Source organism: Papaver somniferum, chromosome 8 (genome assembly GCF_003573695.1).
Source record: "Papaver somniferum cultivar HN1 chromosome 8, ASM357369v1, whole genome shotgun sequence".
Lineage (NCBI taxonomy): Eukaryota > Viridiplantae > Streptophyta > Magnoliopsida > Ranunculales > Papaveraceae > Papaver > Papaver somniferum.
Window position 1 is genome coordinate 42,526,817 of NC_039365.1, and position 144,179 is coordinate 42,670,995.

General features: G+C 35.8%; 7 protein-coding genes and 2 pseudogenes across 9 annotated transcripts; 5 read left to right on the forward strand and 4 right to left on the reverse strand.

Annotated features, from left to right (window-relative positions):
• Positions 1-16,322: 16,322 nt before the first annotated feature.
• LOC113305481 lies at positions 16,323-21,451 on the reverse strand (annotated as a pseudogene).
• Positions 21,452-27,739: 6,288 nt separating this feature from the next.
• On the reverse strand, positions 27,740-38,455 carry LOC113302414 (protein-tyrosine-phosphatase PTP1-like). The gene is made up of 8 exons (XM_026551315.1): positions 38,140-38,455; positions 37,850-37,928; positions 37,628-37,710; positions 29,890-30,030; positions 28,983-29,117; positions 28,651-28,799; positions 28,400-28,541; positions 27,740-28,179 (listed from the first exon to the last, which is right to left on the reverse strand). The coding sequence occupies exons 1-8, from the start codon at positions 38,353-38,355 to the stop codon at positions 28,108-28,110; spliced, it is 1,017 nt and encodes a 338-aa protein (XP_026407100.1). The 5' UTR covers positions 38,356-38,455; the 3' UTR covers positions 27,740-28,107.
• A 1,708-nt stretch (positions 38,456-40,163) lies between these two features.
• On the reverse strand, positions 40,164-45,420 carry LOC113306780 (protein-tyrosine-phosphatase PTP1-like). 2 transcript variants are annotated; one of them, XR_003338828.1, is made up of 9 exons: positions 45,113-45,420; positions 44,107-44,203; positions 43,881-43,963; positions 43,564-43,704; positions 41,999-42,133; positions 41,209-41,357; positions 40,958-41,099; positions 40,499-40,629; positions 40,164-40,408 (listed from the first exon to the last, which is right to left on the reverse strand). XR_003338828.1 is itself a non-coding variant. In XM_026555701.1 (8 exons), the coding sequence occupies exons 1-8, from the start codon at positions 45,308-45,310 to the stop codon at positions 40,558-40,560; spliced, it is 1,017 nt and encodes a 338-aa protein (XP_026411486.1). In that variant the 5' UTR covers positions 45,311-45,420; the 3' UTR covers positions 40,185-40,557. The 2 variants fall into 2 exon arrangements, 1 of the variants encoding a protein (XP_026411486.1); XM_026555701.1 differs by having other exon boundaries at positions 40,185-40,629.
• A 14,064-nt stretch (positions 45,421-59,484) lies between these two features.
• Positions 59,485-61,761, forward strand: LOC113306029 (sucrose transport protein SUC2-like). The gene is made up of 4 exons (XM_026555017.1): positions 59,485-60,803; positions 60,989-61,052; positions 61,250-61,293; positions 61,402-61,761. Exons 1-4 carry the CDS (start codon positions 59,487-59,489, stop codon positions 61,588-61,590), a joined length of 1,614 nt encoding a protein of 537 aa, XP_026410802.1. The 5' UTR covers positions 59,485-59,486; the 3' UTR covers positions 61,591-61,761.
• Positions 61,762-62,086: 325 nt separating this feature from the next.
• On the forward strand, positions 62,087-63,384 carry LOC113305482 (annotated as a pseudogene).
• A 392-nt stretch (positions 63,385-63,776) lies between these two features.
• LOC113306783 (O-fucosyltransferase 9-like) lies at positions 63,777-68,026 on the reverse strand. The gene is made up of 10 exons (XM_026555704.1): positions 67,251-68,026; positions 66,905-66,977; positions 66,591-66,667; positions 66,185-66,273; positions 65,776-65,973; positions 65,268-65,472; positions 64,998-65,165; positions 64,682-64,849; positions 64,356-64,546; positions 63,777-64,205 (listed from the first exon to the last, which is right to left on the reverse strand). The coding sequence occupies exons 1-10, from the start codon at positions 67,725-67,727 to the stop codon at positions 64,025-64,027; spliced, it is 1,827 nt and encodes a 608-aa protein (XP_026411489.1). The 5' UTR covers positions 67,728-68,026; the 3' UTR covers positions 63,777-64,024.
• Positions 68,027-124,288: 56,262 nt separating this feature from the next.
• Positions 124,289-130,974, forward strand: LOC113306785 (ABC transporter B family member 2-like). 2 transcript variants are annotated; one of them, XM_026555707.1, is made up of 12 exons: positions 124,289-124,653; positions 124,759-124,813; positions 124,976-125,151; positions 126,332-126,532; positions 126,658-126,917; positions 127,025-127,565; positions 127,665-128,044; positions 128,355-128,770; positions 128,895-129,136; positions 129,221-129,468; positions 129,716-130,128; positions 130,252-130,974. In XM_026555707.1, the coding sequence occupies exons 1-12, from the start codon at positions 124,375-124,377 to the stop codon at positions 130,803-130,805; spliced, it is 3,765 nt and encodes a 1,254-aa protein (XP_026411492.1). In that variant the 5' UTR covers positions 124,289-124,374; the 3' UTR covers positions 130,806-130,974. The 2 variants fall into 2 exon arrangements, with proteins under 2 accessions (XP_026411492.1, XP_026411493.1); XM_026555708.1 differs by lacking the exons at positions 124,289-124,653; positions 124,759-124,813; positions 124,976-125,151 and adding an exon at positions 125,724-125,852.
• Positions 130,975-131,640: 666 nt separating this feature from the next.
• On the forward strand, positions 131,641-132,842 carry LOC113305483 (glycine-rich cell wall structural protein 1-like). The gene is made up of 2 exons (XM_026554513.1): positions 131,641-131,654; positions 132,383-132,842. The coding sequence occupies exons 1-2, from the start codon at positions 131,641-131,643 to the stop codon at positions 132,840-132,842; spliced, it is 474 nt and encodes a 157-aa protein (XP_026410298.1).
• A 6,345-nt stretch (positions 132,843-139,187) lies between these two features.
• LOC113301335 lies at positions 139,188-140,369 on the forward strand. Its single transcript, XM_026550101.1, has one exon. The coding sequence runs from the start codon at positions 139,382-139,384 to the stop codon at positions 140,009-140,011; it is 630 nt and encodes a 209-aa protein (XP_026405886.1). The 5' UTR covers positions 139,188-139,381; the 3' UTR covers positions 140,012-140,369.
• Positions 140,370-144,179: the final 3,810 nt, after the last annotated feature.

Genomic DNA, 144,179 nt, shown 5'->3' on the forward strand with positions numbered 1-144,179 from the left:
TCGTGATGTAGTGTGTGCAAGTGCGAGTCGATCCACAGAGACTTGTGTGTGTAAGTTGAAGTTTCCTAAGCTAATTCTCTAAGCAGTGAACTAATGAAGCAAAGAGTAACAGTGGAAGTGAGTGACAAAGAGTGACAAAGAATGACAGTGTCAAAGAGCCAAAGGCAGTGACATAAGATGATGGCAGTGAATAAACTAAATGGTGAGATGAGTGAACTAGGGTCTCTAATTCCACCTCTAACCTACATCATGCATTTGCTGAGTAGACAACTCTTGTCCTTGTGATGACATGGGTTAAGATGTTGGTCTTACCTATGTCTAAGGTGTTTCCCCATTAGAATGTTCAAACCCACTAAGATATCTTCCCATAGCACTAATTGTCTAACTAAAGTACAACTAGTCTAAGGATCAGCATTGGCCTGGTTTCGCATGAGTGGTAGCTCTATCAACACGGAATAATCCTAACTACAATGCATACATGGCATACATTGTGAAAGTAACATGATGACATGCTAAGTTTGAATCTTTCACAGACAATGTTATCATTCAAGAGTGGCATCATCAACAACACACAACAGCATCCTATGGCTTCATTGAAACCCTAGAATTGAACTAAAACATGAACTGAAACAAAAAAAAACATTTGAACTAAAAACTAAAAACTAACCCTTGAGGCACTGGCTATTCCAGTCCTTTTGGGTGAAACACTGGCTAGTCCAGGCTTTATTTAGTACCTAAAAATGCAAAATTAATTAAGAAAAGTATTTATTCTTGAAAACAATGAAAATACAGAATATGGGATAAAATGTAGAATTAATGCACAAAAGATGAGTTAAATGCCAAGAAAAATATATAGAAATATGCACTTTTTAGCACTCATCATCCAACTATAATCGGTTTATCTTTGATAGATTTGATTGATTAGTTGTGTAGTCCAGCATCAGTATTTAACATCCTGATAGATCCTATTATTGATTGCATAATCTAAACCCTGCTACTTTGGTAGTTGATCTAAACCCGACAAAAGAGTTTATTGGATTAAACAGAAGAGCCTTTGTCTAACTCATATCACTGAGATTGAATAGAGTTGTTACCGAACAGATTTGTTATTTCTTTACTATTTGGAATACGAACCATAGGAATTGTTCCAGTGCGTGCACTTTTGAATGTCGGAAGCGCAGGTATACTGAAGAAACTAGGTGAACTATAGGTTTAGTTGCTTGGTCTCAACTATATGAAGTTGGTGTGATTTTTTATAGCGGCTTAATTATGAGAGTATTCAATTCTGGACTAGGTCTCGGGGTTTTTCTGCATTTGTGGTTTCCTCGTTAACAAAATCTTGCTGTGTCATTTACTTTTGTTTTCCGCAATTATAATTGTTATTATTATAATTTAAAGTAAATTACACAAACGTTAACTCTGTATCACTTGATAGTGATCTTATAGAGTTTGGTTATGTCTGAACCTATTATCAAGTAATCTCACTTTGATTGTTGTATTGTGTCGATCTCGTATCCATAGACGATCACACAAAGTGTGAATACCGATTCGTTGTATTGTCTCAACTCAGTCCATAGACAATCACTTTCGGTAAGAGAACTTATAGCTGGAAAAGTTTAAGATTGTGGTATATCTGGGTACCCTCGTCTTTTTAAGGTTGTAGTAACGGACTATAAGCCACAATGAAAATTTTATCCACGGGGAATAATTTGAGTGACGTGTCATGAGTCAGATTTAGGCTAAAATTATAAATCACATGGTATGATATGGATCACGGTAGTAGTTTAGGACATAATAACATATTTCGGATTATATCGGCACTAATCGAGTTGTCAAGAAAATTTTGGGTTGAAACGAGGTTTTTGGTCGATACATAAATTTTGGATCACAATGAAAATATTTGGACCAAGATGCAAATTTTCGCTCACGTATTTGATTCTAGGTCATGAGATACATTTTATGTCAAAATGTAATATCTTGTCCCAACGAAGTGGATTTTGGGTCACAAAAAAAAGGTATTCCGTAGGCCTGTCAATATTTGTCCGATATCCGGTATCCGTTTCCGAGTATTCGAGATCCTATAGGATTTTATTCGTTTTATCGGATATCAGATATGGAATCGTATATTTTTATCGAATATTTCTTCCTTAACATATCGGAAACGGATTAGACCCCATCGGAAATGTTAATATCCGATATCCGATAGTATAGGAACTTATTTGTAATTTATCCTAATTTCGAGTATAGTATCGGATATTATCGGATATTGTCGGATAAATATCCAATAAGTGTCAATCATGAAAATGTTTTACAAGGGTATTTAAGATTTTTTGTTATAACCGGATATTATCGGATATCCGATAGCTTAGCCTATCGAAATTGATATCTGATTTTGATACACTATAGGATATTATCGGATATCGAATATCCGGTAGTGCTTAACCTGTTGGATATCGGATTTATAAATATCCGACGGATATTCTTCCATTGACAGGCCTAGTATTCCGTCAGATAAATTTTAGGAACTTGTAAAATTCGAGTTACACGACAATTTTTGGGTCTGAAAGAAAAATTATAGGTTATGATGAATATTTTTGGTGACGGGGATTTTTTTAGGTCATGAACCAGAATCTGGGTTGCTAAGCATATTAATCATCACACACCAAATTTGCACGATGCAGATTATGAATCACGTGGAGAAATTCATATTAGAGTCAAATCTTGGATCAGAACGTATATCACAAATTACTCAGAGGTATTTTGTGTTTCCTCCCCTCTCTAATTGGCTAATTTGCATTACCTCCCATGAGATCGTTAGTTAGCAAAACCCCACACTATTCTGTCTAGGTGTTTGTTAGAAGAGTCACCATTAGGTACACTAACAACTATTATATATTTTTTCAGAGGGGAGGCACTGCAAATTGATGATGACTCATATGAGAAGTCTTGTTTATTAGCGATCTATAAATGAGGTAACGCGAATTAAACATCTTCCGAGTTTGGGAACACAAAATACCCTAGATACTTAATTTTGGACCAAAGATATATCACAAATAACTTAGTACATTTGTGGCCCCAAAGCATATAATTGCTACTTGAAAAATCCAGACCGTAAGATGTATGTTTTGATTTACACTGGCAATTTATGGATTATGATGCAAATTTTGAGGCATCAGATAAATTTTGTCCTTAATAACAACAATTACACATATTTTGGTTTCGGATCAAGTTTGATGCCAGAAGACATACTTTAAATGACTGGGCAATTTTGGGACATGTGGCAAATTTATGGTTACAATTATCACAAGCAATGTAATGGATTCCGAATCTCGATCACATAGAGGTTGGGACTGGAATTCCTTGTCTGCTTTATCTTGGTAAAATATTGGAGTCCTTGTTTCTAAATTTTGTTATCAAGAAGTTTATAAAAACATCGACGGGTTTGGACTGATTTGAACTTTTGTCTCGTAATATGATTCACGATTTCACACAGCAAGAAGAAAATCAAGTCTTTTAAGATTGATTCTGACTTTTTAATGAAATTCCTATGTTTTACCTCAACTTGCTAATTCATTTCGGTAAGATCGTGACTGTCTCGACAAGTTCCTTGGCTGAGGATCGAGACTGTAAATCTCGGGAGAGATTGACCATATTAGTCATGAGGTCCATTTTGCATTCCAAGGTGACTATATGTTAAGTTACGGTTTGGATCACAAGATAATTATTAGGTCATACAATAAATTTGGATCACGAGAGAGATTTTGAGTCACTTAGAAAACTTTGGTTTCACATGTAGATTTTATCCTAGCACGAATATTTGATCATTAATTTGCATAAATTAGATGACGAAATAAGTTTACGCCATGATAAAAATTTAATCTCTAAGATTTTTCTTTGTCTAGTTTCACCGTGTAGTATGCATTTAATCACCTTGAATGAGAATAAACTCGTTTAACTATTTGTCCTCAAAACATAAATTATTACCTAAACATGGGATAAAAAATAAAATGCCATGTGTAACAACTTTTAACAAGAGTAAGGTTTAAGCGCAATGGAAAACCGTTCAAAATAAATAAATACACGGTATTGATTCTTAGACGATGGTAATTTGTCTAGCGATGTAAAATCTACATCATGATCCAAAATTTGTCATGTACAAAACACAAAACCTACCACATGACCTACGATCGTACTTTATCCCAAATCTATTTTTTGTCGCAAAATATTTTGGGAGACTTAGGAATAAATTTTTGCTCCAACTTTTGAAAATCATTTTTATTTCTGGAGAACCAGAAGCCAAATCTAAACATGCTTAACAACACAGTTTCATAATGGTTCTCTACCAAGTGTAATGATGCGTGAATCGTGAGTGAGGCTTAACACAGAGCTGATTTTATTTTTAGAAGCAACTTTATTATGAAGTAACTTTTTTTATGTTTTTAAATTCCAGGATTGATCTCTACTTTTCACCAAAGTAAAATTAAAAGCAAAAGGTTATTCCGGGATTGATCTTTACTTTCTCACTTTTTTACTTACAAAGGATAAATAATTTTTTCTTAATCGGTTGCCAAGCACCTATGAATGTTTTCTCAAAAAGAGAGGAGTTCAGTAAAACCGGAAATCAGCCACCTACATTTTATTTTATTTTTGAAGCATGGTCGGGTACCTGCATGTTGGAAAATTCTTTATATAAAAACAGAGTTTTTTCGAACGTTGTGGTTAATCGGAGCTTCTGGTTGATTCTGGTCCCACCATATTTTAAATTTAGTAATAATATTAACACGACATATTTTTAGAACTTATAGAATTTTATGATGTTGCCAAAAATACATTAAAAAATCTTTGTGGAGATATTTAATTCTAATTATTAGAACTTCATTGATATAATCACATCAAAATTTTCTTTTTTCATCATGATTCCATCAAAAACTTAAATCGATCATAAGAAAAAAAATTTAAAAATCAATCAAAAGAAAAACAATAAAAAAAAGTCCAGTGTACACTGTCCAATTACACTTTTTGTAGCTAAAATAAACCTAAATATTACACTTTTTATAGCTAAAATAAACCAAAATATTACACTTCCAAACTTCTGAAAATTAAATTAATGTTGATTATGATTATGATTACGATGAAATTAATTAAAACTTCGATAAAATGTATAAAATCAAAATTCATGGAGTTGTGAATGCTTACAGCAGATCGAACCAAACTTCCTCTTCCGCAAACAAATTGATTATTAATCTTGTACATTAATTGAAATACAAAATTGTTAATAGAAAATCGTAATAAACAATCAACCATATCAAGTAAAATTTCGAAAACAAATGAACAAAAAGCATTAGTAGAAAAGTATAATACATTCATTTCACCATAAAAATAGAATATTACTATTCCTTTAAAAAATAATAATAATATCGAAATAATATCTGTTTTTAGCTCGGCAGGAGATGCTCAATATTTTTTGTACAAAAATACAAACCATTCATTGCTTTCCAATGTTATTATTTTTTTGTTATTATACCATAAGAAAAAAAATGATTTCTATTCTTAGCTATGGAGGAATTGCTCAATATTTCTTACAAAAATATTTCTATTGTAAAAGGTAAACATCTAGGAATAAATGTATCCATAAATAAATTTTAGGTGCAGCTTAGAAGTAATGGTAATATTCGAAGAAATATTGTATTATGGAAAATCTTAAAATATGGAAAACAAATCTTTAAAGGAGGGATTTTTTTTCCATTTTACCTATACTAATCTTCTTATAAATTCTAAATTTGACATATACCAATATATTTGCAATTAATACCCTAGACAAAATTTTATAAAATTCTAGATATATTATATTTCACTAGCATTATTCTCCAAAATAGCATCGTTTTGGAGTGCTCAGTGTATCTCTATAAAAGTTTTCTTTTGTCCGTCTGATTTATATAGAATTCAATTAAGCCTAGAAATTCCATTAATATAAATTGATATTCTTATTCTTATATTCAATTTAGTTATGATAGCAAGAGTTATCCTTTGGAATATTTTTAGTAATCAAAATCATTTTATTATTCTTTTAAAATAATAATAATAATATCGAAATAATATCTATTTTTTAGCTCGACAGGAGATGCTCAATATTTTTTGTACAAAAATACAAACCAATTATTCATTTCCAATGTTATTATTTTTTGGTTATTATACCATAAGAAAATAATAAAAACAATGATTTCTATTCTTAGTTATGCAGGAAATGCTCAATATTTTTTTACAAAAATATTTCTATTGTAAAAGGTAAACATCTAGGAATAAATGTATCCATAAATAAATTTTAGGTGCATCTTAGAAGTAATGGTCATATTTGAAGAAATATTGTATTATGGAAAATATGGAAAACAAATCTTTAAAGGAGAGATTTTTTTTCCATTTTACCTATAATAATCTTCTTATAAATTCTAAATTTGACATATAGCAATACATTTGCAATTAATACCGTAGACAAAATTTATAAAATTCTAGATATATTTAGATTTCACTAGTATTATTCTCCAAAATAGCATCGTTTTGGAGTGCTCAGTGTATCTCTATAAAGGTGTCGGAGAAAAAGCAAACCTCCCACTTCTCGCTTTATTTTTTATTTTTTGTTTTTCTTATTGTTTTTTTCCAGTTTTAAGGTTTCGTTGACTGATTTGTGTATTGTGTCTGTTTTGTAGTTGAATGATCATACGTGTGTACGCCAAGAAATGGTAATCGACAGCTTTTTCTCCCTATTGATGTTGTTTCATTTAATCCGGTTATTATACATATGCAATCTTTTAGAAATAGCTTTATTTTCTTCTAATCTTTTAATATTTTTCATTTTATTAATTGTTTGCAGCAGAATAATCTTTTTTGCCGGCTTTGCTTTTAGGACTCATATCTGTTGCATCTCTAATCATAATCATAAGGTAGTACCTAATTGTTTATTGTTTTGCTTTTTCTCATGCCACTGTTGGTTTTTCATGAATCCCCTCCAAGAATGGGGAACAACTATTTCTAGGGTGTTTTTTTGTAGGTGCAAATGGAGAAAAACATTTGCTTCAAGACAGGGAGAAGAACAACAAAACGAAAACACAAAAAATGGTAATGCAAAAACAATTTTTGCTTGATGTTACATTCCAAAAATAAAATGATAAAAAGATAAATATATTCGATGCAAATATCCCGGCATTTAATATGGCTATCCCATTTACGTAAAGAATATTTTTGAAATCATAATATTCTTTCCAAAATTTCGGTTTTTTCGTTGAAATTTCTAGCCTTGGGCACCCTCTATATAAAAGTGTTTGAGCTAACGCCAGATCCCATTTTTTAAGTGTTGCTTTTTGTTTTGCTAGGGTTGGTATTTTCCCAACAATTTCGTTGCCAAATTTTTTTCTTCGTTTTTCGTTTTGCATGGCTACGCAGTGGGAACTCATGAGTATTGAAATACATATTCAGAGCTTTGTGTCCATAGCAACAAACACAAAAAAGGTATATAATCGTGAAATACTATTTCTTTTTTGTTTTATTGGTATTTGTTTCCTTGATTTAGTTTTAGTTTTGGATGCTGATGATACTTCATGAGCTCTAGAAAGTTGGGGTTAAAGACTTTGTATTTATAGAATTTATGATGATTATAAGTTGGTTAAATATTATGATGATTTTGGAATTTATGATGATTTTGGTTACATATAAATAAGTTTGATTGTCTCTATGTTTCAGTTTGACATATCTTATGATACCATTTGAAATGTGATTGATGTAACGCCCACAATTTTCCAATTAGTTTTTAAGCTAGCAATCCATATATGTCAGGGACATCTCATATAGATATTAACTATTTTCAATGTTCTCTTGGTAGCCTTTTGTATATACATTTTCTCTACGGAGTTGTACTTTACATGCATGGTGCATCTTTAGGTGCTGATAACGATTTAATTTGAACTTATTTATTTGGTTATGGTGTTTTTGTAGTTTATGTGTTTTTGGTGACTGTAGTTGGGTGACTTGGTGTTCTTTTATTGCTTTTGTTCCGCTGTCGATCCCATGGATGCGCAGTGGGAGCTCATGAGTATTGAAATAGATATTCAGAGCTTTGTGTCCGTAGTAACAAACACAAACAAGGTATATAATCGTGAAATACTTTTTTTTCATTGGTATTTATTTCCTTGATTTAGTTTTAGTTTTGGATGATGATGATACTTCATGAGCTCTAGAAAGTTGGGGTTGAAGACTTTGTATTTATAGAATTTATTATGATTTTAAATTGGTTAAATATTATGTATTTATGGAATTTATGATGATTTTGGTTAGATATAAATAAGTTTGATTGTCTCTATGTTTCAATTTGACATATCTTACGATACCATTTGAAATTTGATCAATGTAACGCCCACAATTTTCCAATCAGTTTTTAATCTAGCATGAAATGTGATCGATGTAACGTCCACAATTTTCCAATCAGTTTGTAAGCTAGCAAGTCATATATGTCATGGAAATCTCATACAAATATTAAATATTTTTCTTGGTATCCTTTTGTATATACACTTTCTCTACGGAGTTGTACTTTACATGCATGGTGCATCTTTAGGTGCTGGTAACGATTTAATTTGAACTTATTTATTTGGTTATGGTGTTTTGTAGTTTATGTGTTTTTGGTGACTGTAGTTGGGTGACTTGGTGTTTTTTTATTGCTTTTGTTCCGGTGTCGATCCATAAATCGTTGATATCTACTCCAACCGACATGAAGTACGATTTTTTAAATAAATTATTATGTGATGACGGTTTCTTTGTTGTTTGTTATATATTTTTTGAAGATGTGCATATTTTTTGGGGTTTTATGGATGCCTAATTGAGGCTGTTTTGCATCTAGATAAAGCTATTGTTAAATATTTAGTAAAATGTAAATGCACAATTTTTCGTTGTCGTGAGATTGCTTCACATAGAACATCATAAGATTGTACTGAGTATCTGATCAAAGAAAAAAAAAGAAGATCGTACAGAGTAAGTCTAACTGAGTTATGGGTATATCAAATGAAGAATTTGACAAAAGTATCCCTTCACTTAAGACTAGAAGGTATTTGATTTTTTTGAATTTATAATTTTGTCACAATGGGAAATAACCAGTAATTGCTATATATACAAGGAAAAAATATTGGACGACAGTGCCATTGAAGTTCTTTTGTTCAGGTGTTTTGCTGAGGTTGTACGAGATCTCAATTGTATGAGTGTTGGCATTTTTCCTGTTCAAATCAATTTTGTTTTCGTGTTACAAGTAATGGTGCAAGAGTCTGTTAAACCATGAGTTTTTCTCGGGAATGTTTGGCAACTATGTTTATAGAGAAAATGAGGGATATTAAGGAACAAGTCACACATATGTCAAGTCACGCATATGTTTTCTCTGGATTTGTTGGTAAAATCTTTCATCTTCACTGGTGAAATTTTTTTTGAACTCGCAGAGTTCAAAACTGAATTCGCAGACCCATAACCATCGGATTAATAAGATCTGGTATTATCTAACTATGGACTTAACCATGGTTATCTTCCCGGATATTTAGTGTTACGTGTGTATCTTTACCCGATTTTTCATATATTTACTTTCTAACAACTTCTTAAATCAATTTATGGACTTAACCATACTATAATTTCATATTATATTCTTTTAAGTTTCTGCATAACTCTTGATCCGTCAATGATGGCAATGCCGAAAGCATTACTCAAGTCATTATCATCATCTTTGCATGGTGTATAGAGAACTCAAAAGGTAAGATCTAAAAATGAACCGTGTCCTGATGATTCATCAGTGAAGTATTGACATATGTGTCAACGTATTTATATTAGTAGTTAAGTGTATAGAGAACTCAAAAGGTCAGAGCAAAAAATGATAAATCTAAAACCATTTAAAAATCATAACACGAGCAATAAGTTTCAGTACTTTCAAGTTATATTTGAATGAGGGATCATTTACTTAGCTTGATGGAACAGAATTCTAGGTTTTGAATTAAATAAGTTGGATTTTGAACCAAATAAGATACGTACACATAGGAAGTATTCTTGGCGCCAGATAAATTGAAGTAGTCGATAAAAAAAGTGGTTGGAATATGAAAATATGTGAAAAAAATCGGTAAATATGTTGTAGTTCACTAAAAATCTGGTCATCTAACCATGGTTAAGTCCATAGTTAGATGATGTCAAATCTTATTAATGCGATGGTTATGGGTCTGCCAATTCAGTTTTGAACTCGCACGTTCAAAATCTTTCCCACTCACCGGGCATCTGCTTTATATTTTTTTAGAGAGAATGTCCGTCCCATATTTCCATTTCGCCGGAATGTTTGAGGTCCCTAAGCTTTAACCCCTACTACAACAATGATATCAAACACATGCAACTCCGTTGTGATTGCCAACTAATAGTCTCCCTGGCTTATCCTGTTTGAGGAAAAAAATAAGAATACGAAAATCTCGGAATGAATGAAATCATTCTTCCAAGATGGCATAAATGTATTTGTGCATCTATTAGATGAGGAATACTATAGATTTTTCAAATCTTCAGCTGTTTCCATATAAAACTCATAACCCAGTCACTTAATACATAATTGAAGATTATAAATATTTCTAGAATTTTAAGAAATGGGAACTGCAGAAGCGCCGCCGAGAGTTGTTGAGACAAGAAACCTTGATGCGTACGCCTTCAAGGTTGAGGCACCTCAGAACTAAATTTTTGCACAAGTTGAACTTAGCTTTCTTAAATATTTGTTAGGTAACATTTTGATCACGTGAGGCGTTTCCAACGCCTGAAACTCAATGCACTTAGAAAAGTCCGGAATCTGTGAGTTAACTGGTTCGCGATAAAATACGCAGTGTTGTCATCATTGTACAAGAGATGCCTCCTAATTTCACAAAGACCCAGTGTTTCTTGAAAATATTCGAGGAGACATGTTTTGATCGCAGGCCAACCACTTTACCACCACAAGAAGAATCATTCACAAAGTGTCTAAGCTTTTAGTTTAACCTAAATTTTGAGAATTACATGATTTTTACAATTTTTATTAGATTCTACAAATAACAGAAGCCAAACTCAAGATTTTCCCAGGGTGCTAAAACTCAAGAGTTGGTTCCCTCATGTTTGAGGTAGTTTTTTTTTCTGAAGTACTTTTACACAAAGTTAGTCTATGCCGACATAATTCAAGTGGAAGTGTTTATGTTTATAATATGGTGAAACTAAAGTAATCATTAATGTTTCGAAGGATCAAATGATATCTAATTTTATAGGAAAATAATACTTACCATATATGTAGTGGTCACCTCTTGAATTTTTCATGATCCTCATCATAAAATAAAACCTGTCATTTTTAGGGCTATCCCAAAAGAATTAGGGGCGATTAATAAGACAAAAACGGGTCACCTAAACCTAAAATGAAGCCACCCTTATCTCTGATTTTTCGAAACGGCTAATATACCTTTTATAATCGGTAGATAATTAGTATAATCGGGAGTTAATCTTTAGTATATATTGATAGGAAAATTTATTTGAGTTATTTAGTTTTAAGTTTTAGAGTGAAAGAAGAAGATGTGGGATCAAAACCATTTTTTCTCAAATCCATAACAACAACGAATGGGGTATGAAGAAGCAGGTGAGAAACATCGTGAAGAACATAATTTCGAAGGTTCAATAACGATTATAGAGCATTTAGCGCCACTAACGTACCAGAATCAGTAGATAATAAGATATTTTTATCTACCGATTATACTTTTCTGTTCCGATAGAGAAGCACAATCGCAAGTCTCGTGATTTTACTTATCTACCGATTGTGGCCCAAATTCATTTTTTTCAAAAACTAATGGATTTTTGAATTTCTCTATCTTCACAATCAGTAGTTTCGTGGTATTTATTATTTTCCGATTGTACAATCGGTAGTTTCGGGATGTTCATTATTTACCGATTATTGTAGTAGCCCCAAATAAAAAATTTCAAAAACCGATGGAATTTTGAATTTCCCTATTTTCACAATCGGTAGTGTCGTGATGTTTATTGTCTACCAATTGTACAATCGTTAGTTTCGTGATGCTCATTATCTACCGATTGTGGTAGAATCCCCAAATTCAAAATTTTCAAAAAGCAATGGAATTTTAAATTTCTCTATTTTCAGGATGGGTAGTTTCGTGGTGTTTAGTATCTACCGATTGTACAATCGGTAATTTCGTGATGTTCGCTATCTCTGATTGTGATAGTAGCCCAAATTTATTTTTTCCCAAAAACTAAAGAAATTTCAAAATTTCATACTTCTACAATTGCTAATTTCGTGATGGTGATAGTACGCCCAAATTTATTTTTTTCCAAAAACCAATGAAATTTCAAAATTTTCTACTTTTACAATCGGTAGTCTCGTGATGTTCCTTATCTACAGATTGCGATATTATCCCCAAATTCAATTTTTTCAAAACAAATGAAACTTCAAAATTTTGTACTTTTATAATCGGTAATTTTGTGATGTTCATTATCTACCAATTGTGATAGCATCCCCAAATTTAGTTTATTTATTATTTTTTTTTTCAAAAAAAAGCATAGAAGAGAAGAACATAGTCACAATCTGTTGATAAAACTAATAGTGAATTACCGATTATAAAAGAGCATATAAGTACTTTCTAACCACTAGGACACCCCATAGCCACGTCAATGGGATGGAATAAAAAAGTCACCCCTAAATATTTCTATGTCGCTCCAAAAAATGCTAAGAAATAAAGCCAAACATATAATTAAAGAAAAAAAAAGTCCAAATACCAGTTACGTTACTTATAAATAGATTGAATTACAATTTGGTCGATAATTAAACTATTTTGCATGAAATGGTTGCAAAAGTGCTAATCGGAGCTGCAGTCGGGGAGGAAGTAGTGATAGGGAGGCATATGATGAAATCAAGGGACACACAATACCAATTATTTCGGTGAAAATTTCTTTTATAATGCACATGGACAGAAGCAGGGCACAGAGCTTACACAATGCGGGATTCTACTTGAAATCAAGATTTTTCGATGAGAATGACTATCCGACATACATTGGCATTTTAGATACAACTAAGGGACAATCAAAATAAAATATTACTATCATCAAAAGAATGATTTACCAAATGGATGTATAAAATTATTGTCCGCCAACATATTCCTGACAATTCCAGATCTATAAACCATATTTTTCTCCAAGCACTGAATGAGAATCGTGAACGGAAGGTTAAAGTGATTTGGGTTCATATTTGGTGCCTTGGGGGTATTTATTTAGAGTTTTCCTTTTATTTTTTCTTTGGAGTACAATTGCTTGATTTCTTAGGAACTACATTTAGGTAGATTTTTTTGGAGTCACCGATTCATCGATTCCAACTTCCGGTTTTATTATTATTTTAGTAAATGTTTGGGTTATGGTTTTACAGTTATACTAAAATTTTCGTGCTTGCAAGTTTTGCAATTAACTTTTGATCAATAATTAACATTCCATCATGGTCTAAGCATCACCTAGAATACATTGTTGTAGAAGTACTGATTGCAGATGAAATCAGAGAGGAAATACTAATAGGGTACCATGTGATGAAATCAAGGGATGCAATACCACTTACTAAATATCAATTTCCAGTTAAAATTGGCTTCACGATGCACGTGGACGTGTGCTCGGCACATGGCGTATACAACGTAGGATTCTATTTGAGATCAGGAGATTTCGATGAGAATGAAAATCCAATGTATATTGGGATTTCAAATACAGCTAATGGACCATCAGTATCAAAAATTACTATCATCCAAAAGAATGATTTACCATATATATATACCAGAATCATTATGCGCCAGTACATTCGTGCCAATTCCAGACCGTATTATTCTCGAAGCATTGACATGGAGGAATGAGAATAGCGAATAGAAGATTAAGGTGATTTGGCTTAAATATGACGCTTTTGGGGTACTCATTTAGATTTTTCCTTTATTCCTTAATTATCACGTACCTTAGGTCGTTTTTCTTAGGAAGTACAGTTTATTAATTGTTTTGGTGAATTTTTAGGAACTACAGCTTAATTGAAGTTTTCTTTTATGTTTGTTTTCTTTTAGTGGATGGTTTAGGTTCCAAGATGTTTCAATTTTTTCAACCTGCTATGTTATTGTGGAGTGGTATTTTGGATAATTTGTGTTTTTTATGTACTGAGTTACCAATGACACCATCTCAAAGGTCGTACAATAACCCTTCACATCAATTGTTACGTAAGAAAGAAACAGACCCGTGCATCACACGGGTGAGCAACTAGTTGGGTTAAAAATAGAGGATGAAAACAATATAGAAGAATGGTGTACCCTGACTTCAAGGCTCTTTCGATTCTTTTAGACAATAATTCGACCTTTCCCAAATAACTTGGCGAGTACAACAGGTCTCTCGAATTATGCCTTTAGGATTCAATGAAGCCTTAACACAATAACTGAATTCAAGGATTGTACTTCCTTGACCCGACCCAGAACACAACGTATAAGCTACTGATGATGCTATTAGAGAAGATGAAAACAAATTGATTTGATGTGTTGGAATGGGAGAAAACCTTCGTTATTTAAAGATGGTTTCATGCCTTTTGAATATGTCTGTTCATCTCCAACAGACGCTTTCAACAGGCATCCATTAATGGTATCTCTCCAGAGAAACCTTATGGAAAAAAAAGCGATTGTAGAAATTTCTGGAAAACCGAAATAGGTTTCCAAATTCAAAACCTATTTCGAAACCTGTTCAATTAATGTAGTAGTACGTTGTTGGAGCTTAGCTTGTTAGGCTTCCAACTAGTTAGTGTAATATTTTTTATCTAATAATATATTTTTTTTTAAAAAAAAAATCAAAAAAAGAGAAAAATTCTTCGAGACATCGTCTCGCACTCTGCTAGGCGGCGCTACCCCTACACCCCCGCAACCTGACATGTCAGGTTGTAAAGAAAAACAATGCTCTAAAAATGAACTTTTATAGATAAATGAATGGATGAACCTCTGTATAGAAATCGTAAGCGAGATCCTACATCATGACTATAGAAATCGAAATATTTCGATTGTAGAGTTTATAATCGGATCTTCTAAACCGACGGACCCAAAACCCGATTTTAATTAAAAATAGAGTAAGATTAAGCAGACAAAACTCCATCCCTAGTGTGTGATTTTTCTACGAAGTTCGACATCAACATCGTAATCGTACGCGAGAAAGCTTGTTGAGTTACTTAATCAAGTTAAACAACACAAATTCATACTTATGTTCACACGTTATCTACCCCAAACCAGCAGTCTCCATCTTCCTAGCGGTGCCTCTTCCTACTTCCTAGACTCCACACTAATTATGGAGATTAATAAATATATTAGATTATGTTAATACAAAGCATCCACATTGTCTTGAAATATGCTTCAAAAATATAAAAAATGATTGTCTTGAAACATAGCACTTACATAGATGTCAGTTAAAATGTAAACAGATCACTAGTATCATCGTCCAATTAACTTTACCACTATACTAGAATGACGTGGAACAAAATACTACATTAGCCATCTATTCAAATTAAATAAACGGTGATGCTGAAAAATGGATACAATAATTTTTTTTGTATGGTAGAAGATATCCATCATTTGCGAAACTCTATTTTAAGGAAGACAAAGTCCAAGGAGTGGAGCCTTTTGGAAGACAGGGAAGACCGAGGACTCTTTCAAGAGTGTCTTAATCTTGAAAACTAGTCAAAGAAGATACATCTTTCTTTTGATTCTTGAATGCACTAATTGGCTGTTTGATTAGCGTAATTTGGAATATTCTATCGTAATCACGTGCCTAAATTACTGAGATATATTTGGATCCATATGATAGTGGACATTGGACACTGGACACCATTTTTACCCAAGAAACCATTGAGAACTTGTCAGATTGGATTTCCTAGAGCTGGATTCAAGTGATTACTAGTACAGTTCTTCTAGTTCTTGTTGTGCCACTACACAAGCAATCTACAGAAATTGGGATGTGACAAGTTTCTGGGTCGTGATTATCAACAACTATCTTTCCGCCTAAAGATATCTTCCTAAATCTTCCTGAACATATGATACATCCACTAATTGTTACATGTTTTGTCTTCCATAAAGTAAACACATGATTCGCATAAAGTCATAGACTGCTGCACACTTTTAATAATACTCGAGTCAAATGAATTTGATCTCCGAAAATAAAAAAAATTCATCTGATTTGATAAATAGCAGAATTTAGAAGACTAATACTGTTTGAATGTCCAAGTCAAAGAAAAACACCAATCATAAATTCTTTCAGCATTTTATTACATTTAATGATTTCAAGCTGGGACAGTGAGAACAACCAAATCTTGATGCCATATGGAGACAATTCTTTGTAAATAGTATAGGTCAATATAAGTAAGACGGCTGCTGTGGATGTCGGCCTTGGAAGCCTGGTAGGATACGCGGAGCTTAAGAGGTCAAGTACTATCTATGACTCGGTGCTACCTGCAATTGATTTCGAGTGCGAAATGAGATCTTCCAATTCGTCAGCTACGACATTATAGCAAAACAAGAATTGTTCCTGACAAACAAAAAGGAAGTCAGTGAGCAATTTGGCCAAGGTGCATGTGGATTGATGAATAAGTCTACTTTGTCCATAAGAAACTCTGAATGTTTCAAAACCTGCCTTCTTCCTAACTTCTAACGATTAACCACTGACCTGGTCATATCGCACCGGCAAAACTAAGTAAACGGCGGATTATACCAATGTGTGATTGTGTAATTCTCTTCTCAAACATTAATCTTCTAATAGAGAGTGTAAAAGGGTACCGTAGTTGTTGGGATTTTCACCACAACGCTTTGATGTTGGGGATTAAACGAAGAAGACAACAAAGAACCAAGAAAATAACGATAAACGATAAACAATCACAAGACAAGGATTTACGTGGAAAACCCCAAACTGGATAAAAACCACACACAAGAACACGATTTATTCAATTAACCGTAAAGGTGATTACAAAGAGAACTCTTACCTTCTCACACAGCTCTTACCCTTCCACGAAAACAAGAAGCTCACAAAGAGACCGAAAACCCTAACTTTCCCACTCTTTAGAAGAACTCTACGAGATATCTTTCAAACACTACCAAGAACTCCTATTTATCCTAGTTAGCTAGCTAGGTCTTATTCAAGTTTACTTGGCCGACTCCAAAATAATTCCTACAAGTTAGGAATTATTCCCGACCTTGCTTTGAGATAAACACAAAGACCACCGACTAATACACGGTTTTGGAGTTCCACACAATTTAGACTCTCACACAAAATCGTGTCCTATAATCTAGCTAGCATCCAACAATTCTCCATCTCGGATCATGCGTTCATGCATGATACGATCAATACAAGAAATCTCCTTCGTCTTCCAACGTCGATTGCGCCATAGGCTGCCTACGTATCCTCTGCAAGGAATCATACCGACCAAAGTTCACTCAAATTCTTCTTTCTTCAAACAACTAACGTCCACCGTGTTTTTGTCTACTTGCCCTTACGGACCGTTATTCATCAACGTTGATGACCAACAAAGTCCAAGTTATCCTTGGACTTGCCAATCTTTGGAACCCACTTCTTGACCATACGACCTTTGGAACTCCACTTAATGCCAAATTTCCATGAGACTTTACATTCTCAAAAGTTGACTCAGGTACATCCTTAGCTCCACCTACCCCTGACTGCTTCAGAGTATACAAGCCGCTGCTACGACTTACTTTCATGATCATAGTAGACCCTTGATAAATCTTAATTACTCCACCATAACAGGAATAACCAAAACCTGCAGAATCTAATTGGGAAAAGATTAGATTCCACCTTAACTCCGGCACGTGTTTAACTCCCCGGATTGTTCGAAATTTACCATCAAACTTCCTAATGCGAATATCACCGACTCCCTTAACTTATAGTTCCGAGCCATCGCCAGTAAACACTTTTCCACTACACCCCACATGCCTATCGAAATATGACCGGTGTGCACACATATGTGTCGTGGTACCGCTATCCAAAATCCAACCCTTTTCTTGATTAAAATCAGCATCAACCAAAAGAAAGAAATCGCTTTCATAACTAGCATCGTCGACATGGTTAGCTTGACCTTCGGGACCTTTTTCCGGACCAGTCACATTGCCTTTCCACTTGCAATCACGCTTAATATGGCATGGTTTGCGACACTTCCAACAAACACTCTTACCATGTTTCCTCTTCTCGCCAGCATATAAAACATCATCTTCCAACAAATTACCCTTAATACTCTTCATCTCCTTTCCAGACAAGAGAGCACTTGTAACTTCGGAAAGACTCAAAGCATCTTTTCCATGCTTTAAGTATATTACCATGTGTTTATAAGATGGTGGAAGTGACAAGACGAGACGAAGTGCCTTATCCTCATCATTAACAGTTACTCCTAACGCTTTCAGTTCAGAAACAATTGAATTCAAAACACTGAGATGATTAGCAATAGACGTACCTTCAGCCATCTTCAACGTATGAAATTGCTCTTTCAAGTACAATCTATTCGAACGAATGTTTGTCATATACAACTCTTCAAGTTTACTCCACAAATCCTTTGCTGTTGTAATCTTTGAGACATTAGCTAGAACATTCTTTGCTAATAATAATCGTATTTGACTTGCAGCTCTTAAATTAACATCTTCCCAGTCTTCAGGTTTGACACCGCTTTCAGCTTGTCCTTTCAGCGCCTTGACTTATCCCGATTGTATCAAAACATTTTAAACTTGAATTTGCCATAAACCGAAGTTAATAGAACCATCGAACTTCTCTACCTCGAACCGCGTAGAACCCGCATAAACCTTTGTTGTCATCTTGTTTTTCCCTAAACCTAACCCTAAATACCATTTGTTGGGATTTTCACCACAACGCTTTGATCTTGGGGATTAAACGAAGAAGAAAACAAAGAACCAAGAGAATAACGATAAACGATAAACAATCACAAGACAAGGATTTACGTGGAAAACCCCAAACTGGGTAAAAACCACGGACAAGAACACGATTTATTCAATTAACTGTAAAGGTGATTACAAAGAGAACTCTCACCCTTCTCACACAGCTCTCACCCTTCCACGAAAACAAGAAACTCACAAAGAGACCGAAAACCCTAGCTTTCCCACTCTTTAGAAGAACTCTACGAGATATCTTTCAAACACTACCAAGGACCCCTATTTATACTAGTTAGCTAGCTAGGTCTTATTCAAGTTTACTTGGCCGACTCCAAAATATTCCTACAAGTTAGGAATTATTCACCGACCTTGCTTGGAGATAAACACACAGACCACTTACTAATACACGGTTTTGGAGTTCCACACAATTTGGACTCTCACACAAAACCGTGTCCTATAATCTAGCTAGCATCCAACAGTAGTTTCCACCATTCCCATAGGCTGAGATCTTAAAATGCTGATAGTGTGACCAAGATCCAACGCAGTTATATTTCCAACAAGGATTCTCTGTACGGTATTAAGAATTGTACAAAATGTACCCGTTCGCCCAATACGTGCACTGGGACAAAAGACAAAAACTATCAGGCATACATATGGATTTGTGGTCTAACGGTCTTAACTGTACATGTCCAAAAATGTAAAAGTTGATGTATATGAAGAGAAATACCTGCAATGCACAATTATAGAGCCTAGATCACGGGGTATATGATATATCATTTTTAAAATCTCACGAACTGGAAGTGTGTTGTAGGGTACTTCAAAATCAGGCCAGTCGAGATACTGAACATGGATAACAGAGTGCAGTGGCTCCTCTGAGCAACAGACATAATTGCAGAACAAGACACGATTTATACATTAAATGCTTGATCTTATAAGACGACTCGATGAGGCAGCTAAACGATAAATGGAAGGGACAGAATGGGTATCCCCCATCCACCACCTACCATGTGTACAGGGGGAATTTCCTAGCCTCAACTGCAGTACTTACTGACTTTTGGTTAAGTAAAGCCAGAATTGCTTCTGATTCTCATTTTCGGGAATTCAAAAAAGTCAATTCTCGCATGTGTAATAATACATTGTTGTCGGCAACGGGAATCATATTTCAACACTGCCAATTAGTTCCTAAGAAATCTGGACAACATTTGAGCCATGCACTTAAAATCTCATCTGTTTAGAAACCCCAACTTGCACCAAACACTGCTCAGTGGACAGGGTTTATTTTAACTTTTAATTAATATTCAACACTGCCTACAGTGAAAAGACTTCAGTCTTTAAGTTAAGGCTTTCATACTAATGTTGCCAAGGCCTCTTAGGGAGGTCAGAGTTTTGGGCCGGGCTAAGGCTCTTGCCAAGAACAAAACCCTGTACCATGAGTACAGGCAGCTCAGAGTGCCAATTAGTAACATGCAAGCACGCAAAGCCATTCATGACATTTCTTACCAATCAGTGAGCCACTGGCTCACTGCGCCTATTTCTGTTATTTGCTCGTCTAGTGTGTTTAAGGTATCTCCATATTCCAGATTCAAATTATTCTTGAGAGGGGAGAAAGGGAAAATTGAAGTATTAACAAGGAGCTGATGTTACCTCTCTGTGTGTCACCTCCAATCTGCGCAAGATTAACAATGTATTAGTTGTTCTTTTCCATCTAGTAGTGACACGAATCTTTCCGAATACTATAGCGCTGTCTTCTGATTGAAAGTAATCTTCACATTTGATCACCTGCTTAAAGTATTTCACCACCGTACTAAGATTATAGATTGATGCGAATGAATGAAACAAAGACATATTAAAAACATGAAATAGCTAACAGAAACGCAAATGAAAACCATATAACTAAGAAATCAAATGTAACTTAGACGGATGACATATAAGACCTTAGCGTGAACATCAAATACAAAAACGGAGATGAAGAATTAATCCATTTTTGTAAATAATAGTATTTTACTATTTATTGGTTGAGATCGAGATCTTTTAGTATGGGGATATTAACATATATCACAGTACCTGATGACCATCAACTAACTGAGTCAGCATAACAACCAAGGGGCAATGATGCTGGATTACCATCTCCCAGAAGTGCTCACATGTATGTTGTACTGGACCTAGTGCAGCTATGATGCGTGGATTGCTTTCACAAGATCTAACCTACATTATTGAGAGGCACTCCTTAATTTCAAGCAAATTAGCAAACGTTCTGGAACTTCACTAATACTATATAATCACTCCCTGGCGTTTTAGAATCCTGGGATGACTTCAAAACGACCCTGTTTTGGCCAACTGAAAATCAATGAGACGTAAAGAAATAACCGACCCCCTTGTATCCAAAGGAACTACTCTTAAGAATGTCATAATTATGAAATCGGAACTAATTTTACTATTTCAATAGAAAAATCAATTACTAAGCCTTTAATACTCTTAAGAAGAGCTTCTTTGCAGCTTTCCATCATTTCAGCATTCTTTATATTGTTGAACTGGAGATATGTAGTTAAAAGCTTAGTAACTGTCGATGCGTCAATGTATGGTAATAGCGAGAGATAAATCAACCAAATACAAACTTTTCCTGAATCTCTTAAGTCTATCATACAACAATGTCTTAAGTTTCTAGTATATCTTTAGAACCACAACAACAAACCAACAAACTAGCTATAAATTAAGAGTTTAACAATAATAATCCTGATAATTACGCTACATCTGGTGGTAATCGAACAAGATACAATATGAAATTAAACCCAGAATTGGGAAATAAAATCTCCAAATGATTCAATTTATAACCTGGCAAACAAGATATATGCAAGAAAGAAATTTAAATTTACTCAACAAAACCTAGATAACTACAAATGATCAGTTAGATATTGTGATTTAGTACTAATTGATCAGGTAAAGGCTTATATTCATGTAGGATGCAAAATTCATAATATCATTATAAACTTAATCGAAGTTTTTCAGGTGCAAAATTAAAGAGAGGAAAACCTGCAAGTGTAAATTCCTGTAATATATTGTTGGGGTTCTGGAGTATCTCCTTTAGTGACTTGAGCGCGTCAGAGCAGTAGACTGACTGATCTGGGGAGAGAACTAGTTACATTGGAGGATCAGAAGAGAAGTCCATGGGTTTTGATGCCATGAAAGAAGCTCAACAGGTGCAAAATGGAGGGAGTCACTCGGCTGTGTTTTATTTCTCAGTTCACTTAGCATTAGAATTTCCAGTTTTTGACCCTCTTTGACTTGATATTCGGAAGAAAAAGCAAGCAAAAGACATTGGGAGACTTGGGGACAGACCAAAAAGGCAAGACTTGAGAGAGACCGAAAAGGCAAGTCCCGTTCGCCAAAAATACTAGGACAGAAGTCTTTTTGAAAAGTACTTGGACAGAAGTTAGCATTAGGGTCTGGTAGTGTTTTTTTCTTTTCTTTTGAAGGTGGGTTTGGGATTGTCAAGTTTGCAAGATTGCTAATAAGGATACCAAATTGCTTGAGGATATACCAACCCAAAGGCAATGGATGTTTTGTCTTTAGTATATTTTGGTACACCACCAAATAATTGGGTATCCCTGTTAGCAGCCTTGTTAAGTTTGTGCCTCCAAGCTTAGACCATTTTCAAAGAGGGAAGAGGGGATTCCCTCAAAAGCTGAGGTAGCGCCGAATCTATTCGACGTGTAAAGCATTAGTGGGAAGACCATCTTATGGTTATAGAAAATGATAAGTCCACCGATTGATTAAAAATGTCGTGATCGGTTAACAAATTTGCGGTCGGTAAATTCTTCCCGAGAACCTTGTTCTCTATTATTTTAGATAACTACTTATAATTATCTTTTTTGTATTTTATGCAATTATTATACTTGTTTTTTTATTTTGGGTTTTTAACGGTTTTAAAGGAGATTTTAATTAAGAACGCGCGATTGTGGGATATAAAAACTAATTGAGGGATATAGATTACTTCCCCCAACCAGTAGTGTCTGTTAAGGGGTGATTTTTTGGATATGAAAAATACTAAAATACCCTTTGGTTAATCAAAAAATATTATTAAAAGATCATAATACCCTTTCTACTAAAACTTAAAATCAAAAACCAAATTCATATATCCCCAATTCTCTAAAAACAGTACCAGCACTCTTAGGGTTAGGTTTTGATTTTTTTTTTCTTCCATCTTCTTCTTCATCCGTTCTTCATCGACGATTAATCGTCAATTCAAAAATTTCTTCGTTGATTAACCTACGAGAATCATAACAATGCCTCCACGAGAAAAACTAAATGCCCAATCGAAATCAAACTCGATTGCTCAACAGAAATTATAGGAAAGACTTGCTTTGATTGCTCAAGAGCAAGAAAAAGAGGAAGCAGCCAACTCGGACAATCAACCTCTCGTAAACATGGCTTCTGTGAGAAGGTAAGTGATTTTGAACTACTTTATGAGTGTTTAAATCGATTTATAGCAATGGGTTTAGGTTAGAATCGCAAACCCTAACTCAAACAATTGAGTTTCATTGAGTACCGGCATTGAAATTTGTATGAATACCACGTCGGTACTCAATTATGGCATTCAATTTAGAATGAAGGAAGTGCTGGTATTGGGTTACGACATTGATTTTAGTATGAATACAATGTCGTTTTCAAATTCAGAATCTCCTGAAGCTGAATATTCTATACCGGCATTCAAATTAAGTTGAATACTATGCTGGTATTGGGTTACAGCATTACTTTAAAATTGTTCGCGTATGCCGGTAGTGCAATTTTGGTATCCAGGATCATTCTAGGAATTACCGGCATTGGTTTGAGTTAGCATTCTGTCCCGGTACATGGTTATGGCATGGAGTGAATTATTAAGTGTTTGCCGATAGTGTTCATTTTGTATCCAGGTACAATCTAAAATACTACCGGCATTGTCGATATTTATTGTACATTATCGGAACTGTGGGCATGCGGTATTTTCTTGATGACCATGAAATTGTGTTATCTTGTGTTCATTTCGTGTGGCTTTTGATATAGGAAAAAATCCAAGGAAGCTAACAAAGGAAAAACTAAAGATGTTGTCATTAAGAGTAGAAGGAAGGACGGTCTTGATACTCCTCAGTCTCTGCCTCCTCGAGGGAAATACAAAGGTCGCAAAAAGCATTTGGGGGATGATACAAGAGGGATAATTTGGGAGAGTGGTGGTGATCGTAGTCGACTTGTAATCCGTAAACCTACTAGAACAGTTGAGGACGATGGGCATGATGAAGAGGAAAGTGAGGAGGAAGATGATGAGGTTAATCCAAGTCAATTAGCAAGCCAAAAAGCGAAGTTGGTGGGCCAAGTCAACAACCAACGTAAGGCAAGGACAAAGGCAAAGTCACAGTAAAAGTTAAAGGTTCGCACCTTCCTCATAAGGATGACATGATACCTGACCTTGCTCGTGGTAGAATTTGGGGTGAAGCTCCGGAACCAAAAACGCTATTTGGATACAAGGACTCGTGGGCTCGTACTATCTATCAAACCTATGTAAGCATTTTTTTTATCTTGTGCATATGTATTGTTGTGTATTTATGTAAAATATCTTAATTCTATTGTCTCCTAATTGTAGGATCATAAGAAGTCTGTGCGTGTTTGCCGAAACCAAGCCGCGGATGGTTGGAATTTGTCTGAGGAATGTGAAGAGGTCCTTAAATTGCTTTGGTTGTAAATTATGGTCTATATGCTTTGGTTGTAAATTATGTGAAGCCTGATTTTGTGACTGTCAATTGCTTCGTCGAAAGGTATCATGGTGAAACTGATACCATGCACTTCCCTTATGGGGAGATGACCTTCATCCCTAAAGATGCTAAGAACATTCTAGGCTTGAATGTTATCGGAAAATCAATTGCAGAAGGAGATAAGTCTGCGGACCTAGAATGGTCGAAGTTGCACGCTCTGACTAACAAGTTGTTTGGTTGGGACTACAAAACTTCTGTGGAGAGCTTCTATGTATCTAAGTCTATTAGGACAAAGACATTCAAGATGACGCTGCTTAAGAAGAAGTTTGAAAAAACAAAGGAAAGAAGTTTGGAGGATGGATGGGACCCTGCGAAAATTCGTTATACAGCCGCTGCGTACCTGTTATACATCTTGGGCACTAAGGTATTCCCTGACACTAGTGGAAACAGGGTTAGTGCAAACTATCTTCAGTACTTGGATCCGTCGGAAGATGTCTATAACTATTCTTGGGGCACCGTGGTAATGACACATTTGATGACCGAGATAAATTGTTTACGTGTGTAGTTGTAATCCCAAACTATCTTCTCAAATTCTTGCATAACGCTCCTCCCTTCCCATTCCACCCTTCTAATATTTGCTTGTGCGCTATAAATTGTACTTAGAGAAGACACGTTCGTCTTATCCTTTTCCTTGAAGCCTCTGAGAATTTGTCTCGGTTTGATAAATGCTTTGGTCAATCTCTTTACATCCTCCATTTCATGAGGTTTTAGCTTCGCAACTAGGGACTGACCAACAAAATCTTTCGGATCCTGGTGGTTATGACGGCCGAACGAAACCTCACAATCCCATTCATTGTTCTTGTCATTTAAACGGAATACAAACTTAAAGGGGAAATTATCCTTCCTCGTATGAGTTTTGTATACCTTATTAGTCTTCTTTGGATGTACATAATCCTTTCTCTTGTGGCTATTCTTCTCCTTGTATTGCCCACTTCTCTCGCAAACCATCTCAAAACAGCTTTTTGAACCTTGGGTATTCCTCACCAACAGACACATGTTCTTAAGAGCAGTCTCTTTAGCCCAAGCAATTGCTTCCTTTGGATCTTTTATTACCTAAATAAGGACAACAATGGGAGATTATAAGGTTCATTACAAGAAATTCATCGGTAATATTCAAGATACTAGGTGAAAAGAAATCTTTGGTAACACACCAGAGGCATTTTATAGTATTCCGATGTATCCGACCGAGCGGTTTTGCATTTGTTGGATCAATATAGGTCACAACCTAAGGATCGAACAAAAAGAAAATAAATTAGTTCCAAAAAAGAAAAATTTAATACTATGCCGGTATGCAGTTCCGGCATGCTCGATCACAGTCCCAGCATAGTCGAAATGCACCGACACTGAAGACCAATTTTGAGACGCTTGCGGCATTAACAATATATTTGAAAGAAATGCCGGAAATAATGGTTCTGGCATGCTCGTAATCTAAGTTACCACGCCTGTAGGAGGTTCCGGCGTAGCCCATACTTAATATACCATGCCGGTATTTAGATTTGGAAAATACTCCTTCTTGTATGTTTTTTTGTAGGTACCGGCATGGTAACGTTAAAATTAAACAACGCCGGCGGAGGTTCCGGCATGCTCGTTATCTATGGTTCCACGCCGGTACACAGTTCCGGCGTGGTAGTTAATTAATTTTACATGCCGGTATTTAGCTCCGGAAGACACTGCTTCCTGTATGTTTTTCATGCAGTACCGGCATGGTAACCTTATAATTTAACCATGCTGGTAGCATATTCGATAGAATATTTCGTGGTAGGTTAAAAGTAACTCCTGTACCGGCATAGTTTTTTGGTTGCAAACTATGCCGCTTTTAGTTTTAAAATGGGGGATCCCAAGGTTCCAGCATGGTTGTAGTATGAATACTATGCCGGTATTTGTGGTTCTGGCATGGTATTCATACTTTGACCATGCCGGTACCGATCTTTTACAGCAACAACAATGGTGGATTCAAAGAAAAAAATCAATTTTTCAACCTATTCGCAGATGGGGAGTGCTTATATGTTGAGATAGTTTACTCTCTTGGGTTGGTTCTTCACGAAACACTTCATGCTCGTAAAATTCATGTTCCAAAGGTGTTGGTTCCACAAAAACTTGCAATTGTGAGTTGTTGTCATTGGATGAAGATTCAAGATATGCTCATTGTTGTAGTTGAGCTAAAGATTCAGCCGCAGCAATTCTCTCTTCACAATCATCCTCCATTTTCACAATTCCCTCTCAAATTTTCTTTCTCTCCTTCTACTCTCACATCATTCACCCAAACACAAATAATAACACACACTAATCGTTTATCAAAAATCTTAAGATTTTATTAATTATATTAATCACTAATCCTGATTAATAATGGGTATATTAGGAATTACATAAAATACTTAGATAAGGGGTGACCCTGATTTGATATTTGGATCTTGTTTTTGTCTTTTTCCTATATCCCCCAATTATTTTTTATATCTCCCGATCGCGCGTTCTTAATTTATTTATTTTTTTAACGGGTTTTTTCTCTTCTTTTTAGCTTTTTTTTTTGTAGTGTTCCACGATGAACATTTCACTGATCGGCTAATGGTTTGTGGGGATTGGTCGGTGATGCTAAGTTAATCGGTGATTATACACCGATCGATGGACGGTTCACCTATCCCTAAATATTTTACCTATCATCGAATCGAATTGTTTGTCTTCCCTTATTCCCCTAATCCCTTATCAAATTCCCAATATATGGGGTAGGGAATAAAGGTTTTGGAGAAATCCCCAGCCCATAGGAGATGATATTTCCCATAAATAAGGGTATAAATCCCTTGTTGGAGATGGTCTTACAGACACTACTATGTATGTTACTTTCTTTGTAAATTGACTCGTCACTACAAAATGAATATTAGCGGAGAGTAAAAAATTGGGCAACAAGAAAAAAAGAATCCCCTGAAGCAATAAGGTACTCATATAGGCGAAATCCATTCTTCTGGAAAATCTTTGATGGAGGTTCTTTTTTCATTTATTCATTCATGGAAGTAGGATTGTTAGTTATGGAATCATAATTTTTTTTAAAAGCAACTAGGCACTTATTTACTTTTACTATTAAAGATAATTCATCAATATAGCATCTAAAATAAACCCCGGACAACATATTTCCAGTCTACAATAAAAAATCAAATTACATCATGAAATCAATAAACACTCTTCAAGTGTGTTCCACAACATACCTGCAACCTCGTTGTCAGCTTCTAGATTCAAGAACATAACAAATTTAGGATACCTGCATGATTACTCATCAACTTCTTAAATATATTACTGGGTAACCCTTGAAGCATCAAATTATCATACTAGAACTTTCATATAACCACCATCACATTTTAACCCATCCACGCCTAGATTTTCTCTTCCTAAAGATTGTTGTTAGATGTAAGATCCTCCAACTCATCAATTAAGACATTATAGCAAAAATAATATTGTTCCTGGTAAACATTAAGAAATGGACAAAGTTTAGAAAAGGTTCAAATACTTGAAAAACGAACACAAATCTCAGAGAGAAGTTACTCTTGATCATTTGCATTCTATCAGAGAGGTCCAAAATTTTAAGGCATTGTAGTGTCAAATCTCAAGGTACATGATATTGTAAAACTTATCATGTTTTTCATGAGCAAAATGAATTATAATTCATACACCGTTAAGTACCTTTGTTTGCACCATCCCGATACGCTGAGATCTGAAGATGCTGACAGTATCACTAAGATTTAAAGCAGTCATATTCCCATCAAGGATTCTTTGGATCGTATTAAGGATCGTACAAAATGCACCCGTTCTCCCAACACCTGCACTGAACAAAGGACCAAAAAAAATGTCAAAAAGATGTGTATGGGTTTCTGATCTTATCATTACTAATCAGTTTGAAACATTAGAGAATGGTAAAGTCATGAAGAGAAAACCTGCAGTGAACCACTATGGGGCCAAGAACAGGGGGTATATGATATATCCTTTTCACAATATCACGAATTTCAAGTGTACCGTCGGGTACTCCCATATCAGGCCATTCAAGATATTGAATATGGAGGACATTGTGGGCAGGCTCTTCTGACTGATCAAACAAACAGTTACAAGACCGATAATCATGCAGTAATACCTTTGATATGATGTAGTAGATAAGAAAATTCATGGATACAAATAAAAAAACGACAACTAGAAACCATGACATTAGGAGTAATACAACTCCAAACAACGAGAAAATAAAGAGTATCCGACTTAGAAGATTTAATCTTACATGTTTGTACTTCAGCTCCAAACAACTCAAGACTAACGAAGTATCAGTTGTTCTTGTCCATTTAGTGGTGACATGAATGTTATCAAATTCTCTTGGCTTGTCTTCTGAATTAAAATAATCTCCACATTTGACAATCTGCACATAGCATTTCAATCTAATAAACAAAGAGAACATACAACAGACTACACGTTATGGAAAACCAAAATGAACTTAGCAAAGATCATACATCACGAGAATGATATGCAATAAGTAATGGATTATAGATCATGCAAGAAATTGGAATGGCATAAAAAAATCACAAAGAAGATTCAATAACATGCAGTACCTGATACACAAGATCTACACGAAATAATACAACAAAATCTAACCAGCATGACAATGGCATATGAAGAGGAATTGCCTTCCGACGTTTTAAAATGAAACATCGGCATAATAAAAATTCAAAGTACAAGCGAATTATTCCTTCTTTTTATAACATGATTGTATAATTATTTCCATATTATTTATTCAGGCCTACACATCCTAGACCACAAAAATACCAACAGGTAAGTACATAAGTTTGTGAGAGAAGCTTATTAACAAAGAATTTCGTAAGTATTCTCTTAAATTTTTAAAAATAAAAATAAAAAAAACTTTGCAAAAGTAAATCTTTTTGCATCAATTTATTTCTTTTTGGCATAAGCTAGTTTGATAAAAAAAATATGATGTTTTGTTGTAATAAATTATCACTTAAAGCTAATACAATATCAATCAACAAGAAAGGTTAATTTTGCGCTATATGTACCACATATACATGATATATATAACTCAAATATAGTATTCTTAATTATTTAAGGGCCCGATCATGCAAGAGCCCAAGGCTTTGCCTAGATATCTTATTCCCATGGTACGACCTGCAATGAGTTACCTTTCCATCGTCGAATAATTGAGTAAGCATCACAATCACAGGGCAGTGATACTGGATTACCATCTCCCAAAAGTCTTCATAAGTATCTGGCAGCGGACCTTGTGTAGCTATACAACGTGAAACGGATTCACCGGAACCAACCTACATTTATGAGGAAGTAGTTAACATTTAAAAGCATAAATGAAATTGTAAAAAATAACTCCCATAAGCCAGAAAATTATGCTTGCAGAGAAGGACACAAAAAAGCTAAAATACCAGAGGTACATGAGTTCACGGTGTAAGAAAACATAGTCTATAAGCTTTCTAAAGGTACATTACAACTCTACAAAATAGTATGACTACAAAATTACTTCCCTTTTCACTACACTTTCCTATCCAATGTTCGTTCCTTTACTATTTAACCCATTTCTAAAGAGATATAAATTTTTATCAGTGAATTCAATTCAATCAAACCTACACAGCACTAATTATCTAATTTAATTAAGACTCTTAATTGAAAATTACATGAAAGAGTTTTTGAATGAATTGATTGGAAACACTAAGCAATCAAACAAAACATAAAAACTTGATGAAATATAACAATTAAGATGAGATTAAGTAACAAAATCAAGAAACCAAAAACAATCAAACCTAAATGAAAAGATGAAAACGGTCATGATTGATGTTGAAGAAGAACAAGATATTTTTTATAAAAAGAGAAAAATCGACCCCGGGTATAAAACATGACCACTGCTTGGTTAACCAAGTTAGGATGGTCATTGATATTAAGCGGGCATATCTATTTCTTGTTCAGTTTTTCTTTCCTCTTCGTATTTTCGGGAGCTCGAAAACATGGCGGTTTTCATCAATGGACTCAGCCTTCTGCAAGTTTTGATCCCTGTAACTAGAACATTTTAGAAATCTGCTATTTCTGAACTTCTTCGCAGTCTAAGGATGAATCTTTGATCTTTTCCCTTGGGGATAAGATTTATTGGATAATTGAGTTTTGATATTTTTTAGCCATTTTTTCTTTCTTTTTTTCTTCAGGTTTTTTTATTAATCTTTTTTCTTTTTCTTTATTTTAATAAAGTCCTTTCATCCTTGTGTGATGAGTTTAAAGTCTAAATCTTTTGAGTTTTCTTGGTCTATCAAAGGAAAGTTAGAGAAATTAAAGTTTTGGAGAGATTTAAGGGTATCGTAAATTGTATATTGCCTCCTGAAAAATCTATTAGGTAGCTTTACTCTATCATTCTAGAGGCTTTAGATGGCTCAAATAATACCTGAAAGTGGTCACAGAGGTCAATCAGATTGTTATTTTTAATTGAGGTTATAACAAAATTTCAAGGTAGTTTTATGAAGATCTCAAGAAATGATGCTTCTATGGAAGCGAAGTCTCGTTTTGTATATGTCCCATGTGGTGGTGATGGATTCATTTGGAAGAAGTTTCGGAAGTTTTTGAATCCATCTCATAAGCTGGTACAACACATAGATTTCAGGGATAATGATTTTCCTCCGTTACCTAAATCAAATGGAAATATGGAAGGTGTTTTTAACCCTTACATGAGAGGTGTTTATGTTGAATCCATCAATTTCCATAAAGGTTGGGTTGGTGTTTCTAGAGAAATTTTTAGTCATTTCAAGATTTTGATCCCCTTAAGCAACCGCTTATCCTAAGAGTTGGTAAATCAAAGATTTTTTTAAAGCAATGGGAAGTGTATGACTCTTTAATCAATCTAGTGATTGAGAGTAAGAAAAGTCATTGGATATGGATTAGAGGTCTGCTTATGCATTTTTGGGTAAAAACAATCTTTCGAAGGATTTGTTCTCCATGGGGTATCCCAAAGGACATTCATTTGGATACGGTGAATCATATATGAACTTTAGTAAGATCGAAGTTGTTTGTGATATGTTGAAAATAGCGACAGTAGTAAAATTTTCAAATTATTGGTTGTACATTGAATGGATTCATCAGTTAAGGAATCAGGGTGAGGTCCATTTTGATACAAAGCAGAGGAACATGGAATATCAAAGAGTGTCAAATCACATGAGGGTTTCTCATTCTTCTTAGGTGAATATTGATGATTCTTTAACTATAATAGTCATAAGGATCAATATCAAAAGGTGGTCGATAATCAGAAAGTTTCTAAATGATCTTTTAATCAAACCAAAGATAAGATCAGCGGTAGTTATTCCATTAGAATATTATGCCGCAGATAATAAAAACTTTTGCTACGAGCCGGAAATATCGAAAGTGTTGAATGTATCTTCTAAAGACAGTAAAAAAAAGGATTTTTCGAATTTCAAATTTGGTAAGCCGATTTGAGAGTGGAGAGAGTTTGGGTTGAAAATACACTATTCAGTACTGGACTAGTCTCTAAATTGGTGAGTACACCAGCTCATCTTGCCATACAGAATCATTCGTATTCGAGTTTGGGTCAGGGTTCGGGTCAAAGGTTATAATTATCTTCGAGAGGGGTTTTTGACCCAGATTTGATGTCTCGTCCGGCCATGAGTCAATCAACTCAGCTCATCATTACATGAGAGAAATGGTGTTTAGAGATCCATCGGGTTTTGACCCGTATAAAAGAGCTTTATTCAGTCCAGCCCATGATCCGACTGACGCTGGTACATTGGATGTTTCTTCGATTTCTGGAGACAAGTTAGATCTTGACAAGTATCATAAGGAGTTAATATGTTTGAGTGTATATCTGAACAATGATATACTTGTCTCTAAGTTGTTAGATGATTCTTAGAGTTCAAAATTACAAGATGTGGTATCTCCATCATCGGGTCTAATCTCTAAGAATATTCAGACGCCCTTATTTGTTCATCTAACTGCGGAAGCCCAATTACTCAATGATATGCTCATTCGAATAACACTTCTCAGAACGAGCAAGAAATGAAGTTTAATAACTTAATAAATTTTTACTTGGCTTTCAATAAGAGGTTGGGTATAGATTGTGATTCCAATATCTTGAAGGATATTTGTAAGCACATGTTGATTAAGATAACAAGATCTGAGACAAAGATGGGTCACAACGAAAATCAGCTGGATGGTTTTGATAAATTTGATGCTGATTCTGAGGACGAAAATTGGGTGGGTTAGGAGGATAGGGGTAACTTCTATGTGGAGGAAACATGTAATATGCGTGTGAATGTTTCTTTCACTTCTGTTTATTCTAATTTAATTGCTAGGGATTTGATGCAGTCGAATGGATCATGAAATCCTCTCTTAGAACATTAGGGGTTTAGGGGATGACTTGAAAGTGTCTGCAATGGGGAATGCAATTAGATTAAATATTCAATTCAGGAAAATAAGATGAAGGAAATTGATGATTCAATCTTTTCCCATCGGTTATAAGTTTATGAGGCAAGAATGGTTGTGATTCAATCTTTCTCCCATTTGAAGGTAGGTCTGGGGGTATTTTGGTGATGTGGAATCCTTCAACTGTAGCAATGGAAGAAAGTTTGCTTGGGTTTTTTCTGTTTCTATAAAATTTTGTAATATCTCAAACAATTTTGTGTGGATTTTTATGACGGTATATATATGGGGCTTCAGATGCGGCTGCTTACGATCAATTTTGACAAGAGTTACAGGAATCAGGCTACTTATGACTGAACTGTGGGTTTTACATGTAGATTGGAATGCTATCCTTTGTCAGGCAGAGAGAAGTAGAATTGGTGTATGTACAAGGAGTAGAAATTAATTTAGGATGTTTATCAATACTAATAATTTGATAGATATTCCGTTGTCTGGGGGAGCTTATACTTGGACAAATTCTCAAAACCCGCCAACTTTGATAAGATTAGACATATTTTTGTTTAGTGCAGAGTGAGAGGAGAAGTGTACTTCTTTGGTGCAGTACAAATTGAGAAGACCCATATCTGATCATGCGCCAATTCTTCTTAATTGTAATGCTGGTACACATACACATGATTAGGGAGGTGACTATGGTTAAACACAAGCAAGTTTCTTTAAACCTTGCTAGGAAATAGTTTTCTAGAGAAAAAGGGAAGTGGTTGGAGGAGTAAGGAAGAAATTCAAGAAAAATTCATAAAAATGCTTATTATCTTTAGAATATATAAATGCCACTAATTCTCTTTTAGTGAATGAGGTTACGAGTCATGACAAGGAAGTAATCAATACGGAAACTAGAACTTTTTATGTGGATTTTTTTGTAAGACATGGTGCATAACAAGCCTACTTTTGAGGGTTTTGATTTGCGGAGTCTTAGTGTGCAACAAAGTATTCAGTTATAGAAGCCCTTTGAGGAAGAAGAGGTAAAGAATGTAATATGGGGTTTTGGAAGAAACAAGTCGTCGGGGGCGAACATTAATATAATAAAGTTCTTTAAAGCGGTTTGGGACATCATCAAATCAGATCTCATGGCAGTTTTGAAAGAATTTGGGTAAAATGGTAATATTGAGTGGAGTATGAATTGCAGTAACATTAAATTGATACCCAAGTGTGATGATGCTGTCTCTATGCACAATTTCAGACCAATTAGTCTAATATGGGGTATTTAAAAGATTGTTTCTAAGTTACTGGCAGATAGACTAAAGCAAGTTCTCTCCTCTAATTATTTCTAAAATTCAATGAGTGTTTGTGGATAATAGACAAATTACAAATGAGATTCTTATTTCTTCTGAGTTGATTGATTTTAGAGAGATAGATAATAATCTTGGATTGGTGGTCACAATAGATTTGAAGAAAGCTTTCGACAACGCCGGATGAAGTTGTTTGGATTACACTCTTGCAAGATTTGGATTTGCCTTTAGATGGAGAAATTGGATTAAATGGTGTCTGTCTAATACTAGATTCTTTATGGCAATGAATGGAACATTCATTGTTTAGAAGTGGTAAAGGAATAATGAAAGGTGATATCATGCCCCATTTTTTATTCATTTAGATTGTGGAGATTTTATCTTCTATGATAAAGAAAGCAACTACAATGAATCTAATCGCCGGGTTTAAGCCTGCTGTGAATGCTAAAGACATAAATCATCCTATTGTCTTTTTAGATGATAATGTTAAGCAGGTGATAAATCTTAAACATGTAGTGCTTGCTTTTAAGCTAGTAATTAATTGGACTTAAAGGTTAACTTTAAAAAGAATGCTTTAGTGGGCATGGGAAATGCTGTGGAGGGAGCGACCCATTTTGGTTGTTCTTTATCATCTTTCCATATGAAGTATCTGGGCATACCCTTGGGAAGTAAATCAAAGGCACTGGGAGTATGTGAGGTGATTATACAGAGATTTCAGAAGAAACTAAGCACTTGTCATAGGAAGTACTTGTTAAAGGGTGGTAGGTTGATGTTAGTAAAGTCGGTACTTTCTTCCATTCCCATATATTACATGTCATTATTTCAGATGCCTACTTCGGTGGAGAAGTAGCTTGAGAGAATAATGAGGCAGTTTCTTTGGGCTCGGTCAATAACAATTAGTAAACCTAACAAGGGATGGGTGAGATGGAAAAAGGTGAGCATTTCCAAGGAAGGAGGGAGTCAAAATAAAAAAGCTTCAGATTATGAATAAAGCGTTACACGCTGAATGGATATGGTGGTATGTTAATGAATAACATGCATTTTGGAGGAAATTGATTCATTCTAAGTCCAGTGGAAACATAAATGTTTTTGTCTTCCCTAATCCTTCTAACAAGACAGTAGGAAAATTTTTATGGTACGATACTCTAAAATGCAATAGTGAAATTCAACAAAATACTACATTGCCAGTGAACTCCGGTGACATGATTTTATTCTGGAAGACTTTTCTTTGAATGGGAATTCTTTATAAACTTTATTTCCTGCACTCCACAATTTCAGTAGAGTGCAAAATGCAACCATTCAAGACTGTGTAGACAAAAGTAATATGGTTAGTTGTAATTTAGCAATTTTGCAGGTAGTTGAAAGACAGAGAAGTCGAGGATGTAGCTCATCTACTAGATTTAATATCAACATTTAACACAAGAAATGGTGGCGATGAAAGAATTTGGTTACACGGCAGGAAACTTTTTTCGGTAGTGGAGTGTTATAAAGCTTTGGAGGATGATGGTTTAATTTTAATTCCTTAAACCCAAAAACCCAAGTGGCATTAGTAATTTTTTTCGTATGTAATTTATGCTATATTACTTCCCCAACTATGGATGCCTATAGAAATTCATTTCAGTTCAATGGATGTTTATTCTGCAAACAAGCAGGTGAATTAGATAATCATGTTTTCTAATTACATTCCGAAACCACCAGAGATTTTTTTCTCGAAGGGTAATTACAATAAGTTTTACAAGAAACAGTCAGGAAAACTATTTGAGAGTGGAATAGAAAGAAAGGTTCAATCTCTAACATAAGGAGAAAGATTTGGGATATAGTACCATTTGCGATTTGGTGGTCTATGTGATTGGAGAGAAATTCAAGATGTTTTAATGGAAACTATAAGCCTCTGAATGGGATCATAAACAGTCTGAAGGTGCTACTCTACACATACAAGAACAAAAACTTTTAGTGGTGTGAGTTTAGATATGGTTTTAAATAATATGGCAAGATTGGGGTATACCCAGATTAATTGGGTATACTCATTTTGTTCCCATCCAAAGTAGTGTGTTAAGGGGTGTCTAAAAGATGCTAAAATACCAAATCACCCTTACTATTGATACCTAATATCCTGCCGACTGATCAATCAAAAACAAAAAAAATTTCTCAAATTCTTTAGAAATCAAAACTCTATCGGATTGTGATGAAATCAAAAATCAAAACGAAACTAAAAAAAAAAAAACTGCTACAGGATTTCATATTCTTATCAAACAGCCAGCAGGGTATTTATTTATCGACCTTGCCGACTAATATCAGTCGGTAGGGTGTTTTTTTGTCGACCTTGCCGACTTTTCATCTCTGTAAATAGCATTTACAGGGTCGGCACGATATTCATCCTTATACCTTGCCGACTTTTCATCTCTGAAATTAGCATTTACAGGGTCGGCACGGTATTCATCCTTATACCTTGTCGACTAATCATGCATTTGTAACACCTTTCTCTGTATGTCAAAGAGCCTATAGTCGGCAGGGTATTTTTTGTCGACCTTGCCGACTATAAGTTAGCCGGCAAGGTAAGAAATCAATATGCATGCCGGCCAAAGTTAGTCGGCATCTTCTTCATTCGTCGACCCTGCCGACTTTTCATAATTTCAGAACTGAAAGTGTTGATTAAATTCTTTAATTTTGAGTATGATTTCATACATCAACTTTGCGATCCCCTTTTTAGAAGTGTTTGGGTAGTATGTTTTCATTTCCGTTGCAAAAAAAATTCTCAAAACAAATTTTTTTCATCAAAAATCTTCCCACACGAGTTCAATCAAAAACAAAATTTCATAACTTAAATTCATAAGTTTTAATCTACTCAATTAATCAATCTAAACTCAATTAATTAAGCTAATCAAATTTTTTAGTATTAATTAAACAAGAGTATGTTAGCCATTTAGAAAAAACATGGTTAAGGAGTGGCTTCTTTTAATTCAAAATGACCTGGATTTGTCTCATTAGGTATACCCCAATTAATTTGGGTGTACCCAGAGGTTGTTATGTGCTAATTTAGTCAGGAGCGGCAATTTTGTAAATAAATGGCCATTTTTTTTGTTACAATCACTGAAGTCAACTCACGGTCAAGCGACTCAAAACCATCAACTGATAAATTCGCTCAAACTTCAAGTGTACCAAAATTTTAATTTACGACTCAAATACAAAATATAGTCAAGAGATATATGTATACCTCCGCAAAGCTTGCATTGATATAATCGCTTCCAGATGATCTGGTGACCTCGGATGACTTGAGCACAACCCTGGTTTTATCAACTGAAAATCACCCATAAAATACATACATATTAATCATGCGTTCCTTGAGAATCTTACAAAATGGAAGATAGCAAGAAAATGCGTTTCTGGTGATATAGTTTCAACTATTGAACAGAAAAACTGGAGTGGATTACTATACATGGGATGATACTCTTGTAACGGTTTTTGTGCCGATTGACATCCCGGAGAGCTTCTCTGCAGATTTCATTCGCAACATCCTGTGTGCAAGATATTTACAAATTTAGTGCCGTGTACAAATATGCATCAACATCGGACCTATATCTATATTCTTTTGCACTGGTTTGTTCATACTTTTATTACCAGGCTGCTGCTTATTTGTATTGTTATAAAGAAAGATTGGTTTATATGGACACAATATGTTGGGATTTTGTTTCAAAACCTTCTCTGTTCATTATTCATCAACTATACCTGTAGCTTCAAGTGATCAAATTCCTTGGGGATATCAAATTCCTGCTCAATCTTATCTGGAGACCGAGTCTTCTCCTTGAATGATTTGATAGCATCAGAGCAGTAGAATAACTGGTCTCGGGATAGAACAAGTTTAGGAGGAGGATCAGAGGAGAAATTGAAGGAATTTGCAAGAGAAGAAGAAACGGATGATTTTCCAGTAGAAGTGGCAGCCATTGCAGATAATAGACCTTCGGCTACTGGTAAGACAGAGATAGCCCACTATATAGCCCGTCCGTCTTTCTCTTTTCTTTTCTCCATGTTTCCCACACCCACTCACTCCACCCATCTCTCCCTCTCTGTCTCTCTGGTTCCCACTTTCTCTCTGCTTTCTACCAAGAAATGCACCTTTGCAACTCATGATTCTGGTGGATCATTGACGCCTGGGCCCCGGACCCTGGTGATTGGTTAGCAGGACAAGTCTCTTTGACGTTGGATGCACATGCGACCAGGAGATGTCCTCACCTTTTCTATTTTATTTTTTGTTGTTTTTCTTCTTTTTCCTAAGCAGTACAGATTACAGACTCGAAACAACATGTAAGTTTAACTTTGAATTTTTTGTTTTTTCCGAAGGAATGCAGCAAGCAACCAATAATTCATTTTCCCTAAAAAATGATATTAAAAGATTTTTGTTAGAGGAGAGCAAAATGTGATCCGAGGAGAGTAGAAATCGTGGTCGACTCGCTAGTTAAGACCTATTCATTATTTTACTATGACTCGGACGAAATTACCCCCACAAAATTAACACCCCTTCCCTAAACAACTCCACCATCGACAAATTTTTGATTAATTCCCATAGCTTGCTGAACTCTTTATCTTCCTCGCGGCAAGTTGTGTGTGTCGATAGTTGATGCAATCTTATAGTTATTGTTAAGAACTCTATATCCTACTTTCATTCTTATCGAATACCGATACAACGCCATGTTAAGCACAAACGATTCCACTGGTCATCTTATCAAACGCACAAATGCAACAACATTAAAAAAACCCTTTTCACATTAACAAAAAATAAAAATCCATTTCACAAATCATTTGGAGATCGAACCTAAGATCCAAAATGAGTAATCGGAATAATTCTTAACTCTGTTAACAATAGAATCAATCAGTAAAGCAACAATGTATATTAATTACTGATGGGTCGATTACAAAAACCTAATTAATTCTTATTGATTTTATATCACAACAACGATATACTTTATCATCTACTGATCTTCAAGAGCCTTTAAGATTAAGAATCACTCTATTAGAAAGTACAAACCTTATTTAGAATTTTTGATATATTGATTATTATGTATGTTTTCATTTTGTGTTATGCTGCTTTAATCAGTGTTCATTGTCCATTGGTATCCATGGAGGAGCTGATTGGAGAACGGAAAATTGGTATTCGTGGTCGGGTTGATTGGATGTAGTAAGAGGGCAAGTGGTGTCCTGGTATTAGGTATTTTTTAGTATGGTTAATTTGGTCCGAGTCAGGATCTATACTCGACAGGTCCGAGTCAGGATATTTTTTAGTACGGCTTCTACTCTCTTTTTAGTACGGCTTCTACTCTCCTCGGATCACATTTTGTTCTCCCTCTAACAAAAATTTATTATAAAGAAAACAACAAAAGACGTATTCTACAAAGAAACTGATTAGAGGAAAAAAAAATCTAGTAAGTTTCCAGTCATTCACCCTCTCTCCCTTGGAAATCGGGAGATACCGGAAAGTCAAGATGCTATAGAAACTAGGACAGTATTTGGGGTTCTGAAGTTGGAAATTTTAAGCTTGAGCCTCTCAGCCCATAGCAACAGTATACTAAACTAAATGCTAGCAGGCAATAGAAAACTGAGTAATTACTTGCTTCTTTGAGTTCTTGCTTTATTCACAAGATTATCCTAATGTATAAGTAAAACCTTTTCTTCTTTAGAAGCTCTGATGGAGATTCTTCATTCACTGATTCATGACAAAAAAGGATTCTTACTTGTCAGTTATGGAATCATGATAGCACTAAATTATTCTGATGATATGAAAGATAACCAACCAAAACAACATTCGAAGAACTAAATAAACTTAGTTACATGATTCCAACAATTAAAAAACAAAAACAAATCATTACAAATAAAATTAGCATGAGATAAATTAACATTCTCAGTTCAAGCATGTTCCTTGAGTAGCTCGAAAACAAAGAAATTAGTCTTAGAATTCCACTACACATTTCCAACCTCGTCGCCAGCTTCTAGATTCATGGGCCTAGCAAAATTAGTATATGAATGATTGCTCCTTCACTTCTCAAATACATTAGTTAGTATATGAACCCTTGGAGTATCAAATTTCCCTTACCAGAACTGTCAAAGAATTGCCATCGCATTTTAGCCCATCCCTGAGAGGAGTTCCTCTTGCTATGGATTGGAGTCTGATGTAAGATCCTCCAACTCATCAATTATGGCATTATAGCAAAAAAAGTACTGTTCCTGATAAACATTAGAAAGTGACAAAATTCAGCAAAGGTTCAAATACTTGGAAAACAAATGCAAATCTCAGAGACAAGTTACTCTTGATTATTTGGATCCTAACACTCTTTCTATCTGAGAAGTCCAAAATTCTTAACCATTGTACTGCCAAATCTGAAGGTACATGAGAGCGTAAAAATCTTATGTTTTCACATGAGCAAAATGACTGATCATACACCCTTTTAGTAAGCTTACCTAGTTTTCCACTCTCACATTTTACTCCCAACTTTTAACAAACAAGATGAAATACCAAATTTTCAAACATAAAGGGTGAGATCTAAGAAGATACCATTGTTTGCACCATTCCAATACGCTGAGATCTAAAGATGCTGACAGTATCACCAAGATTTACAGCAGTCATATTTCCATCAAGGATTCTTTGGATCGTATTGAGAATTGTACAAAACGCACCCGTTCTCCCAATACCTGCACTGAGAAGAGGACAAAATAAAATGTCAGAAAGATGTGTATGGGTTTCTGATCTTATCGCTCCTCATCAATTTAAAACATTAGGGAATGGTAAATTCATATAGAGTATACCTGCAGTGTACAACTACGGGGCCGAGACCAGGGGGTATGTGATATATCCTTTTCACAATTTCACGTACTGCAAGTGTGTCGTCGGGTACTCCATGATCAGGCCATCCAGGATATTGAATGTGGAGGACAGTGTGGACAGGCTCTTCTGACTAATCAAACAAACAGTTACAGGACAGATAGCATAGAGTAAATACCTTGGATTTGATGCATTCGACAAGATAATCCATGAAGATGAGTAAACAAACGGCAATGAGAAATCATGAGACTTGGAGTAGTACAATTCATTTTCAGATTTGGCCATGAAAAAGAAAATTGTTTCTGATGCAACTTAAAATAATATACTGCAAGATCTTAGAAATATTGGTTCTAATTCTCATTACTGGAATTCAAGGAAAATCAAGCCTCACATAATTTGATTAACGACTATACAGCTTTAAATTCAACATATTCACATTATGACCTGTCCACAATATCTCAACTTTTTTTGCACATTTTTTTTTACGTCAATTATATCTTAAGCATTAAAAAAATAAGAACTATATCTTAACCATGAGATGTGCTTCAAAAACTTTTATCTTGTTATCATTTTAATAGAACCTTCAATTTAGCAGTAATACTTGCTAAATGATGTCATTAGACTCGTTACTAGGGTTTCTGAAACTACCATACACATATTCACCGCAGTTTGCCCCTTCACATTCATCTCATATATATAAATTAAACCAAAAGTGACATTCAGGTTTATCTAGTGCTGAGAAAAAAACAAAGTGACTTACAAGACTTATCTTACCTGTTTATACTTCACCTCCAAACAACGTAATACTAATGAAGTTTCAGTTTTTCTTGTCCATTTCGTGGTGACTTGAATATTACCAAATTCTCTTGGCCTATCTTCCGAATTAAAATAATCTCCACATTTGACAGTCTGCAAAGAGCATTTCAGCATAAGAAAGAAAGAGAACATACAACAGACTACATGTTATGGAAAAAAAAACAAAAAGAAGTACTTAGCAAAGATCAAGATCATAAATCACAGGAATGGTATGAAATAAGTAACGGATGGTTGGGAAAAAAGAAAAGGCAAACAAGGACTGGAATCTATATAATAAACTAGGACGACTTGGATCCAGAATTTCACCGAAGGCTCTTGAGATCTAACAGACAAAATGAATCCAGACTTAAACTTGTAATAAAGTTGTATAAGGATCCACTACATTTGACGCCTAAATTTGAGGAATTTTTTTTCGCAGTATCACTTGCGACACAGGTTACAATTAGTAATTTCATAAACAATGAATGGTTGTAATTTTCATCAATTAGAGTGTTAAGCACTTTCAGCTATTATGACAACCACAAGCCAGAGAATAGCCAAGAAATTCAGAAGGCACAAAAAGTCACAAAGAAGATTTAATAGCATGCAGTACCCTGACAGACATCGTCAACACGAAGAACAGCAAAACCTAACCAACATGAAAATGGCACATGTTGATGGGAAGAGAAATTTCCTTAGTAAATAAGTACGGACACTTTAAAAAGAATCATCAGCAGAACAAAAATTCAAACAGGTAGCATCACTCCCACATTTTGTAATATAACTGTGTTTTTAAATCCCTATTATTTATCCAGGCCTACACACTCTAGACAACAAAAATACTACTGAAGTTTGTGAGCGAAGCTTATTAGCCGAGGGTTTTCATGAGCCATAAGGCCGTTACCCTATGCCTGATTTCTAGTGACTGAACTGTTCGTCCCATACATCAGCCTCATTGAAAATCATATCATTCCAAAACTCTAATTTTAGAATCACGTTGTGTAATTTATGGATTTCCCACCCATTAAATTAATATTTATAAGATTACAGTTTTAGAATGGAATGAGGAATGTGGCAAGGACATCATGCTACACCATTGGTTAATCATCATGTTAGCCCACAAAACATTTGTGATCCCAGTTCAATTTGTTAATATGTATATAACACTGTAAGTCCTGAAGAGTTCAATTAAAAACAAAATGGAACCCTATAAATGCAATATCATTTGTAGAATGAAAAGATGGATCTTCTTTTAGAGGTAAAGAAATAAGGGGGTAATTAATCCTTCAAAGAATCGCTTAGGTCTTTTAGTCTAAAATAAAAATGGACTATCTAGTATCTAGAGAGAACAAGCTAATTACTAGTGTCTGAAAAATTCGAAAGAACACATAATTGATGATTCCAACAAAGTCGCCTCTTACCAGTACATAAGGCATACCCTTATACTTCCATTAAATAATGATAATTAAGAATACAGTTTACTTTCTAAATTGGCATCAAAATGGTATTGATATAAGCTAACAACAGCCTGAGACAATGAATACCTTGTAATTATCGACCAACCGAGTAAGCATTACAATCACTGGGCAGTGATACTGGATTACCATCTCCCAGAAGTCTTCACAAGTCTGTGGTAGCGGACCTTGTGTGGCTATAAACTGTGAAATGGATTCACTGGAACCAACCTATATTTAAGAGAAACTACTTAATATTTAAGCACATAAATATAGCTATCCTTACCACAAAGTAACAAGGCCTCAGAGGTACATGGGTTGACAGTATAACAAGTCTGTTGAAATGTTCTAGTATAGAACAATTCCAATACTTAGTTCATCATTCTAAAGTATATAGAGATGTATACCTCGACAAAGCTTGCATTAATATAATCCCTTCCTGATGATCTGGTAACCTTGGATGACTTGAGCACAACCCTGTTTTCATCAACTGAAAATCAATGATAAAATACATATATATTAATCATGTGCTCCTTACAAAAAGGAATATAGCAAGTAAAAGGCATTTGCTTCTTTGTGACTGGTGAATCAGTTTCAACTTCTGGACAGAAAAACTGGAGTGGGCCACTATACATGGGATGACATCTGTGTAACGGTTTTTGGATAGATTGACATTCTGAAGAGCTTCTCTGCAGCTTTGTGTCACAGCAACTTTCTTAAATCTGTTGGCCTGTGTCCAGGATATTCACAGATTTAGTGCTGTAAGCAAATATGCATTAACATTGGCAGATGAACTATAGCAAGGTAGAGTCCATATGTTAGAAAACAACAGGAAATACAAATTCACAGAGAAATACACAAACTATGGAAACGCGGGAAAGCTCTTTTCTTAATCAATAGTCTTAAAGTGTCTAACGATGACAGATAATAAGACTCCGGCTCACGTTCCATTATGCTATCCGAAAGAGAGCGCTAGGAATTGGTACTCTAGTCCTATTGGCACCATCTTCGTATTTCCTTGCACTGGTTTGTTCATACTTTTATTACCAGGCTGCTTAGGTTCCACCGAGTTCTCTCTATAGTATAGTGTGCCACCCATTGATTACAACTAGAAAATCTATGAACCAACGAAAGTAGAATGTCAGTGTTGTATGCGTGTGTACAATGTACTGGTAGAAGCTATCAACTTACATTTTGGAAAGTAGGTTATTTGCTTAACAAGCAATTTGAAGTACCCAGACTTTAAAGCAAAACTCTCAAAATTGCTTATGTAAATGGCATGTAGTAACATAACCCAATAGATAATGTAGTAGTCAAAGCTTCAAGATGAGAAATCTCTCTAACTATGCATTACAAAACCAATTCAACTTTAAGGTTTCCATACTCAAAAGGCATTAGCTATCATGAAAAACAAATTTCTAGCCAGAAACATTCAAAGTACCCAAAAAAAAAAAAAAAGAAACAACTAAATTTATTCCATCTTAAAAGTTGTTCAGTTTTACCTACATATAATTCCCTTTTTTCATATCTGTTTTCATTTTCTCAAATAGATACATAATGATATTCTTAGTGCTCTTCGAAAATCTATTGAACCACAGATTCGTCATACTAGAACGAGATTGGAGGAGAGTGATTATACCTGTAATCGATCAAATTCCTGTTCAATCTTATCGGGAGATCGAGTCTTCTCCTTCAAAGTTTTGATGGCATCAGAGGAGTAGAATAACTGATCTTTAGAGAGAACAAGTTTAGGAGGAGGATCAGAAGAGAAATTGAAGGATTGTGTAGGAGGTGGAGGAGAAGAAATGGATGATTTTCCAGCAGAAGTGGCAGCCATTGCAGCAGACCGCCGGCTGCTAAGACGGAGAGAGCCCACTATATTCCCCGTCTTTTTCTTTTTTTCTGTGTTCCCCTTTTCCGCAGCCACTCCTCCACTCTCTTTCTCTCTCTGTCTGTCTCCCTCTCTCTTTGCTTTCTACCAAAGGCACCTGTAACATCTGTAGGAATGGGCGCCTGGGCCCCGGACCCTGGTGCTTGGCTTGTTTGTGCTCACATAACATAAACAGCTGCTAAGGCTGCTTGTAAGTTTAACCTATGCGGGGGAATGGTGGTATAATCCACGACACTAGTTAGTTTCCCACTTGGAACATGATGTCAATTCTTTTTTCTATGATACATAAGAGCTAGCACCGTTCCCTTCCCTATCCCTCAAATGTAGGGAAGGAATGGCACTTGAATAGTGTCATACGCGTACTCAGTATCCGTATGTATAAGTCAACTCGTTTACTTGACCAAAAAACGAGTACTCGGTACGCGTTTCATAGGTTTAAGAACACAAAAACAAAACTATTCGACCATTCTTTTTTTCTTCCTCCTTCTCTATTTCTCTCCTCCTCAACACTTTCGATTTGAAGACCTTGATGTGCGATTTTGGAGCTCAAATTGAATGGGTTTGTTCATTACCATCCGGCGAAGCATTTGCCTTCTTTAATTTCGTGGTTCATCATCAAAACCCTCCAAGGTGAGTGATTAAAAATTTAGGGTTTAAATTTGATTTGAGTTTGATTATGATTAAATTCGTGATGTTGGGTCGAATAAAATGCGTCATTGTATGTTGTTTGATAATTTAGGACATTGTTGATTGATTTTATGGTATTTTGTGGATAGAATCAAATAAGGTGTTGTGTATGAATGAATTTTGATATGGATATGTTGTTGATTGATATGGGTATTGTTTTTGATGATTTAGGATTGATGAATGATTTATGATTGATGAATGATTAAATTATTGAGGAATGATTAAGTTATCCACTTCACCCTTGATTTTGCTAACCCGATTACGAACGCTTTTTAAAGTGCGGTCGCTCCGATTTCCGCCATAAATTTCCACAAATTTATTAAAAAGCACTTCCCAAAACACTTTCTTATCCGAATAATTGTGATAACCAATAGCAACATACTGAGTAATCATGTGATGATCTTCCAAAGAAGTAAATCTCGTTCTGTGTTTCCTTTTTGCCCTTTGAGTCTCCGACATTGATGAGCAAAACAAAAATTAAAACTCTTACTTAAACAAAAATTAAATTAGAAAGATTTAAGAGAAGAAATCAATTGATGTAGGAAGAAGAAATTGATTTGGTGTGGTTTGAGTAGAGAATTAGAGTGGTATTTATAGAGGATTTTGAAAAAATGTCCGTTGGGATCCGATGGTGTAGAAAATAGAGTCGTTATAAAGATGGATGGTTATGATCGGGTGTGAGAGAAGTGTGAACGAGAAAAGGTCAAACAAATATAATTTCAGAAACGCGTACTCAGTAGCCGTGTAAAAAGCTACGCGTTACTGACTACTCGTATCAACGGCTTTACGGGTACTCAGTACGCGTAAAGCGTAAAATAATACGGGAACTGAGTACCCGTGCGATTTTCCTTCCCTACAAGGCTGATCAGATCTGATCAGCCTTGTAGGGATACATCAACCATCCCTTCCCTTTATAAAATTTGGGAGACCATAGTAAATGATTTTTTTGGGTTTTGAGGGATGGAGAGGGATAGGGAAAGGATATCCCTCTCCATAGTGCTAGATCTAAGTTGTTTTTCTTTGTTCTAAGAAAAAAAAACAGTCAAACATAAAACACCAGAAGAAAAACAACAACATGATTTTTAATATATCTGCAAGTAGAGGACACTGTTATTGTGCACTTCTACTTACTAAATTTAACTGATTAATGTTTGTACCATGCATGTATTTAACATTTTTCTTATTGATAGTAGTAGATGTTGAATCAACACGGTTTATGCCTAAAATTTGGTTTTAGGATAAGCAGTGTATTGTTGAAGTACTTTCTTTAGGTTCGAGGATCAAAATAGTACAAAGCGAGCCTAAACCAAGAAGTTGGTCGTTCACGTTTTGCTTCGGTTACAAAGAGAGAAGATGTGTTGATCTTAGGGGAGGGAAAACAAAGAAATTTGAGGAAATCGGAAGTGACCGAATTTCTGTGTGTGTAAGGTTGTCAAACTATGAAAAACCAGAGCTTGAGAGTTGTAAGCTTGTTCCTTTTTTCTGAATTGATAAAGGAGTCTATTTATAGTTGTAAGGGTCGCAAACTGTTTCCTCAAAGTAGTGGAGGTAGTGAAGGGATGGAGAGATGGAGATCGTGGATGTAATGGTAGAGCCATGTCAAATTTACTATGGAAGCTTCTAGACTACCACTTCATCATCTTTTCAACTGCTCTAAACTATTAATTTTATGGTCAATAGTTTCGCATGGATTTTATTGTTGGGTGTTTAATTTTAATATCACAAATCTATTATCTTTTTTTTTTTGCTACTACATCGCTTACATATATTAAAATGTTCCCATCTTAATTTATCATTACTGTTGATGAATTTGGGTGACCAGTTGCTGTTGGAGCTGTAAAATTCGGATCATATATTGGAAAGACATTTAGGGCACTGTATATATAAGCGACTGTCAATGCTGAGTAAATTTGTAGTATTGTATAGGTTGTTGAAGATCCGTAGCGGTAACAACTTATGAGAATACTCTTTTAGAGCTTTTCTAGAATGAAAAAGTGAATCTAATCAATGGTTATTATATAAGTGGTAACATTTTTACCTACCTCGAGGTCCAATTATACCAAAACTTTAAAATAACGTTACGGTGATATGTCCACCCCCTTAGCCCTTACTTGTAGGTGAAACCTAAAGTTTTCAAGTCCCCTCCATCCTCCAAATAATGTTCTGAAAAGCCATTTTTTTCTTTATTATATTGTAGTGGAATACTACTAAATAATTCTCACTCTTTTTGTCAATGAAATTCACAAAGGTGAAAGAAAAAGGATCTTAATGAACTACACAAAAGAGTTATCGAGATTAAAGATAACATACCAACTTTTTAAAACAATTTCACTAAGTATACTTAACGCCTTCATCAAGGAGAGATAAAAGTACAGTCATATCCTATAGTTCCACAACTACATTTCCCACAAAGGTATGACTGAAAAAGCGGGGGTCTAACAACCACACCCAATATTTTGTTCGGCAATCTGAATAGACAAACTCCAATATACTTTCAAGAGAATCAACTAGACATCCAGACTCAATCTAGAGAAAAGTATATCAAAGAGTTTATATCTCAATTTCTCAATTCAATCTGCAATCATCAAATAGGAATTTGCGAGCCCGATTGAATACGAGAAATAAATTGAACGGTACCAAAGACCAATGTTTAAGTGTCAATAAATATCAACAACCAAAGGTTGGATTATCTAATTGATTGATCTTAACGCACAACCTGTGATATTTCTATTATATAACAAAATATATTGCGGAAAATAAATAACACAGACACCAGAAATTTTGTTAACGAGGAAACCGCAAATGCAGAAAAACCCCGGGACCTAGTCTATCTTTGAACATTACATTGTATTAAGACGCTACAGACACTAGCTTACTACCAATGAACTTTGGACTGGAATGTAGTTGATCCCTAATAAATCTTACACTGATCAAGGTACAATTGCGTTCCTTACGTCTCTGAACCCCAGCAGGATTCTACGAACTTGATTCCCTTAGCTGATCTCACCCACAACCAAGAGTTGCTACGACCCAAAGTCGAAGACTTGATAAACAAATCTGTCTCACACAGAAAAGTCTATTTGAATAGATAAATCTGTCTCCCACGGAAATACCTACGAGTTTTGTTCCATCTTTTGATAAATCAAGGTGCACAGGAACCAATTGATAAACCAAACTTATATTCCCGAAGAAGAGCCTAGTATTGTCAATCACCTCACAATAATCTTAATCGTATGGTAGCGAAACAAAATAATGTGGAATCACAAACGATGAGACGAAGATGTTTGTGACTACTTTTAATCTTACGTATCGGAGATAAATCTCAAGCAAATCTTAGCAAAGATAATACTCAATCATGATAGAATAAGTAAGATCAGAAAACACAACTACAGAGATAGTTGGGTCTGGCTCCACAATCCCAATGAAGTCTTCAAGTCCTTAACCTACAGGGTTTCGTTAAAAACCTAAGGTTAAAGGAGAATCGACTCTAGTCGCAACTACTATCACACAAGAGGTGTGGGGATTAGGGTTCCCAGTTGGTAGAGTTCTCCCTTATATAGTTTTCAAATTAGGGTTTGGAATCTAAGTTACCTTGGTAACAAAGCATTCAATATTCACCATTAGATGAAAACTTGATTAGATTCAAGTTAATATCTTTCAACCGTTAGATCGAACTTATCTTGTTATACACAAATGAAATGTACCTTCATTTAGGTCTAGTAACCGTACCTAAACGTGTACACCATGTTGGCTCAACAGTAGTTAAACGAGGTTAGCTATATGAACACTGTCATATCAACCTTATTCATCTTAACCATAACTAGTTCAAATGACTCAAATGAAACTAGTTAAAGAGTTGTTCAATTGTTATATTCTCAAAGAAGTATACAAGAACACAATTGAAGCAAAACCGGTTTGATTCACTCGAATCAATTCATGAAAATTATAATCGTGGTTTGCAAATAATGCATTCATTATTATATAAATGTATTAGTTCATGTCACAACCGATTTTAGAACTTTAACCACTCAAGTATGCAAATGGGTACGCATACTTACGTAGTCGGACCAAGTTTGGTTTTCGCCAGTATGCGAACGGGTACGTATACCTCCAAACCCAGCAGAATTTTCCGGAATCAAACATTCGCCAGTACGCTTACGGGTGCGTGTATTTAGGTTCCCGGACTTCTCAAACCAACATGTATGCATACGGGTATGCATAATCTGGTTCCCGTACATGGATTACATATATGCAAGAGTGCATAACATGTTCATAATCCAATATTGGTTAAGTGTTCTAAATTCTATTTCAATCATTAAAATTTCTTAGAGGATGACAATAGCCGTTTTCACACACTATTAGCATCAAAACAATTTTCAAGTTATTGAAATAATCATAATGGAACATTCCAAGTCTACACCAAATGATTGTATCATACAAACCATGTAAGATGTTACTCGGCGATTTTCACGTGATCATCTTTTGATTTTCGTCAAGAATGTAAGATGAACTTGGTTGAAGCGAAAGCTTACCAACACATATTTCGAGAAATATGTAAGCGAGTTAAACTCAGCTCGAAATCTCAAAAGTTCATAATCGAATATTGTATAGTAATACGACTTTTGTCTCAATATAGGAGATAGAGTAGAAATAAACTTTCCAAGTGATATATGAGTTTTAGTCTCCATATACCTTTTGTTCATGAAGTTCCACAAGCTCTCCTTCTGGCTTCAGATCCCAATGAAGTCTTCAAGTCGTTAACCTATAATGGTTTCAGGAAAAACCTATGCTAAAGGAGAACCGACTCTAGTATGCAACTAGTATCACACAGAAGGTGTAGGGATTAGGTTTTCTAGTTTCTAAAGTTCTCCCTTATATAGTCTTTCAAATCAGTGTTTGATAGATAAGAAACAAAGCAATCAATATTCACCGTCAGATGAAAACCTGATTTAAGATTCAAGCTAAGTTTGCTTAAAATCAAAGCAATATCTCTCAACCGTTAGATGGTCTTAGCTTGTTACACACAAATGAAATATACCTTCATTAAGATATGGGTAACCGTACCTAAACGTGTATATTGAGTTGGCTCAACAATAGTTAACCGAAGTTAGCCATATGAACACTTTTTATTAACCACATTCATCCAATACTTCTAGATCAAATGATAATCAAATGAATCTAATTGCGTTACTCATAGAGTTGGTCAATTTTTTATATTTTCATAGAAGTATACAAGACACAATTGAAACAAAATCGAATTTGATTCAAGAGAATCAATTTATGAACATTTAGCCATGATTTGCAAATATTTCATTCCTTAGTATATAAATGTATTTGTTCAGGAGTATGAAATCATACTTAACGTATTTTAGAACTTAACCACTTAAGTTTGCAAACGGGTACGCAAACTTAAGTTCCGGACTTTTGGTCTTGACCAACAGTTCGCAAACGGGTACGCATACTGTCGTTCCGGACCTCAACTCAGGTAAAACCGTTCGCATGCTGGTATACAAACTTGGTTCCCGAACTTTGACAATCAAAACCGTTCGCATACTGGTATGCAAACTTGGTTCCTGGACCTAATCATACCACAATAGTTTGCATACCGGTATGCATACTGTGGTATATCCAGACAATGGTTAATTGTTATAAACTCCTATTTCAATCATTTGAAACATCCTTAGAAGACGACAATAGCTGTCTCACACAAACTATTAGCTTATAAGTAATTTTCAAGTGATTGAATGATCAATACGAAACATTCTGAGTCGACATAAATGACTGTCTCACAAAAATTATGTAAGATGTTTGATCCAGACAATTTTCACATGATCATATTTTGACTTATTATTTAGTTTCCAACAAATAAATCGTTTCTAACTAATCTCGTCAAGAATAATGATGAACGTAGCTAAAGCAAAAGGCTTTCCAACACATATTTCGAGAAATAGATAAGAGAGATAAACTCGGCTCGAAATATCAAATGTGTATAATATAAAAGTCTATATAGCTATACGATTTAGTCTCAATAGGAGATAAAATATAATAGACTTCTGAGTGTTAGATAAATTTTAGTCTCCACATATCTTTTGTTGATGAAGTTCTTCCAAGCTCTCCTCAATAGATCTTCGTCTTCAATAGATGAACGTCGTGAAGTCTAAAGCTCAAATACACATTCTATCCTAATCCGAGACATATCTATAAGTAGACTATAAATCAGGACTTATAGTTTTGATCACCTAAACTTGACAAACAAGCTTGAGATAGCAATGTTTGCGAGTTCGATCGAGTAGTGCTCTAACAACATCATCCTTGTGGGATCTTCCGATACTTGACTTACTTATTTGTAGATTCTTTAAAATACAAATTTACAACGAAGGACCTAAGATCACTACATTATTTTTTGTGGATTGAAGCATATTTTGATTCTTCAGGTAAGAAATTGCTTTTGATATAGAACAAATACTTCTTGGATTTTCTATGATAGGTTATAAGTGTTGTAGAACTCTTAAAGAGTTTTTGCATTTGATAGTGATATTTTTTATGTGGCTTCTTATAGGAGTTTGGTAGGTAGGTTGCATTATTTGATACTCATTAGACCTGACATTAGTTATGCATTTAATTATGTCTATCAAATTATGTATTTTCCAACAAACATTTATTTCTAAATTGTAGAGGGAATTCTCGGATACTTAAAAGGGTCTCTTTGTTAGGGAATTACTCTTGGCAGTGCAAATTTCTCTAAACTTATTGTATTTTGGGACAGTGATTGGGTAGGTTGTCCAGATACAATGAAATCGACTTTCGGGTATTGTGCAATTTTGGGTGCAAATTTGGTTTCCTGGTTTTCCAAGAAATAGTAAACTATTTAATGTTCTTCTACTGAAGCAAAATATAAAGGCCTTGCCACTGCTGGAACTTTATGGTTAATTATCATATATGTTTGATGAAATATTAGTTAAATTATTTCTTCCATGCAAGCTATAATATGACGAAATTTCCATGCTCATACTAAACATATAGAAACTAAAATAATTCGGGATCTTATTAAATTAGGGTTTCTCAGAGTTTCTTATGATCATACCTTGAGCCAGATTGCTTACTTGTTCACCACGTGATTATCTAATGGTTTGTCTAACGACAAATTGATGTCTCATATCAAGACATAATTTAAGGAGGTATGGTAAAGCTATTACAACTCACGATTGATGTGGTGATCCGAGTCAATTGAATTGGTTAATGTGTTTGAGTGACTGACAACTACGTAATATTTTTTCGTTTGAGTCGGTTGTAAATTTTCTTTGTTGTTCCTTTATTTTTAGTTATGTTTTGTCTTTGTTACAAGACTTATTTTTATAACGATTACCATCAGTGCAAACCTAATTGTTTCAGCGGCGATAATAAATAAACATATTTAAGTAGGTTTTATCTCGTTGTCGGTAATTACATGAATTTTGATTAAATTCATATATAAACATTATCTAAAGTAAAGTAATCACAAAAAATAATTACAAATATTTTTTTAACCCGGCTTGATGGATACACCAATTGAGGAGAAAATGACGGGTATGAAAACCTTCCGATGCAACTATACAAATATTCGTGCAATTTCGGAAGAATTTTTTAAGCGATCCTTCCATAAAACCGGAGACCCACTTTCACTGTGTTGACTATGTATATGGTATGAGAGTGTGCCTTGAGATACAAACTCATAAGCGAATAAAATAATTTTAGCCTCCAAACAACAACCGACAAGCCACACTATGTGGCTATGTTTGTGAAAGAAGGGCAATTTAGTTAATAAATGAATGAAGTTACTTTTCATTTACCTGTTGAGTTATCTTGGAGGATACCACTATTCCATATGATAACATTCCTATATACACTTTGCCGAAACCTCCTTCCCAGATGACACTTTGTTAAACTACCTAGTGAGACAATGAATATCACAAGAATATGTTTATCTCGTGTGCAACCAGTTCTTAAGTTTTTTTCCATATCCCTTATAACCATTTGGGAAAACATAGTAAAAAATCATCTTGCATTCTTATAACATGCTTCTTTGTGACAAAAGCCTTTGACATTGAAGGTTTGGAAAAAAAAAAGTCTACAACCTGCGTTGGAATTTTCGATTCCCAATTTACAGGAACCATTACATTGTCATTAAAGATTGGAGATGTGGATTTTGAAACTCTCAGTAGTCTGTATAAGAAGTGAAAATAAACATGAATTAGTTATAGCCAAAGTCTTTGACTTGAAAATTTTCTAACGCTATCCCGGAATTACACATCATGCTGCTTGGATTCATGATCAAGCATAGTTAATTTTCATTTAGACTTGAGAAAGTATTGAGTAGTCACAATTGGATGGGTTGTTGATCCTGTTCGGACGGTATAAAACAATTCTCTTACATTGTGATTTCTCTAGCCAATTCTTATTCTCGGCATGATGTAAGAATGCAAGGGAATATTGGAGAAGTTCGAAGCTTTAGTAAGAATGAAATGATTTGTAGTGTTAATAGTTTGCAATGTCAAGATAAGCATGTGTAGTTGTGCCGCGAAAAAGTGCAAGGCCTAAAGGGAGTAATACATGTTATAGCAAGCAAAAATGTGTTGGATATGAGGATTTGAATGGATGACAACCAATGCCCATGTTAATTTTTATTACATAAACAATATGTAAATTAAAAATAACTACCACAAATATCACAAAAATCGCAAAAACACATAAAATAAAAATCGATGTTAATTGATGAATTTTACTTCCTAAATTAAACATAACAAAGCTTTCCCCTAGTATCATTTGGCCGAACACAGTTGTAATTTCCTTTGGTCCTATTGCATAAATATGTGACATTTCTTTTCGTCATTTATTGAAATATATCAAATATTTTGGTTTCAAAATTCGACAAGAGAGTTGTTATCATCACTACCAGCTATTATTTCCGATAATTAGATGCCAAACCAATGATTTAATAATAAAAGTACAGGGGAAAAATCGAGTATTTTTATTTCATTTTATTTTTAAAGTTAATAGTATTGGATGCCAATGTACCACTCAAAGGAAAAAAGTAAATCAAGCTTAATATAGTTCTAAGTTATTTATTTTACTATAGTCCACCCTTATTCACAAATAAGTTGTAAAGGCTTCAATAAAATCTCGGATAATTTGCGTCTTCATGAAAATGAGTGCCGACCTAGTGCACCACCAACTTTTCAACTCACGAATCTGTATGAAAAATATTTCTTGGACAATTTCAAAAATAAGTACCCAAGAACAACCTAGTACGTAACCTAACTGCACAAGATCCAAATCTCAACAAGAACAAGTCTTGTAATCTTTTTCAAGATACAAATTCAATAAGAACAAGTCTTGTTAGGATATATACAAGATGAGTTAAAAACTATATATGTTGATTAATGTACTATGTGATATTTAAAATTATTAACATAAACGATATAGTTGTAAAATAATTAATACAAGACACTAGAAATTTTGTTAACGAGGAAACTACAATCTTGTAGAGAAACCCCGTTACCTCGTTCAGCTTAAACATCGCACTGTATTAAACCACTGCAGACACTAGCCTACTATCAGACTTCGGACTGGAATGTAGTTGAGGTTGAATCGACCCTCCGAGAAATTCAGCTTCAGTCTTGCTCCTTATGTCTCTTGGATCTCGCAAGGCCCTAAGCACTTGATTCCCCAATATGACGTCCTTTACAGTCCTAGGAGTTACTTCAGCCTATATGAAGACTTTTAACTAATCTTTCTCTAATAGATATCCTATTGATTTCCTTCAATCAAGTTACATAATTCTATTTTCTTATGAGGGATCTTCAAGGGTATAAAAGAATCAAGAACTTCAAAAGGTTATAGAGATACCCAATCGATTCTACCTCACATGATCAATCTGAAAATAAATATGAAACTTATGTAATTAAAAATTCTGAAACGAAGAGAACATTTAATTTCTATAAATTTTATTCTCTGATTATTAGTTCTTGAATGGCCGTATAACAGAAGATACAGACGTTGGAATAAACATGATGATCAAGAAAAGATTCCAGATATCAAGAACCATCAGATAAAATATAGTCTGACTGGTATTCACGAATCCGTTAGTGAAAACTTCAAAACTGGTAACATAATTATGATTTTCGAGGAAACCTAGGTCTTTAGAGAAGTCACAACTAGGACACGACGTGCATGGATCAAAGTTGAGTTCGTGATTAAATATGGCCCGTTCATCGAAAATATTGTCATTTTTTGATGAGACTGACCCAATATATTTATGTATCGGGTGTAAATGAAGTGTGATAATTTTTTAAGATAATAAAAGTTTCCTTTACCAAAATTTGCCAGATACCCTCACCAAAATTGATGTATCATAGCAGCATTTCAAACAAGGATTCTATTACCGTTTAACATAGGAGCTTTATTTGTATATCCTTTTAAATGTTGAGATTTTAACTTTTTTTTTGAAGCATGCGATTGTATTAAAATTAAGCGGCAATTACATGAGGGTATGCGATACCGAATGAGTTGTCTATTACAATTTAATTAATGCATGATGGGATTATATGATCCCAAACCAATGTTGAAAGGTTCCCCAGCTGGCTTCTTTCCGCAGTACCGCTGGCCAGTCTGTCTGCGCGCAGCTTGATTACCTTTCTTGTAGATGTGGGTGGTGTTGCATTGGGGGATTTGTCCCATGATTAACTTGGTTTCAGAGATCATACTCGAAATGTACCAAGGCGGCTTGGCGTCTGAAGTTAGGAGTCGATTTAGGTTTTCCGAGTGGGTTTCAAATTGAACTTTTGGCCAACTTCGATCTTTTGCCGTCCTAGATGCTATCATGGTGTTCAAGATTCGGCTATCAAGGCAGTGGTGATTCCCAGCGGTTATGCTATTGCTATCATGGTGTATACAGACGTATCCCTGCAAATGAAACATGTTCCAGCTATTCCAGGATGTCCTCTCGTTGCGCCTAAGGGTGCACACGGTACGGTTCGGCTCGGTTCTTGCCGAGTCCGAGTACTTGTACCTCCCTAGTCTCGGTTCTTAGTTTTTGGACCGGTACCTGTACCTCTTTCCTCGATTCCGGTACCATTCGGGACAAGTACGGTACCAGGAACGGTTCTGGTACCAATCGGTACTTAAAGTCCAATATATTTTTGATAAATGCAGCGACACATAATCCGTTCCTGCTTAAAGAATTTCAATCAAATCGGGCTTTAAGAAATAAACATTACCCATAAACAAGTACTTAGGGAAAACCCGATTCTAAAATTGCATATCTCAATATCCACTCATGACCTGATTACAATATTTTTATAATACCCAGATTATATTGCTATTCAAGCTTGGCAAAATAAACTTGCGAAGAAAATAAAAAACACTATTGCGTCAACCCAAAACCAAATTGTACACATTTGATAAGAAATTAAAGATTTCTTCTTTAATTATACAGGTGCATGGATACCTAATAGAAACCTTTTAAGTCTAACTAGTGAAGTAAGCGATAATAGAATAAGAAGGAATAAAACCTCTGCTATTGTTGTACAAGAGTTGATGTAGTGGGAGTTTAGAATGAGTGAGGCGATCGCCGACAAAGGTAGAGAAAAGACGAGGTTGAAGTGAAGAAGTGGGGACCATTTTTCTCGGAGATGCAAAGAAGGAGGAGGAAAAAGAAAATGAGAAACTCTATTCTTCTGACCTAATTCTTCTATACATACCACCAGATTAAATCCTTAAATCTAATGTTCAGTATTATTTAGTATAAACGGGAAGGGACGGTACAGAACATGAATAGGGTCGTGCACCTGTACCTCTAGAGGCTGGTTCTCTGTTTTTGAACCGGTACTTATAGCCCCTTCCTCGGTTCGGTACAAAACCAGGTACGGTTCCACTGGTTCCAGTACGGTCCGGTTATTCGGCTCGGTTCCTGTGCATCCTTAGCTGCGCCCCGTATTGATCTTGATCCTAGCTAAATTAGGTTTTTTTCCAACCTGCCAGGATTGTTGTGGAAGCTTGTGTTCCATTTCTACGGTTGATAGAAGTTGGCATTTCAGGTAACATGAGAGGGAGGTTTGTTTGTGCCCAAGAGAGCTCCCGTTGAAGACTAAGTGTCATGTGTGCTATGTTTCCCGGATTTGGTTGTTTTTGGTGACAAATGAAATCATTCCTAGCTATCCATAAGGACCAGAAAAGGAAGCAAAAAGCGGTGCTGATAGAGCAATGTACCTTTGATTGTACAATTTGAGAGATTTTCGTCTGAGGGTTTGGAAGGTCCGGGAGATTTTGGACGAAATGGTTAGGAATTCCCATAATGAGAATGTTCCATGCGGCCGGGATCACTTGATAATGAAGGAGAATATGATTAGCAATTTGTGGATGGGAATTACATTGCGGGCATATATTGGCGCTGATGAGGTGGATATGTACAATGGAGAGAGTTGGGAGGCCCTCGTTGATTGCTTTCCGCAAGAAAAACTGTATTTTTGGAGGACACAGAAGTGTCCATGGGAATTTCGATGCTGGTATGGGGTTCTGGTGGGACTTATTTGATCTGCTTACCAAACAATTGTATCAAGATGTTGTGGTGTACTTTTCAAATTTGGTAAAAGGCCATATGATTTTATAGAAGGGATTGTTTCGTGGAAGATAGATATTCACGATTCGTTGGATTATGCAGGAGAAAAGAGGTTTAACTTATCGTGGTTCCTGGTGTGAGTAAATGGATCAATGGAATCGGCGACCGTCTGGATGGGGTAACACTTTGCGAAATTCAAGATATTAGTGAACTCTTGGATCCAATTTGCTTAGACAGGAATTATTAATCCATATCCGGTTTTGTGCAAAAGATAAAGGTAAGAACGAGGGATGCTAATTGCCTTCACTAAAGGCTGGTTGGAGAAGGGGTAGCTGGATATTGGTTATCTACAGGGGGCCCAATAACAATACCAAAGTTTTAGAGTAATTCTCTCTTACGAAGACAATAGTCATGGCAATCCTTTATGACATCGTCCGAAAATTCGAGACACTACTTGTAGCTGGCAGAATGGAGAACCGAACGGTTTCTCCCACAAAACCTGCAACAGCTTACGTTTGTAACACTGTACGTTATGCGCAACCAACACGTGCTGCATCCTAAGCTGACCGCTTACAATCAGCCAGCTCGCAAAGGTGGTCATGACTCATGACTCATAACTTCCAAGTTACCAATGTCATTCCCTTGGCACGTAACCTGCAACGCATTTCCATTGAAACCTGGCAAGACAAAAACTTCAATCAAACCAAAACCAGCTTTTAAACTACAAGCAACAGCAAAGAGAGAGAGTGAGGGTTTTGAGAACTAGCTAGTATAAACCATCAGCACTTCTTATATATATAGGCACCTCACGAAAGATACAAGTAGAGAGACAGAAAAATCATGGATGATAAACAGCCTTTGCTGTTTTTGCTAGAACAGCAACAACAACAACAGCAAAAACCAATATTTTCTTCTCCAAAGCCAGCATCACACAAGAAACTAATACTAGTATCATCAATAGCAGCAGGAATCCAATTTGGATGGGCACTTCAACTTTCTCTTTTAACTCCGTATGTTCAACTCTTAGGTATCCCACATAAATATGCAGCTTTCATTTGGCTTTGTGGTCCAATTTCAGGCATGATCGTTCAACCCATCATCGGTTACCATAGCGATCGTTGTCTCTCTCGTTGGGGCCGCCGGCGTCCTTTTATAGTTTCCGGTACCTTGCTTGTTGTAATATCTGTCATGTTCATTAGTTTTGCTGCTGATTTGGGTCATTCTTTAGGTGACCCATTAGGAGATACATCTTCATCAGCATCTTCTTCTTCTTCCAATAGACCCAAAGTCATTTCTATTACTATATTTATACTGGGGTTTTGGATTCTTGATGTTGCTAATAATATGTTGCAAGGGCCTTGCCGTGCACTTTTAGCTGATTTAACCGGTACTGATCAAAGAAGAACTAGAACTGCTAATGCTTTCTATTCATTTTTCATGGCTGTTGGTAATATACTAGGTTTCGCCGCAGGTTCTTACACCAATCTTTACAAATTCTTGCCTTTTAGTAAAACCGAAGCTTGTGATGTCTATTGTGCAAATCTTAAGACATGTTTTTTCATGGCTGTTATACTCTTGTTAACCTTAACAACCATTGCTCTCACTTCAATTCAAGAGAAACCGATAACAGCATCGTCATTATCGTCGATATCAATATTGCCGTCAACTATTAATGATGTTGAAATGGACGAGGAGGCTGAAGCAAATATTGCATTTGTTGGGGAGATAGTGAAAGCACTGAGGGACTTACCTAGACCAATGTGGGTTTTACTACTAGTAACATGTCTGAATTGGATCGGTTGGTTTCCGTTCTTGTTGTTTGATACGGATTGGATGGGTAGAGAGGTGTATGGCGGTAAGATTGGAGAAGGGAAGCAATATGGTGATGGGGTTCGTGCGGGTTCTTTCGGGTTAATGTTCAATTCAGTTGTGCTAGGATTTACCTCTTTAGGAGTTGAATGGTTGGCAAAGAAAGTCGGTGGTGTAAAAAGATTGTGGTTTTTTGCGAATCTGGTGTTGTCAATTGGTTTGGCGTCAACAGTGTGGATTACGAAAGTGGCAGAATCATCCAGGGCAGGGTCAGATGAAGCCGATCCAGCGCTAGGAGTTCGAATCTCTGCATTGGCTCTCTTTGCCGTATTGGGTGTACCTCTTGCGGTTAGTTTTCCATTCCTGCGTTCATTTCTTCTGTAACTAGTGAAAATATTTGAACACTTGACAAGAGATTGTTCCCCATACTACCATGTGATAAACGAAGAGCTAGTTAGTTTGTAAGATTGAACCTCTAAATGGAGTTACCAGATATGCGATACTCATTGTTTGCTAAATTGAATGTTTTTCAGGTGACATATAGTATTCCGTTTGCATTGGCTGCAATCTTTTCCAACTCCTCCGGTGCAGGTCAAGGTAATATGATGTAATCCTAGTCACATACTTTCATTCAATTGCTCAAACAAGCAATTGTTGACTCATTTTCCATCTACATATGCAGTCATCATTCTGGTTTCATTTAGCTACAGAGTGATTCGGAACGTGACTTCTTTTTCTTACGGATTTTCTGGATTATTAGAATTCTTTTAAGAACTTGGCATTTTGATTTACAGGACTTGCAATGGGGGTTCTAAATCTGGCAGTAGTTATACCACAAGTAAGCACCACTCTGCTCAAACTTATTGTTAAGAGTTTGTAAAACAATTTTTACACTTCCGGCTAATGATAGTTGCTGAATAATCTGTCTCAAACTATTTATTTTCAGATTCTGGTATCAGTAGCGAGTGGACCATGGGACGCCTTATTTGGAGGTGGCAATCTCCCTGCATTTGTTGTTGGAGCTGTAGCAGCAGCTGCAAGTGGGATAGTTGCGCTTACAATGCTGCCTGCACTACCCCCTGATTTTACCAACAGAAGTAGAATCATGAGAACAAGAAGTTCACCATTCCCTTGACCTGATCAAACTTAGTGTTCTGCATTTTACATCTCAAGTACTACGTATAGATATTCTGTTGCAAGTTTAACATTGTGGGCCATTTTATTCAAAATTTGTCCATCCTATTTATATGGAATTCTCAATTGCTGGCTATCCACTAAAATTATGTACTTCAATGAATTTGCCTATTCTTAATGCCTTTTCTGAGCGCTAATTCTCAGTCTTCTGCGCACCATCTAGCTTGTCAGTCGTGTGCCGCTTAGGCATCCACTAGGCCTGTTGCTGCCGCTTAGGCATCCACTTCGCGGGACTTGATTTCACAATGGTCCATCTAACTCCTATGCAACAGCGCATCAGCTCGAGCAGAAGCTCAAAAGTTCTACCAAAACTGGGACTTTCCAAATATGACTTGAACTCCTATATTTAGAATCCTTTCCTACTTCGGATTCGAAACTCAAGACATCCATATATAATCACTTCTTGGCCTATCACTCTTCATTCATCACCGTTATCAATGGGGAGAGGCCAGAGCTGTGGTACTAGAAATTCTAATGATCGTGATGGAAGAAACCATCAGAGAAAAAGGAGTTTAGAGATCACTAAAGAAGAAATATGTAAATACAGAGTAAAGAAAGCGCAGAAGAGGGCATCGAGGGCTGCAAAGAAATTAAAATCAGAAAGTCTGTCATCAGGTTATTCCAATGATTCGCACGGGATGTCTCGCAAGGTATGCACATTGATGCAATTTCGGCAAAGTTTTTAAAAGAGAAACAAAAAGAAAATATGGCGGAGATTCAAAACATTGAAAAGAGAAGGGAAGAAATTGTTATCAAGAAAGCTCGACGCGAAGAAGAATCGGCAATGTTAGCTAGCGAGCGCGCAAGAGCCGGAAATCAGGACTGGGAGAAAAAAGGACAAGGAGTGTGAGTATAAACGAAGCAAGAGGGGGTCGGAAATCAGATTACGTGAGGGCCGCGCTAAGCCTATTGATGTGCTCTTCAAGCATCTGAATGATTTGGATGACGAGGTTGGTGAACTAGATGAACCATGCAAGGTTTTTGAGGGTTTAGCAGTGAAAGATATGGAAGAGCTTCGTGATGACATAGCAACGGTTCTGGATATGGACAGGGTGACGCCTAGACATATAGCGTATTGGGATGCATTGCTGGTGGTTTGTGATTGGGAACTAGTTCAGAAGCTCGAAAAAGTGATGCTTTATATCGAGCTATGCTACAGTTGCTTGCCGAACAAAGGGGATTACACCCGAGCATTGAAGGAGATGTGAAGAATTTCTTGCATGGGAAGACTTACCAGGAGTTAGAAGTGTTTCAGGCACAGATCGAGTCACAGATGCGTTCTGGCGGTGCCATGGTAGTTGAGTTCTGGGAGGCTGTTCTGAAACAACTTCCTCTATTCAAGGCGAGGGCGTATCTGAAGCATCTATATCGTTCACAGAACCCTGCGAAGACTGAAAATAATGTGGCAAGTGAGTATACTGATCCAAAGCCTCAAGTGGAGGAGGATATTATGCATGGTGGAGCTATTGAGGAAGGACATGCAATACATGGTCCTGAGTCAGAAGTAATAAATCTAGATTCAGGGGTTTACTGGTGGCATGATGACAAATATCATCCAAGAAAACCCAAATATTTCAATCGTGTTCATACTGGATACGAGTGGAACAAGTACAACCGAACCCACTATGACCATGATAATCCTCCTCCAAAGATGGTGCAGGGGTACAAATTCGATATTTTTACATTTTCTACCCTGATCTCTTGGACAATTCTAAGGCTCCGGTATTTTCCATAGAAAAGAAAAAATGCAGCGATGAGACATGTCTTATCCGGTTCCATGCAGGGCCTCCTTATGAAGACATTGCATTTAAGTGCATTTTTCAAGGAGGAATCTTGCGGTTATACTTCAACTTCAAACGCTACCAGTACCGCAGATAAGTTCAAGCTGTCTCCTCTCCTAAGTTTGCATGATTCACTGAAATATAAACTTCATTAAGCATCTCTTAATTTACTTAATGATATTGTTTTTCAAGTAATTGCAAGTTCGCAAAAGCAGTTCATTCATAAACAGTTCATTCAGGTAACCAAGATGTTGGAAACTAGTACATACTTCTGGTAAAACTGCCTGTATTTCACTTCAAAGACTCTTCATACTAAAAATATTTATGAAGAAGCTTTTTGACCATGTTTTACTATCAAATAAAGCCTGTATTTCACTTAAATCATGTACAATGAATATTGAATATTAACTATTGAGTTACAATTTTGTAGAGCTAATGAAACTCTAAAGAATAACTATGTTGATAAGCTCTCTTCTAATAAGTTACGTTCCAAACATCTAAATTGACAGATTGTTTAAATATATTACTAGGCAATTACATGTATGGAAAAATGTTGCAGTAATCTGTTATACATTTCTTCATGTATCATCCGTTCTAACTTATAGTCACCGTTATGTTACCATCTATATTTCGTACTTCTTCTGGTTCTTGCTGTTTACACATACAATCTGGCATGGGAAAGGTGTACAATGAGCTACTAGGTTTCCTCGTTTCATAACCTTTTGAATCACTGTGGCGAAGCATTTCGTGCATTTGGAGCTTGAAATTTTCCCATCTGCAATAAGATACGGCGATCAACATTTTCTATCATGTCTGACGTCTGAAGTTATTCAAAAGAACACTACAGAGACTCTATACAAAGATGATTTCGTGATGCTTTCGAGAAAATATATCAATGCAGTGGTAAACTAACATGGCTAGTTACCTGATGTTTGGGCTATCAAATAATATGGCAAGTTTCCTTTTATCAGGCCTGATTGTCTTTGCGTGTCCTCCATATAGATAACGTCTATGACCCATGAGAAAATGGGGAAAGTTTCCACCTTGAGTTGTTAAAAACACTTCACTATGAAGGCATACAGCATAATCAAGGGCAGCCAGCCTAGACGAGTGACCCTATATCAAAAACTCTAATTGTTAGGAAGCATTAACATATTGACAAATAGGAAGATCAAGATATAAGCATTAAGCAGATACAAAATATAAAATAAAATACTTATAGTGCGCTCTAAATCATGACAACAGTGGTACCTGAAATGGAGCAAGTTCTAATTCCGAGGCGAGAGTTTCCTTGGTTTCTAACAATGGAAACATCTGTCGAAGTGGTGCCATATATTTTTCTGCCCTATAAATTTTCCCAGCGGCAACATATACTGAGGTAGTATTGTCAAAACCCATACCTCTAAGTATCATTCCTACCTGCAGAAACCAGTGAAAAGAAAATTTTGATTCAAGGCACATCAAACAGTGCAACCTTAACTGCTCAAATGTATACAATAAATTCACTCCAACAAAGTAACACGGTATCAAAAGGTTAACAGTAAACCTTCGGAGGTTAAAAACTAACCTCTATCGGAGTTAATGGGCATTTCCCATCCATCCGATTTGCGCCAGGTTTTATTACTCGACCAGCTTTTTTAAACTTTCCCCTCCAATTCTTTTGCCGAGCATTATCCATTTCAAGTTTTTCTTCCTCACCACCATCATAAATACAGCATGAAAAAGCTACCATATCCTTCATTGAAATACAAGAATCCCTTAGAAACAGTGCACAGAGGGGTTTTATAAGATGTAAAAATGCACATAATATAAGCAATATTAGGTGACATAAAAGTACCTCTTCAAATCGAAGATGTACTGAGACATAGTTTCCACCACTAATAGAGCTATTTCTGATCATCCGATCAACCATCTTCTCAGCAAGTGATTGTATAGGTTTTGAAAACCTCAATGCTTCATAATTGGCCAAGCATCTAAGGCTCTGAGTTTCTGAGGGAACTGCATGAGCCAATCTGTTGGAGAAGGGTGCAATTCGTACAGCTCTACACAGGCATTAGGGAAAGAACATATAGCACTTGTCAGGACATAAACAAAAATGCTGAAACCTCAATATAATTTCAACCATGCACGATGCTAGCTACTAGGTAGTTAGTCCCAAGCTTGGGTGGAAAATGACGTGGCGCCCATCTGGAACCCCTAATTCTTGCAAACCTTTGGGGGTGAATATAGTGTCAAGTCATTTGCACATAAGCTTGGGAGTAATATTTTCCGTTAAACTTAATGATCACAGGTTAGATAGATATGAGGAAACAAGCAAAGAACAATGTTTCTAGATAACGCATTACCCCAGTTCCAACAGCTTTGGAAGAACCTTATGCAGATAATATGATGGAGTAGACCAGGCTTTAACTCTCAAGTTCACTATATTACTTATATTATTATCGAACCGATGTAATACATCTTCTGGAAGCTCTTTGATTACGTTAACATTATTTCTGAGAGCATATATGAAGAACTCCTCGTCAAATATTTCACCGAACTTGCTGCAAAATTCGCAAGCATAAAGAATTGTGTAAGCCTCACAAATTTTGCAAAAGCATGAAACCAGTTTGGCCATAAAGAAGCAAGGTAATAGTTCTCAGTAAAGTTGTGGACAATGAGGTGCAACAGATAACTTTTTCCTTTAATAAGTACCCTTTATAAATATAGAGACATCATACCACGTCATCACAATGAGTATAATAGGATAGTCACCTGGAATCACGCCAAACACTATTCAAATGAAACATAGGAATGACGAGGGTAGCGTTCAGTAACGCAGCAACAGCCACTGCATCACATATCTGTATCAAAACCGAATTATAAATTAAACAAAACAGGCAAGAACAAGAAGCTGTAAACTTACGAGATTATTCACCTCAAAATTCCCTGAACATGGTCTAGACTACTCTCCATCTCTAAGTTAAGGCATCAAGGTAAAGAGTGGAGCGAGTAACCTTGTTTTCTTATTTCTATGGGAATGCCCTTGCTTCTATATGGCAAATATTAGAATATGTTGTATGAATGTCTTGACTAGCATTGCTAGTATTATATGCAAACTCTCCATTCCAAATTCATGAAATAATTGCCTGATATAAAGTGTTTAAGGTGTGAGACATACAGATATACGTTGTTGATTCAATCCACCATTTGCTTCAATTATAAGGAAACCATTTGACTTCGGCAGTTCGGACAACCCTTGAAGCAAACAGAAAGCAAATTAGCCTATGATATATACCCTTTACAAATATAATAGGCAAACAAACAGAAAAATATAAATAGGTTTTTTCCCCAGTACTTAAATCCCAAATTTCAAAGACAGCATCTTAAGTACGCTGAAGTTCATCAAAATATGGCTAAAAATATTCTTACATTGGTCTCGCTTAACTGGTTTGACCCAAAGCAACTTAAAAAGAAAACCACATGAAATCGAACCTGATGCAGCAGTACTCCAGTTAACACAAGGCTTCCAAGTTTGATGTAATCTTGGGCGCCATGCTGACATCAACTGCAATATTACCAACTCTTTAAGTGAGCATAACTGGGATCAATTTGGTTATCAGGAAAGAACACTTTAGACTAAAATCGGACAGTCTAATGATTCTATTCCAAACGCAAACTGATTACAAGGTGTCTTTCCTATTTCCACACAGATTTTTCAGCTAGGTTTATTTACTCAAATTTGCAATCATCATCCATCCTATTACACAAAAACTACAATTTTCCATGAATAACAACAATCCAACCACAAAAACTCAAGAAATTGAACAATAAACCATACCTCATTGTAGCTATGATTCGTATCCAGTTGCATATACGGCCAAAGCTTTTCAAAAACCTGAGGACTCCGATAAATCGAACCGGGCGGTGAAGAACTCCGATCACCACCACCACCACCGCCAATTCTCGATCCAGGTAACAAACTTAAAGAATCCATATACATTAACATACCAGAAAAATAAAAAATTGGAGCAAATAATAAAACACCTCTTCTCCTAAAAACAGCAGATAAAAAAATATACACAATTCTCTCTATAAAATTCTCTAATTTCGGCGCCCCTCCTGAACTTTTAACATAAACAGAAGAAGAAGATTTCCTTCTACTACTACTATGTCTAAACCTAGGTGATACAGTAGGCGATGTTGGTGGTGATGCAGTAGCCATTACTGTAGCTGTAGTCATTAATGTTGGAGAATCACCTTCACCACCACCACTTATCCGTCCTGACCCTGACCCTAATCTACTAAACCCGTGCATGACTCAAACTAGAAATCCTCCTGCTGCTGCGGCTGTTATCCGAAAATCTCTACTTCTTCTCTTCAGAAAATCCCGCATTTTTCGGACAAATGCAGTAAGTGTTATAAATTGATGTTTAACTACAATGGGTTTCTGGGTTTTTCTTCTTTTTTGTGTTTTGTGATTGTGATCTGGTATCGATTGATGAGAGAATTGAATTCGATGAAGCGAATTTTGAGAAAAAGAAAGAAAGGGAAAAGAAAAGTGTGGCTTTTTTTTACCACTAGAATTTTTCTTTGTTTTGTTTTTGTGTGCCAGCTGTGTACTTTGTTGTTTGTTTCACACTTATCAGTCTACTCCAACTGGAAGACGGGACTGACTGTAAGTCCAAATTAAATGTTTGTTGGTTGGGGTGTTTTTTCTTAGTGTATGCCTTAAGGAGGAGGTTGTTAGGGGTTTTGTGTTTACCGTTTGATTTTTTATTGAAATGTGTGAAAGATACGGATATGTGTTGAAAATCTAACCGTGTGGGGGTTTTGATGAGATTTAAGGTACAGGGGGGACTGAGGAGTATGTACATTAATTTTGTTTATTATTGGAGTTACTGTACTGATGTTTTGGAGGTTAGGGTCACCGACACTTCTTATTGGTTGTTAGTATATTCTGTGTTGAATTTTGTTGGATAGGTGTCTGGAGGAAAATTAAGCAAATTCTCCCGTGAAAAATAATAGGGAATATTGATAAAGTGTCCATGTTTTGAAATACTTTAATAAAAGTGCCTCCGTTTTTTTGAAATTTTTCAAAAATGTCCCTTGTTTGACCGTTTTATTCAAAAATCGGCTAACGGATTGTTAGGGTCGTTAAGTTCCAGTTGGCACCAGAAAAAATCTCAAAAGCCCTTAATAGAGTTGGTCTGAATAAGGCTGATTCGGGTGAGTCATCGAGTTAGGGTTCATCAAGTCACTGAGTTGACTCACTGAAAAATAATCAGGCAAAGTCTTGTTTGCTTTCGGTGCTATTCCGGTAATTTTCAGGCATGTATTTCTTGTCACCTGCAAAACCTAGTATACATCTAATTAACGACTCAATCACTTACTAGGATGACCACTGCCGGTTCTTATTCTAGTTTATTATACCAATTCCATTAGCTGCAACACCCACACTGCATAACCCAACCACTGCCTATCTAAACAGTTTCTTAATTCTTGAACTGCAATTCCCCCGTCTCGGTAACTAGGGTTCGCAACTAATTAAACCCCATTCATCAAAACCCAATTGTTTATCAAATCAGTTGTTATATCATCACTAGATCAATACACCTGCAATTGTTGGAAATTTTGGGTTAAACAAGAGGATGAAAACAGAAACAGAAAATGGTGTACCCCTGACTTCAAGGCTCTTTCGATTCTTTTAGACAATAATTCGACCTTTCCCAATAAATTTGGCGAGTACAAACGGTCTCTCGAATTATGCCTTCAGGATTCAATGAAGCCCTAACACCGTAATCGAATTCAAGGATTGTACTTCCTTGACCCGACCAAGAAACACACTGTATAAGGTTCTGATGATGCTTTTTAGAGAAGAAGAAAACAGATTGTTTTTGATGTGTTGGAATGGGAAAACATCTTCGCTACTTATAGTGATATTCATGCATGTTGGTAGTGTCGTTTCATCACCAACAGACGCTTCCAAAAGCCATTAATGGTGGCTTATGGGAAGAGACGCGTCTGTTCAATTTTGAATGGAAACTTCCAGGTCGATCACCGTATAACTCTGCGTAGCGGCAAACCTTGAAAATATCCAACACCTGCAATAACTTAAGATGCATCTAAAGCTTCAATCCACTCTGAACTCATCATATACATCACACTTCCTCCTCCCTGCAATTCAACACAAACCTAAACTACCTCCCACGGTTCAACCTCATACTCAAATCATTCTCAGTTTCATTCTTAATCACACAGATTCAACAATCAGACAATTAAATTCAAATTACTAAAATTAAGAAAAATTGAAGGCTTACCCAAGTACTAACACCTTCTGATCGCTACATCATCAATCACCTCTATGGAAACCCTTGCCGTTTATGGTCCTGAAATTCATCACCACCATCAATTTCATCCACGAAAACTTGATTTCACCTGTAACTTTATTCTAATTCACTCAATCGTTCAATACCCATGTCTAATCGTCGTCCTAGATTACCAAATTCATCTTTCGAAATTTCTCTGAGGTCTTCATGAAACCCTAATTCTTCGATCTCCATCAAAATCCACACTACAATATCAGTTAATCAATAATACTCTTGATTCTTCATCCTTAGATAACTCAATACACCTCTTAATTTCAAGCACACAAAACCTAATCGAAGTATGGAGGCAACAGAAAAAAAAATGAGATAGATTAGGAGGGTTTGTCTGCAGGATGAGAAGGAGAAAACAAGAAAAAGGGGTCGCCTGTTGGAAAGAATTAAGGTTTGAGAGGATAAACACGTCATTATATAGGGTTATTTGACTTGGTAAACGAGTTTTTACTAAATTGTGCGGGACAAAACAGAAAACAAAACAAAAAGCGAAGTTTTGAAAAGTTGAAAAAAAACGGGGGCAGTTTTCTAAACCGGTAATTGGAAGTGGGGCAGTTTATCAAAATTCCCAAAATAATTTAAGTAGTAACTGGGTCTGGGCATCTTGTTAGCTCCTAAAGGTTTTTTTTTTTTTTTTGCCTGTTGGATCAAAATTTAGAAGGATGTTTTTAGGCATACCTAAATCTTTCTAGGCATACAAAACAATAGTCCCATCTTGGGTGACCTTATAAGGGGTACCCTAAAGGTAGTTCAACTACCTATATACCCTTAATACAAAAATCTAAAATCAATTTTCTAAAAAATCAAAATCAGCTTCCCTTAACATCTCTTCTTCTTCCTCCTCTAGCCGAACTCTTACCCTCCCGCGAAAAAAAAAATTCATCACCGTGATTAATTGTCGATTCGTAAAAATTTGATCGTCGATTAAATTCAACTACATAATGACTCGTACAAAGAAAAGCAGGGACTAGGCAAACCAAATCGTCTTCTAATCCATCAACTGAAGAAGAAGAACCAATTGAAGATGAAGGTGTAGAAACTGAAAATCAACCGCCAATTGAATCAGAAATTGAACCAACTGCATCTCCAACTCCAGAAATGAGGATAAGAAAGTAAGTTTTACAAACCCAATCTCCTATTTGTTGTTTTTCATCGACTAAATGACGGTTATGGTGTTGGGTTCGTCTCAAAATTAAGTTGCGTTTTTAGCCGAACTGTTCTTCACAAAAGCTTCCTGTAAGTGCAGATGAACAGTTCGGCATGAAATATCAAGCCGAACCTAGTCACAGATAGAGATGCATAGGGTTTCAGCGTATTCGATAATCATAATATGTGCCGAACCTAGCACATTTACGAGGTTCGGCTATTATGATATTCACATTATGTGCCAAACCAATACAAAATTCTTACCCCAACAATTATCAGGAATATAAATGATCAGGTTCGGCTTATATAATACTTATGTAAATAGCCGAACCATGTACTACCAAAAGGTTCGGCGCTTACGATATTCTCAATATAAGCCGAACCTCACATAATTTTTCTTCCAGATCACACAGGATTAGGTTCGGCTCATTATGACATTTTTAAACAAGACGAACTAGTTGGTTCGGCTCATAATAATAACACTTTCAGCTTGCCGAATTGTTCATTAGTTGTCAATATCCAGGTGGGTTCGGCTGATATATTAAGCCAGACATATTCCAGACTCGTCGAACCTTAGTGAAAAACACAAACTTTTTATGATTTTAAGCTACAAAAGTGAGATTAAACATAAGATAGAAGTGTACCCTCCTCATCCATTGAATCAAATACAAGCTTTATTCTCATTTTCCCCTTCTCCCTCTCCAAAAAAATCTAACTTTTTTTTTCTTACTCAAAAATTTTCATCTACACAAATTTATAACTAAATAGTCTTAAAATTAATCATTAATCATTAGTCACTAATCAGAATTATTTTAACTGATCATTTGTATTAACACTAATCCTAAAAGGGCAGTTGCCATTAAAAAAAATTGGTTAAGGGATCTTCTGATTTTATTATTTCACATCATTTTTTGTCTTTATTAGGTATGCCTAATAAGATTCATGTATGCCCAAAAACAGCCTTCAAAATTTATATCCAGTCGAACATATTATTAAACCAGTTAAAACAAACAGAGTGGGTTCTTGCAAACTTAGGCCCGTTCCTATGGGTGTGGCAAACATGAATGTTTGTCATTTAAGCACCCACTATGGAGCTGGCTAACTGGAAAACTGGCCTGGCTAAGTGGCAAATTTGCCACTTAGCCATGCCAGGTCAAGTTTCCATCGAGCGGTGTAATATTAATTGTTTAGTCGTTTTTTTTTTCTTCTCTCCTACTTTTTAGTTATTATAACATATTTTTATTACAAGAGGACCCCACAAAATATTATATAATCCCTAAAATTTTGTAAAGACTCCACCAAATATGAATAATTAATTTTTTTATTGATAAGGGACCCACAAAACACAATATAATTATCCAACTTTAATAAAATTTGCTAGTTTTACCATAGTGGGGAAACACATGGCATGGAAAAACAACTTTTATACTAGTTTCCATAGGAACCGACCTTAGCTAGATAGTCAGCTAGGTGGTTTGCATCTATGTATACATAAGTATAGATTCAGAAATCAAAAGAATTAAGAATAACTAGTGAATCATAAACTAAATTATGCATAGTTCATTTCACGGCTCCCATTAAACGTAACTATCACGCTCAAACAGTCCCCTCCAGGTGTAATTTTTTTCCATCCATTATTTCTTGCTCGTAACACTACTTTCAAAAATGTATGCTCTTCAGCTTGTTATGGGTCTATGCCTAATGATGCGCCTCCTCAGTCCATTTGTTACCTGCAAAGTCCTTACATATTAGTCCTCATCCTAACAAACATCTTTATCTATGTGTGAAGCATCAAATTTTATTTTGCAAACATCATTTGTTGGAGGTTTCCAGTTATGATCAGAATATCTAAGTGAACCATTTTGATTGCTTGGTACCACTTTAGTTCTGTTCCAGTCCCTTATCTGCAGAATAATATTGTTAGCTACTTCACCAGTGTTGATGGACTTATTATAAAAAAGAAAAATGCACATATTACTTTCCATATCAACCAGAAGATGAAACTGACTAACTCGTATATCTTGAAATCTTTATGCACAATTTTGTTCACCCTCGTGAAGAAGTTACACATCTATTGGTGCAAGACATGATTTTGTAATTGATTGGCAAAGTTAGGATTTATTGCAATCCATATTGGCCTGATAACATGGCAATCAAACAAAAAGTGTTGAGGAGTTTCTACATCAGCATTACAAAGAGCACGAATTCCATCATGGTGGTTTATGTCTCCAAAAAGATTTCCAACAGATATCTAAGTTATTCTTGATAGGCTTAGAGACTAAACTTTCACATAAGATGGCCTTATAAGCAGATTCAATGGTAAAATTTCCATTACAGGATGGCTCTTATCTTAGTTTAGCTTGACCTGTAAATATTAGTTATTTCCTTGACAATATCTCCATCGAATGAGGAATTAGGAATATCAACCTTCCAAGTTTTCAAGTCCAATCAATGAGTTGACTGACAATAGTCATTCTAGATGAGTAAAACTGTGAACTAGGAGGTACGTTCATATTAGGAATCCATATATCTGTGCATATATGCACATTTGAGCCATCTCCAATTTCCCATACATAATACCTCTTAACTATATCTAAACCTGAAAATACGAAGGTATCCAAATATACCACAATATTTTATTTATCAACCTATAAGTCCTCTACCGAATGTGATCGTCTATGGACAAAGTCGACACAATGCTACAATTCGGTTCATACTTTGTGTGATTGTATATGGATACAAGATCGAGACAATACAACAACAAGATAACTTGTTTGATTGACTATGGATACAAGACCGATAGAATACAACAACAAAGTGTGATACTTGATAATAAGTTCGATAATAACCAAACTCTATTGGATCACTATCAAGTATTTTGGAGTTAACGTAAAGTGTGATTTATTTTTAATTATAATAAAACTATTATAATTGCGGAATAGAAAAGTAAATGACACAACAAAATTTTGTTAACGAGGAAATCGCAAATGCAGAAAAACCCCGGGACCTAGTCTAGTTTTGAATACTCTCAAAATTAAGTCGCTATACAAAATCTAATACCAACTTCATATAGTTAAGACCAAGCATACTACCCCTAGCTACTTAGTTCCCTCATTATACCTGTGCCTTCGACTTCTAGAGTCACGCACGTGAATTGTCCTTTGGATCGTATTCCAAACAACAAAGGAATAATATTTTTGGTAACCACTCTAATCAATCTTTCTAAAGATATGGATAAGTCGTTGACAAAGGCTCTTCCGTTTAATGTAATAAACTCCTTTGCCTGGTTAGATCAATCTAACTTTAACTACCAAAATAGTCAAGTATAGATTCGCACTCAATCAATATAGATCTCAAAGAGAAATACATCGATGTCACACAACTAATCAATTAGATCTATCAAAGATCGATTCTAGTTGGATTCCAGCCGATCAAGGTTTATGCACTAAATCCACAAGATGCGAAAACTAAGAAGAAATCTTCTTCGTCTTCAAATCTTCTTTTATCTTCAAAACCTGCACAACACCACTTGAATCTCTTTTGATCAATCACGCATATAATGGAGTCTGTTAACAATGGATTATCACAAGATGTCTTTAGATCTAACAACAATTCTAAATATCTCGTTGATACTTTGATCTAGTCTGAGTGAATCTTATATCATAAGAGAAGATTCTCAAGCATAAACAAACTAGGTGCAATCAAATTTTCAATAACCATTAGTCTATCAAATCAAATCGAAAACTAGTAACACTGCAATTATCTAGTTTCCCACCAACGGTACTCGTGGAGATTCTTGATCCCACAAAAGTCTTTAAAAGAGTGGTCGTAAGAGATTTCACCTAATTAAAATACTTTCCTCTCTGAATAGACGGCTCCACCAGAAAACAACAAGAAATGAAGTTTTCCTGGTTCTTAGGATAGTTTGCTAGAAATGCAAACTTAGGTATTTATAGACCAAGGATGTTTGGACACCAAGGAATTTTCAAAATCGAAAATATTCTCCAGATATGCAATGAATTCCATAATTCGGTTTTCCTAATTCCAATAAATGTTTGTCCAATATTTCTGAAACCTCTCAATAGAGAATCTCCAATTGGTAAATGCACATTACTGATTTTTATTCTCTAGAGATATGCATTAATTGCTGGTAATTAAAGCATATAAAATCAAAAACCTTAATTAAAAGAATCTTAATTTATTTCGGCTCGAGATCACCCTGAGTACCAAGCAATATCTTTGAACAATAAATGATAAAAATTATTGTTCATGTTCAAAGTATATTGACATATTTTCGCTGCAAATCCTTATTTCATATTTACATGGATTTGCTTTCTTGGAATCTGTTATACCACACTTTCAAACAAGTTTAAAATTGGTTTTCCAGTATTCCAATACTACTATGTGATTGGTCATACCAAATCACAACAGTTAGTTGTGATCGGTCTTACCAAGTCACATACATGGGTTCAGAATGATTATACCAATCACTAGGATCGGTTATACCTAAATATGGTACTTATTTGTGATCGGTCACACCAGTCACTAGGATCGGTTACACCAGTTACAAGGATCGGTCACACCAGTTACCAGGACCGGTTATACCAATTACAGGGATCGGTCACACAACACTTATGATCGGTCACACCAATTACTAGGATCGGTCACACCAATTACAAGGATCTATCATACCATCTCATGGTGATTACTTAGGATCGGTTACACCAATTATCAAGACCGGTCATACAAAATCATAACTCTAGGCATTGTGATCAGTTATACCAAGATACATAACCTGAGTTAAGATCGGTTCTACCAACTCACACATATTGGTCGTCCAAAGATTTGCAATGAATAGTCGGACCAATAAGCCTGTTGATTTCCCTTTCGATTCACGAAGCAAGTTCATGAATGTACTTCCTTTAAACAAATGTAAAACACTGTTTCCTAAGATGAAATCTTCACCATAACCCATTCACATAATCATAACACTATATACAAGATTATGTTGATGTCATATCTACGAAGTTTAAAATATAACCGTTATACTTCGTAGTCTAATTCCTTAATACTATGATCATACTATTATGATCATGTCACATCACTAGAGTATTACATACAATATGTACAATATATACAACTTCACGGTTATGTTTTCAATATAGCACGACTTGAAAGATATGTTAGGAATGAACAGTTCAACTCAATATTACTAACCTCAAGAGGAAGGATGATGACGTCGTTGTAGTTCATTACTTATTCACATTCTTCAGGCTTCGGAGTAATACTTGTATGTCTCAACATTCCTAGACTTTGTAGTTTAACCTAAACGAAGTTGTCTCTAGTACATAATCAAGCGACTCTTAGATGAGTTTTGACATACTAAAATATGACAAGCAAACTTGAAATACCAACGCTTGGTGAGTTCAACCGAGCTATGTTGTAACAAAACCTGTACATATTCCTTGCCAAACCTAAGAGCACTTCGTATTGACACAATCAATCAGGGGATTATCACTAGAAATATATTTTTCCCTTAAGAAAACATCAAATGGTTCATCAGGGGTAGTTATCAATCTCCAAGTTGACTTAGTAAGAAGAGCTAGATATAACATATCAGTTTTTCTTATATTGATACCCCCCAAGTTCTCTAGGAAGAGAAACGCCCCTCCAACCTTTAAGATAACAACCTTTTTCATTTACTTTTTTTTTCCCGCCAAAATTTCATTTGTATATTGTCAATTTTATCAATAAGCTCATTAGGCATTAGGAAAACAACAAACTGGTGACTTGCTAAGCTACCTAGTACGTACCACTTGATTCATCACAGTTTTACCTGGAGATGCTAAAAAAATATGTTGACAATTATCAAGTCTACCTCTAAAATTTTCTAGAAAATGAACAAAAGAGTCATATTTCCCTTTTTGAAAAAAGAAAAATAAATAGGGACTCCTAAGTATTTATCTTGTAAAGACATTTTCCTTATTCTAAGGATGTTTGTTGTATCGTTTTTCACTGGGTTAGGAACCTTACGAGTGAAGCTATAACTGATTTATCAAAGTTCACAGATTGGATTGAGAACTTACTAAATTGTTCTATCTAAGTAGATAATTTCTAGAATCTTTAGTTCTATCCTTTATGAATATAAGACAATTACCAATAAAGAATAAGTGAGAATAAAAGATAGCTCTTAGTTTCTTTAAGTCCATGTATGAGATTTTTTTGTTCATCTTGAATTAAACTCCTAGAGAAGCATTCTATGCATAAGATAAACGTATAATGGGAGGGAGGTTTCCCTATCTCAAACCCCTTTGAGGGAAGTATACATTACCTAGAGATCCATTAAGCAAAATAGAGGTGGAGACAGTTGTGATGCACCACTCAATCATGCTGCACCTTTCCTTTTAAAAAACAATTTTTTTTTAAGATTATCAATAAGAAAACTCCGTTCAACTCCGTCAAAAGCTTTTGGCATGTCCAGTTTTATTGCAACATATCCATCTTTAGCTTTAGTTTTCTTCATAGAGTGAATTAGTTCATGAGCAATGATGATATTATCATGAATTGATCTACCTAAAAAGAAAGCAGTTTGTGCAGGAGATATGATTTTATGCAGTACACATTTGAGCATAGAAGCAAGTAACTTTGAAATGATTGTTTAAGACACATTAAAAAGACTGATGGGTCTTAAGTCTACTGCACTTTTTGGACAAGCATTTTTAGGTATGAGTATGATAAAATTATAATTTAGTTTCTTTAAAAGATGATGAGAGTGAAAGAATGCTTGAACCATTCTTACAACATCATAACCAATAGTTTCCCACACCAATTAGTAGAAACTAGGTGGGAAACCATCAGATCCTGGTATTGTCCAGGTTTTCATCTCAAAAACAACTTTTTTGATCTCATCAGCATCAGGAATGGCTATTAACATTGCCTTGTCAGACTTACTTGCACTAGCATGCACATTATTAAGATAAACATCAATATTACGAAGGTTGGATGTCCTGCTAAGATGTTACTAAAATGTCTTAACAGTTCATCCACCATGTATTTTCTATCATCTAACCATATTCCTAAGTTGGATTTAAGAGATTCAATATGGGTCCTTTGTCGTTTAAAGTTTGTTTTCTGGTGAAAATAAGAAGTATTTTTTATCATGAAATAACAATTCATCATCCTTACCTCCTTGTTTGTTAATCAGCTACAATATCATACCAACGCATGATATTCTGAGTTAGATCATTGACTTTTATAGAATTTTGAGGATGACCACTACTAGAGAGAACAAATAATTGGGACTCAAGATTAACAACCTGAGTATTTATATTACCAAAATGATGGTAGTTCCAGTGTCTAAACCAATGTTTTGTGTTTTTAAGACAATGTTGTTATGATCATGTGAATGGATAATGATGAAGATTTAATCGAAGGGGAAATCGCTAGGATTATTGGTATGGCTATTCATTGCAAATCTTTGGATTACAAATATGTGTGAGATGGTAGAACCGATCATAAATTTTTTATGTATCTTGGTACAACTAATCACAAGCCTGACTTATGATTTGGTATGAATAGTTTTGATTAATTAGCGTAACCAATCCTAAATAATCACATGAGATGGTATGATCAATATTGGTAATTGGTGTGACTGATCCTAGTAATTGGTGTGACAGATCACAGAGTGTTGTGTAATCGATCCTTGTAATTGGTGTAACTGGTCCTGGTAATTGGTGTAGCCGATCCTGGTAATTGGTGTAGCCAATCCTGGTGACTGGTGTGGCCGATCACAAGCAATACCATGAGTATATGGTAACCAGTCCTGGTAATTGATGTAACCGATCCTGGTAACTGATGTAACCTGTCCTGGTAACTTGTGTGACCGATCACAAGTGTTTCCATATTAGGGTATAACCGATCCTAGTGATTGGTAAAACCGATTGAACCCATGGATATGATTTAATATTTGATCAATCACATAGTAGTTTTGGAATACAGGTGAACCAATTCTAAACTTGTTTGGAAGTGTGGTATAACCGATTCCAAGAATGTAAATATGATGATGATTTACAGAGAAAAGATGTCAACATACTTTGAACACGGACACAACTCTTATCATTTATTGTTCAAGGATATTCCTTAATAATTAAGGAGATCTTGTACCGAAATTAATTGAGAATCTCTTAATTAAGGTTTTTGGTTATATATGCTTTTAATTACCAGCAATTAAATGCATATCTCTAGAGAATAAAAATTAGTAATGTGCATTTACTAATTGTAGATTTTCTATTGAGGACAAGCATTTATTGGAATTATGAAAACCGAATCTTGCCATTCATTGCATATCTTGAGAATATTTTCGATTTTGGAAATTCCTTGGTGTCCAAACATTCTTGGTCTATAAATACTTAAGTTTGCATTTCTAGAAAAATATCCTAAGAGCCGGGAAAATTTCATATTTTTGTTGTTTCTGGTGGAGCCGTCTATCCGGAGAGGAAAGTACCTTAATTAGGAGAAATCTCTTACAACCGCTCGTTTAAAGACTTTTGTGGGATCAAGAAGCTTTACGAGTACCGTTGGTGGGAAACTAGATAATTGCAGTGTTATTAGTTTTTCGATTGATTTGATTGACTAACGGTTGTTGAACTTTGATTGCACCTAGTTTGTTTATTCTTGAGAATCTTCTCTTCTGATATAAGATTCACTCAAACTAGATCGAAGTATCGACATGATCTTTAGAACTGTTTGTAGATATAAAGACATCTTTTGATAATCCATTGTTAACAGACTCCATTCCTTACGTGATTGATCACAAGAGATTCAAGTGGTGTTGTGCAGGTTTTAATTGAAGATTAAAGGAGATTTGAAGACGAAGAAGATTTCTCTTTTGGTTCTCATATCTTTGAGTGTGCAAAAACCTTGATCGGCTGGGAACCAACTAGAATTGGATTTATTCGATTGATTAGTTTCGTGAGATCAGCATCACTTTATAGTTTCTTGTTGGAATCTATATCTATTGATTGCGAATATAAACTTGACTACTTTTGTAGTTATTAGATAAATTGATCTAACCATACAAATGAGTTTATTAGATTAAATGGAATAGCCTTTGCGTATGACTTTAGATATCTTTGTCTTGAAAGAACAGAGTTGTTACCAAACAGATTTGTTGTTCCTTTACTGTTTGGAATACGATCCAAAGGAATTGTTCCATTGTGTGCACTCATCGAAGTCGGAAGCGCATGGATACTGAGGGAACTAAGTGAACGAGGGGTGGTTTCTTTGTCTCAACTATACGAAGTTGGTTTAGATTTTGTATATCGTCTTAATTCTTAGAGTATTCAATTCTGGACTTGGTCCCGGGGTTTTTATGCATTTGCGGTTTCCTCATTAACAAAATCTTGCTGTGTCATTTACTTTTCCTTTCTGCAATTATAATTTTTGTTATTATAATTTAAAGTAAATTACACAAACGTCAACTCCGGTTTACTTGATAATAATCCTATAGAGTTTGGTTAAGTATGAACCTATTATCAAGTAATCACACTTTGGTAGTCGTATTGTCTCGATCTCGTATCCATAGACAATCACACAAAGTGTGAATACCAATTTGTAGTATTTTCTCGACTTTGTCCATAGACAATCACCTTCGGTAAGAGGACTTATAGGTGGATAAGTTAAAGATTGTGGTGTATTTGGGTACTCTCGTATTTTCATTTGGGTTGTGGGATCTAATGAGCATATGAAGATGGTTTCCCATGTCCTTGTTTCCAAACCCGGATATATTCCATGATATGATTTTCATGCTTAACTGATTTTTTCTAAAACTAGTACAATATCTATCAGATGAGTGATTATATTTAAAACTATATGGAAGAATATTTGTAAAGAACAAGGATTGAAAACATATTCGATTTTTATCTTGTTCTCCCCTAGTGTTGTTGGATTGTTTCCCCTATGTTGTGAGTAAATATGTAGCTTGTGTTTCCATTTGATTATCGTCTTCTTGAGAGCATGGTTGGTTTTGATTGTGAATGGTGGTTGTATGATCCTCTTCTGGTTCTTGAATATCTGACATTCTAAGTCTTTTACCAAGTCTGGCTAACATGTTGCAATACCCATCTTGAGCTGATTGTCCGATCATAGGAATTATAAGTACTTCATCTTCGGGTGGAAAAAAGGGGGCATGTTTGATTTCTGTTTTTGTTTCTAACTTCGGTATTTGAGCTACTTTTTTGCCTTCTACAATTTTTTTCTTTCCAGTAGCATTATTGACTCAAAGTAGTAAGGTTTGTTGTGAGCTTTAGTAAGAAAATCAGCAGTTTTTAGGACAAATATTATGGTGTTGCTTCTCATAAAAGAAATTTATCCACCGTGTATAGACCGCATTAGTCCTTGCCATTGCACATCTCCTAAGAGGGTTTTTTATATCTATTATAACATGGACTTTGACTCCATATTTGTTAATTGCAACAACATCCTTTGGCTCAATGGTTATTACTTTACCCATCATTTTTCTTATCTTAGTCACAAACATAACATTCATGTGTTCTGGTAGGAGATTCTTGAGTTGAATCCAAAATCATTGTTGATTCCACTTTAAATTTTGATAAATCAGTTTTGAATTGTAGCCATGCAAAAGAATCAAGTTTCTATTTATACTCCAGGGTCTAGTTTGGTAGACCTTATTGAAAGTATCTTCATCTTTGACATTTTTGCCAATCTTCACCACCTTAACCTCATCTTCAAGAATAAAAGACCATGTGAACTTTATTTGTTTTTCCACAGCTTTAAACCCCATTTTTTCCTTCCATGATAATCTTGCATATAAGGGCAGTTATGAACAAAGAGAGCAATTATGCGATATGACTCAACATAAGAGTTATATCTTCCCTAGCCATGTACAGACATAATAGATTAAATTTCACCACTTATTCCCTGGCAGTTATGCAATCAAGGAGGAAAATAGATTTCTAGAGAACATCTTACAAAATCATGTAGTGGTATATTCATAAAAGTTTAATCGTCGAAAAATAAGAAATGCAATTCTCAAAATAGTTTACTCATCTTTTTCAAGAGTTAAGAGATTAACCTATGAGAAAATATAAGATATATATTCTAAACACCAGTAATATGATAGCAAAGACCAAATCTCACAGAATAAGCAATACATATATATAATCCATGAAGATTAAGTATTGCGAGTCATCTTCCAAAATAAAATTTAATTAAATAATCTTAAACATGCAAGATGATAGTATTCGGAATAGCTAATGCAACACATAAAAACTACTCCAAAAGCTAGTATTCATCCTTAAACAATAGGAATAAAAATTCCTACAAGGAGTTAACTAGTAAAAAGATCCTTGAAGAATGCTTCATCATTCCCGAAATCATTGTCATCAACTGGCATTTCAACATAAGGTTTATGAATATGAGCGTAAACTCCTTCAAACCTATTGGTTGTTGACTGTTTGACTAGTACTTCTTGAATCTCGAGAGATTTCTTCGGAATTTCCTTGAGACCCTGCACTTCCATCTTAGTCTTCTTAAGTTCTTCAAGAATATTAGCAAACCTTTGTTGATTTGAGCAATTTGCTCTAGATTTCTTTATGTTTTTCCTTTTTCTCTTAAAGAGTGAATCTTTTTCCTTAGGGTAGGATTTTCTTTCATATCCTTAGTAGTGAGATCAACCACCATATAAAATACAGGTCTCACTAGAAGATATCTTGCTTGAAGGATCCATAATTCAGAAAATAAAATTTTAAATTATGTAACTTGTGCAAAGCACAAATATATAGCACTTCGGAAGCAATTTGTGTTTTTGGAAGAATTCCAAAATAGTGAGAGAATTGAAAAGGAAGATTATCAAACCGTGAAGTTCCGGAACCTATATAGAATTCTTTGAACAATTTTTTTTCTCTCACGAACCAATTATCAAACTGGAGAGGTGAAATATAATTTTACCCTTACTTAAGTTTGTACATGGGATAAGCCTTTACAATATCATTACTTGATAAATAGTTTGAGAAGAGTGGATGAGTCTCCATATGATATCTTTAAAAAATCATGTCGATCATGTAGTAAGAATAAATTTTGATATTCCAGTCACATAACTGAGACAAAAACTAGAGTATTTAAACTGGACAAGATTCTATGGAGAAAGGCTTGACATTAACTATTATTATTCTCTATTTAGTGGATCAATTTGACAAAGGATTTCAAACTCGAGAATATAATGAAGGATGAAAGTTCAAGTAATAATATTCAAGATATAAATTAAGAAGTTTGACCCTGAGCCATTGAGGTGCACAGTTTTTGTCTCTTTAAAGGACACATGAGACAAGAAAATACATTTTCAACAAAATTAATTTGTGTAAGGGAGAGCACTAGTGAGCTCACCACTAGATTCCTACACATATTTTTCAATTTCCATTTCCACTGATCGTTCATATATAGATCTCTTATTTCCTTTAGGGTTATTCTTGTCCTTAGAATCATTCACACTTTTATAAGTAGAAGAAGATACAAAGTTATATACCTTAGAAGGGTTTGAATTTTGGAAGAATTTAAGAACACTTATCAAACAACTAACCCTCTGTTGCAGTTTGTTGACATACCTTACTTTTTATTTTTACTTGAAACATGGTTTGAGTTCGTGACCTTCAGAGGTACAGTAAGGACATGTCCGGTTGAGGAGAGGTTCGAGAGCATCTCCTCTTTCTGCAGATAAACATACTTGAGATGTTCCTGAAACATCAGTAACAGAGTCCTCATTAGTAAGTGAAAAACCATTATATCCTTAAATGTATGTATTAGATGGAGGATCTTCAAGAAGTTTATCAAGATTGATGTGAGTATTGCTACATTCATCAAAATTAACCACTTTTCCCACAAGTGATACACTTGAATCATCCTTTTCTCCTGATCATAATGATCAAAGTTTTCATCAATAGTAATAGCAAGACCCTTGTTGCCAGTGTACTTTTGCGGTTTGGACATTCATTGACAGATTGACCAAAACCTCTGCACTTGAAGCACTGAGGAATATCCTCCTCATCACTATTATCATCTACCTTTTTAGGAGGAATACGATCACGTGGATTGCTTGATGATGAAGGACGTTCTCTGGAGAACCGTTTATTTTTCTTCTTGAGAAGATCTCTAAACTGTCTTGTAATAAGAGATACCGAATTTCCAAGATTTTCATCTGATAATTCTTTAACAAGACTTTTCTCAGAGTTTCCAACACTTTCACTTTTATCAAGTATTTCAGTGTCTTTAAATGCTTTGAAGGAAATATCATTTTCAGCTTTGGTTTGCTGATCATGATCAAAGATCTTTAACTTTCCAATGAGGGTACTTCTGGAAAGTGTAGAAAGATTGTTTCCTTTAGTGGTGGCATTTTTCATAGATTCATATCGAGCTGGCAAGGATATTATAATTGTCATCACAATATCATACACTTGTGATTAAATTCCTCAAACGAATCTTTTTCAGCCATACAAAGGTTTTCCCAGTCAGAAGTTAGGTTTTGAAGCCTTGCTTCTTTCTCTGCGGTATTCCCTTCAGATACGGTTTCTAATATATTCCAAGCATCCTTCGATCTAGTACACGTAGTGATGTCAAAATTATTGTATTATGGCATAAATAATATCATTCATCTCATCAGAGTTGTGTTTAGCATCAATGATTTCGCCTTCACTATATGTAACTATATCTTTCGGAACAACAACTGCCCCTTCTCTACACATTGGAAGATTGTATCCACTTACGATAAGAACCCATGTTTTGAAATCACGAGCTTGTAAGAAGGATCACATGGCTATTTATACCATAAGTAATTTGGTGTTGTCGAAAGCTGGTGGTATGCTAATCGAGATTTTACTTTTGTCCATAATTCAAATTTCCACAAACACAGACTTATTAGGTCTAAGGGTCTTGCATGCTCCAATACCAATTGAAAAGGAGAGGGTACCAAGTACACCACCAACTTTCTTCGTTAGACAATCTGTATGGGAAAAACCTAATACAAACGCAAGTAGACCAACTTAATGATCCTTGACAATATGTATGTAGAGTTTATATATCTATATCTTCTCAATCAGAACTTATAGACTATGGAGTCCGTGAACCTGATTGTTAAGAAGAGTATTTGAACAATATCAAAAATCAATATCCAAGATCAATATAGTTGTATCCAAATAATCCAATCGAAACTCTGCCAAGTAATAAACTTTTAATCTATCTTTCAAGATACGAATTCTACAAGGAAAAAGTCTCGTAATCGATTACAATTTATGGACGTATCTACTAAGATTGAATACGTAGAACTTGTATAACTTCTATTATAAAGATAGATAATGTAATGTGGAAAAGGAAAAACACAAGATACCAGAAGTTTTGTTACCGAGGAAACCTCAATTGCAGAAAACCCCCGAGACCTCGTCCAGATTTGAACACCAAATTGTATTAAGCCATTACGGACACTAGCCTACTATCAGACTTCAGACTGGAATATAGTTGAGACCAAATCCACTCTCCAAGCGATTCAGTTACAGTCACGTTCTTTACATCTCTTCAACCTCACAAGGCTCTACGCAATTGATTCCCTTAGCTGGCGCCCTTTACAACCTAAGCGTTGCTTCAGCCATGTGAAGAATTTTGATACCAATCTTCCCCTAACAGATAAGCCTATTTGATTTCCTTTTAGACCAAAGATCAATGCTTGAAATATGTTTGCAATAGATAAAGCTAGCAAGCCTCACAAATCCTGAACATTTACACTCAGTTAGTTGAGAAGCATGGATTATTAACCACCCCTCAAGAACAATTGTGAACTAATCAATTAGGAATATTTTTCTAATATCTATCTTGAGGAATCACAAATTTTGAGACGAAGAAAGAACTTTGTGATTTCTATTTATTTTGCATGAAAGGGATTATGAGAACCCGGATAACAGAAAATCAAGGTCAAGATACACGAACTATCAAAGTAAAGATATTCGGACCCGGCTTAACGAATCCCCAAGGGAAATCTTTAAGTCATAGACCTAATTATTTTTCTCAAAGGAAACCTATCTAGGTCAATAGAGAATGACTCTATCAATCAACTAGGACATGAAGTGTCAGGGAATAATTTTTCCAGTTGAAAGAGCATCTCTATTTATAATGGTCCGTTTATATGAAACTTTAATTAGGTAATAACCTGAGAATATAATAAACACTTTCTATTTTTAGATGAAACTCTAATTAGGGTTTCAAGTAAGCATGAGAGAATTAGTCTTGAGATCACATTATAAGAATATATACAGTGGTCCGGTTACAGAACCGTCCATAGTGATTGTTTTTTGTCAAGTATGCCTTATGAACTATGAGAAATTCGATGATAATTTAAAGACTTAAGAATTTAATCATGATACGCATATTTAAATAAAATTAGTGATGAGTGATGTCTTAGAAATGTTTCAAATAGTCATAGCAATGCTAAAAATATTGAAAGAAATTTAGTTCTTGAGCATCTGCTAAATTCAACTAGGACCGTTGGTGAAACGGTTTGTGAACCGTAAGTAAATAATTCACGAGTCAGGATGCTACTGTTCGTAAACCGGGTTCGCCAACCCTACTCAGATCGAGAAATCAGATGAACTTGGTTTGTGAATCCGGTTCGCCAACTCCTAGCCTTTTACGCCAACTTGGAAAATTCAGATCACCACGGTTCATGAAATATCCTCAACTCAACTTACAAGTTTGCGAACAGGTTCGCCAACCTTCCATGTATTTTTTAAACTCAAATATTGATGGTTTGCTAAGTGATTCGCCAACCTTCTGTGAGCCAAAATATCAGAAGTTCTGAATGTCTCTCTTTTGATGTTTGAAACATTCCGAAATGATAGAATCGTTTGGATGGACAATTATCAATTGATCCAAAAATTAATTCTTGAACAATAATTTTTTCAAACTAATATGGTTAAGGACATTTAAACATCTATGCCTTGAATCATATTTCGAGATGTTTAACAAGACGAGCTTGATTCAAAATTTCTTCTTTGTGATAAATCTACTGTAAGTCATATGACATAGTTTCATACGATAAAATGATAAGATAGTGAATAAAATAGAATGGTTCAGTCTTCACATACATGAATAGTGAAATTCTCCAAATTTCTTCGTCAATCTTCGGTCTTCTAGGGTGATGTCTGATACTCAACTACCAAATTATATCCTAGTACGAGACTTGACTTAGTAGACCAGAAAGCAAGATATAGTTTTGATCAACTAACATTGATACCAAGTTTGAGATAGAAAAACTTGTGGGTTCAACCGAGCATTGCTCTAAAAATCTCCCCCTTTGTCAATTTTAGTGACAAATCTATTCAATACATATTGATTTAAAATAAATAAACTTTTCAGCTCAATCCATTATGCTTGATTTCCTTAGTTCTTCAACAAACGTCTTGAACTTCGTACTTCGAGTTCTTATATGGTTCAACATGTGTTCGTTTAACACTTGGGACCCATCATAGTAGATATCCTTGATAAGTGATCGTTCCTAGTAAAGATCGATATTTAAGGGGTTGGTACTAGAATAGATTCTTTGACTCCTTTTTCAACTACGAAACAAGTTTCGCAAGTCTATTTCCTTAAACCATGATAACATAGCTTTCTAGGTATGGATCAAGCCGAAAGTTCAAGACATTAAATGATAACGAATTATCAAATAATATTATGTCAAATCTACGAAGTCCAATAGATAAACAATACTTTATAGCTCCATATACCAAAGTTATATTAAACAAATAGTATATCATTCCTCGACACTTTGATCATAATGAAATTACCAAGTCTCCAATACCTCAGACACGTAAACAAACTTCGTATATTATGTTTTCAGAATAAACCAACTTGAAAGAAACGTGTATAGAACTGGAATAATTCAAGTCTGTGTTACTAACCTCGAATGGAAGGATGATGTATTCGTTTATGACGATACGTCTTCAGGTTCTTTAAAGTAAAAAAAAAAACGAGTCTCAACATTCATATTATTCTTAGTCAAGCAGCTTTGAGTTTTGGAAATAAAATATGAGAACCAAAATTGACATAACAACGCTTGGCGGGTTCAACCGAGCAATGCGCTAATAGGCACAACTGCAACAGATTGGCTCGGAGGGTTTATTTAGTCTCATTGCATTCAGACTAAAGTCTTATATGAGTCTAGTGTTTATAATGACTTCATACTGTGTGTGTTCCTACTGGACTAGTTTTCACGGTTTTTCTGGTTAACAAAATTTCTGGTGTCTTGCTTTATTTTTATTTTTCGCATTATGATGATGTCAACCATATAATTAAAAGTATAAGCAAGTTGGACGTTAATCAATCATTGTGATTTGAGAATGTCTTTAAAAGATTATTCAAAGATATTTTCTTGCATGCTTTAATTTTGGATTAAAGTTCACGCAAGATAATTATCTATAGGTTATGTAGCAAAAAAAGTTGGTGGTGTACCTGCTACCTCCCTTTTTCATACTAGATAACGCAGAATTCGTTGACAATTGTTAAAGCTTTTGGAAAACCTATTCAAGTAGATAACACTGCCACCATGTATATAAATTTTGGTTTGTTTGCTAGCATTTTGGTGGAAGATGATTTTGCGAGAAAGATTTCAAATTGTATATGGATGTCAAATGGTTACGATCATAGTGAAGAAGGTTTTTGTCAACTTCTTGAGATCCCAAAATACCAAATTTTTGTTCTCATTGCAAAACGGTGAGGCATTTGGTTACAGTTTGTAGATCAATTAGTAAAGATGTTGAAAATAAGAACTGACGTTTCTAGTGAGAGTGTAAAAAAAGAAGTAAATTAGATCTAACGATAATAAAGAAGCTTTATTCGGGGAAGAGATTAATGAAGATATTAAGTTGGATATCGTGGTTGATGAGATTAATGTATATATTAAGTCGGATATGGTGGTTGATAGTTGTATGAAACTAGTTATGGAAGGAGTAAGCACCACTTCATTTAATACATCCATTACACCTAGTATCAAAACTTATAATAAATTCCATGGTTGAAGAAGAAGATGATCATGTAAGTGTTTCAGAATTAGTAGTGGAAGACTTAGAAATTAGCAACAAGAAACCGTCCTCATCCGAAGCAATCTTAGTATCGAATAAAAAAAAAGATTAAAATGTAAGGGGGCGGATTTTTTTCTCTAAATATACATTTCATACAAAAAGGAAAAATTTGCATAACCCTTATAGGGATCCAAACAAGATCTCAACAACAAGTTACGTATTAAGGTTAAATTTTTATTTTCGAGGAAAAATCGCCACGATATGTTTAATGTAAACCTTGGGAGTATCTTACATTTTGAATTCACTCTCCGTGATTTAAATTGTTTTCTTTGGCTTGGCAAGTTGATTCTTGTTGGATGTTTAGAATTTCTTATTTTTTGGTTTTTCTTATGTTTATTGCTGTTTTTTTTTTTTTTGAAGCTTTTTGCTCCCCTTGTCTACCTTTTAAATTAGTTATGTTTGCCGACTACACACAAAATAGAAAATAAAAAAATAATATTAACAATAAGTTGCATTCATGAACTTGTACTTTGTAGGAATTTAGAAGATTTTTCGGGCCCCAACAAACAAAATAGGACATTTTAGGCCTGAGAATGAAGCTCAAAATGATAATTCCCATGTGAAGTTGCCTTCGTGGTCACGACATATTATTACGGCCCATATAGTAAAACGACCAACATAAGTTAAAATGAAAATTGAAAAATGAAATGGAGAAGTGGGGCATCGATCCCAATACCTCTCGCATGCTAAGCGGGCGCTCTACCATCTGACCTACATCCCTTGGGGCGTGCCATTTAGTCTCTTCACATGCGGCTGTGTGTGAAGGAGCCCAAAATCGCAGCCAATCACATGTTTTGCAGCTGGTTTGCAGCAGAATCAAGGGATACTATCCACCTATAAATCTACCATTATTTAATTAACTTTTTTTTTATGTGATGAAAGCCTGCTATTTTGGCATCCTTACCAACGATTTCGCCGTGTGCGCCCATCGATCTTGTCTAATTGGTCGACCAAAGGGAGACCTATAGGGTGACTCATATGGATTTTGTCCGTTATATTTTTATGGTTCTCAAAATTGAATTTGAAGAAACAAATTAATTCTTCAAAATTGATCGAGTCTCGATCGTTTTTCTTCAAACTTTTTGCACTAGAGAGATTTTAATCATAATATCTCATATAAATCGTAAGAATTTCCGAAAAAATTCATCATGATCAAAGAATTTCTTGATTGAAATTTCAATCAAAAAAAGTTTTCGTGAAATCTTAATTTTTCGATTATCATAGATTTTACGTCGTTTTTCTTCGAAAATCTTCCGTAATAGAGTTAATAATCATTGTATTGTATATGAGTTCAAGGGAATTTGGATGAATTCAATCAAAATCGATGAACTGTGAGTTTCAAAATTACCCACAAAAATGGGTTCGCAGGGATAGAACCGGGCGAACAAGAAAAGATCTATGGGTTATTTTGTAACAGATATATACGTTCCAAATTAAGTAAAGCGCGATCGTTGCAAATTCTCAGGATTTTGTGACTTTCAAACCGTGGTTAAATAATTTGGAACTTTTATATCTGTTGCAAATATTTCTTGTTTTTTTTGGTCGACCCTCCACTCCACTGCTGCTGCAGTAATCTAGTAGTAAGGCTAAGTCCTATGGGCTAGATATCTAGCTGCTAGATTGGCCATCCACGTCAGCATGGAAAACCTCCTAAGTCCTATGGCATGGCGAATCTATCAGAGAAACGCTGCACCGTTCAGCGTTGAACGCCGAACCAACCAGCATTTGACCTGGTCAACTACGTTGACAACGCCGCTCGGTTCAGCGTTCAAAAGAATCGATACATTCAACAGAAGCTCGACCTTCTCCCCTATTTTCATTTCTTCACAAAATTTTCACTTCTCTCCCGAAAATGCTTCTTCAAGATCTTGAGTTGTAGATTTTTTTTCTTCAAATTCCTTCCGTGGGTTTGTTCTTCATTGGATTTGTGATCGATTGAAGGTGGTTTAGTGCGATTCCATCCACGAAATCATTCAAGGTAAGAAATTTAAGTTTTAGGTTAAAGTTTTATGATTTTTGATGTGAAATCAATTTCAATGTACTTTTTTATGTTTTAAGTTATTTAGAAGTAGGATTTCAATTTCAATGTACTTTCTTATGTTTTAAGTTATTTAGAAGTAGGATTTCAATTTCAATGTAGTTTTTTATATTTTAAGTTATTTAGAAGTAGGATTTCAATTGCAATGTAGTTTTTTATGTTTTAAGTTATTTTAATTTAATGTATTTTTTTAATTTCTTCAAAAAACATTGTAACTTTGTTTTGCAATGTAATGGAAGATTACAAATTCTCAAACGACTACATTTACTTTGATAAATTTTCAAATTTTGAAACAAACTACGATTGAAACAAATTGCCAAACATGTAGAAAATGGAATTCTGGAAAAAAACAACCGTTGGTTAAAAAAAGGGTCAAGCGCTGGATGGTGCAGCGTCCCAGCCGAACGCCGAATGGAACAGCATCCACAGAAGCGCTGAACAGTTCGGCGTTGATTCTCTAAAATATTCGCATAATGCCGAATCATTCAGCGTTTCGATCACTTTTTGAGCGCCGCACTACTCAACGTTTCAATCTCGCTGATAGTTGGACTGCGAGCAAATGGTAGGAGAGAGAAGTAGCCAGAAAGAGTGTTAACCTTTTTCCCACACTTTTTTCATTATTTGCAACACTTATTGGTCAATCTAGCATTTCAATCTAGCCCATAGGGATTAGTCTAATAAGAATGGAAAGTAAATGTCCCTGCTTGCTAATAAATTAGTCTAATAAATTAGACCGTTGATATTCTCTAACTAGCTTGTGTTATAAAGAGTATCTGCATTTCTTATGTTTTTCGTTTGGTATCAAAGCCCACGTCGGAAAAAAAGAACTCTCTTATGATTTGATGGGCTCCAGACATGAGATATTAAATTGGCCTCATCCCGGAAGGAATTGTGGAAAGTAATTAGTATTTAGTAGTATCTTCTCTTCGCATAATTATGTGTTTGGGTCCTTGGGGATCACAAAAATGGCGAATCATTGCATATACAAGCGGAGTCGGCAAACACCGTTTTCGCAAAACTACGGCACTGTTGTTACCTAACGGCATAACCGTGCATATGCCAAATTAGTAAGACTACTACGGTACTACCTAACAATTGAATTTGAATTGACATGACATAGTGCTGGATATTAGGGTGATAAGTAGCAAGAGTCATTTGTGGTTTGTTGATGCTGCTGGGTAGTTGTTGTTAATAAGAAGGTGTCGGGATTTTCTTAGGGAATCACTGATAACCGCGGAATAACGGATTTTGAGATATTATGATGAATAATAAGTAAACCAAGCACAAGCAACTATAATAATACAAGAAAGATAAATCAACTCACAAGACACAAGATTTATAGTGGTTCGATCAATACATACAACTTGTATATATTGTCTACGTCCACTTTGAGCCGCACCAACTCAAATCCACTATGAAGAAAAACAATTACAACGTCGTGTGAATCCCAGCAAACCCTTGGTTAGACCGCAACAATTACCCGAGACGATAACCTTGTCTCTTGTTCCTCACCAATATGCTCTCACAACGAAACCATAGCTTTAGCCCTAAAATCTATACAAGAAATCTCTCACCGATCTCTTAATCGTTTTCTACACAATACAATTCTACAAGGCCTAATTACCTACTTATATAGGTTACAAACGTGGCCACCAAGAATTATAACCGGTTTAGAAAACCCCTTTCCTAAAATATCACACCTAATTTTAAGAAATAATTAATTAATCTTCAATTAACTAACAGAAGGTTGATGTCCTTGTACAACACCAACAAAGAAATTGTTTCAAATGCAAATACCAAAATAATAATCAAATTTGTACGCATGTTTAACAAAAATTCTTACTGGAATCAAGTGGTGAGGTGTGAATTTAGTAATTTGGAGACGTAGCTTTCATCTCCCTTTTGGTCCCCAAACTATTTTGGACATGAATTCTTAAATTCACATCCCTATTAGCTCTTAGAATCACATCCCTATTGAGTCTTAAAATCAATCCCTGTTAGCACCACCAAGTGGATTTCTCGTTGTAACCTAAAAATGGGAACTAGAAGGATGATTGAGCATAGTTAAAAAAAAGACTACATTATTAGCACGCTTCTGATCATCACTAGAATACCTTCATAAAGAATGACATTATGATAGAGAAAATGAGTTTTATTGTTTCGGTTTTGTAGTCTTGGTGGAAATGGAACTTAGGACCTTTGAGTCTCCAAGGGAACTTGCTCATTTTCTTATGAGTGAATGAAATATGACATTTAGTTCTACATAGGGTATAACTAAAGAGGAGCTCCACTATTTAACTATTCCTTTATGGATAGTCAGACAAACAATGTGGGTGGAACGGGTGGGGCAAACAATACTTGTTTTCACTAAGGCTTGGGCTTAAGGCTTAAGGCTCGGGCTCGTTCTTACGTCGTGGACATAGGTCAATCAAGACGTATCTTTTTGGACAAAATTCTTTTGAAATATTTCTTTAAATATTCTAATATCAAATAAATTTTGTATTTAATGTGGGGGCGTATGACTTGGAGAGGATTTATTTATTCCCGTTTTTATTTTTATGTCGACATAATGTGCAGTTAATTGCGTAACTGATTTTTACCGTTTTGGAAAATCTTGAACTAATGAAAATTTATTTTGGTTTTATTACAAAATTATATTCTCTTTAATTCACTCTTAATGCACATTATTCTCGATTATCTCTCTTCTCCACTATATAAACCTTTTGGTTTCTTCATTCCAATTTGTGTCCAGAAGAAACTACTATCCTTCTTCTTTTCGTCTCTCTCCCTCTGTGTGGTATTTTTATTTTTCCTTCCGTGCCATTGCTGTTGAGTTCGTAAGAGTGGGCCAGTTTCTATAGTGCTTCTAGTACTTGCAACGGGCAGTTTTATCCTGGATACAACTTCACCACGGGGTATAGGCATCGCTCATTCTTGAGGTGTACCGGTGAACTATCGTGTTAAGGAAAGCGTGTTGAACACGTGACTCTGTCCTCCGTTTGTTGTCCATTGATTGTTTATTTAATCTTTCCAGAAATTTACTTCTAACATTTTTCTTTGAGTAATTTATTGTTACAGTTGCAACAATCTTAACATGATAGTCTTCTCTGTCTGTAACAATGAGTAAGAACGATGTTAAAAGGCTAGCAGAAATTTCTGGGAGCTTGCACCATTTCTTCAAAACAATCACTTCCATTATAAAGGTGCTAAGTATCAATAAATTTTTCTTATTTGATTTTTCCCTTGTTTTTTATTATTGCACCAAACACTCTTAAGAAATAAGAGTCAGTAATAATCTTGGATGTGAAAAACATAAAAAATGAACTTTTGGTCAGCTGTAGAGTTTCGAATTTATCTGTTAACCTAGAAGGAATGTCGATGAACCATTTTGGCATAATGTAGTAGACATATTGATAGTTACCCACGTAAAATTTCAGAATTTTTGGAGTTATAAAAGTATTTTTTTGATATTTTACAAAACAGAGAAACGTTTCTGAAAAATTCTGACGAGCAGAATTTTGGTGTTGACAAAATTAGTTTTTTATGGGGTAACCATGAGTTTTTGAAATGGTGATTCAAACGAAGTTTGTAAATCTAGATTTTATCTTCAAAACTCATATCTTAATTTCTGATTCAGAATTGTGGTTTGTGAATAAAAGGTGTCATCTGCAAGGGACATGGCTAATAGGCGCATGTGGCTAGAAAAAATTCTTCCAAAGCTGACAGAGTTCTTCCAAAGTTGACAAAGGTGAGAAAATCGAAAGCAACACTAAGCGTGGTCTTCGTAAGAAAGGTATGTTTCGTAAACCTGAATTAGGCATTACTTTAATTAAGGGAGATTGTTATGTTTGTAAATTTCCTAGTCATACGACATTAATATGTAGACAACATAAAAACCTTAATAAGAAGAAAGGTAATGCTAATTTAGTTGAAACAAACTATAAAGAGTTTAGTGGCATGATAACCTATGTGAGAGACTGGAGTAGACTCTAGAGCCACTAAGCATGTTTGTTAAAAGAAAGACCTGTTCACCTCTTATCTGAGAATAAGGGATGTTGAGAAACTCTATATGAGTAACTCATTTGCGACAGAGGTTGCATAAAAGGGAAAAGTCGAGCAGAAGCTCATATCTATAACATTCTCACACTGAATGAATTTTCATGTTCCGAGCATATGAAAGATAGAATCTTGTATCTTGTTCTATTGAAGATAGTAAAAGATTTGAGATATTAAATGAATCAGGAAAAACTTGTAGTAAGTAAGGGCGATGATTTTTTAGGCAACGATTATAGGACTTAGGTTCTATATAAGCTTCAAGGAAAATCTGATGAAGAACATAGTTGATTCTTGTGCTTTATTTTGTGTGAATTTGAATGATTTGCATGGTAGAGTTCGACATGTAAATTATAAGTCAATGTATAAACTAGCTAATGTAGGCTGCATACCCAAATTTAGTTTGGAAAAGGAACACAAATGTGAAATTTGCGTAGAATCAAAGTATACTAGAAAACCTTTTAGAAAAAATGTTCATAGAAATTCTAAACCCTTAGAATTAATTCACTCAGACTTAGTTGACATGAAATCTGCTCAAACTACAGGGTGGTAAGAAATGGTTTGTTACTTTTATAGACGACTGTACAAGTTATTGTCATATATATTTGCTTAGAGGTAAGGATGATGCCATAGAAGCCTTTAAGATGTATAAACTAGAAGTTGAAAACCAATTGAATACTACCATTAAAACCATTAGGTCTGACCGTGGTGGTGAGTACAAAATTCCTATAGGAGATTTCTGTGTAGAACATGGCATAATACACGAGGTTATCCCTCATTATTCACCTCAGTCCATTGGTGTAGCTGAACGTAAGAACCGTACCCTTAAGGAGATGATGAATTCCATGTTAATTAGTTCAGGATTACCTTCGAACTTGTGGGGGGAAGCTGTCCTCTCAGCCTGCTATATCCTGAATAGAGTACCTTTTAAATGATCAGATAAAACTCCATATGAATTGTGGAAAGGTAGACAACCTTATTTTGCATACTTCAAAGTGTGGGGGTGTTTGGGTAAGGTTGCCATCCCTAAACCTAAAACAATCAAGATAGGACCCAAAACTGTTGACTTTGTCTTCATAGGGTATCCTGAGCACACTACTGCATATAGATTTAAGTTTGTGAGTTCTGAAATTTCTGAAATTGGTGTGAAACTATTATGGAATCTAGGGATGCTGTGTTTTTTGAAAAAAAAAATTCCATTAAAATTTGACTCTCGTAAGAGAGGTTTTGATCCCCTAGATGTCCTTTCAACCAGTCAGACTTTACCTTTAGAGGAAGATGAAGTAAAAATTGATCCTAGGAGAAGTAAAAATTGATCCTAGGAGAAGTAAAGGGGCTAAAACCAAAACCTCCTTTGGACCTGACTTCGTAACACTAGCCGAGACTGATCCTCAAACTCGTAAAGAAGCCATAACATTTACTAAAACCCCATTCTGGTAAGAAGCCTCATTTAGTGAAATGGACTCAGTCCATATGACCCAGACTTGGGAGCTTGCTAGTTTACCTCCAGGGAGTAAGAGCATAGGATGTAAATGAGTCTTTAAGAGGAAACGTAAGGTAGATGGAACTGTGAAAAATATAAGGCTAGGTTGGTAGATAAAGGCTATAAACTGAAAGAAGGTGCAAATTTCCTTGATTCTTATTCACATGTGACGAGAATTATTTCCGTTGAGATGCTAATTGCTATTGCTGTCATAAACAACTTAAAGATACATCAGATGGATGTTAAGAAAACTTTTCTAGAAACATGAATTAGATAAAGAAATTTACATAGACAAACTTGAGGACTTTGTAGTGAAAGGTTATGAAGACAAAGTTTGTAAGTTGAAGAAATTTTTGTATGGTTTTTCAAAACAGTGATATGAAAATTTGATCATATGATAATGAATAGTGGATGTAAGTTAATAAATGCAATAAGTATATTTACAAGTAACTTGTTGAGGATGCCTGCGTGATTGTATGCTTGTATGTTCTTGATATGCTTATACTTGATACAAACATAAATGTGATTAATTCCACTAAAAACATGCGCTGAATGAGAACGTTGACTTGAAAGACTTAGGCCATGTTGATGTAATCTTAGGGATGAGGATTACAAGATAATCTATTATTTATAGTCTTAGTCGTTCTCATTATGTTGAATTTGTGGTTAAGAGATTCAATCAGTATGATTGTAATCCTGCTTGTACTCCATACAATTCTTCTTATAAAATCAAGATAAATAAGGGTAAGGAGTATCTTAACTTGAATACTCAAGATTTATAGGATGTCTGATGAATTTAATGAACTACAAGAGTCTAGACATTGCCTATATTATGAGTAAGTTAAGTAAATATAACTTTTAATCCAGATCAAGAGCATTGGATACACTTAGTAGAGTAATATGATACCAAAAATACTCTATTACCTTTTGTTTGGTTTATGAAAGGTATCTTGTTGTCCTTGTGGGATTTTGTGATGTTAACTGGATAATTGACTCAGAGGAGTCTAATCAACGAGTTGATATATTTTCACTCTAGTTTGAGGGTCTATTTTTGGAAGATTTCCAAACAGACATGTTTTGCTTCACTATGGAATTTGAGAGTATTACATTAGATAAAGCACGATAGGGGTCCGAGTGAGTAAGATGCTTTTTAGAAGACATTCATCTCTGGCATAGGCCTGTGCCATCTATATCTATACTTTGTGTTAGCCAAGCTTTAATAGATACTAAGAATAACTAATCTCAATTGATGTTATTTCCATTGATTGGATTATGTCCAAGGAGAATATCGCAGACCCTTTGACGAAAGGTTTGTCTAAAGAGATAGTTAATTATGCATCAAAGGTGATGGGGCTTAAGCTCAATAAATAAACTTGCCATGAAGGATACTCAACCTTGCTGACTGGAGATCCCAAGATCAAGGTTTTGAATGAGACAACTAATTTGTGGTGGTCAAGGTAAACACTATCAGAGAATTTCATTCTCTATCCCTTCCCTATGGTGTAGACGTGATAGTGTGACTGCATGTGAATGATGACTTTTGATTAAGTCTTAATGAGTTCTATAGTTTCAATTTAAGATTGAAGTGGGATGTAGCAGTAAACACTCTTGATGGAATTCACCTATCTGAATGTGGAAGTGGGTCGCTTCCTATAAGAATAGAGCTGATTCTCTAGAGCATTCTGAGAAACAAGATTTGTCCATGGCCAAAAAGGACACAAAGGCACGAACTCGACAGCACCTAGAGAGATATCACGTGTGGTTATTATCGCGGATTACACCAAACAATGGCAGTTCAAGACATCGAGTTCACTGTCCATCAAGTAGTTCCGGAAATTTCTCACTAAGCAAAGGTTCAAGACCTCGTGGACACCTCTTGTCTAAGTGGTATTTCTCGCTTTCCGTTTTCTGTTTTTTATCGGTATTTTTCATTCATGTGGGGGATTGTTGGAGAATGAGTTTTATTGTTTCGGTTTTGTAGGCTTGGTGGGAATGGAACTTAGGACCTTTGAGTCTCTAAGGGAACTTGCTCATTTTCTTATGAGTGAATAAAATATGACCTTTAGTTCTACATAGGGTATAACTAAAGAGGAGCTCCACTATTTAACTATTCCTTTATGGGTAGTCAGACAAACAATGTGGGTGGAACGGGTGGGGCAAACAATACTTGTTTTCACTAAGGCTTGGGCTTAAGGCTCGGGCTCGTTCTTACGTCGTGGACATAGGTCAACCAAGACGTATATTTTTGGAAAAAATTCTTTTGAAATATTTTTTTAAATATTCTAATATCAAATAAATTTTGTATTTAATGTGGGGGAGTATGACTTGGAGTGGATTTATTTATTTACGTTTTTATTTTTATGTCGACATAATGTGCAGTCAATTGTGTAACTGTGTTTTACCGTTTTGGAAAATATTGAATTAATGAAAATTTATTTTGGTTTTATTACAAAATTATATTCTCTTTAATTCACTCTTAATGCACATTATTCTCGATTATCCCTCTTCTCCACTATATAAACCTTTTGGTTTCTTCATTCCAATTTGTGTCCAGAAGAAGATACTATCCTTCTTCTTTTCATCTCTCTCCCTGTGTGTGGTATTTTTATTTTTCCTTCTGTGCCATTGATGTTAAGTTCGTAAGAGTCGGAAAGTTTCTATAGTGCTTCTAGTACTTGCAACGGGCAGTTTTATCCTGGATACGAGTTCATCACGGGGCATAGGCATCGCTCATTCTTGAGGTGTACCGGTGAGCTATCGTGTTAAGGACAGCGTATTGAACACGTGATTCTGTCCTCCGTTTGTTGTCCATTGATTGTTTATTTAAGCTTTCCAGAAATTTACTTATAACATTTTTCTTTGAGTAATTTATTGTTACAGTTGCAACATATTACACATAATATAATTACCAAGTTATAGTAGAAGAACAAAACAATTAGTTTATTTTTTTTTCCAATTCATATATGTTAGATTCTTTTTAGAAAAAAATAAAACTAACGTGATAATAATAGTTACAATGAATAATAAAATTTGATTTGACTAGAGATGAAAATCATCAATTCAATTCTTGTTACCTTAGAAAAAATTTTGGAGGAGAAGAGAGAATAAGGTTTCCATGTTATTGTGTAATGTTTGGGAAAGCACTTTGGACCTTCGTGCTAAAATATTGATCTTTTTTTTTTGAAGCATGATATATATTATTATAATTAAGCGAAAATTACATGAGGGTAAGTGATACCCAAGGAGTCATCTATTACAATTTGGTTAATGCATGGTGGGATTGTATATTCCCAAAATAAAGTTGTAATGTTCTCCAATTGGCTTTTGTCCGCCGCCAGGTTGGCTAGTCCGTCCGCCGCCTGATTTCCTTCTCTATAATTGTGGTTGACAGTACAATATGGTATTCGCATCATGATTTGTTTGGTTTCAGAAATCAATCCTGAGATATACCAAGGCGGATCAGCGTCCGAGGTTAGAAACCGAAGCAGGTTTTCCGAATCTGAACCTTTGGCCAACTTCGTTCTTTTGCTGTCCTGGACGCTATGAGCATTTCCCAAGACTCATCTGTGAGAGCGGTTGTGATTCCTAGTGGTTGCGCTACGGCTACTAAGGTGTTCGCAAAAGCATCCCTACAAATGAAACGTGCTCCACTTATTCCCGGGTTTCCTCGCGTTGCTCCGTCTGTGTTGATTTTGATCCAGTTGATAGTAGGTCTGATCCAACCTATTAAGATTGTTGTAGACGTTGGTGTTTCATTTCTTGGGGTTTGTGGGAGCTGGTATTCCAGGTAGCACGGGAGGGAGGTTCTCTTGGGCCCAAGATAACTCTTGTTGAATACTGAGAGCCATTTGGGTAATGCTATTGGGATTTGTTTGCCTTTGTCGATAAATGTAATCATTCCTAGCTATCCATAAGGACCAGAAAAGGAAACAAAAGGTTGTTTTGATAGAGTGATTCGTTTTAATTTGTAGAATTTGTGTGATTGTCATCTGAGGGTTTGGCAAGTTTGGAAGATTTTGGGTTGTGGATGATTGATTAGGGAGTCTTATGAGGAGAGTGTTCCATGCAGTGACAGCCATTGGACAATGGAGGAGAATGCGATCAGCAGAATCCGGATCAGAATTGCATTGTGGACAGATATTGGTATCAGCGAGGTGGATATGGTTTAAAATGGCGAAGGTCGGGAGACCTTCGTTGATTGCTTTCCACAAGAAAAGCTGTAATTTTGGAGGACATGGAAGTGTCCATATGAAATTAGTTGGTGGCAGTGGGTTTGATGGGAATGATCCAATGTGTTTGTTAAGCATTGATATCCAGATGTTGTGGTGTATTTCCCAGATTTGGTGAAAGGACAGATGATTCTATCATAGAGGTTGTTTTGGGGTAGGTGGATATTCACGATTCGCTGAATTATGTGGGGTGGAAGGAGATTTAGTTTATCGTGATTCCAAGTATGAGTGAGAGGATCAATGAGGTCAACAACTGTTTGGATTAGGTAACAGCTTGCCGGATCTAGGGTGTTATCGAATTGTGGAATCCAATTTTCTCGAATATGGGTTGTCAATCCATCTCCGATTTTGTGGAAAATATGTTGTTTGATTATGGCAATGAGGGACGCTAATTGCCTCCATTGGTGACTGACTGAAGATGGGATAGTTGTGTTTCCTGAAAAGAGAGGTTGTTGCTTAAGATATTTTTCATTGCAGAGACTAGCATAGATTGAATCCGATTTGTCGTGAATGTTCCAGATCCGCTTCATGAGTAGCGCTTTATTATGATCGATGCTTCTTCGAATTCCTAGACCGCCTTCTGATTTGGTCTTAGTCAACTTATCATATCCCAGTGGGTGAAGCTTCTTGATTGAGGAGTCATGTCCCTAGAAAAAATTCCAGGTGATACAATCTATCTTCTTGTTGACATTGATAGGAAAAAGTTGTGCTTGCATGACATGGTTTGATGTAGGGGTTAGGGAAGATTTTATGAGAGCTAGTCTTCCTGCCATCCATCCTCTTGCCTCCATGCCAACCGATTTAGCAAAGGGTCAAAAATGTGGCGAGAGGATCTTCCATGTTTGAATTGAATTCCTGGGTAGATCGGGGGTGACGATGTTGTAGGCATACTGAAAGCTTCATGAAGCTCAAGTATTTTTTGTTGGTTGTGCTTTGGATGGTGGATGATGGTGGACTTTGAAGTATTAATTTGCTGACCTGCCGATATGCTGTATGCTTGCAGGAGGTGTTTGAGTTGATTTGTGCCTTCTTTGGAGGCCTTGTATGTAATCAGATTTTAGATAGTGGTAAATAGAGCTGTCGTTCACTCGGACTTTGTTGAGATTGATTATAGGCTTAAATATAAAAATAAGAAATTATATACAAAATATGTCACGGGATGAAGAATTCACTAAGACTCGGGATTTCACTGTTTTTCATATTCAAGTGGTTCAGAAATTAATCCTAGGCAATTATAGCTCCAAACACAAGAAATATTAACTCTATTCTTTGCCAAAATAGATTTCGTAAAACATCAATTGTAAATTACAAGCATAGTGTATCAAAAGCACCTAAGACAAAGCATACACTATCAAACAAGATAACAATTGATTAATAGAAATCATAAATCATTTATAATGGGTGCAAAAAGTAAATAAGGAATTAATTAAATTTACCACATGATGAAATTCAGCTTCGTCCGTCGTCCCAGTGATGGGGTCTAGCTTCTCATGATGAAAACACACTCAAAAAGATAACTCATAGATCAAATGGTGTTTTTATTGGAAAAATAGTAGAAAACAGAGATTTGCAATGGTATAAGGGTGTTGCAAAATAAACTGTTACAAAGAGCGATAAATGTAAAATGCCACTGTTATTGTAGCAAATACAACGCTTCAGTATGTGTCGTTGTCACTGTTGATGAACGACTATTCTTTGGCATCTTATGTTCTTCGTTCTCTCCTTCAATGGAAACAGCAGAGACAAGCTCTGCAACTTCCTGTTCTACGCTCTGTTTCCTCCCCTCACTCTTCGTGCCTTCTCTGCTCCCAGGAAACTCTATTTATACTCACAGGACTTCAAAAATCTTCGTAATCACTCCGCAATATTCTTCCAGTACTCGGCAGTAAAAGAAAATATTCCCGAGAAGTTTTCTTCACATTCTTGTCTTTTTCATGCATCTGTTATAGAAGAACTTCATCCAAACACGTTTTTACATGTCCCAAATGGTATTAAACACTTTCAGGCCGCATGCAGATCCCTCAAATAACTCAACAGCTCGTGACAGCAAAAGTATACCCGTGATATTTTCGTGTTTTTACTCTTTCCGCGTGTTTGCATGTGCCATTCCCTTTTATCTCACTGCATGTCCGAATCTCTCAATTACTGCAGAATACAATCCCAGGATCTCCAAATCATAACGTATCTTGCAAAAATAACACCAACAGAATCTTCAAATATCTTCATCCTCTGTTTTCTTCACTGCCGATTATCTAATCAAATCCAGCTGATTTTGAAGACCATACCATTCCTGTTACACTGATTCAAGTTTACCCCTAACAGTTTCAGCCATTTAATCTCCTTAAAACACGATCAAAACTTCAACCCTAATTCTGCATGTGTATACTCCAAATTACCGTTATTTTCTAATTTTGAATTTGGGAAGAAGATGTCCCCCCCCTAATCTTGTACATGTGTCCCTTTAGCTCTTGCCTTATGGGGGTGTAAATAGTAAGGAAGATGCCCCTTATCCGTTGAGGTACCCCTTAATAATTGAGGTGCCCTTTATCCAAAACTGAGAGTCTGAATAACATGTGTCCTCCGGGGGTACAAAAACCACTTACATTTTGCTAGTCCTCGAGCAAAACAGAAAACTGACCCGCTACACAGCTGGTCATATAATAAGAGAGAAAGAGAGACCCGCTACACAGCTGGTCTTTTTTTTTTAGACCCGCACATAGCTGGTCATATAATAAGATAAAGAGAAAGAGACCCGCTACGCAGATGGTCATATATTTTTTTTTATTTTTTTTAGACCCGCTACACAACTGGTCATAATATGCAAGAAAAAAGAAAAGACCCGCTACACAGCTGGTCATAACCCTAACAATCAATTTGTTTTCATTTTATATTTTTCAATTTTTTTTTCTTTTTTTTAGACCCGCTACACAGCTGGTCATAATATGCAAGAAAAAGGAGCAGACCCGCTATACAGCTGGTCATGATTTGCAAGGAATTTCCTGAAAAAATAAAGTAAAAAGTTAACGTCTCGCCCACACGTAAACATTACATTGTTCTCAATGTAATTGAGTCATCCAACGCAAATATTAAGATGGGAAATGCAAAAAGTAAATAAAAATAAAAATAAAATAAAATAAATATACCTACTGAAATATACAGAAATGGATCCCCAAAAATTAACAGCCTGAAAATTTGAGGATCAATCCAAAATACAATATTTACAAACGACAACTTCACGATTATGCTATAAAAATATGGTGACGTTGAAACTGTCTGAAATAGAGGATTACCCCCAAACCTAGTTTTTACGTCACATGGAAGTGAGCATAGAAAAAAATAAGGGGATACTATTGGGACTAGGGAAATATCAATTGGTTCATGCACGATATCAGGAATAGGCAAGTCCTCTGGGTACTTAGATGCAAAGTAATCCAACAACACTTTAAAAGCACGCAATTCTAACCCTAAATTAGGCAACTTTTGGAAGTCTAGTGGTCTAGAAACAACCTCTAAGTTGGGTGAATTATCTTGTGGGATGGATTAATCTATGGAATTAGGAAAATCATCCACAAAATCATCCACAGGGTCATCTATATGTTCTGTTTGGAACGGAGATTCACTACAAGATTCATCATCAGCAGCATATAATCTTTGACATTCAAGAACTCTCAATCTTTGTTCCAAACTAGGCGGTGTGTGTTTGTAATACTTCTCATATATTATTAAAGGTGATTCTTCACTTACCACATGTGGAGTATAAACTCCATACTGTTGCCTGCAATTATCTTCAGCAAGCGTCATCTCAGATGAGGTTTCCTGATAATTTGACTTTCTACGCTTATATTCCGCCATACGTATCCCCAGAAGAAGTCATCATCCTCAAAATGTCCCTGAAAAGAAATACAAAAAAAAAACACATAAAAAGGAAAAAAAATGAAAATACTGTACAAAATAAAAAATAAACCTAAAAAATAATCTAAAAACAAATCCGCGTCGGCGGTGCCAAAATTAAACAGGTTTTTAAAGTGTTGTAGTAAGAAAGATTCAAACTCTAAGACTTGTTAAGGTTAAACTTAAAGATTTAATAATAAAGAGAGAGTTACTGGGTCTAGGATTCCATCGAATTCATATCATCAGGCTCAATTATTTATTCTCAACAATCATCGCTCAACAAATAAAACAGCATCAACTCTGGTTTTGCCAAGGTAGATTCTCAAAATATTAGTTATAAATCGTAAGCATGGGACATCAAACATGTAAGCAAGAATGACCCATCAAATAAAATAATAACTAATTAATTCAAACCATAATTCTTTTTTACTTAGTGCAAAAGTCATATAGAAAATAAAATAAATTCACCCATGTATGAAGTTCGGATTCGTCCGTCGTCCCAGTGATGGGGTCTAGCTTCTCATGATGAAAACACACTCAAAAAGATAACTCATAGCTCAAATGGTGTTTTTATTGGAAAAATAGCAAAAAACAGAGATTTGCAATGGTATAAGGGTGTTGCAAAATAAACTGTTACAAAGAACGATAAATGGAAAACACCACTGTCACTGTAGAAAATACAACGCTTCAGTATGTGTCGTTGTCACTGTTGATGAACTACTGTTCTTTGGCGTCTTATGTTCTTCGTTCTCTCCTTCAATGGCAGCAGCAGAGACAAGCTCTGCAACTTCCTGTTCTATGCTCTGTTTCCTCCCCTCACTCTTCGTGCCTTCTCTGCTTTCAGGAAACTCTATTTATACTCACAGGACTTCAAAAATCTTCGTAATCACTCCACAATATTCTTCCAATACTCGGCAGTAAAAGAAAATATTCCCGAGAAGTTTTCTTCCCATTATTGTCTTTTTCATGCGTCTTTTATAGAAGAACTTCATCCAAACACGTTTTTACATGTCCCAAATGGTATTAAACACTCTCAGGCCGCACGCAGATCCCTCAAATAATTCAACAGCTCGTGACAGCAAAAGTATACCCGTGATATTTTCGTATTTTTACTCTTTCCGTGTGTTTGCACGTACCATTCCCTTTTATCTCACTGCAATTACTGCAGAATACAATCCCAGGATCTCCAAATCATAACGTATCTTGCAAAAATAACACCAAAAGAATCTTCAAATATCTCCATCCTCTGTTTTCTTCGCTGCCGATTATCTAACCAAATCCAGCTGATTTTTAAGACTTTACCATTCATGTTACACTGATTCAAGTTATCCCTAAAAGTTTCATCCATTTAATCTCTTTATAACACGATCAAAACTTCAACCCTAATTCTTCCTGTGTATACTCCAAATTCCCGCCATTTTCTAATTTTGAGTTTGGGAAAAAGAAGTCCTCCCCCTAATCCTGTACAGGTGTCCCTTTAGCATTTGCCTTATGGGGGGTGTAAATAGTAAGGAAGATGCCCCTTATCCGTTGAGGTACCCCTTACCCAAAACTGAGAGTCCGAATAACATGTGTCCTCCGGGGGTACAAAAACCACTTTTCGAGCAACTTTCTCCATAACTGCTTATTTCACAAAAACACCTACAAACAAGTTTATTAGTGATAAAATGAGTCACATCTAATATATTTATGGGTGAATATGCGTCGCACTTTCGTGCTCATCAGTACGTGATGAGGAGATCGTCCGCATACATAAGATGGAGAACTGATGGAGATTTTTGTGAAATGAATAATCCTTCCACAGCTTTTTGGGCCTCTAGAACTGCTAAGTTTGTTGATAAAATTTCCGCACAAACAATAAATACATATGAGGATGGGGGATCCCCTTTCCTAATTCCTCTAGTTGGAGTAATATATCCATGTGGCGTGCCGTTGATGTAGAATGAATATGTGATCGTTGATATACAAAGCATGATATATTCTATGAATACTGTCGGGAAACCTAATTTTGTAAAGGATTTTCTAACAAAACCCCAGTCGAGACTATCGTATGCTTTTTGGATATCCAATTTAAGTGCTATTTTGGGGTCTTTAGTGCTGGTTGACGTTTTAATATGATGAAAAAGATCTCCAGAAATTGCAATGTTATCATGGATAGATCTTTGAGACACAAAAGCGCTTTGAAAGGGCTTATTAGGAATGGGAGTAAGGGGCGTATGCGGTTAACCAAGATTTTTGAGATGACTTTGTAGGTTACATTGCAGAGTCCTATAGGCCTGAATTGTGATGGTTTAGATGGGTGATCTATTTTGGGGATTAAGGTGACGTTCGTATGGTTCATGAGTGGATGGATATTGAAAGAGTTGAAGAAACTACATACCATATCTATTAGTTGTACGTGGGTTGTTTCCCAGAAGACTTTGAAGAACTTACTAGTGTATCCCTCTGGACCCGGAGCACGTTCAGACCCAATGGAAAACATGGCTTCTTTGATCTCTGCAGGAGTTACTTCTTTCGTCAGTGAGGCGCATTGTCTAGGTGTTAATCTTGGGTTTATTGTTTAAAATAGGCTCACATCTATCATTGTATTTGGGTCCGTGTATTGATCAGTGAAATGATCAAGCAGTATTCCGACCACGCCATCTTTATCTGTAACCCATTTGTTTTGTTGATCCTGAAGTTGCTGAATGTTATTGCAGCTTCGGTGGATTGTTTCTTTAGTGTGGAAGAAAGTGGTATTACGGTATCCTGATTGTAGCCATTGAATTCTTGATCTTTGTCGCCACTAGGTTGCATGAAAATCAAGTAACGTCATATGTTGTACTCTAAGTTATTTTTCATGGAGTTGCCAATATGTCAAATCATTGCCAATACGGGTGGCACATTAATGTTGTGCCATTTTGATTTGTGCTGTCGATTTCTTGATCATAATGGAGAGGTGGCCGAAAGTTTCTTTGTTCCAATCCGTAAGGATTTCGATTGTTGAAATGAGCTTGAGATGCAAATTCACTGTCGGATATGTGTCATGATGCCTGTTCCACGCTGAATTCACCACTTGTTGCAGTTCTGGGTGGGTAAGCCATAAGTGCTCAAACTTATAATTCTTTCTCCCCTGCCAGTCAATTGCTCTTGTTTGGAGAAAAATTGGGGCATGATCGGAGGAAATCCTCGGTAAATGAGTAACTCCTGCATGTGGGTTGGACGTTCGCCAATATTGAGTTTCCATAGTGATAAAAACATTTTTGTGTCTGAATTGTCCTCAGTTTCTCTATTGCTAGTGCTTGATTTTGTACTTATTATGGTGTTTTTATGTTTGTGTAGGTGTTTTTGGAGAAATACACTTGTGTGGAAAAAGTTGCTCAAAAAGTGCTATTTGGACCCCTAGAGGACATTTGCTATACGAACCCCAGATTTGGCTAAGGGACACCCAAGGTTATGCGTAGCCAAAATTCATCCTCAGCACCCAAATTTGTCCTCAGCACCCATCTGCTATTAGCACCCCAGAAAAGGATAGGGGCACTTCATCTTTAACATTTCAAAAATAAAAATGGCGGGAAAACATTTCCATTCACAGGCAGATTTTTCGATCGGATTTTAGAGGAGTTTTTGTGCGATTCAATCGCTGAAACTTCATGGGTAGTTGTGATATGTCCTAACAGAGCTAGTATGGATGTTTGTTTCGATCAAATTTGGCTGGATAACTTGGTTTAATCCAAACAGGGAGTTGGAGGAAAAACATGAGCTTGCACGAGTTGTGAGGAATTTAAACGTGTACTGCACGTGCTTGGAAGAGTTGATCGATATTATGGAGCGTGAAGAAGGTATAGAAGGAAAGAAATACAACTGCAGACGCGTAGGAAAACGATTTTTGGAAACAATATATTTTCGAGAATAAAATAAATAATGGGGTTAAATAAAGAGATTTTGGGAGATTCAATGTCACAATGATGTATAAATAGGTTCCTAGGATCACATAGAAGGGGGACGGAGAGTTTAGGGTCGAGAGGAGATCTCAGGAGGCATGAATCAAGAGTTTTCAAAACTTTGTTTCTGCTGCTTCACCAAGAACACGAAGAACAAAAGACCACCAGAGAGTCTTATATGGTACAGTGAAAACGACAGCCACACGAGGATCGTAGAGATACAACAACAACAGTTCTTATTTATCGTACTTTGTAACAATGTTTTGCAACAATTATAAACGTTGCAAACACCCGATTTTCATCATTTTCTCCATTTCATCATTTGTGCACCTACTTTGAGCAATGAAATCAACTTTTGAGCGTGTTTCCAACATCATGATGAGCTAAACCCAATCCTTGGGGCTATGGAGGAAGCCGTTGTTTTGGTAAAAGTGATATATTTCTATTAATTGATTACAACAACTCTATTATGATTTTCGCATTGAACTAAAAATTGTTTATATGATTTTGATTAGTTAGGTGTATTTTCTCTTGATAGAATATGCTTGCTTTAGGGTTTTGATATTCTATGCTTGGATTAACCTCTATTCTTTTGGAAATCTACATGTCTAGGAAATACTATTAGAATCAATTTGAATGTTGAGTTGCATAATTATTATTTTATTAAATCACTAATATCAACCAATGGTGGAATCCTATCCCCATTCTCTCCATAATTTTCACAACATCTTTTTAATTTATTTCGCTATTTTTATTTATTAAAAAAAATCTAAAAATCCGCTTTCACAAGTCTTGAACGAATCATATCACTACAACAACATTGAAAATAACATCACATAGCTCTATCGAGTCGTTCCAGGATGTTATCTTGTCCTTGCTGGTTGTTCGTCCAAGTGAACGGATCGCCTCGAAATACTAAATCCATGAGTCCCATATGATCAATTACGTTGAGAAATGGTTGAGTTTGTGCATATGTTACTTGTCTGCCCCTTTTTTTCTGCTTGGTGTGTTACTTCGTTGAAATCTCTTATAAGGACCCATGGTTCATTGATGTTGGAAAAAATTGATGGGAAGTCGTGCCAAAAATCTTTTTTTGCTACTGGATGTGGAGGGGCATAGATGCTCGTGCACATCCAAGGTTGTTCAGGTGCCGGGGGGTAATACAGATGTGTATATAACTTTGACAATGTAAGATGATTTGCACATCGTAGTTGTCTTTCCACATTAGGCATAGTCCTCTCTCCTACCAACTTTGGGAACAAAAAAATATTGATCTTGTTATTCATTTAATCAATATTACAAAAAGTGAAACTAGAAACAAAGTGCAATTGTTCAAAAAATTGTCTTACGCATTCTAGAAAGAGAAGTTGAGTTACGTCTATACAAGCATAGAAACAGAGAAAGATCATGAACAATCTGTGACCGAGAAGCGAGACATGAATGTGTAGAGTGACAGTTGGTACAACTGGTAATCCTGTTAACTAACACAGAGAGATATAATATAAAATAGGTGTTAATAACCAGTACTGTTATCAACCCCGCTTAAATTGAGGTGCCTAGAGGGAAAAACTTTCAACTTGTCTCTTTAAAAATTGAATCTTGGTTTGGAGAGACCCTTTGTGAAAACATCTACTACCTGATCAAGAGTTGAGATATAATGAACTTGCAATGCGTAGGTTTAACAAGTTCTCTGACAAAGTGATAATCCATAGCTAAGTGTTTCATTCTGCTATAAAAGATTGGATTGGAGGAGAGTACGATGATATTGTCGCAACGAAAAGTTAGAGATATTAGCAGGAACATATGTTGATCTTTGGGAGGCTGACAAACCCAGATAATTTCAACAACTGAATTGTTTAGAGACCCGTATCCAGCCTCTGTGCTATAAACCTAGCCACAATAGCTTGTCTTTTACTAGACCATGATATATAATTAGATCCAAATAATATGCAATAACCACATGTGCTTCTTCTTGTATAAAGTTCACCTTCCCAATCAGCATCACTGAATCCATGTACTGCTAACATCCCTTTGCTGAAAAGAATAACATAGTCAAGAGTGGAATTGATGTGTCTGGATTTTTTTTTGCAGGAACGAGAAGAGTGGAAGTAGAATATTGCATGAACTGACAGATTTGGTTGACTACATAACCAATTTCTGGTCTGGTCTGATCCAAGTCAAGTACTGTAATGCACCTAGAAGAGATCTATAAGGAGTGGGATTTGCTAATAAATCACCATTTGTAACACACAACCTAGTGTCAATAGAAACTGGTGATGAAGGCTTGGCACCCATTATGTCATGTTTATTCAATATAAATCCAATGCATACTTGATACATATGATCTCTATACCTTGGTAGCTATTATTATAGAGGCGGAATTCAGAATAATAATAGACGAAAATCTTAGAAAACAGAAGATACAAGAAAGTAATCCGAAGAAATATCTTCTCTAGATTATGAACAAGAAAATGATATACAATTCTCTCTTTGTTACGCTCACAATCTCTCTAAACAGTAGTTAACCCTAAACTGTTTGCTAAGTTTTCCCTTAAAAATAACACATGTAAGCTTTCTCTAGGTTTGTGTATTTAGTTAACATCCAAACCTCTATATTTATAGACTTTCATCGTACTCAGCCGACAAGGCCTTCTATTAAGAATCGATTTCCTAAACTAAGAGTGCTGCCTAAAACAAAACTCTTCCTAACTAGGAATTCTGCCCAAATAAGGTTTCCTTTCCTAATATAAGATTCTTCCCTCAACTTAGCTTGAGGTTTACTAAGTTCCCAAGAGGAGTAGGGATACACATATATCATGGGTCCCCCTTTTAAGAACTTGAACTCCTGTGAAAGCTAAAAATGAAGGTTAGGGAACTCAAGAGTCTTTTTTTCCTTGTTAAACCACTTGGCCGTGCTGGGAACTTGACATTTACATCCAATTAGAAAAGCTTATTGCTCTCTTTGTCGTGTTTTGGTCACTCTTCTCTCCAGTATGCAGTCTTCCTTGAGTGGTTCCTCTCTATCAAACTATAAGTCTTCTGCTCGTGGTAACATCATAGTATCGTCGTCATCATCATCTAGTAATGGTGGTTCAAATACCTTCAAGTATTCGGCATTTATAACCGAGTACATTCCTAGATAAGGTGGTAAATCCATACAAAAGATATTGTCACCAATCTGATCGAGTATACGAAACGGTCTATAACTCAATGGATTCAACTTCTTACCTCCCCCTTCAGCCGCTTCTTACCTAATTTTAACCATACCAAGTCACCAATACCGAAATTAAAAGAAAAAAGATGCTTGTCATGTTTTGCTTTGTATTTGGCTTGTGACTTCTTTAACTGTGCTTAAACAGTCGCTTGAATCTGAGATATATTTTCCAAGAACTTTTGTGCCTTTTGTCTTTCACTTCCTTCCTTCTCCCCATTGAGGTGTCACTATAAAATACTAGATCTAAAGGGCTAGGTGGTAAATAACCATAACACATCTCGAAAGCAGATTTCCCCGAGGAACTGTGAACTTCTCTATTGAAATAAAACCCTAGATATATTAAACTCTCATCCCAATTTTTAGGATGTTTGGAATTATATCCCCTTAACATGTGAACCCTACTCCTGTTGACCACTTTTGTCTGTCCGTCTGTTTGCGGATGAGAAGTTGTACTATTCTTTAACCTAGTGTCCATCATCTTCCATAAAGAATCCCAAAAATGACTAAGGAATCGACTATCCCTATCAGAAATACTCGAAGTAGGTAAACCAAAATGCTTCCACACATGCTCAAAGAAGAGCTTTGATGCACCGGCTCCCGTTACCGTCTTTGTATATGGAATTAATCCAATCATATTGCTGAATAGGTCGACCACAACGAACAAGTAATCATAACCAGACTTGGTCTTAGGTAACCCACCAAAAAAATCCATAGAAATACTCTCCCAAGGCCTTGTTGGTACTGGTAATGGTAGATATAACCACGTTTCCTGTTAGAAGGTTTAAATGTGTAGCACAACTTACACCCTCTAACCAACTTAGCCACATCATGTTCCATATTTTTACAAAAATACATAACGACGAAGGTTAAGAAAAGTTTTATTCATCCCAAAGTGTCCATTAACTCGGGATGTGTGTGCCTCTCTCAACCATTGTAAACGATATCCATCTTCTGGAAGGAAAAGTAACTGACCCTTGTATAACAATCAATCCCGGAGTTCAAACTCGCATTTCAAACCACTCTTTACATATTATAACACCTTCTTGAAGTCTTTTCTAGATGCGTATGACTCTGCATATTCTTGAGGAACAATCAGTTGAATTCACATGGCCACCATTAATGCTCGGACTGGTGTACGAGACAACATATCTGCCAACTTGTTTGTTACTCCCTTCTTGTACTTAATAAGAATGTTGAAAGTCATCAAGTAAGACATCCACTTCATGTGTCGGGCTTGTTGTAGTTTCATCTATACGTGCAGATACTTCAATGGTTTTTGATCTGAATGTACCACTATTTCTTTACCTAAGAGATACACTCGCTAATGCTTGCTACATTGATATAAAGCATACAATTCTTTGTCATAAGGAACGCAGTTCTTTATAGCACCTGAAAACAATTCTGAATGATACTCCACTGGTTTACCATCCAGTAACAATACTCCTCCCATTGCATAGTTAAAAGTATCGGTCTCAACTTCAAAAGTACACTGTCAGCTAGGCAATGCCAACGCTGGTGCTTATGAAATATTCATTTTTAGTAACTGAAAAGCTTCTTCATGGGTTTGCTTCTATTCAAAATTTTCCTTAGCTCCCGCCAAACCATGTAATGGTCCTACAATAGTCGAAAAATATCGGAAAAACTTATGCAAGTATGTGCAAGCCCCTAAGATAATTCTGATTTCATTTACAATATTATGTCTATGACACTTAATGATCACTTCAACCTTCCTTGGATCAATCATCCATTATCCACCACCAATAATAAATCCGAGATACACCAACTCCTCATTTTCAAACTTACACTTTTTTCCGTCCAACTTCAGCTGGCCTTCATGTAACACTTTAAACACCTTATCAATGTGAACGAGATGCTCTTCCCCAAGTTCTGTTGTATACTAGGATATCATCCAAGTAAACAATCACAGAATCTTCTATAAAATGTCGTAACGAATCATTCATCAAATGCATAAACATCCCTGGAGCGTTACATAAACCAAAAGGCATCACCAACCATTCGAACAAGGCTTGTTTGTTTTTGAAAGCATTCTTGTATGTATTATCTTCTCGGACTCTCACTTAGTGGTATCCGGATTAGAAATCTAACTTTATAAAGACTCGAGCTTTTTCCAACTGATCCATCATATCATACATCCTAGGTATAGGGTAACGATTCTTGATAGTGATCTTGTTCAATGCTCTATAGTCAATACACATACGCCAACCTCCATCTTTCCTTGGTACCAACAATACCGCTGATCTACAAGGTGAAGCACTTGGCACCATCATTCCTAATTCTAGAAGTTCCTGAACTTGTTTCTTGATCTCATCAGATTCTTCTCTATGGACGTGCAGTAAATACCTACATTAGGTAGAGAATTACTCTCCCAGGTCAACATGATCTCATGCTCCACACTCCTCTTTTGCGGTAAACCCGTGACATTTGAAAATAACTCTTTGTATTTCAACTTCAACCTTTCTAGGTCGTCTTCTTGTTGTGTAGTCAAGGCTTCTAAACAAACTCTACTTGGATTCTCCTCAAGAGAACGTATCACAAGAAGAATAAATTTTGTGCTAGCATTCACAAACCGTTTAGATTGAGTGGATATGATTAAGCTTGCTCCCTCAAGAGGAGAATCTATAGACCGAATCACAAAAATTTCCCCATCTTTGGTAAAGGTATACTTTTATTCCCTCTTGTGTAGAGTTGCATCTCTATCCCATAGGTAAGGACTACCTAATACTACCTGACAAACATCTAAAGGAACTACGTCGCATGTAACTTCGTCGATGTATGACTCATCTAGAGAAAATTTGAACGTGTACTTTTGTGTAACTTGCATGCACCCTTCCTTTTGAAGCCATCCTAAAGGGTATGGTTTTGGATGTTTGAAAGTATTCAATCCTAACTTCTGCACCAAAGAATTTGAAAGTAAATTCTTCTGACTTCTCAGGTCAATAACAACATCAAATAGTGATGTTTTGACTTTCATCTTCACTGTGAAGAGTTGTTCCCTAAGATCATTTTTGGAAGGTCTTTCTTTTTCCACTGTCATAAGAGAGAGCTTTGAATTGGGTTCAGTTAGTCCTTGGACTTCTTTTGGAGTTTGAGCGACTACCGCTGCCTTCTTGGTTTCTTTCCTCAGCAACCCTTTGGGTTTTAGAAGATGGTTCTTTACCCAACATTTGTCGATAACGTGGCATGTTTGTTTGCAATGGGTGCAAGTCAAACCTTCCTTATCACTAGACTTCCCTTATTATTTGCTCCTTTCATCTCCTTTCACAGTGGTACCTCCAGATTTCCCCTTAGTATTTCCCCTTGAATCAGATTTCTTAAGTAAAAACTGAAAACATCTTCAACTCCTTCCATATATTCATGGAACCCGGAGATATACTTCATATAGATAACATAATCTCCCAAGTCTAAATCCAAAACCATAACTTGATTCTGAGATTCCGAAGTATATTCTTGCACAGTTTGGTTGTAGGACTGCTTCAGGTTGTACCACTTGAACCATCTCTCCTCAAGGTAGCCAACCGGATAAAACTGTTTCCTTACAACTGCCTTGAATCTTTTCCAAGACAATACTCCCTTATCCAGGTTTTGTCTTTGATAAGCTTTCCACCAGGTTAGAGCATGATTTTGTAGCTTCAATGCTGCAAAAAAGATATTTTCCTTTGAACCATATTCAAAGAAAGAAAAATACGTCTCTATACGTTTAATCCAATCATCCAAATTTTCTATATCGACACTCCCATCGTAAAGTGGAATATCAACATGAAAATCAATTTTCAGATTCTTACCATGAAGTTTAGTTGATGTAGGACTTTTAAGAAACTCTCTTTTATTATTTTCTTCGTCCTCGTATTCTTCCTCTTCCTCTTCTTTTTCCTCATCATCTTCTTCTGAAGCTTCAAGGGAAGGTGTAATCTTTTTCTTCATCTTCGGCTTGGATGTATGAGAACGAATGCATTCACCCAGTTCCTTATGGTAACTTGAGTTGACTTCATTGTCTGTTTGAAGCGTAGCCACCTTTTCTTCCATAGTTTGCGGTTCGCTTTGCTTAAGATCATCATCTGATTTCGTCATCCTTGATCCCCTTGTTCTCCTAACGTCTTCCAGCTTCTCGAGTACCTCACCAAGATTTATGTATAGAGATCTAGTGAAAACCATAAACTACAGGGATCTACTCTAGAAACTAACCTTGCTCTGATACCAACTTGATAGTATGATCCTATACCTTGGTAGCTATTATTATAGAGGCAGAATTCAGAATAATAATAGACGAATAGCTTAGAAAACAGAAGACACAAGAAAGTAATTTGCAGAAGTATCTTCTCTAGATTATGAACAAGAAAACGATTTACAATTCTCTCTTTGTTACACTTACAATCTCTCTAAACATTAGTTAGCCCTAAACTGTTTGCTAAGCATGCCTTTAACAATAACACATGTAAGATTTCTCTAGGCCTGTGTGTTTAGTTAACAACCAAACCTCTTTATTTATAGACTTTTATCATACTCAGCTGACAAGGTCTTCTATCAGGAATCGATTTCCTAAACTAAGAGTGTTGCCTAAAACAAAACTCTTCCTAACTAGGAATTTTTCCCAAATAAGGTCTCCTTTCCTAATATAAGATTCTTCCCTCAACTTAGCTTGAGGTTTACTAAGTTCCTAAGAGGAGTAGGGATACACCTGTATCAATACTTGGTTTGTGATAAGAAAAGAATGGGGGCATTCATCTTGACTTCAAGACCTAAAAAGTAATGCAGGTCACCCATGTTTTTGAGAGGAAAGTGAATTTGCAAAAGAGTGATAAATTATGAGCAGTATAAAGCAGAGTTACCTGTAATCAGAATTTTTAGAGCATTGCTCGGTCGAACTCGTATGCGTTGCTATCTCAAGCATCTTTGTCAATGTTAGTGATCCAACCTATAAGTCTTGATTTCTAGTCTATTATATGTAAGTCTCGGACTAGGATAAAAAGTGTAGTTGAGCTCAAGGACTTTATGGCGATTCATCATACAAGTAGAAGAACTACTCAAGGAACCGGTGGAACTTCTCGACAAAAAGGTATGTGAAGACTTGAACTTATCTATCACTCAAAAGTCTATCTACTCTTTCTCCTACTCTTTGAGACAAGAAGTCGTATGCTATATATATAGACTTTGATTATACACATTTGGTATTTCGAGACGAGTATACCTCGCCTATCTATATCTCAAAATATGTGTTGGTAATCTTTTCGCTTCGATCAAGTTTATCTTTACCATGTGACGAAAGTCATGATATGTTTCAATCATCTTGAAAATTGCTTTGACGAGAAATGGTGTAACAACTGTATAACGTCCTCTAAGAATGTTTCAATGATTGAAATGAGAGTTTATATTACATAACCAATGGTGGACATATGCATTGTTGTGGAAACACATTTACGTATAATTCATATTCCTTTAACCAAAGTTTGCGAACTTTGTTGATCAAGAGAACCGGAAGAATGGCGTGAGCCAAGTCCGTGAACTGCCGAAGTTCTCAAACCCGAGAATTTATTCTGGAGTTGACAAACTAATTGCATGAATCTAAGTCCGGGAACTCAGTCCGCGAACCGGCGAAGTTCTCATTCCCGAGAATTTCTGCTGGAGTTTGTAAACTCTGCCCGGTAACTTAAGTCCACGAACCTAGTCTGCGAACTTGAGAAGATTATATATATGAAGATGATTTCTGAACTTAAACCTAAAAAGAATAAGGAATGCAATTTGCAAACCGTAGCTATAAAAGTTCATGAACCGATTCAAGTGAATCAAATCATATTTGCTTCAATTGTGTCTTGTGTAGTATATAAGTTTTCCTTGCAATTGAACAGCTCTCTAACTAGTTTATCTTGAAGTCATTTGAACTAGTTATGGTAAAGAAGAACATGGTTGATATGAAATTCTCATATATCTAACCATTTGGTTAACTATTGTTGAACCAACAAGTGCATACGTTTGGGTATGGTTAAAAAACCTAGAAACGTGCATTGTCAAGTGTGTGTAACAAGCTAAGTTTTCAATCTAACGGTTGAGAAATATTATCTTGAATCTAAATCAGGTTTTCATCTAACGGTGGATATTGATTACTTTGTTACCAAGGTAACTTAATTGCAAACCCTGATTTGAAAGACTATATAAAGGAGACATCTAGTATTGTGCAAAACTAATCCCCACACCTTACGTGTGATACTAGTTTGCGTGCTAGAGTCGATTCTCCTTTAACCTTTGGTTTTCTTCTTCTAAAACCAGGTTAACGACTTCATTGGGATTGTGAAGCCAGACTTTATCGTAGTTGTGTGATCTGATCTTGCATCTTCTATCGTACGAGTACAATCAGATTGATTGGATTGAGATTGATATCTCCGATAGGCAAGATATAAAAAGTAGTCACAAACATCTTCATCTCATTGTTTATGATTCCGCAACATCTTGTTTCGCTACCATATGATTAAGATTGTTGTGAGGTGATTGATAACTCTAGGATGTTCTTCGGGAATATAAGACCGGATTATCAATTGGTTCCTTTTCACCTTGATTATTATCAAAATATGGAACAAAACCTTTAGGGTTTATCTGTGGGAGACAAATTGATCCTTTGATAGACTTATCTGTGTGAGACAGATTTCTTTATTGTCAAAGCCTGCGATTTTGGGTCGTAGCAACTCTTAGTTGTGAGTGAGATCAGGTAAGGGAATCAACTGCGCAGTATCCTGCTGGGATCAGAGGCGTAGGGAGTACAACTTTACCTTGGATCGGTGGGAGACTGATTGGCGTTCAAATACAGTCCAGTCCGAAGTTAGCTTGGAGTAGGCTAGTGTTTGTAGCGTCTTAATACAGTGTGTGTTCAATCTGGACTAGGTCCTGGGGTTTTTCTGCATTTGCGGTTTCCTCGTTAACAAAATTTCTGGTGTCTGTGTTATTTCTATTTCCGCATTATATTGTTTATCTTTATAATTGAAATAATACAGGTTATGCGTTAGATCATCAATTAGAGTAATCCGAACTTTGGCTGTTAATTGTCATTGATTGATCCTTGGATATTGGTCTTTGGTACCATCCAAGTTATTCCTTGTGTTTTATTAAAGAGTCGCTGATTTCTATTAACTTGAGTAAATCAAAACAAGAGAGAGATATTAACTCCTTGAGATACTTTTACCTAGATTGAGTCTGACTGTCTAGTTGATTCTCTAGAAAGTATTTCAGAGTTAGTCCATACAGATTTCTAAGCGAAATATTGGGTGGTGTTGTTAGACCCTCGCTTTTTCAAGAATGTCATCTTCATAGACTAGAGTCATTGTAATTTTAGAACCAATATTTTGAACAAAAAGAGAGAGGAGTTTGCAATTGAAGAATTGAAGCGATAAGAGAGAAGGACATCCATGAATTCCTCATACGTGTGAGGTTTGTTTTAATCCGTATGGAGATTTGTGAAGTTTACTTACTTTGAGAGGATGATCTGGATCAACAAATCCGGGTGTCTGAGTCATATAGACCTCCTCATGCAAATTACCATGTAAATAAGCATTGCTGGTATCCACATGATTGAAATTTTTTCATAATGAAGTCCAGCTTGTTGATGGAAACCCTTTGCATCTAGACTTTCCTTATACGTCTCTACAAAACCATCAGGATTTTGCTTAATCCTGAATAGGAGTTGTGTCAAAAAAAGTCTGGGATGAATGTGGATCAATTAAAGACCAAGTTCTTGCGGTTTGAAGAGCAATGTACTCATTGAACATAACAACACTCCATTTGGGATATTTCTTGTCTTAAGTGGTGCAGGTAGGTAGAGATGATGGAGTAGATGAAGTCACTTAAGAAGACAGAGCATACTTAGTACAGTAAACTTTGGGCTTTTTGATACCCATTTTACCTCTGGTGACCATGCTGTGGTCATTCATGACTATAGCAGGTGGGAGTACAGTAGGAGAAGTAGGTACTGAAGTAGCTGACGCGGTAGAAGTAGTTTTTGTAAAAGTAGATGGCTAAACAATAGAAGTAGTAACAATGATACAATTGACATTAGTATCTGACGTAATGCATGTCAGAGGAGGAGAAACAGGTGAAGAATACGATGCAACATCTGGCAAACTAACTGACAAGGAACTAGAAGCAGATTCTGTAGAGCATAATGATGTTGTCTGAGAGGATATGAAGCTTCGTGAAAAATAACATTTCTATATTTGTAAACCCTACCAGAATCAAGATGAAACATTTTTAACCCCTTGTGCTGAGAGCTATAGCCTATAAAGATACATTATAAGCTCCTAGGCTCCAGTTTGTTGGCATTGTAAGGTTTAAGCCATGGGTAACACAAGCAACTAAATGATCTTAGAAAATGATAGCCCGAAGCTTTCTTGAAAAGAGCTTCATAAGGAGATTTATATCTTATATATTTTATAAGAAAAAATGAATACAATTAAATGCTTGAAATGCATCAACCCAATATGTGTCATAAAGGAAAAACTGAATAAGATATGTTCTTTCTACTTCAACGATATGCTTGTGTTTTACTTCGGCAACTCCATTTTGCTGAGGAGTATGTGGACATGAGAATTCATATATGATACCATAAAAAGAAAATAAATAAATTATTTCTTTATGCAGAAATTCACCACCCCCGTCAGTTCTGATGATAACAATATTGTGATTTGACTAATTCTCTAGTTAAGCTTTAAATTAAAAGAAAACAAATTTGAAATCAAGATTTATCATTAAATGAAAAAATCCAGCAATGCTTTGAATAGTCATAAATGATGTTTACATAGTATACCTAAAGCCACTGTTTGAAGTTACATGATTTGGATCCCAAAGATCTAGATGAAGTAACTGTAAAAGTTTAGTACTAGAATGAACATAAGAGCTGAAAGGTAGTATATGACTCCTACCAAGTTGACACTCACGACAAAAAGTGAGTGTTTTTATTAAATTTGACATGACAAGACCTTAAAAACTTGTTACATAGTTTAAAATGAGGGACGCCCAAGCCTCTTGTTCCATACGGTTGCAGTAGAAGGAGTAGTAACACTGTAAAAGGCATGATTCTTTGAAGTAGTTTTTGAATTCTTATTAAGAAAGTGTAGAGGATATAATCCATTATTTTGACGGTATTGTAAAGTTATCTTCCCGGAGAAGATATCTTTCACAATAAAACCAACCGAATCAAAGGTAATAGAGCAATTGTTACCAGAAATAAACCTGTGAACTGATAACAAATTTGTTAAAGACTTAGGAATATGAAGTATATTGTTCAAGGAGAATAATTTAGCATAAGTATACTTCAAAGTGGAATGAATACATGAGATTTTTATACCATCACCATTTGCAGCTTGAATCTCTTCACTTCCAGTATAAGGATGGGAGATTTATATCTCAGATTCATCAATAATGACATGATTGTTAGCATCTGTATCAGCATACCAGGTATTTTATCCCAAATATTTACAGTTACTCGCATAACACTGAGATTATGAGGAGTACTAACATTTTGATAGACAAAATTCAATCTATGTCAACAAGAGAAAGTTGAATGACCAATTTTGTTTCATATTTGACAAATGATAGGTTAGATGAGTCTGAAGTAGATTTTGATGGTGAAAAAAAGTAATACATAAGTAATTCTGGAGCATGAGCCCCAGGATGACATTGGAAATTGCTCCTATGTGACTGATTAGGAAAGTTACCTCTATCAAGACCTCGAAATCCATAAGTAGATAGTTGACGCATAGAAGATTGATAAGCATTTGTTAGCTTCAGAGAGTAAAGATGAAGATCTATTTTTCAACAATGATTTTTCAGTGATAAGAAGATTATGAAGCTCTATAGAGTTAACAAGTGGATTTCGAACTCGATTGAAGTGCTGAAAGCTTAATAATCTTGACCAGTTCCACTCAAGATAGTGACGACAAGTTCATCATCAGAAATTGGTGAACCAGATGCAGAAAGTTGATTATCTATTTTCTTGATTTCTCCCAAGAAATTGACATTGATCCAGATCCAAGTTTCATAGATTGAAGTTTGGTGTTGAATTGAATAAGATGCAAAGATTCTTGCAAACCTTCAATCGATGTTATCCCATAGTTCTTGAGCAGATTCAACACCGAGTAACCGAAAACATAAGAGATGATAGAATCGGAAATTGCAAATTGTATCCAGATAAATAAGGTGTTGTCATCATCAATCCAGGCAACATAGGAAGGATTAACAACATTCCGGTGTTCTCCATCAATCCATTCAGTAGTAATATGGGAAAGGTATAGATCCATCAAGAAGACCATAAACGTTGTACCTCTTTAATATTAGAAGAAAAACACTTTTCCAGGCTAAAAATTTGTCTTCTGTAATTGAATAATATTGGAGATCTGATTAAGAGGAACGTGAGATATCAATATGTGTTGTACCGAAAGCCATTAAAAAGAAAACAAGAAAATTTACATATAGAAGATGATTAAATACCAGAATGTTTTGACAGCGGAAGAAGATCTTAAGACGAGTGATACCATGACATAATATGGATCTTGTTATTCATTTAATCAAGAATACAAAAGGATAAAGAACTAGAAACAGACTGCAATTGTTCAAAACTGTCTTACCCTCTCCAAAGAGAAACTAAGTTACACTTATAAAGACACAAAAATATCAGTGACTGAGAAGTGAGACAAATGAGAGAAATGCACGTGTAAAGTGACAGTTGGTACAGCTGGTAATTCTGTTAACTAACAGAAAGAGATAAAGTATTAAAATAGGTATTAACAGTCAGCACTGTTATTACTTCGGTGCTATTTCTCTAGCTATGTTTCTATACGTAACCAAGAGCAACCGCTATGGTAGCCAAAACTTTAACTAAGCCATGGCTTAGATCGCAAAAATATATTATCCGCCGAGGTTGGAAATAGTGGCTGCGTTTTTCTCAAAGCCTTAGCTTAGATCGATCCATTTAAGGGTTTTAGCTAAGCCAAAGCGTACCACAGTAGCTCTTATAGTTAACTTTATGCTTTTGCATGTGCATACGCCAAATATGTCTCAATTGTCTAGCGGATATTTTCTGCCAGCATTAAAAAGTGGGGAGATAGATTCATTATTAAGTAATTAGATCCATCTCCTCTCCCGAACTTCATTATTTGGTCAGTCAGTCTGAACACTAGTACTAGGTTTTCAAAGTTAGATACAGTGTAGAAACATATCTTCTTGATATATTCTCTATTGTGTACCAAGTACCAAACTGAAGGTGATTTCTTCTGATATGTGGGCTTGGAGAAAATACGGCCAGAAACAAACTGTATGTTGTTGGCTGGAGAAAAAAGGTGGGATGAGATGAAGCTGCATTAAATGGCCGAACCGCTGAACCCTACCAGTGGCGCTGTTAGCATTCAAAACGCACACACTTTAGTCCCAGCCCTTCCTTGTCACAACACCTACTCTTCTCGTGTACTGTCTGCCTGCCCTTCCCTTCCCTTCTCCAATCCCAACCTTTTTTTCCCATCCGCTCTGTAACTACTCATTTATTAGCCGGTATTACACCCATTTTCTCTTATCATGATACATAGTATTTATTTATTCCTCTCTAACTCTCAGTTACAGTATAACTTATACCCATAAAGCGCTAACGTTACTGCGTAGTGTATGAGAGGATGGTACCAACCGTTTCTCACATTCTTTAACGTAAGATAATGATTGGTTCTGTTAAAATTGTTTAATGAAATGGTAACTAACTACCAAACGAATGTACTGTGTACTGAGTACTGACCGAGTTGGCGGGTTTCATAAAGCTTTCCAGTCTCTTTCGGCTACCGGTAACAACAACAAATTGATGTGTTTAATTAATAGCCTTGTTTTTACCCTGTTCTGGCCAAATTTGAGGTGTATATGAATGTGTACAACGCAAGAGCAGATTTGATCACGATCCAGTTTTAGATAACGTAAAATATACGAGGGAGGGCCGGGCACATAGAGACAGTAGATGAGTATTGACAACTGCCATTAATACTACGTACTCAACTCTACAGAACAAGATGAACATCAACTATATAGTATTAAGTAATCAAAAGTCATCACAGCTCATTTCTCATCAAAATCTCATCTCAGTAATCAATCACAAACCTTTTCATTGATACAAAAGTTTGATGATTAAGCATCATCATGATAATGACTAAATTATCAAACAATATGGTTAGCAGATAGATATATGCATTAATGACACCATTTTACTAATTACAGTCATAATATGTATTTTCACTCTATATACTCACTACTCTAAATGGTTCTCACATAATGCATTCCTCTGACTCCATTACGCACTTATCTTTTTCCATATATATATATATATATATATATATTGATGAACTACCTCACTAATTATTCATCAACAACTTATTGCATTTCTTAAACTCCTCTCCCCCTCTCTCTCTCTCTCTCTCTGACAGACAGAGTAGTACGCTGAAAATGAGCTCAGATGAAGAGCCTGCTAAGTTTCAAAAGAATAATGAAAAAGAAGAAACAGAAGAAGAAAATAAAAGGAAGATGAAACCAAAAAAAGTGTCATTCTTGAAACTATTTGAATTTGCAGATGCTTTTGATTATGTGTTAATGGGGATTGGATCTTTAGGTGCTATCATTCATGGTGCTTCCGTTCCTGTTTTCTTTATTTTCTTTGGAAATTTGATTAATATCATTGGTGTTGCTTATCTTTTCCCTGCTTCTGTTTCTCACAAAGTTGCTAAGGTAATATTACTACTTACAACTTCTCTTTCATTTGTGTATTTGTTGGAATTAATGAAATTCTCTATTTTTTTGTTTCTAAATTTGGGTAATTCTTTAATTTTGCAGAATGCCTTGGAATTTGTTTACTTGAGTATAGTGATTATGTTTTCTTCATGGGCAGGTAATTTTGGATTATTCATATCAGTTGGAGTACTGTAAAATACTAGTCCTCACTGTTTTAGAACAATTTTCTTATATAATTTGTAGGGTCTATAAACAGTGATTTTTGCGACTTAGACCCACTGTTATTTTATACTCATGGGTGTGGAATTTGGGTTTGCAGAGGTGGCATGTTGGATGTATACAGGAGAGCGACAAGCATCAAAAATGAGACTAGCATATTTGAGATCAATGCTGAATCAAGATATAAGTCTCTTTGATACTGAATCTTCAACTGGTGAAGTCATCTCTGCAATCACTACGGACATTATTGTTGTTCAAGATGCCATCTCTGAGAAGGTATATACATAATGTCAGGGTCATTTCAGTAATTTGACACTTTTTTGGGGAATATGTTTTTGTGCTTCTCCCCGTTTTAGCCCCTAGCTCAGTTCAAATTTTACTAAACAATTCTACCAAGGCAACAACAAGGTTTTCTTTTTCTGTTTTAGGTAAAAAATTTGATGTTGACGAGGTTTAACGAGGTTTTAGATGTAAAATTTGTGCTTCTGTTTTACTAAACAATTCTACAGTGACATAGGTGATAACGAGGTTTAATTACGTCGGTTCTAATAACTAATTCCTTGTCTGGAATTTTACATATTCCGCAAGCTAAGTCTTTGTTAGGTGGCAATAAAACTCTCCTCAAAATAGCAAAAGCTATTATGCACTTATATTATGTCTCTGGCTTCAAAACTCACTAAAAAAAAGTAGCACAAGACTTCAAGGTACATATGCCTGTCTACCTCCATTGAGCCCATTCCATACCTAACTCTCCCTTCAGTCAACTTGTCCATCTATCCGTAACTTTTCCGTCCATCTATAGTTAGATGGTAAAAATGCAAATTTTAATTTCTTTGAAGGAGTGATAGAAAATGTCCTACTTACCCAAATTCAGAGGCACTCCCAAGTCACACCCATTGCAATTCACAAACTCTGGTTTCCTACTGAAGTTCTGAAGGATATGAAGCAAACCCTAATGTCTCCCGTGGCTGTTTCAGGTGTTTAACTGCAATTTTGTAACTCTCTTCCATCCTTTACTTAGGTTTTTATCTTGAGTAGTTGTGTAGTGTCACTTAAACCAATTACAGTTTTTACTATGAAAATTTTGTCATTAACCAATTAGAAGACAGACTTTTGATTAAAAATTTGACTATTTTGATACATTCTTGTTTAATTTCCTGCATATTACTCCTAGAGACCTAACGATATTTCTGAATTGTTATTACTATTTTTAAGATTGTTGGGTGCAACTGTGCAAGGGGTATTATGTAAGATCTCTAGGCATTTACCAGTTAAATATGGTGAAATCCACACTATGGAACCGCGTAGTTCAATCGCCAAGATACAAAGGAATTCACATTAACATTTAAAAATCAGGGTTCTTAAAATTTTGATTCTGTGTTTCTCATTATGATTCATATAAATGTAGTTTGCAGCTTGCACACATCACCTATTAATTCTAATGTTTCCTCTGTAGGTTGGAAACTTTATGCACTACATAAGCCGCTTTGTTGCAGGCTTTGCAATTGGTTTTGCCAGAGTGTGGCAAATAAGTCTTGTAACATTATCTATCGTTCCGTTGATTGCCATTGCTGGCGGTGTATATGCATATGTAGCGGTAGGTCTTATTGCACGAGTAAGGAAATCGTATGTAAAGGCAGGAGAAATTGCTGAAGAGGTTAGTTTCCCAAGTGTCTATCTAAGTTATGTGCTTTTGATTGTTTTATACGTGGCTAGCATCGTACGTGGATGATGAATAGATTTGTGGGTATTTCTATACTAACTTGTTATCACTATTTTTAGGTGATTGGTAATGTCCGGACTGTTCAAGCATTTGTTGGTGAAGAAAAAGCCGTAAGATCCTACAGGGATGCTCTCTTGAAAACTTACGAGTATGGGAAAAAAGGAGGACTAGCCAAGGGTTTAGGACTTGGAACACTGCATTGTGTGCTTTTTTGTTCATGGGCTTTGCTCGTATGGTTCACTAGTATTACCGTTCATAAAGGTATAGCAAATGGAGGGGCCTCGTTTACTACCATGCTTAACGTTGTCATTGCTGGCCTGTAAGTTTCTCTCCTATCCCTGGTTTTCCAAAATAAATTTTTAGATGAATCTAGTCTACCAAATGAGATTTGTAACAGTAATGTTAATAAATTTGTGCTCTTTGCAGTTCACTTGGGCAAGCAGCACCAAATGTCTCTAATTTTATCCGAGCAACATCTGCTGCTTACCCAATTTTTGAGATGATAGAGAGAAATATAGTTAGTAAATCTATCTCGGGCAAGGGCAAGAAACTAGAAAGAGTTGATGGTCACATTGAATTCAAAGACGTTTGTTTCAGTTACCCATCACGACCGGATGTTGTGATATTTGACAAGCTTTGTCTAGATATACCTTCCGGAAAGATCATAGCTCTTGTTGGAGGAAGTGGGTCTGGCAAGAGTACCGTGATTTCATTGATTGAGCGCTTTTACGAGCCTCTTTATGGGAAAATATTGTTTGATGGGCATGAAATTAGGGAGCTTGATCTCAAATGGCTTAGACAACAAATTGGGTTGGTTAATCAAGAACCTGCCTTATTCGCTACCAGCATCCGCGAAAATATCCTCTATGGGAAAGATGATGCCACAGGTGAAGATGTTAACCGTGCTGCAAAGCTTTCTGAAGCGATTTCATTCATCAACAACCTTCCAGATAGATACGAGACACAGGTAACAATTGATTTTACAATTGTGAGATATACTGGAATAATTACTTTTCCTCCTAAATGTTGATTTGTTAAGGAATTTATGTATCTTTGTTTACATCAGGTGGGAGAGAGAGGGATACAGTTATCAGGTGGACAGAAGCAAAGGATCGCCATATCTCGAGCGATACTCAAAAACCCCTCAATCCTCCTCCTTGATGAAGCAACAAGTGCCCTTGATGCAGAGTCTGAGAAAAGTGTGCAAGAAGCTCTTGATCGTGTGATGGTGGGGCGGACCACAGTAGTGGTTGCTCACCGACTTTCCACCATAAGGAATGCAGACATGATTGCTGTTGTTCAGCAGGGAAGGATTGTGGAGACTGGGAGCCATGAGGAGCTGATGTCAAAGCCTAACAGCGTCTATTCATCCCTTGTTCAGTTCCAAGATTCAGCTAATTTGCAGCGACACCCCTCGCGAGACTCGAGCATGGGTAGACCACTCAGGTACCTTACTTATCCGCAGTAATATACTACTCATTTGGTGGATGCGTATTCTCGTCCCTTCAGCTAGTATTTTATCATCTTTTTTTTTTTATATAATGGTGGTGATCAATTAGATGGTTGTGATTGTTTGGACTAAGCAGATTTCTAGCTAGATCTCAGGTCTCATATTTCCATCAATCTATAGATCCCATAACCACTAACACATTCTTGATAAATCTTTTCAAATTGCACTTTATAAGTACACAAGGCTTTATTTGCTGTTGTTGTTAGAAACTGTTGTAATGCACCTTTCCTGTTTATTCTTGGCCAGCATCAAATATTCAAGAGAGTTATCACTGTCAAGAACGAGCTTTGGTGCAAGCTTTCGTTCAGATAAAGAATCTGTGAACCGTTATGTTCCTGATAGGGATGAGCCTGTCCAGCTAGAGCACGTGTCACTGAGAAGATTGTATGCAATGGCAGCTCCATACTGGATTTATGGTTTGGCTGGCACAATTGGTGCCATTATAGCTGGTGCCCAAATGCCACTTTTTGCTCTTGGTGTCACAGAAGCTCTTGTTGCGTACTACATGGATTGGGACACTACTCAACGTGAAATTAAGAAAATCTCTCTACTCTTTCTTGGGGGTGCAATCATAACTGTAAGTGTTCACACCATTGAGCACTTTTGCTTTGGTATCATGGGCGAACGACTTACTCTTCGGGTGAGAGAGAAGATGTTTTCAGGTAATGTTAATTCCCAACACAACTATTAGACTCGCATCCAAACATAGAGTATTTCAACTCATACTTTATGTATTAGCTATGCCTATTAAATATTCTTAGAAAACATGTTGTCCTCTTTTTACAGCAATTTTGAAGAATGAGATTGGATGGTTTGACGAGACAAGTAACAACAGCGCAATGCTGTCATCGCGCCTAGAAGCTGATGCGACTTTGTTGAAAACAATAGTTGTTGATCGTTCTACTATTCTCATACAAAATTTATCTCTTGCTGTAACCTCGTTTGTCATCGCCTTTATTCTTAATTGGAGGCTCACACTTGTCGTCATGGCCTTGTATCCTCTACTGGTCACTTCACACATCAGCGAGGTTTGCTTCTGTTCCTTAAACATTACATTTCTTGCATCATAAAAGTATATGAATAATGGGTTATGATAACTTGTACAACAACAGAAACTATTCATGAAAGGTTATGGGGGAAACTTGAATAAGGCCTATCTTAAAGCTAACATGCTTGCTGGTGAGGCAGTAAGCAACATACGTACTGTTGCCGCTTTTTGTTCGGAAGAAAAGGTCATTGATTTGTATGCTCGTGAACTCGCCCAGCCATCAAAAAGTGCTTTCCGTCGTGGTCAAATGACTGGCTTGTTCTATGGTGTTGCTCAATTTTTCCTCTTCTCTTCTTATGGGCTTGCCTTATGGTAATGCTTTCACTAATCTATGCTTTTAATATAGGGCTACAATTGAAGACTTAGAATTACTATGCACTTCCATTTCAATGAATTTTTTACTCTGTTACATGCTGGTAGCAGATACAAAATTTTGTATCCAAAATGTATGCTAATCGACTCTTGATAGACGAACCTTAGATTTATATTTACATTAGTCAACCTTTGGTGGCGAAACTAAAGTACTCATAAGTTTCAGCTTATCATTTTGTTAACACAGGTACGGTTCTGTCTTGATGGGCAAGGAGCTTTCGAGCTTTAAATCTGTCATGAAATCGTTCATGGTATTGATTGTGACAGCGCTAGCGATGGGAGAAACCTTAGCAATGGCTCCGGACCTTATAAAGGGAAACCAAATGGCTGCTTCAGTCTTTGATATTCTGGATAGGAAGACAGAGGTGGTGGGTGATATTGGAGAGGAAGTAACAAAGGTGGAAGGTACCATTGAGATGAAGAGGGTTAAATTCAGTTACCCTTCAAGACCGAATATACTGATTTTCAAGGATTTTAGTTTGAAAGTCAGGGCTGGCAATAGCATGGCATTGGTAGGATCAAGTGGTTCTGGCAAGAGCTCTGTACTCGCGCTGATATTACGTTTCTACGATGCGACATCGGGGACGGTCATGATAGATGGCAAGTCTTCTGTAATCTCGCACATAAATAACTTCCATTTGCTTTTTATAAAGCTTATTGCCCTCGTAGTAACAGATATACAAATATTTTCTAATTTTATGAACATATGTTGGTTGACTACAGGAAAAGATATCAAGAAACTAAAGCTGAAATCTCTCAGGAAATACATTGGTCTTGTCCAACAAGAGCCAGCACTATTTGCTACATCAATCTACAAAAACATACTTTACGGAAAAGATGGAGCAACAGAGTCAGAAGTCATCGAGGCTGCTAAGCTTGCCAACGCACACAACTTCATTAGTGGACTGCCAGAGGGCTACTCAACACAGGTGGGTGAGCGAGGGGTACAACTATCCGGAGGTCAGAAGCAAAGAGTTGCCATTGCAAGAGCTGTTCTCAAGGACCCAGCAATTTTGCTACTTGATGAAGCCACCAGTGCACTTGATGTTGAGTCTGAACGTATAGTTCAACAAGCTCTTGATAGACTTATGAAGAATCGAACTTCAGTGATGGTGGCACATAGGTTGTCTACTATCAAGAATGCAGATGAGATCTCGGTTTTGCAAGACGGAAAAATTATTGAGCAAGGGAATCATTCTTCTCTAATCGAAAACAAGAATGGACCATATTATAAATTAGTATGTTTACAACAACAGCAACATCAACAACAGCAATAACATAAACACACGCTAACCAGAACAACAGATTAAGGATGTCACTTTGTTTCTGTAGTACCATGAAACCATCTCTTTGTTGAAATTCTTTTTACATATTCTTGTTGGCTCTGTTCTACTATAAGTTTGTAACATTTATGCATATATATATATACAATGGAATTATTATTGGTAGATATTAGTTGATTGCCTTTTCATTCAAACTGCTACAAGAGGTACCAATTTCACAGGGGTGTACCAGTAGGCATTAGCAGTCACGTTTTCATTAGCAGATGAGAATAACAACAAATAATAAAATGAGGTTAAATTACAGGCCTATGATAAGAATCCTATTATTGGGGCTGCACGGGATGGGACTTTGGAGGCTTAAATTACTAAGTGGAGCCTAAACGTTAGAGGGGGAGATCCGATTCATGCAAAAATTCAAAAATACCCTCAATCATTTTCACTTATTACCTTTCTACTCTTCCATTAATTAATTAATCTAATCAAAAAGAAAAAAAAAACTGAAAAATCATTAAAGAAAAAAAATCCGAAAGCATTAAAACCCAAAGTTTTAAAACCGTCCCCTTCTTCTTCATTTTTCCTCTTCTTCTTCCCACACTCTCCTCTTTCTGTTTTCCTTCTTCTTCTTTTGAAACAAACGATCAATCATCGATTTAAAAAAATTTCGTCGTCGATTAAATTCATTGTATAAAATCATGAAACCTAGCTAAGTCAATTTTCGTCGAATCCACCTCCTCCTGAACCAGAGAAACCAACTTCATCAAATGAAGATGAAACTGAAGGTCAAGAAGAAGTGAATAAAGGAGATGCAACATCCGTCGAGACTCCTGATATGACAGCAATAAGGTATGAATTGAAAAACCCAGTCTTTATTTAAGCTTTTTTATTGATTATTCAGTTGATTTCGAAAATTTTAGGTCTGAAAAAACAGTTTTTGAAAATGCTTACGGCTGGGAGTTCTTGTGTTCCAGCCGTAAATAGGCCTCACTGTTGGAATGTATTGTTTTCCCAGCGGTGTATATGTCATACAGTTGGGATATCTAAGAACTCCCAGCCGTTTGTAAGTTTTACGGTTGGGATGTATAAGAACTCCCAGCTGTAAAATAGTCGATGCGTATGAGATTGAGAAATCCTATCCGCAACAAGTTGTATATCCTAGCCGTATATTTTCCTGTGTTCGATTTTTTTTCTTCAGACGTAATGTTTACGTCTCGGTCTTTCTATCAGTAATTTTGTTTCCTAACCGTAATTGTTAGCTTCCTAGACGATTTTATATTACGGCTTGGTTTTTCCTAACCGTATGTGTTACTGTGCTGAATATTAAACCAGCTGTATTTTCACGTATAGGTTTTCCTATCCGTAATAGGAGTAACCAAGCCGCAAATTATGTTTGTTAGACGTTATTTGTTTTACGTCTAGGTCGACTACTAAATTTCCCATCCGCAATTGTTTTTGCGTCTGGGGCTATCAATTTGTCCTAGCCGTTTTCAGTGTCATGGCTTGGTTCTGTCAAAATTTCCCAGCCGTTTTTAATTATCTACTTTTGGTTTTTGGCCTTATTTGTCTTTGAACAGAGCAAAAGAAAAGAAAAAGAAAAGGTCACAAGAAGTAACACCTCGTAGTGACCCGACTCCACAACCTCGTCATGCAAAACCATTGGGTGCAAATGCAAGGAATGCAAGTGGAGTTGTGACTGATGGAGAAAGTGAAGGTGGAGGAGATGGAGTTGGAGATGGGACTGCTTTAGGTAGTCAAGATGTAGTTGGTGGAGGAAGTGAAGTTGGAGTTGGTGGAGGAAGTGGGGTTGAAGTTGTCGTTACTGGAGGAACTGAAGTTGGAGTTGGTGGAGGAACTGAGGTTGGAGTTGCTGTTACTGGAGGAACTGAAGTTGAAGTTGGTAGAGGAAGTGAAGGTGTACTTGTTGTTACTGGAGGAACTGAAGTTGACACTTCAAGTGGCTCTGCTATTTATAAAGGTAAATCCGTAGTTGAGGAGGAAAATAAAGAAGGAAAGAAGAAGTATCCACCAAAATAAAGTGCAAGACAAATCATCGATGCTATGGTGTTTTTACCTCCCAAGAGGAATGGGAGACCTTAGGGTGAGCCAAGAGATAGATCTGTCTTGATTGATTACCAGTCATCATGGGATGCTAGGGTCTGTGCCGCAAAGGTAATAAATCAAACTTAATATATTTTATTTTTATTTTATTAGGGATATTTAATTGTAACAACTTTATATTCTTTGTAGTTTCCCCATAAATCGATCCCCAAACTAAAGCACCAACAAGGAAAGTTTTGGCCGTTAGACGGAGAGCATCCAGCTGTGGAGCTTCGGGTTTATGGTCTTGAATCGAGGCTTTGCAGAAGACATATGATGTTGTGACAGTTTGTGGTTTTAGAGAAAGATTCTGGCCTAAAACGATGACTTTTCTACTCCCGTTCGGCGAGATGACTATGACTCAGGATGATGCAAAACAAATCACCGTTCTTTCTTTGGAAGGAAAAACTGTGTTTGAGGGTTTCAAAAATTGAAGCGAAAAACTGTCTTGGGTGGGGCAAAGATGAAGCGGAAGAAGAGTTTGAGATAGGGAATGGAGTCGCGCCTGGAGCTAAATGGGAATTTAGTCAACCGGGTGAACTTAGTGAAACAGTTAATATGGCAAGAAAGATTAATTTGGTTCTTCTGAGGGACAAGTTTGGGGATTCTGACCGCAAGACTACTAGTGGAGAAGTGGTGATGGACACAGAAAGAGCTAGACATACGGATAAAGCTTACTTGTTGCACGCCCTTGGGACTGCTTTTTCCCCGATTTCTCAGGAAATAAGGTAAATGCTTGTTATTTGCAGTGGTTGAAGACTCTCACTATCGATCCGGAAACAAACCAGGTATTTAGGTAACAAATAAGGTAAATGCTTTTTTGGAAGGGATAATGCTGGCGTCAGAAGAACCAACCAACGCGACGTCCTAAGATAAAACGCCGGGTTTTTGCTACCGATGCCAATGGGTAGTTTTTTAAAATTCAAAATTCACTTTTTACCTCTATAAATTACCACAAACAATTCACTCATACCAAAATTCAATTGAATTTCCTCTTATAAAATGGTTGAAAAGGCGATCACACTTTTTCAGAAACGATGTGCTTGAGATGGACCATCTTTTAGAACTCTGAAACACGCTTCGTAAAGAAAAGGTTTACCGTGAGATTCCTCCCAATTATCAAGAGTTGTTTGGATCACTTCATCTTCAGTTACACCGACGAACTTTTCTCGATCAATTTCCATTACCAGAACAAGAAATGGCTGGACTTCAAGCCTAATAGAATGAAAACGAGCACGCAATTGACGAGCATCTCGGTTTCTTGGGTTTCCCGTCAGTGAGACGAACATTGAAAAAAAGTTCTTCCAAAAAGAACCGTCATGAGAAATAACAACACCAGTGATTACCCTATGAAAGAAATATGCTTTGCATAGAGTTATATCCTCTTCTTGAGTAAACTTGGGACCACGATTTCTAACAGACATTTTTGTCAAAGAGGGAGAGAGATTTAATAAAAAGTAAGAAGAAGAAGATGTGATTTTGGAGATGGGAGGAATGAAATTTATAGGTCGAGAAAGAAAAAGGAGTCGTTTGAAATTTTTCCGTTCGCGCTGGACTAAAAGCGCTGGCGACTTTACTAAAACCGTCCGTTTGAATTACCAACGCCTATTTTCTATAATAAATATATCACTAGTTTTATTCTAAACCAAACCAACCGATTTATTTCTCAACATCCACCATGTTTTCTAAAGGAAAAGCGAAGCAAATATTATGTGTCGAAGCAAAAGAGGTTTGTCCATTATGTTTCATGGATAACCACAGTCTTATGCAATGTCCTTGGATGTATTCAAAGTGTCCGCAGGAAGGTTGTTCACGCATCAGAATGGTGATTGAATCACAACCGGAAAAGCTCAGATTTTTGCAATGTTAAGATCCCAATTGTCCAGAGGAACCACATATGCTAGATGATGCTATGAAGATTAAAAAAAAGAAAAAAAAGATTGCAACACTCTGCATAAATTTCAAACTTAAAGGAAAATTGAAGAAGGAGCTATTACACTACAAGCATTGTGGATATGGAGATCACGAATACAAACATTGTCCACAGAGAATCAGTGCACGCTCAAAGCCCGGTTGCAAGACTTTTATGCATTTGCGGAATTCTTCTGAAGAAGACACATATGGAAGGCATTTCTGGGAATGTCCCAAATGTTTTTTGGTGGAGTGGGTTGATTGAAGTTGTATGACAAATCGATTCACTATGGTATTATGTTATTACGATTAATATTCACATTTGCACGTCAGTAATTTAAATTTTTCCTGGGTTAAAAATTGCACCATCATAAATAAAAACGTAGTGCATTGAACAACCACCACATCATACATGAAAATAAAAGAAATACATTAGATTAAAACAACTACTACATAGGCGTCAATTCTCGGCAGGTGGTGGAATTCCTAGAGTAGGGGATTGTATCTGTTGAGCGCCCTAAGAATGTTGGAACAAGCATGGAAGTCGAAAGGATGACCGCGGTGAGTTACTGGCCACATCGCTAGAGTTATGGGTTCCACTTCATGTTCGGATTTACCATTGAGATTATTTTTGTGATTCTCCATTAGTAAAGCCATGATCTCCAATAATTCATACTAATTACACTAAAACGATGCTGCAATCCATGAGAATCACGCCCAGAGATGTTCCCAATTTCAGCGGTGAACATTCTGTAAACTTTCTCCCAGAAAGTCAATGTCGAATCAGCTACATTATGCATGACAACATCTCGTGTGTGAAAAACAAAGGTTCTACAAATAGCTAAATCCTCTTGTTTAGTGAATCTAACAGCACGAACTCTGGGAGGCATTTTTGTAGATGATTTGAGAGTGAAGAATGTGTGAATTTGGAGTTGAAATGAGGAGTATTTATAGAATTCAAAAAATGTAGCCGTTGGATCCCAAGATTTTCCAGCCGTTCAGATTGACTCGTTGGCGCCCTTGGGTCAGACGCTGGCGTTTCTAATAAGGACGCTGGCGCTTTACGTCATGCCGCACGTTCAATGTTCAAACGCTGGCGTTTTTTCTTCAAACGCCAGCGTTCGTAGCAAGGTCACCCATTGTTACCACAGGCGCGCGTTGGGCTGTCCATCTCGATGTTCAAATCAACAAATATATTGATTTGAACATCCATTTTTCATGTTTGTTCATTCCATAGTGGGAGCAAAATGAACAAACTCCAAGTTTATTCATTCTATAGGAACTGCTCTTATGTATCCTATCTTTTCAGGGGTATAGTTGGAAAACAAACTTTAATATAACATATCTAAAAATCCGTTCCTTGAAATTTTACAAATTTTATCTAGTTGGAAAGGTTATAAAAAAATCTACGCAACGAGGGCAAACAACAATATCAAATTTAGAGTTTTTACGAAAAATTCGGAGGCATTTATCATTTTAGGCACAATTTTAGAAAATCATGTATATCTATTATGCAAACCACCACAAAGAATACACAATAATTTATGTAGCCATATTTTGGTTTATGCATCACCTAATTTCCCGTTGCAACTAATAAAAAGATGTGATCCCTCTGTTTCAAGAAAAGTGATACTTTCACTTTAAGCACGATTCTCGAGAATTGAATGCAGAACCATTATGCAAACCAACACAAATGATGCATAACACATCATGCAACCATATTTTATTTTATGGATCGACTAATTTTCCGTTTCTTGAAAAGTGATACTTTCACATTCCGTTTCAGGAAAAGTGATAATATCACTCCGTTTCATAAAAAGTAATATTATCACCCAGTTTCAGAAAAAGTGATATTTTCACCTTGTTTCAGGAAAAATGAATCTTCAGATTCTTCTTCGGTCGGCCCTCCCACCGTGGAAACGGTTGTACTAGTAAAGTTCTAACCTATAGTTTTAACCTATAAAAATCGTTTTATTTAATTCGAAATTGTGTTTTTTTTTTTTAGGAATTGGTTTTTCTTGCATTAAAAATAAGAAATTTTGTTACCAATACAAAGAATTACTAATTTCAATACAATAGAACAAATAAATCTTTTTTAATGCAATATTTTTTTAATGAACCTTGACATGTATACGGATATTCAAATTAACAGTACCTTTTATTTCGGGTAAAATTTAACCCACTGGGTCTTTGTCATACGTAGAAAAAAGTCAGACTAGTTATGAAGCTGAATTCCACTCGAAAATGGAACTGTGACGTCTGAGAAATTTGTTTAGCTAATAACTTATGACAAAGTCGACCGACCCTAAACCTAAATTAAGATTATGAGTATCATTTTGCACAAAACAACCTTTTGGTCATTTGCAAAAAGGTGTGAAGTTTTTTACTTTTTCATATATTTGGCACTAACATGATCAGTCTTCTTCACAGGGTTTTTCACGTCATGCGATATAATGCCCGGGCGGCTGGTCCCATCATAGGGTGCACGAACCCATCATCCACTGTCTATCCACTGTCCAAAACGGCAAACTATATCTACCTAATTAATTCAGTTTTCTGGCCGATATTCATGTACCAGAAGGAGGTGCGAAATGCAAAACTAGAAAGCACCTTGGCATAAAGAGTCAGATCGTGATTCGTGATACAAAACGATACTAGGGGACAAGACAATATCCAACAGCATGGGGAATCGGAGCCTTCTGCTTCAAAATCAAAATCTTGTTGTTTCCCCTCCCGTGATCTAGTAATGCGAAATTCGGAACTTGCAGTTTCTCTTCACTTCATCGATAATGTTTGTCCACGTATGTACTTTTTTCAAATCCTGATTGAATTGTTGATGAAATTCATTTGTCCATATTAACCAGCAAAGTCATATAACTTAAAGATTAATTAAGGCATTCTTACAGTCTTTCAGAATAAGTTGAGAGCATGAGGGGAGACTTGACATGCACGGTACGTAGTTGACAGATAACAAGCAAGAGAAGGGCGAGAAGCTGTTCTCTTGACATGATATTGATCAGATCGAGATCAACCAATTAATGAACCCCGTGAATTATGCCATGCATTAGCATAAAATTGCTTAACGTGTAAAGTTTATATTAGCATTAATGTTGGTTATTTCCACCTTAGAGTTCGACCATGTTGCTTTGTGCATTGTGAGTAGTCAACACTGACGAGTGACAATGGATGATGCTATTACTGAGTAAACTAACGTGTGCTGTTCAAATAGTCTATTCTATTGTTACAGGTTCAACGAACTTGGCCGTCCATTTTAGTCGTTAATCTGTAATAAATAAGATCCACCTGACATATGGATGGTTTATGAGCCCTCTAGGTGTTCTTTTAGTTCTTCACTAGCTAGCTAGATTCATGGTAGATTTTCGTTTCGGGATATTTTTACATTACAGTGCAGGGTAATTAACAGACACATACTTGGTTGACATTTAAGAACTGCAATTACTTCAATTTAACGTGTCTGTCGAGTCTTTCAATCAATGAGCAATCGACATATATACATCTTTTAGACGCAACAAATCCAGACATAAGATAAAAAGAAGGTCCACGGACCTTCAGATTTATAAGCTACCTAGTAGCTTAGTACTGGTGGAAGGCCCTTGGAGTTGGAACCTTTACTGGTTATGGTTGAATTATGGTACAATTATTTGACAAATACGCATGCAACAGTGCTTCATGTTTATTTATATATGTGTGACAAGTTCTTGTTGAGGCATATCTGCACCTTTCACGCATCTATTATTTTTTCGATCCAGATTAATGAAGCTTGACACAATAACAAAATGAAATTTGTGTATTGTGCAAATTTGGGTTTAGTCGCACTCATGGCACTTGTGAGGTCAATTACTCAATGATGCACTTGTGCTTAGTAACATCATGATCTTAACTATACAGACATACAGTTTTTGTATTTCTTTTCCATAAAAAAACACCCACTAGTTTTGCTGCAGGTATCATACATATTTATTCAGAGATTATGGAGTGGAGTGAGTGCACGTTTGAGGTCAATAATGCACTTATGGTGCTTCATAGCAATCATATTTCGCAACTCATCACGATCTTCCACCAAACAAATTGCATTTTAGCAGGCAATCATGCATATCCCGAATTCAACGCCAAAACACAATCTAATCAACGGCCTAAATATAGTCCCACCATCACATGTTCAAAAAGACCAAGACTCAATGATAATGTACTACGATATTCCACCAATTATCTACCACATAGGTCATCATTTTGTCTTCGTCCTCATCATTTTAAATAAAGCTCTAATTATCTATGTGACTATGCACGACTCTGTAACTCTTTCTCTACAAAATAAAAAGAAAATCAACTGAGCCAGCCAGCCAGTTTGATTTTAATCCATATAGATATAAAGGTCATATTGGTCCTTTTCATACTCAACTCTAGTTTTTGTTCGTTTTGTTGGTTAGTGATATTCCCTCCCCCACTCTTCTATAAGTATTCTAAAACATTTCTTCATCATACTTATTTACACACTCTCTTTGAAATTTCTCTCTGGTATTCTTCTTTTCTTATCATCATCGTCGATGTCTTCATCTTCCTCCTCTTCGTCGTTCGCGGACACCGAACACGAAACCGATAAGCCTTTACAACTCGTCGGTCACTCATTCTCGTCTACTTCATCGGTTTCATCACGTTCATCCTCGTTAGAATCATGTTTATCTTTCGCATCCTACCCAAATGACGATTCATTTGTAGATTCATCATCTCCCACTCTCCGAATTCCATTTTCATGGGAACAACACCCCGGAGTTCCCAAATTTTCTCGCTGCAGAACAAAAAACGACCCATCTCTGATTGTGCTCCCATTACCACCAGCGCCAGGGAATTCAAGAAAATTCAATCTAGAATCTATTTTCACAGTGCAGAAGAAAACTAGTTTTACGAATATGAACAGAGATCCGTTTGCTGCTGCGTTGATGGAGTGTTCTAAAGAGAAGGAAATGGATGATAGCTTAATGAATGCTTACTGGGAAAGTGGAGATAATAATAAGGTTGTGACATCTCGATCATTAAGTGACCGGTTCGGGTTCATTGATCGATATGTATCTTGCAAAAGATCGTGTGCGGTTTTGGAGTCAAAAGTTTTTGTACCGAGATCCAGCAAAAGTTCATATGATCGAGTAAGGTTAATCAATAACCGGCCATCTTCATAGTTAATCATGGATCAGGGGTTTTAAGTTATAAGCAAGGTTTCTAATTAATTCTGCAAAGTAAGTTCCTTTGATGCTTGAGTTTATGATTGTATACTCTCTGTAATTAAATTATGTTGTAGAAGACATATAGTATGGGACAAGCTTTTCTGTCAGGGCGGCCATATGTCAATAATTGATCAAAGAAGGTGGTTGGCATATGGTATTGGTAGCTAGAGGACCAGAGGTTTTTGTCTGTGTTTTGATTTTTATCATCATATCCGAAAGTGTTGTAGATACAATTAGTCTTTGATATATAATGTAGCTTAATTGTTTATCAAAAAAATGAAAAATATATAGTGTGTAGCTTAATTGCAATGCACCTCAAAGTCTTGCCATTTTGTGCCGGCCAGCTATGGCCTAGACCAGCGGAGACCGGAGATTCATCTCCATAGTAAAATACCAAAAGCAGCAAAACAAAACAAACCCACTACGCGAAAGGAATGTTCGCTTTCTGTAAGGAAATTTTTGCTAGGGCTGCTTTGTTGTGTTGTTTCTCGTCTCGTTCTTACGTGGTGCATTAGAAGACTAATTAATAAATAAATCATCTCCTTTCATTAATAATATTCAATGATTCTTTTGGGCGACGTTAAAGTTTTTAAGACAAATTATGGCTAATTGACTTGGCAAAATATAATCTCCACTCCTTAGATCCTCATGTAACTTTCTAACAAGAATAAGAATGAGAAGCCATCGTGTAGCTTCTTCAATGGAAAGACTATTCCACCAAGAATATTAACCATATGTGTATCGATCACTTTAATGAACCACTGGTGTTAAAGATAGGGGAAAAAAGTAAATTGATTTGCTTGAAGAGAATACTTTTATGGTATGTCAAGTCCATTTAGCGAATAAAGTGTAGGGTATATGCATTTAGCTCTAATAATAAGAGCTTAAAAGACTCGAAAACTAAAACAGATCAAGCTTGAGTGTGATGTCCATTCGAGTATATTGCACTCATCACTCATGACGGTGAGGCCCTCCTTAAATCTCTTTACGATTTATTGTTTTGGTTGTCGACTAATTCTCCCACATATAGGGTGCTATCCTCGTGGGATCTTGATGGTATTTCGTGGGTTTTCATAAATCTTGGTCACCAAATTACGTACGCGATAATAAATGACTCACTAACTATCAAGGTTGAATCGGGCGCCATGGAAATTAATTGGGGGTCATGACACATTTTATACTCACACCAAAAAATATATGGGATTCCAAAATGATGGTAAAATAACTATTTTATTCTTCTCTAATAACTTCTTCTCCTCCGCTCCCTCTCTCCCACTGTTTCCCATTCCATTAACGACTTCTGAGAAAAAAAAATTCTCACCGATTCATCGTCGTAAGTGAACTAAAAAACAAATAGATTTTCAACTGCAAAATTGCAGTTACAGTTCCAGGGTTGTTAACCACGGTTTTTTATTGCTTAACGGTTTTTGATATGCATGTTGAATTGATAAAAAATAGTTAACCATTAGGGTGTAGTAGATAACGACCCTAAACCTGGTTTTCTGCCATAGAATAGTGTCGTCTAGGGATTTCTAAATCGCTAACGACTCTATATGATATAAAGTTTGTTCCCTGTTCAAAAAATAGGAAGGGTCGTCATGTCGAATGGTTGTAGTCGTTAACTATGTTGAAGGGTCGTCATGTGAAGTCGTTAACGATGTTGAAGGGTCGTTTGGTTTTATAAATTTTGCTTGCCGACCCTTGATCTATGAAATGGCTCGCTAGGATCGTCAGTATATAGGAATGCCTAATTAACGACCCTAAGAGTAACATCTTCAGAGAGTAAAAAGTTTTAGAGTAGTTGGGTTCTAAACATATTAAGTTAACGACTCTATATGACCTAACCAACTGGAGTCATCAATTATATCACACTTGGTTGACGATTTTTCATAACCTGCAAAAGTTGCAGGTTTGAGTCGTCAAAGGTTGTATCAAGTAATTGACGACTCCTTAGAGTCGTTCGTTTATTACCCTCTCAACTTAACGACCCTCACTCTGAGTAGTTGCATAGTGTACATGAATCGACCACTTGGAGCATCATTCATACAATTTGAAGAGTATAGGAAGTTTACCTGATTGTTTTGAGTTTCTTTATTTTGAGGATTGGTTCCTTCATTTTGAGCAATATGATTCCTCTACTGGAATCCTCCAAAAACTCAACTTCTTCCTCTCCACAGCACAAAACACAATTTTTCTTTTATCAAAATTTTATCCTTAAATCTGATTTTAATCTAATTAATCTAATTAACAATTAATTAACTTAATTACCACTAATGATTTGAGATAGTTTAGCCACTTAAAAAAATTGGGGATAAGAAATAACTCCCAATCACTATTTTTTAACCTTTTTTATCATGTAGTTAGGGATCCCCAATTATTTTTCCAGGGCCCAATTCAGCCTTGTTAACTATGTACCTGAGAAAAGAAAGGAATGGGATCCAGTGCTCCTACTACTTCAAATGACTAATATTTTCCCATCCAGATTAATTTTTTCAGGTGATGATTGTTTTTATGTCGACAACCATGGTTAGTTATCTTTTATACAGAGAAAGGCAAAACCAAAACCCATAATGACATACAATCCAAACTATTTACTTCACACTGACAGTGGCCCAATTATCTTAGAAAGTTACTAAAAGATCCTGTATGTTCTCACTTTTCTCCAATCCCCATGACTAGTCACTGTCTCAACATTGTACCTACAATTATGGGGTCAATGGGGCATAAATCCTCTTTAAGAAGTAAATACGCATTTTGCGTCTCCAGAGACGGCCATACGTCATACAATGTTGCTAGGCATACGCGGGAGTCATACAATGTTGCTAGCTCTGAGAAATTCCACGATATACCCAAAATAACTTCTAAAGAGATATATTATATAGTGTGTGGTTAGATTTGCAACAAGGTAAATGAAATACTAAAGACACAAACGATTCACGCGATTCAGCGTTAAACTTACATTCAGTGGTGATTTCAGTATAATTTGTAGTACAAGAGTATATTCTCTAGAGTGTCTGCTTATAACCTCTGTGTGTGTGCTGTTAGAGTTTCCGTCATTAGTTAACAGTTCTATCTGTATCCGTACACTGTATAGACACTTCTTGGTTTTCCGTTAATTGTAATAGGGGTTAAGAGGCAAAATGTCCCAATTTCGACCATCACCTTGTCAAAATGTCCCGAACGTTAAAAAATAAGTCAAAATGCCCCAAAACCTTACTTTTAACGTTAGAGAGATATATCTGGTCAAACCAGGGAATATTGACTAGTCAACACCAATGCTAAATTTCAATTTTACCCTTGCTAATAATTTATGGTGACACGTGTTTATATCCTATGGAGTCCAGATCACGAAGAAAATTAACGGACATATGGGAACATTGGACACATATCAGAACCTTATTGCCCACGTGTGTATGACGAAATTACAAAGTTTACCCTTTGATGACTCATCTATTGGTGCCACGTGGTTTGATATAAAACGGACACGTGTCATTTTAGTACATGGTGTCATTTTTGTGCACGTGTGAACCCGTACGTGTGTTGCTAATGTCTTATCCTTCTCTTCATCGAGTTTCATCCACAAAAACTCAAAACCTGAAAGAGAAAGTTATCCTGAGAGAGAGAGAGACGGATTTCGAGAGGGAGGGAGAATACTGAACTAAACTTAGAAGATCGAGAGAGATAGGTCGAGAGGTTGACAGATCGAGAGAGATAGGTCGACAGAGAGACAGATCGAGATAGTTTGTTGATGTTTAATGGAGTGAAGACTGAACTGTAAAATTTAATGAAAAAGGTGAGTAATCTAAATTATTAATTGTTTTTTTGACTTATGTTGATCGTTATTTAGATTTAGTATTTACTATTTCCAGTAATCGTTGTTTTGAATCTATGTTTTAAAAAATTAGGGTTTATAGAATTGGGAATTTCAATTTCTGAAATTAAGGTCTTTTTTTTCCCGTCAAACGGGTTTATAACTGATTAGGGTTGTATTGTTCTGTGGTTCTGAATCTATGTTTATAGAATTAAGGTTTATAAAATTGAGAATTTCATTTTCTAAGATTAGGGTTTGGATATACCAAAATTCTGTATTAGGGTTTATAAAATGTTGCTGCTATTTTATTGT

Bases quoted from the DNA above. Each gene is read 5' to 3' on its own strand.
- LOC113306029 (XM_026555017.1), top strand. From the start codon at position 59,487: ATGGATGATAAACAGCCTTTGCTGTTTTTGCTAGAACAGCAACAACAA. The intron at 60,804-60,988 runs GTTAGTTTTCCA...AATGTTTTTCAG, and splicing joins TATTGGGTGTACCTCTTGCG to GTGACATATAGTATTCCGTT. The intron at 61,053-61,249 runs GTAATATGATGT...TTTGATTTACAG, and splicing joins CTCCTCCGGTGCAGGTCAAG to GACTTGCAATGGGGGTTCTA.
- LOC113306783 (XM_026555704.1), bottom strand. From the start codon at position 67,727: ATGCACGGGTTTAGTAGATTAGGGTCAGGGTCAGGACGGATAAGTGGT. The intron at 66,274-66,590 runs GTATGTCTCACA...GTTTTGATACAG, and splicing joins TGAATCAACAACGTATATCT to ATATGTGATGCAGTGGCTGT. The intron at 65,473-65,775 runs GTAATGCGTTAT...ATGCCTGTGTAG, and splicing joins CCAAAGCTGTTGGAACTGGG to AGCTGTACGAATTGCACCCT.
- LOC113306785 (XM_026555707.1), top strand. From the start codon at position 124,375: ATGAGCTCAGATGAAGAGCCTGCTAAGTTTCAAAAGAATAATGAAAAA. The intron at 125,152-126,331 runs GTATATACATAA...TTTCCTCTGTAG, and splicing joins AAGATGCCATCTCTGAGAAG to GTTGGAAACTTTATGCACTA. The intron at 129,137-129,220 runs GTTTGCTTCTGT...GTACAACAACAG, and splicing joins TCACTTCACACATCAGCGAG to AAACTATTCATGAAAGGTTA.
- LOC113306780 (XM_026555701.1), bottom strand. From the start codon at position 45,310: ATGGCTGCCACTTCTGCTGGAAAATCATCCATTTCTTCTCCTCCACCT. The intron at 44,204-45,112 runs GTATAATCACTC...TCCTGGACACAG, and splicing joins AGGAATTTGATCGATTACAG to GCCAACAGATTTAAGAAAGT. The intron at 40,630-40,957 runs GTATCTTCTTAG...AATGTTTATCAG, and splicing joins TTGGAATGGTGCAAACAATG to GAACAGTACTTTTTTTGCTA.
- LOC113302414 (XM_026551315.1), bottom strand. From the start codon at position 38,355: ATGGCTGCCACTTCTACTGGAAAATCATCCGTTTCTTCTTCTCTTGCA. The intron at 37,711-37,849 runs GTATAGTAATCC...GGTGATTTTCAG, and splicing joins TTACAAGAGTATCATCCCAT to TTGATAAAACCAGGGTTGTG. The intron at 28,180-28,399 runs GTACTTAACGGT...AATGTTTACCAG, and splicing joins TCGGGATGGTGCAAACAAAG to GAACAATATTATTTTTGCTA.
- LOC113301335 (XM_026550101.1), top strand. From the start codon at position 139,382: ATGTCTTCATCTTCCTCCTCTTCGTCGTTCGCGGACACCGAACACGAA.